The 144,179-nt window shown below is 38.3% G+C and overlaps 1 pseudogene; it reads left to right on the forward strand.

The window, feature by feature from the left end:
• The first annotated feature begins 27,987 nt into the window (after positions 1–27,987).
• On the forward strand, positions 27,988–89,092 carry LOC106984141 (histone H3.3-like; annotated as a pseudogene).
• The last annotated feature ends 55,087 nt before the right edge of the window (positions 89,093–144,179 follow it).

Here is a 144,179-nt window from a genome sequence, read left to right on the forward strand (position 1 = left end):
TCAGACAGGCTCTCTCTCTGTGGGATGGTGGAGATGACCCCAAACAATCTCAGAAAGAGAGAAGGGGTCCCTTGCACGGTTTCCAGTGAAACATGTCAGCCAGATCACTTGCCCATTCCTGCAGCAATCATGATGAACAAGGAAGGAGAACATACTAAACTAGACCAGGGTCACACGCCCAGCCCTTATAGAAGGAGGTAGAAGCTCAGGCTGAAACACTGATTGAAACAGTGAAACCCTGATTGATAACAGGGCAAAAAAAAAAAAAGCTGGCAGGAAGAGACTAATGCTTCCTACTAGATACAATTTCTTGAAAACTTAGGGAAGATAGCTTTTCAAAAATGAAAAGGAAAAAAAAAACTTAACTGCATGATCTACACATGTGGACGTCAACGTGACTCGGCATGGTTGGAGAGCCGGCAAATATGCTGCTCTGATTGAGCAACTGCTAATCTCCAAAGAGGACTGAAGAGAGGAGGAAGCTAGAGAAGCCAGTGTGGAGACACAGACACAGTAACAAAAACAAACATAAAACCTTCTTGAGAAGGCTGAATTTCAAGATACAAAATGTCTACCTACTTCTAGGGTCAATAAAATTGATTTATTGCTGATGTCTGCAGCAAAAAAGTAGTCAGAAATACTAGACTTACTTAAGACAAATGTGTTTTTGAAGGACAAGAAGAGACAACCCCTCAACTCCTACTTACTCTATTTTCTAGTTTTAGCAGACATGGCTCCTTGCCACCCAAAAACTGATCTCACCTTCTGAGTAATACAAACCAACTTCCAGTGGAATTGTGGTGCACCTGGTCAGAGATGGCATTTTCTGTCTTCCCTGAAGTTTTGTGTAGCCATTTGACAAAGTTCTGGCAAACAAGGATAGACAAGCTGCTTTAAAAATGCTGGCTCAGCAGTCTGTCTCCTTGCCCCTTCTACTTCCAGCTGCCTGAAAGATGTAAGGGATGGATGGAGTTCCTGTTGGACCTTGAAGCTGAAACCCAAGTACTAAAATGACAGAGGAGGCATATGTAGAATTTGAGAAACTTAACAGATGACCATAGCGGAAGGGAAGGAAAAACAAGATACAAAAAGAGGGAGGCAAACCACAAGAGACTCTTAAATATAGAGAACAAACTCAGGGTTGATGGGGTAGGGGTTTGGGAGGGATGGGGGAAATGGGGGATGGGCATTGAGGAGAGCACTTGTTGGGATGAGCACTGGGTGTTGTATGTAAGTGATGAATCACGGTACTCTACTTCTGAAACCAAGACTACACTGTATGTTAGCTGACTTGACAATAAATTTAAAAAAACAATAACAAGATAAATTCCCATTTAAAAATGCAATATGTCATTTATAATAAAATACTATTAAAATCATTTTTATTTAAGAGAAAAAAAACAAAAAAAAATGATAGAGTAGAAAGAAAGAAGCTGGTTCCCTGCTCACTCAGGACCATGTTTCCCCTATTTTGTTGAAGGTGCTGTGGTATCGAGATAAGGAAAGAATCATTTGTTCAAAATGACAAAATAGGCTTTGTGTCAAGACTTGGCTAAGTCCTGGGGGGGTGCAAGCCCTACACTAGAAGGATTTATACAATTACCTAAAGACTCCTAATTAATTAATTAAGGAAAAGCCCATCCAGGGTAGCTCAGAGTATGAAAATGAGATATGATGGTAATTTAACAATCACAAAGCATAGCAAGATACAGAAAAGCAGGATGTGGGGAATTCATTCTGATTTTTTTTACAAAAGAAGAGATAATTTAGAAATGGTAGTTTTGCATGTCAAGGTTCTAAGATTATTTAAATGACGGTTTCGAAACAATGGGCAGGAAGGGACTGATAACTGAAATGCATTTCAGATTTACTAAAGATTAGTTATGAAGAATGATTTTTATTTTCTTCTTTGATAAAGTAATTGGTCTATGGAGTTTTCAGAAAGGGTATGTATGGTTAGATGTTTCATAATATCCTTTAAGAAAAGATGGAAATCCAGGCCATGTGTTCAGACAACTAGGTGGGTTTGCGACTTATTGGACAACTATGAGTGGCTCCAATTAAAAGACGGGCATCAACCTGAATGGAGATTTCCAGTTGCAACTCACAGGGGTCCCTTGTGCTCTCTTGGCCCATTTTCATCACTACCTTTAATGAAGTTAGAGAAGACCCATTCACAAAGCACAGAGGAAACATGAAATCAAAACTGATGATGAATATGTTGGATCACAGATTCAGAATTCAAACTATTTAAATACAATATAACATGTGAAGTTCAGAAGTTCACTATGTGAAATGGAGCAGGAAGTGACTTAGCATGATCTATTTAAAAATGCAAGATTCTATGTCATAATATCAGTCTGAACTCATAGTACGATACGTCCACACACACTCAAAGCTGAATTCATTTTTAGGTTGCAGTATCAAAAGCACCAAGGAAGAGCTGAGGGCGAAGACCTCATCTTTGGATCTGGACAACACATTTCAGTCAAATTAGAGATGGACTAAAAGAAGAACTGACCAGCCAGGAAATGAGAGGACTTAGGATCAAATCAGAGGCAGGACAGTTGGAAGAATTGGCGCTGTGATCCCTGAAACAAAAGCAGCTGAGAATTATGTGACAGCTTTCTACAGTCAAAAGGGGAAGTTTGGGTTGGCGGCCTCAAAGGCTTGGAACCAGAGGCAAGCAAAGAAAATCTCAGGGAGGCAAGTATCAGTTGAGTAAGAAGAAATTTCTGTCAGGTCTGTGCAAATACAACACAAGCTGCCTCAGGATGTATTGTGTTTCCCATTGTGAGAGATGTTCAAGGAGAGGACATTTGTACATACAAAGGAGAAGTTACCTTCTGGTCCCTCCCAACACTGAGGTTCCGCGATACTTAATTGTGTCATTTTTTAAATATTAAATGTTATTTGGGTTTAAGCTTATAAAGCATCCGATTTTTGTGAAAGCAAACCATGAAACCATCAGGTCATGATTGATGTCCCTGTTGAAAATGTCAGAATCTAAGAAGATCTTACATATTAGAAATACTAACCATTCATTCACATAAGAAAGGATCAAGCCTGCAGAATGGCTCCATGGTTTGTTTGTTTGTTTGTTTTTTGGCCTTAGAACTTGCTTGAAAGCCAGGGTTCCAAAAGATCAAATTTCAGCGGAACACAGGGAAGCAGTCCCTGCATGTAGGCATAATCTAAGTGCATAATGATAAGTTACATGAACCTTATGGAGAGATTCACCCAGCACCTAGGAATTCAGATGATGCAGAAGCCTAAACATCAGCAGCGAGCACAAATTGAGGTAAGAGTCACCTGCGCAGTAATTACAAAAGTAAAAGCACCTGGAGAGTTCAGTCACTTGAGCAGCCAACTCTTGATTTCAGCTCAGGTTGTGATCCCAGGGTTCTGGGATCAGACCCCTTGTCAGGCTCCTCACTGAGCATGGAACCTGCTTAAGATTCTCTCTCTCTCTCTTTCTCTCTGTCTCTGCCCCTCTCCACAGCTCGTGGCATGTTCTCTCTCTCTAAAAAAAAAGTAACGATAACCACTCAAAGCAAAAGGAGGATGGCCAGAAGGAGGGATGCCAGAGGAGAAGAAAATGAGTAAATGCAGAGTACCTGAGATGGGGAAGGACAGACTCTATACATCAACCTTGCCTACAGAGGAAATGAACACTGGTCATCTTTCTCCTGCTAGACCTTCTGAAAAATTAAACTCAATGATTCATACATTGGTTATTTTGTGACCTCCCTAACAGATTAATATCAACATCATCTTTTGTGTTTGCTCCAGGATGTCCAGAAGGGAGACAAAATCAACAACGCAGAGATCTGTCAGTGCCTGGAATGAGTCTGCCTGTTCCATTTGAAAACACCAAAAACCATCACAAATTGAAAACAAAATCCTTCAATTTTCCACGTATAAGAAATCTAAGCTAAATGAGAGTGACATACAACCAAACAGCAATACTTGCCTAACAGAAAAAGAAATTCGAAAGGCAAATTTGCAGGGGAAAAAATGCTTTCCTCTAAGCCTTTCTTTACTTTTCAGATCAAAGCCATCAACTTACTCAGCCATCATGAGAACACATTCCAAGTTTCTAGAGCAGCCAGTAAGCTGAATCATTGCAGATTAAATAAACATGCTGAGTTGAATCAAAAAGTAAATAAAAGTCCTCTTCTGACATAAGTTTGTATTTACAGAAATCCTGTGACTAAAAGCAACTTAATTTTGGATCATTAAAAAAACAAAACAAAACAAAAGAACGTTCCTAAAGTTTACGTTAATTATACAATGTATTCAGAAATCCAGGGCCTGCCAAAATTCTAAAAAATCAGGTGATTAATCAAAAAGTATTTTCAACAAAAATACAACTTTAAAAAAATTAAATGTATTTTCAAACTAATTCTAACTATTGATTAAAAAACACATCCATGGGGTCCTCGGGTGGCTCTGTAGGTTAAGAGGCCAGCTTTGGCTCAGGTCATTATCTCAAAGCTCTTGGGTTCGAGTCCTGCATCCAGCTCTGTGATAACAGCTCAAAGCCTGGAGCCTGCTTCAGATTCTGTGTCTCCCTCTCTATCTGCCTTTCCCCTACTTGTGCGCACGTGCTCTCTCTCTCTCTCTCTCTCTCAAAAATAAATAAATAAACTTAAAAACATATTTAAAAAATACACCCTTATCATCATTATGGCTCTAATGAGTATGACAAAAGGTAATGAAAATATTACACTTGCTATTATTTATGAAATTCAGCATCCACTTAAATGAAAACATGTCTGGTTACTTTGCAATAAAATATTACAGTAGAATTAAACAATCTATACCTATAAATAAAATTAATTTATGGCATATCCCAATATTTAGTGAACAATTTGATCTAACTCTTCAATCTTCAAATATATATGTGTAGATAAACGTATATATACATACGTATATATACACACACACATATATACATATATATACATATACATATACATATACATATACATATACATATACATATACATATACATGTATATATATTCGTCTCTAAAGTAAGAAGAAAACAAAACAAACTCAAGCAGAACCTTTGGAAAATCTGTTGGAGAATCTCAGCTCAGAAAGGTCACCCTTAGGTAGGTCTGCCCTTAGGTGCCAAGCAACTTACTGCTCCCTAGAGATGCAAAGATGTTAAGTAAGATATAACACCTAGACCCTATAGGAGTTAGGAAGTGAGGAAACAGAAAACACCAGTCCCTATAGGGAGAGAGTATGATGAAGCCCTGAGGAACTCAGAGTCTAAAGTTATTAATATCTTTTGGGTGTAGTTGAACATTAAGTCATGGAGTTACACTGAGGAACTGACAGTGTCAGATAGGCAGGTTAAAGGACAGTGGAGGAAGCAAGGGGGGCAAAACTGGATATGCATGCAAGTAGGTGGTCTATTGCGATAGTCCCTAAGCAAGAGAAGGTGAAGATCTGATCTACATACTGGCAGTTAATAGAGAAGGGAGGGAACAGACAGAGGAAAACCATGTATTGGTTGGTGACTTTGGTGCCCTAATACCACCAAACATTGACAGACAGAGAGAGAGAGAGCCCCAGATACTGTCAGATACTGTCAACTGGCTTTACTTTTCTCTTCCACAGTCAAGATAGGTAGATTGTATTGTGCCATAGACTTATTCTTTAGCACTATCATCACAGAGAATTGTTAATTTGTCCCTCTCTGGAGCTGAGAAGTGTCCTTGGAGCAGAGTAAGTACTAGTAAACACTTACTTACACGTATATTTTCACGCCAACACCCAAAACAACAGTAACATTGAAGCAATCTTGAAAGTGTTCACATGTAACTGCACATATTTACTAATCGGCATCTTCATACAAGTTACTGCACACTTTTGAAAGCTTTGAGGATTTTAAGACTCAATCCCTCAAGCTGTTTGAATGCTATTTCCAAGCAAACAACAACTCAAATCATTTCTAAACCAGTTCCAAGTTGTTAACACAAACTATCATCATAGTACAACTGTCTTTTCTCATTATACAATTTAGACAGCATTAATGGCAAAGCTTTGCCTATAACTCTTGCATGAATGCAAGGTGAATCTCGCGTCCACAGGTTAATCAAATTCAAATTTCAAGTTAAGACTGTTGGCAGTATTCCAAAGGATTTCTTCTAACTTTCTTGCTCTTTGGTTTGGCCCAATAAAAAATCAAGCATTTTAGAAAAAGGTGGAAAAGGCATTTTGCAAATTGCTTAAAGAAAACCATCCAATAGCCATCCTTCTTATGAAATGGGAAGTGCACTCTTACCGACTACAGGGGACAACTTTTCAAATGACAGGAAGCCTGCAGGGGAAGGGGCATCTCTCCTTGACCCTCACTTTGAGGAGGTTTAGACCAAATGTCTCAGGCTTCTCCCTGTGATCCTAACATTTGGTCCTCCAGAACAGAGGAAGAACTGATTATCCAGAGCTTGACATTTACAAGATATGTTTTATTGGCTGTGGCTTGCAGCAGCTCACAAATGAGAATCAGTGCAGGCATTTCCTCTTTCTTTTCCTACCCTTAGGCAAGGTGTGGCCTCTTTCTTCTACTGGTTATTATTCCAAGTGGTTAGAAAATGTGGACTATGTTTTCTCCATTTGCACTCCTTCCCCTCCAGCCAAGTAGACATAAGACTGCTCTGTGGGCTTGTTTTGACAGGACCCCAAGCCTTGTTCTGCCTACACAGTCTTAACCCACTCCTCTAAGATGCATCCCCGATCATTTTTATTCTAAGATTTAAATACACAGCAGGGGGAAGAACATTTCACTTTATCATCAGGTCTAAACCACATTCTTTTTAACCATAAAACCCATCATTGGATACTTTCTGGTTCTTGCTCTAACTAATATTTTGACACCTTGCTCTTCATTTGATTCATAATCCTTGTGTGCCTTCTCCATATAAAAACCCCAGAGAAGGAAATGCACATGGCAAACCAAACCCAGGGCTAATAGCCTACTCAGAAAAGAGATGTCCCAAAAAATAATTGTTAATAAGAACTCTTGATGGATGGAAAAATGATTTGTAAATTGAAATTAATGAGGGGCACCTGGGTGGCTCATTCAGTTAAGCATGTGACTTCAGCTCAGGTCATGATCTCACAGTTCATGAGTTCCAGCACTACAATGGGCTCTCTGCTGTTAGCATAGAGCAGAACCTGTTTTGGATCCTCTGTCCCCCTCTCTCTCTCTGCCCCCCCCCCCACCTCTCCCCTGCTTGTTCGTTCTCTCTCTTAAAAGTAACGTTAAAAAAAAAAGAAATTAATGAATAAGTTTATTTAGTCTGTTCAACTTCTACTTTGTTTTATAATCTGGAATTACTTTCTTCTTGGATTTTAGATAATAAAACAGACTAAACAATGCATTTTTTGTAGCCTTATCTTTGATGCTGACCTGTAGTTGGAAATAAAATATTAAACTCTTTATACTTACCCAGCACCTAGTAATAACCAGTTCCTGAGTTCAAGCCCCATGGAAGTGGGATGCCTGACCAACTAAGCCACCCAGGTGCCCCTGGTTCTTTTATTGTTTTCTTAGATCAATTTTTGACCATTTGTATTTTGATAGAAATCATCTGTTAAATCCAGATTTTTAAATTTGTGGCTACAGAGTTGTAGGTATCCCCTTAGGCTTTTAAATTTTTCTTTTATCTCATAGCAAATGATTTACAGATAAAATAATATGATGTCTGGGATTAGCTACAAAATAATCCCCAAAAGTGGCTAAGATCTAGGTGAAACAAGGCTGGCTTTGTATTCATAAGTATTAAAGGCTAAGTGATGGATTAATGGAGGTTGATCATTCTATTCTAATTTCATATTTTTCTGAAAAACTTCTATAATAAAAACAAACATTTGGGGCAATTTTTTCTTCTATTTTTGTTATAGTAATAAAGCTACTGTCTAGACTTATGCATATCATGTATACTTTTTCTAAGCTACTGTCAGTATGAAAATCACAATCAAATGTTTTGCTAGTGAACTTCTACTAAAAAAAATTAATACCAACAACTGTGAATTTCCCAGGCCTTCCCTATCTACCACCGCCAGCATCAATGTTCTTTACATGTTTAGTCTGAGTAAATATTCTTTGCTTTCTGTTTCAGATGATGACGAGTCTTTCCCTCATTTCCCAGCTATTTCCCCTATTTCCAAGAACTTACCTCATTATCCTTTTAGCATTTTACATGCATTCCATACTACTCAGCCACCTGCAAATAAACTCAGGCTAACATAGCTGTGAAAATAATTGCACAATGTAGCTGCCTACCTAACATAGAAGGACAAATGATAAGAGATCATTTGTATTTCACTCTTCTCAAACAGAAGTATCAGAATATCAATGTGAAATGACTGAAGGTGGTCCTCTCCTCCTGGGACTGTGTGCATATCTCACAATCAAGGAGGGAATCCCCCTGTGAAGAGGCGGAGAAAGCACAGGAAGTCACTGAGAGTAACTTCCTTTGGGCAATGAGTCATCCTGTCCAGGCAAAGTGTCATATTCACACCCACTGACATGTACCTTCCTTTATTTCAGTACTAGTCCGGCTTGGAGGTGCTTCCATGTGGTCAATATAGTATATTCATTCTTTGTTTTATGTGGGTGTTCTATATATTTATTTTTTTAATATAATTTATCGTCAAATTGGTTTCCAAACAACACCAAGTGCTCATCCCAACAAGTGCCCTCCTCAATGCCCCTCACCCACTTTCCCCTCTCCCCCCCGCCCATCATCAACTGATGAATGGATAAAGAAGATGGGGTTTATATATACAATGGAATACTACTTGGCAGTGAGAAAGAATGAAATCCGGTCATTTGCAGCAACATAGATGGAACTGGAGGGTATTATGCTAAGTGAAATAAGTCAGTCACAGAAAGACAGATACCTTATGTTTTCACTCATATGTGGATCTTGAGAAACTTAACAGAAGACCATGAGGGAGGGGAAGGGAGGAAAAAAGTCATTCTATCTTTCCTTGCAGGTACAAGCTTTTCCTCTGGATGACTGAACCGTAATTTATTTAAACATATGCTTTGTGCTCTGAAGCTTTAAAACAGAAAACTTTTGGGGCGCCTGGGTGGCTCAGTCGGTTGGGCGTCCGACTTCGGCCCAGGTCGTGATCTCACAGTTCGTGAGTTCGAGCCCCGCATCGGGCTCCCTGCTGACAGCTTGGAGCCTGGAGCCTGCTTTGTATTCTGTGTCTCCCACTCTCTCTGCCCCTCCCCAGCTCACACTTGTACTGTCTCTGTCAAAAATAAATAAACTTTGGGGCGCCTGGGTGGCGCAGTCGGTTAAGCGTCCGACTTCAGCCAGGTCACGATCTCGCGGTCTGTGAGTTCGAGCCCCGCGTCTGGCTCTGGGCTGATGGCTCAGAGCCTGGAGCCTGTTTCCGATTCTGTGTCTCCCTCTCTCTCTGCCCCTCCCCCGTTCATGCTCTGTCTCTCTCTGTCCCAAAAATAAATAAAAAACGTTGAAAAAAAATTTTTAAAAAAATAAAATAAATAAATAAATAAACTTAAAAAATAAAATAAATAAATAAAACAGAAAACTTTTTATCTTTGGGGGAAGATGAAGAGGGAGAAACAGAAATGGACCAGCAAAGGACCACCCACCACCAGGCCTGCTCTGAGAGTCCCGCTGTACGGGATTCAGCTTCAGCCCTGCACCCTATAGGTCAGAGAGAACACTGGCAGTAGTCAGTGCCCATTGCCCTCAGGGATGCCCGTAGCCTGACACCCTGCATTGCACTGTGCAAGCCCTTGAGACTTCTGTATAATTAAAGGGGAAGACTAAGCCTTGAGAAGGAGATACCAGTGTCTGCTAAAACAGCAGGTAGATCCTTGAATAACTTACTGGAAAGGCCAAAAGATGTGACCAGATTGACCGTCAAGAGTGAAGCATGTTTTCAGAGCATTACTCTTTCTACAGCTAAATGTGAGAAATAATACGCCTAAATCTGCTGATTACATTTTATTGTCATTACTATAATAAGATAGAAAAAAATCTTTAGTGACTACGTAACATCTAATGATGTTTCATCATCTCTATTCGCCTTGCTGTCTCTATGGCACTTGACATGCGCCTCTGTTCGGATAGCCCAAAAGCAGGCTGAATTTTCCATCCTGCTTGAAATTCTTCTTAGTTTTACTAATTCCTTGCTAGGCTTATTCTCCTCCTACATCTTTGATGATGCTTCTATTTTCTAGCCCTGCTTGTTCCTCATCCTTAAACTTTGGCTTCCATAATATGACTATGATATATAATATACATGTCTAATATGTGTCAATATCTGTCCTTATGTATAAAGACACAGAAAGATTGAAAATAAATGGATAGAAAAAAAAGTGTATTACAAATATACCAAACAAAAGAAAATAGCATAGCCATAATGTTATTAAATAAAGTAGACTTTAAGACAAGAAATAGTACTAGAGATAAGCAGATACATTTCAGAGTGATAAAATCTCATTTTAACGGAAAGATATAATAAGCCTAAATTCACTGTAGTAAGAAAGTGTCAAGAACTACAAAGAAAAAAGAGAACTAACAGAATAACTAAACAAATTTATGTGAATAACGGGAAAGTCTAACATACTTCTGTCAGTAACAGAGAACAAGCAGACAAAAAAGCATTAAAATGTACCAGAGTTGAACACCGTGACTAACAAACTTAATCTAATTGGCATTTATAGAACATTGTCCTCAACATTTCAGAGTATAAATTCTTACACATATTCTTTTTTAATGGGATAGAGCATTTACCCATAAAAGAAAATTTGCTAGACCATAAAGCAACTCTTAATAAATTTCAAAGGACTGAAATAACACCGAGAATGTTTTCTGACTTCAGTGGGATTAAGCTAAAATCAGTAACAGTAAAAAAACAAACAAACAAAAAAAAAAACCCAGCAATCTTCCAAATTTGTTAATATTAAGCAATACATTTCTGAATAACCCATGGGTCACACTTAAAAAAAAAAAAAGTACATCTCACAACTATAATGTTGAGCAAAAGAAGCCAAACACAAAAGAATACATACCATATTGTGTGGTTTCAATTATTCAAGGATCTAAAATATCTCTAAAAGAGATCAGAATAATAGTTATTTTTTTGAAGAGAATTATTATGAGAGAGGCTTCCAGGATGGTGGTAATATTCTAGATCATGATCTTTGTGTGTTTCATGGGTGTATCACTTTGTAAAATCTCAGTGAGCCATACAATTAAAATGTGTCCATCTGATTATTTATAGTTCACTATGAATATTTATCAAAAAGAAGCAATTACTATTTTTTTAATGGAGCTTCTTTCTAACATCAGTCCTTGTTTGTCTTCATCCACCAGTTTCAATTGCTTCCTCTATGCTTTTGCTCCCTAACGCTATTCTATTCCTGACCCCTAACTTCAGTACAAGTTTTCAATGGTTAAATTTATTCCCATTGAATGCATCATTCATGGTCTCAGTTATAACAGACTGAAAACTGAAGTGCACTAAAGTGATTATTATTCCGCCTTATAATGAATACCTGAAGATACCTCCTTTAGATTATCTCTTTCATACACATTATTTCCATTTCCACTGACCTAACGCGGGACCCATATCTATACAGAGAACTTGCATATATATCATACCCTGCTAGAGCTCTGGAGGAGTCTCCCCGCTGGCCTTAGTTCTCAGTCTCTCTTTCCAAAACTTCCTTTGCACATCTATTGTGTGAGTTTTCCTTAAAGTACTGCTGTGATCATTGTTTCTCTAATTAAAAATGTTTTATTATGTTCCACTAAAAGAAAAATGATAAAAAAAAATAGAGTCTGATATATCAAGTTTTACAGAATATGGCCCCAACGTGTTTTTCCAATTTGCCTACTACCATAGCTAAAGCGGCCTATTCGTTACTTCTCTGTTATTTTCCTAATGCTTGTATGTTCCAAAATGGAATGGTTTTCTGGTTTCTCTCCAACTCTTTGTATCAGATTCATCACTGAAGAGCATTACACCACAGGTGACCTCAGGCTTTGCCATCAAATAGACATGCACAAATCCCAGCTCTGCCACTTGCGGGCATTGAATTTGGGCAAATTACTTAACCTCGGATTGGCAGCTTTCCTGTCTGTAGTCCACCAATTATTATTGGGTACTGTTCATCTGCCATACACTGCTGAGCCTCAGGATAGGAAGATGACCCAAAGCAGGTAAATCCACCCCTGTCCTCACAGAGCTTCCAGTCCGATGAAACAGCAGACATTACAATAAAATCACGTAATACCCACTTTGCACACTTGTTAAGACTAGACAGAATACATACAAAGCATGTAACAGGAGGTAGACAAATAATAATAGTTATCAACATTAATAGTCCTTAAAAACCCAGTCAAATATCAATCTTCAGTGACACATTCTCATACTTCTCCAATTCCCTCTGGAAACACAGATGACCCTCATGTTACCATGTGTCTACAAAGACTCCCTCCAATGCAAACTGGTGCAGCTGTTCTGGAAAACAGTGTAGAGGTTCCTCCAAAAATTAAAAATAGAACTACCCTACAACCCAGCAATTGCACTACTAGGTATTTATCCAAGGGATACAGCAGTGCTGATTCAAAGGGGCACATTCACCCCAATGTTTACAGCAGCCCTATCAACAATAGCCAAACTATGGAAAGAGCCCAAATGTCCATCGACAGGTCAATGAATAAAGAAGATGTGGTATATGTTTACAATGGAGTATTGCTTGGCAATCAAAATGAATGAAATTTTACCATTTGCAGTAATGTAGATGGAATTAGAGTGTCTTAAGTGAAATAAGTCAGTCAGAGAAAAACAAATACATTATTTCACTCATATGTGGAATATAAGAAACAAAACAGATGAACAAACATAGGGGAAGGGAAGCAAAGTAAGATAAAAACAGAGAGGGAGGCAAACCATAAGAGACTCTCAAACTGAGGGTTGCTGGTGGAGTATTGGGTTGGGGGATAGGCTAAATGGGTGATAGGCATTAAGGAGGACACTTGCTGGGGTGAGCACTGGGTGTTATATGTAAGTGATGAATCACTGAATTCTATTCCTGAAATCATTATTACATTATATATTAACTAAATCGGACTTAAGGATGCCTGTGTGGATCAGTCAGTTGAGTCTGACTTTGGCTCAGGTCATGACCTCACGGCTCGTGAGTTCAAGCCCAGCGGCCGAGCTTACAGTTCAGAGCCTGGAGCCTGCTTCACATACTTTGACTCTGTGTCCCTCTCCCACTCACACTGTCTCTCTCTCTCTCTCTCTCTCTCTCTCTCTCTCTCAAAAAGAAACATTAAAAAATTTTTAAGAGAGTAAGTTGCCTTTAAATTTTTAAAAATAAAGAAAAAGAAAGGATGACAAAAAAAAGGATCCCCTTCCTCTCATAGCTCCTTTTGTTTCTTCTCCATACATCTGGAAACTGAGTGTGTACTTTTTGGACTTATGTGTATCTGGTATGTTGCCATTAAAAGCTGCAAACACTTTATCTCCACAACTGTATCTAAGGTTTTGAAGAGTATGTACTAAGTTTTTCAAGTTCTATGTTGGCTAAAACCCACCCCCCACCCATGCTTAGTATTTGTTGATTTAATGCGTCCAGTCCTATTTGTCTGAATCTCTGTGGAGTACTTGACATGATTCCAGAGTTTTCTCCTCCCACACAGAAAATCAATCTGGCCAAGAATATTAGGAAGTGAAAACATCATTTCTCACCCTCTTTGTGAGCATCTCCCACCCATTCTCAGCCTGCCAAAATGTTTCAAATCCCTAAGAGCCCAGGAAAAGGCTGGGCTTTGGCAGCTGACAAGAGAAGGATGAAATGTTGATTAAGACAGAGCAAAAAAATAAAAAAAAGGTTGGAGCCAGAATTCCTTTAAAAAAAATATTTTAAAACTGAATTTCTAAAAGGAGCCTTGATTCTTGAAGTATGTTTATTTCCCCTCCAGCTTGGGAGATTTTCCAAAGGAAGTTAAAATCAAAATACTTCCCACTAGGACTAGGAGAGACTGGCTTGCCAAGTTTAGAATCCACTAATTCACTGGGTCCTAGATTTTGAAAAGCAGTCACAGAGAATACCATTTCACTTTTCCCCTGGGAAATAATCTCCAGTTTCAAAGCCTCTAAGTGTTCTAAGATATTAAGTTATATTCAAATAATACTTTATGAATGTTAATATTAATTAAACACATAAGGGTTTTGTTTCCTGTCAATACATTTATGTTTGAAAACTAATGAGAAGGCTAGCTGGTATGAATTTGAAATTGTTTTTTCCTGGGACAGTAAGAAATGTTTTTAAAATTTTGTTCAAATCCATAATATGCAGAGCAAAAGGCAGGGAATGATGTTAAATCTTAAAACCATGTGTCAGCATTATAAGCAGCAATATACGTAGAAGTCTGCTCTACTATACTCCCCTCAAAACATCTGAAACTAATATTCTAAAATATCATTAGAAAATAGCCCCCATACCTATCCATGCACCCACTGTTCGCCAACTAATAAATGTTAACGTCAACCATCAAATTTGATTGATCAGCCCTAATTTGTTCTCTGTTTCTATTAAATTGCACAAATATTTTCTGAATGACTGTGGCCTGCAAAGCTGCATGTTAGGTTCTGTGGGAATATAAAAATGAATGACAGCCTCAGCCTTTCTGAATCATAACTTGTTCAGAGAAACAGAGCCCTACAGCCATAAAACACAAGCAGAAAAGTGATACAAAGCAGCATTTCAGAAAACATGATTAATGAAGATACATACACTGTGCTATGGGAGAAGAAACTCATGGGTGGGTGGATAGATAAATAGAAAGTCTAAATTCATCTAGGAGAATCTAAGAAAGGCTTCTTGGAGAGACGGCATTTGATCAGTCAATAAGTAGAAATGTTTTGCGGATGGGCACTTCAGGGAAGCTTCCCAGACAGAAAGAACAGTTAAGGAAAAAACTTACAAAGAAGAAAATACATTTTTAAGTGGGTGTAGGTACAGAGTCGATGGCAGTACACAGAGACTGGAGAAGAAGCTTAAATGAGAAGGGTCAGTGAATGGCTTAGAGAAACTGTGAAACAATCAGGAATTGTAATCGCGGGAATACACTGGCATCCCAAGAGCCTTATGAGCTCAGGCTGAACCTGGATGCATTGATAGCAACTAAAGGGGCCAGTACAGACTCTGATTTAGGGAGAAAATGAGATGCAGTTCTAGAAGAGTAATGGCAGTTGCCATGTTCAAGGCACAAGTCTAGGAAGGGAAAAATAGACCAGAACCACAGACCCAGAGAGCACACTTGGGGACAGGTGATGGGTGATGGGTTAAGATGTCTATCCTGATGAACCTCCAGCACCAGCCAGGTCCTTGTTTAGAAAATGACCACAGGGGTGATGCAGCTGATTTTCTGATTCAAGGCCAAGATACAAGGACTCCAATGTCACTCAGACCACTATTTGGAAAAGCAGATGGTTTTCTCGTCTACATAATGCAAAACAACTGGTCACATTAACTTTTTGGCTTTGACTGATTCTTTCAGAATTTTATGGAACTGGCCTTCCTTTTATATGGATTCAGGAATGACGTAGCAGATGTCATAGCACATTTTGGCTTTAACAACATGCTTTCTTCATAGGAATGGATTACTAGCACATATTTTAGATTCCACACACTGTATCTCAAGCCTTTTTTATATGAGTGCTTTGAAAACTGAAAATACTTTCAAGTACCTTAGTTAATAAACCATTTAATAATCATTTTGCACACGTATTTGAAAAAAATAGAAGATATTACAGTTCTTAAGCATAGTGATAGGCTGAAGGTAGGGAAACAAGTTGGAAAACCAATACTTGTATTGTACCTGATTTTCTTTTTATCTCTCTTATAAAAGAATTTTCCTTGGTAGTTCATTTTAGAGAGATGTTAACAGAAAATTTCTGCTAATGCCCCCACAAGTGCCCCTTTGCCTCTTCCCAACCCTTTCTCATTCTGCATCCAATCTTCTAGTTCATTTCTACCATTTCTTTCCTCCAAACACTAGCGTGTATTTTCCTGCATAATTTTAGGACGGAATCAGCAACGTGCTTACAGTTCATCAAGCAGCCTATCCCCTCTTTGGGAACATATTCCAACAGAGAAAAAGGAGCAGGGATTATTTGATGAAGAGGCGTCTGGTTTTCTAGTAATACCACCCCAAACACTCACTTCTTTCCCTGCATGAATGCCCTAACGAAGAAAAAAAAAAAAAATACAAATGAAAGTAAAGATGAAAGAGTGAGTGAAGAATAAAGAGGACTAAAAATGTTTCTCAAAATCCAGCCCACAAAACAGAGCCTGATGGAAAGATACACACAGGGCAAGGTAAGTGTAAGAAACAGCAAAAGATGTGAATGACAGGACTTAAGACAATAAATATGACGAGTAGTGAAAATTCAGACTGTGGTAATTGGCTATGATTGCTAGGGTAAAGAGTTTGGCCCTTGCCCTAAGACTATGAGCTGTGTGCTGCTAAGACATTTCAACCCTATTATCCCCTAGCTTTACTGAGATATAAGTGACATATAACAATGTGTGAGTGTGGGTGTACAACATAATGATTTAATACGTGTATATATTGTGAAATCACCACAACAGAGTTAGAAAATAGATAATTATGGTGTATCTCCCAATAGTACAATATCAATCATTAAAAATAATTTTACAAATGGGGAGCCTGGGTGGCTCAGTCGGTTGGGCAGCCGGGTTGGGTGGCCGACTACGGCTCAGGTCATGATCTCGCGGTCTGTGTGTTCGAGCCCCGCATTGGGCTCTGTGCTGAGCGCTCAGAGCCTGCTTCGGATTCTGTGTCTCCCTCTCTCTCTCTGCCCCTTCCCTGCTTGGTCTCTGTCTCTCTGTCTCTTTCTCTCTCTTTCTCTCTCTCAAAAATAATAAACATTAAAAATAAAATAATGCTTTTACAAAGAGTTTCTTAACATCCAAATGTGTCCATAGTATCAAAATAATTGAATAAAGCAGGATAAATAATTGAAGTGGGGGAGAAAAAAAGGTTTTGAGCCAGGAGGTAAGAAATGCAGTATGTCTAAGGTGATCCTTATGTTCCTGACTGAGGCAACCACTGAGATAAGAAACTCTGAAAGGGGTCACCTGGGTGACTCAGTTGGTTGAGCGCCTGATTTTGGCTCAGGTCATGATCTGGCAGTTGATGGGTTTGAGCCCTGCTTTGGGTTCTGTGCTGAAAGCGCGGAGCCTGGGGTCTGCTCCTTGGATTCTGTGTCTTGCTCTGCCCCTCCCCACTCAGGATTTTTCTCTTTCTCCCCCTCTCCCTCCCTCCCTTAAAAATAAATAAGCATTTTTAAAAAATTAAAAAAGAAAAGAAGAACTTGAGTTTTAGCCCCAGCTCTGCCATTTGTAGAATGTCACTGTTGTTTTAGGCTTCATGTAGACAGAGGCATTTGTACTCACATTCTCCAGCTCTATAATTCTGATACTTTAACCTATTCACATTACTTTAATCCTCAGAAAACGTCTTTATATTATAGGAAACATTTCATCTAGATTTATTGGGTGGACAAACTTAAGAATCCATACATTAAAATGTCACTGTTTCAAAGGAAGTAATAAGAGCTATCCCATTAAATTCTTATTGTTCCAGGAGGAAAAAAAAAAAAAAAAAGACCCAGCTATCCCCTATTTCATCCACTAGTTCTTGTTAATTCCAAGCCTATGATTTCAACTGCCTTTATTGGCCATCCAAAAGCCTGTGATTCACTACATAGTTTAGCATTTACATTTTAAACTCAAAATAGAACTCTGCCGGGCCCCTCGCTGCAGCTTTCATGTGCCCTAAATTCAGCCCATCCCCAGGACAGCTATTAGTATGGCCATCTGTTTCTTATGTGCTGATGCACACCATTCCCTGCGCTGTATCTCCAGAGTGAGTCAAGTGTTTGTAAAAAGGCAGAAGCAACCGCTCACATTTCACTTCTTCTCAGCACTGCCTGCACCGCGTCTTCTGCCACAGAGTAGCGCTTCCTCAAAGTACCTTTCTGTGCTTATAGTCGTAGGAGATTTAAGGAGCCATTTGTCTAAGTCTTTTCACTTCCTAGAGGAATACCTTCCTTAAATTCAGATTTAGGGTGTTCCCAACCCCCATGCCAGACAGAACACATGGTTAAAATTTCACTTCTTACTATTTTAAAATAAAAAGCATGAAATTTTTTAAAAATACTATGGCAAGCATTCTCAATTACATGGTTAATATTCAATCTCTGAGACTCCAAATGCTTTCTTTTTTATGTAAAAAAAAAGTGTGTATGTTTCCTGCTTAAAAGCTTCCAGTTATTAAAATTTTATAACTAAGCTAACGGTTTCTGGCCAATTTAATCGCATCATTTTAACTTAGAAACAAGAGTAATGAGAAGCTAGTGGCAAGGTTCGAAGAGTAAGCAGAATTTTCAGGCTGTATGAGGAGCTAGAGATGATTCTGTTCACCATTTTCTTTCACTTGATAGGAATTTTAGACCTCTTCTTGAAGAAATATGAATACAGGTGATACTTAAGAAAATAATATAAAAATATAAGCATAATGTAAATAAATAAGTGAATTATTTAAAAACTCAGAAACAGTAAAATTAAGTAAGAAACAGTTATTTTTATGTAATGAGAGCAACCATTTTATGTACCTAATAGGCACATAATAAAAAATAATTACTTCTAAATATATTTAGAGGGCACAAAGCAACAGGTGACAAAATGTGCTAATATCCCAGACAGCCCTGAAAACAAAAACAAAACAAAACAAAAGGGTCCCATGTTATAATTTTCTAAGAGTTCGAATGCAAAAAGACAGGACATAGAGTGAAGCACATGAATCCTATTACCAAATTTAAAATTCAGTCAATGATAAGATTCCCTCCCAAACCTAAATTCTAGAACACTCTGTGCACCAAGATAGTGGACCCCATCTGCTAAACTGGGTATGCAAGTGCAACTGCAATAAATCTATGGGCCAAAGTCAAATACATTGGATGCTTGAGTGACAAGTCTAAGAAAGAAAGCAGTCACCTCCAGGAGTGCCCTAGCCGAATCTGATTCGAGATTCAGGGTCTGGGCACATCAGATAAGCAGATGGGAGAAGCGGTCATGCAGGGTGCCTAGAACATTGGGAGACAACAAACTGAAGCCTTGTGCACAGCTGCACTTCAAAGAGATTTGACACAATAGAAACCTGTTTTCACGAAGGCATATGAAACCCTTGTCAGAAGATCCTTTGCAAAACGAAAAACAGCAGTCAGCTAGTAGCCATTACCAAGTGACAAAACCTTAGTGTCAAAAGGGGTGAAGTCATAGTGAGTATCACAAGGAGGGCGGTTACTTCAACCAATACCTAGCTAGGCCTTGACAGGTTTTTGGTCCTAGTTTAAAAGAAGGTTTTAAGAACAGAAAAGCCAGTTTTCTATATGCCCTGGGTCCATGCAGCATTGACACAGACCTCTTGTACAGTACAAATCTAACAGAAAAGAGCCTTTCTTCCTCACTCACCACAAACTACCATGAAATTCTGATACCTTTAGAACACAAAGGACACCAAAGGGAATTGTGCCTGGAGGGGCAAGAAAGGCACATGTAGTACCTCTGTGAGCAGCCAGAGAGGCTGGACAGCTACTTTCAGGAATGCTACACACAGGTTTCACCTGCTTCCAAAAGCACCTAGAGATGATGTTCAGGGAAATGGAGTTTCTGCATTAGCAGGTATGACTATTAAACCAACAAAATATTAGATAGATGGTCTGTGACCTTATTTTTACCTATAGGCTAATGAGCTGGAAGAAACATTAGTTACAGACAATGCTTTAATGTATCCTATTAACAACTAACAAACAATAAGGGAAGCTACAATCATATATGCTTCATGTCTGCCCACCTTCTTCCTAACACCCTGCCAAAAAGTAGAAAAAAATTGCTAATCAGATCGGTCAGAAACACAGGTACTGATTGGTCATGGTGACTCTGGGATGGGATCTCACTATGCCTTACAAGGACCTGTGAGCCATCCCCTCTAAAACAGCTCTTGCCCTCCTTTTTGAAGAATTAATGAATTGAGTTGGAGCATCCATTTGGAGACACATTCTCATACTCCCAGATTTCATCCAGTCCCATCTAGGGCTATCCATCCCTCTCTGTGCCTGGGCACACAAAAATATACGAGTCCTGAGTTTTAGAAATGGGTGGGAGAAGAGTAGATGGAGGAGGAAGTGTAACTCAGGCTTCTCATCTAAGGCCTATACTCCAACTTGGCTTTGACCAGAGTTCTCCTCTCAAATAATGGACTTTTCTGTAGCTGTTAATAAAGTAATCACTGCATAGCCCTTTCAGCTCACATGGAAGAAAAGTGACTGATAGGCAGGAATCATCTATCAAGACCCACTGATCAAACATATCAAGACCCACTGCCCTCATCCCCAACCTACAATGCCATAGTAATTCCATTAGTTCTAAGGAATGTCAAAATCTACATGAGGAAAATTTAAGTAAGGACCTCAGAATTATATAATCACAGAGAAATTACTTATCATCAATCTATATCAAAATATTTCTCCTTTCCCCCTCCCATAAATACTGTGAATGGGAATATGACCTTCTGATGCCCTCTGCTAAGAGAAATTCCCCCATGACAATCTATTTATTTTAATTTTTTTCAATGTTTGTTTATTTTTGAGACAGAGACAGAGCGCAAGTGGGGGAGGGGCAGAGAGAGAGGGAGACACAGAATCTGAAGCAGGCTCCAGGCTCTGAGGTGTCAGCACAGAGCCCGACGCGGGGCTCGAACCCACGGACCGCGAGATCATGACCTGAGCCGAAGTCAGATGCTAACCGACTGAGCTCCCAGGCATCCCATGACAATCTATTTATATCCATACCTTCGCTGAAAGAAATCCATTAACATGATTTCTTCAGACTGCTGAAGATCCAGGCTCCCACCTGTCACTATGTACCCATTACACACCTCAAACTCGAGTGCTTTATGTACACCTAACCAGAGTATATATGTGTTTTTGACCACGTGATATTAAAACAGTCATCCATCCTGGGGTGCCTGGGTGGCTCAGTCAGTTGAGCATGCCACTTGATTTCAGCTCAGGTCAGGATCCCAGAGGGGTGGGATTGAGCCCTACACTAAGCTCCATGCTGAGTGTGGATTCTCTCTCTCTCTTCCTCTGTCTGCCCCACTCCCCAGCTTGCTCTCTCTCTCTAAAAAATTAAATTAAATTAAAAAAAAAAGTCATCCATCTTATTTGCTGTTTGCCACATGCCAAAAATACATCTCTACCCCTGTGTTTTGTAAAATTCAACAGTTAGGCAGTGTTTCATGAAATCCTGAAATGCACCTAACCAATGTTGCTCTGATTTGTAAGTGCTAGCCTATTTGTCTTCACCATTGAATTAAGCAAAAAGGTATGGAGTACCTGCTGTGCACCTTCTAGACACTCTGCTAACTGTTGTAGGGATGCCAATGTGATGGCTATAACGCTTTTAAACAGCAGGACTTGCTTAGAAACCATGCTTAGAAAACATGGTGATATTCCACCAAGCTGAGTCACAGGGAGCCTTGCTGTGATTGGTTGGCAGATTTATATGTATGACAACAGCAGCATGTGTACGTCTGTCTCCACTCAGATTTTCACTGTGGTTTCTGGAGGTAACTCTTTAACTGTTCCAGATGTTGGAAGTGTGCCTCCAGCAGATCCATGACTTGGTGCCACCTGATGTGTTAGCCACCATAATTTATCACTAAACTTGAGCTTGGTCTGGAAAAACTGATTCCATTTTGGAAAGTTGGCAGTCAAATAAGAGTAACAAGAAACACACAAAACTTCCCTTCATTGTGTTTTAAGCTCTTCTACTGGGTCATCTTGTATTCTAACCACCTCATCATAGGATTCACATTGGGCTTCTGGTGATCCCCAAATCAACTCCCTAAAACTCACCCACTTAGCTCAGTACACACCCCGCAAACACATTATGATATATGCTATCCTTTTTAGAAGAATATAACATAGTAAACCCAAAAGAGTACATGCAGCATAGTATTTAAAATAAATATAGTATGATAAAATATCTGCAGTTGAAATGAAATAATGCCAATGTCTTGGGATTTCTCCAAATAGTCTGACTACATCTGGGGAGATTGGGCAGGGGGATAGATGACAAATGATTGCTCACATCTGAATAATTATTGAAGCTCAGTGATGAGTAAATAAGGCTCATTATCAGGCTTACTCTTCTTTCTTCTTTTCCATGTGTCTAATTTTCTGTAATAAAATGTTTTTTAAAAATGTGGGTACTACTGAGACATCTTATCTCCATCTCTACAAATGTTCAATCAAAGGTGCTCAAAGAACCACTTGTTAATTTATCATAAAGAGTCCCTCAGGGCTTGTTTAAATGTTGCTACAACAAGTATGTGTTAATCAACAAATGTTTGAGCTGCTATTATGTGTAAGCACCGATGGGAATTAAAGATGAATCAGACATAGATTTAGTCCCTACACAGCTTTGAGCCTAAGAAAGAAGGCAAAGCTTGAATATATGCAAGAATAAAACAATTAAGTGGTAAGTGCCACAGGCAAATCTCCATGAGAGAGAGTTACGTGGTTTTAATAGTATGTCCAAGATGGAGAGAAATGGCCAGCATTCCCAACACCACTACTAGGTGCCTGTCAATGCCAGATCTCCCGCCAGAATGAGTCTCTCACGTTCTGTGTGTCTGTGTGTGTGTGTGTGTGTGTGTGTGTGTGTGTGTGCGCGCGTGCACATGCATGCATGCACATACACAGATACAGAGAAAGGATAAGGACACCCAAAATCTAAAGCAGAGAATTTGACCCAAAAATATATGAAACACCTAGCTGTGCCAAGGTTGTTAGACTATAGAAGCCAAGCGTTCCTTTAGGCTGAAGACAGTTCCAGGGCCACTCACCTCTACGTGCTCCACTCTAGAAAGAGGTGGAGTAACTCACTCTGCCCCCTTTCCCTCAGCTTACACCCTAACCTAGGCCCACTAGATTGTAACACTTGGAAAGAGAGAAGAACCCAAAAGAGATGAATGTAAGCAAAACCACGTTGAAGAAAGAAGCCATTTTTCCCCTCAGGCTATGAACAATAGTCAAAACAATTCAATGCAGGTCTTTCTGCTGGACTTTCCCTGAGCTCACTGGGTGGAGGGGGTAGGGAGTAAGTGGGGCAAGTTGTCTACTTCCAAACAGAACCAAGCCCCAGAGTCCTCTTTAGCTTCATGAGAGAAAAACAGAAAATGAACCCAAAATGAGAGTTAATCACAAGAGAGAAGCCTTAACTCCAAAAAGACAAAATCTAATTAACAAGTCATGTATAAACACTTGCACTTTTAACCTTCTCCATTTTTACATTAAAACGCCTATGCCCAGTGCTTTTTCCTATAATGACTCTGAGGAATCCATTTTGTCCCCAACCCATGTCACTATCACTCCTCTCCTCTTCCTGACTTAGAAAGGAGAGAAAGAACAGATGAAAAGTCCTGATTTCCCATTGCAGGAACATGCAGAGCACTGAATGAGATATTTGTCCCCTCTTGGAATCCTTCATGTCTTATAACTGTTTCTTTTGTGCATTTTTATCCTTCATATAGGCAGTTAAAAACAAAATTTTGAATGGCTACCACTATTTCTGACCTAATTCAGAATCTTAATTCAGTTTTATATACATTTCATCTAAACACACACATTTATTCTATGTGTAAAAATGAACCAAAAATGAACCAAAAGTGATCCATGACTATATCTGAAAGGCTTATAGCCATCCTAGTTTATTTACTGTACAGACTCAGTATGCAACTGTAAATGTATGAAATGAGATCACATATTTTCAGTTACTTCATTCACGAAAATGTCTTTTCAATCACAGCTTTTTGTTGTAAACCCAGCTGTTTGTTTCATATTACAGCTCAAGAGCCAAGTTTCAAGGGCAAGGCAAGTTTTGCTATGCATCACTGTCTAAAAATAATAGATCTAATAACAGATCTAAATAGATCAATTAAGTAAAAATCTGGGATTTTACAGGCATACCATAGTGTAAAATCTCCCACATGTCAAGGGTAATATTTTCAACACTGATAATGATGATTGAAAAAAAAAAAAACATGTAATTTCCAAATGCTGGCTGAGGGTGTTCTTGTTTTCTTTTGTTTTGGCTATAAAACCATGCCATCAGGAAGATATATAAACCTGCCTAAAAAGCAAAATGAAATATAGTGGATCATGCTGTAGGTGTTGTCCAGTTCAGACAATTGAATACTGTGACTAGTTGAACCAAAACCTTTAAAAAGAGTAATTCACATTACTGTTCAAGAATATAAAAGGATGGGGAATCCATTTCTGTTTTAGGCTTAAAGCATTTAATTTTACCTGTCATTTTTATTCTGGAATGCAGACAGTGAGAGATGGGGGCAGCCTATTTAGTCTTAGGGCTGCTATCATTGCAGACCCTGTTCCTACTCCTGCCAGAGAAAATCAACTCAAGTTATGTTTACTTAGCTAGGAGTCGGTGTTCATGAAATAGGAGCCGAGGAAGAAAAGCAGGAGATAAATAGAACTTCCACAACCTGAAATGGGCACAGGTTACACAGAGCTAGACAACCCAATTGTCCATAGGAACTCGCATGATCTGCCCTACACACATACTTAATTTGGGGGAAATGAGTGTGATGAGTGTAGTTAGGGAAAGCGTTAGGAAGGCACCCAGGATAAGAAGAAAGGTAATCTAACTCCTTCAATAACTTCGTGAGAAACCCATACAAAGCTACATTAGTAGGTTAAAATAATATGCTCTGGCACCAAGGTCACAGGTAAAATGTCGAGTTTAACTAATGAGCACTTCACTGAGAAAATATTTGTTATAAAGCCACATTTGGTACCTCTGATTTTATTCCACTAACACTGAAATTGAGTACTAGAATGCTGTTCATTTTATCAAAGTAAATAATACCTAGAAAATCATTATTCATATCACAAATGAAATTTTGTAATAATCCCTCCCAATGAACCAACTACCTTAAGTCAGTAACACCAATTTTGATGCTACCTGTATAGAAATGAGCAATTAACCATGTCTATGCCTAGCAAATTTGCTATCACTACAGCCTTACATTTAAAACTAAAGTAACAGTGCTCACTGTAACTAACCAACCTTGTAAATTTCTCTCAGTCTTTATTTCTGGCCCTGCAGGCAATCTTTTTAAAGTTGCTTGCTTTAGCAGGGTAAAAGTTCAGTTTTATCTCCTGGACTTCTCACTCGTCTCTGGAGACATGCATTCAAATTCTACTCTACACCTGTTCTTTAAAAGCATGTTTTTTTTAACCATGTAGCTGTTCAGTTTTTATCTCCTGGCACAGTCACAAAAGAAAAACTGAGAAAAATAAAACCACAGGCGTTTTCTGGAAAATATGCAAAATCCAATGATGTCTTCTTTTACAATCTAAGACTGTAATTCATTAGTAGGTCTAACCCTTGTTCCAGCTAACCTCCTTTGAATCTTCCTGTTTATATACAAGTTAATATGTTTAGAATGCTACGGATTTCACTTTACCTAATCTTAGCTAAGGAACGAAAACTACATAAACAGGAAGAGTTTAAAAAAATCATATTAAGTAGACCAAGGTTAGATGTGCCAATGAAGTAAGCCTCAGATTTGGCAAAGACAGTGACTAGCTATTGTGCATATATGTAAATTCATTTTTTCTTTGTAGACCATGTTATTTTTTTATCATAGAGAGAAAGAATGTAAGCAGTGGAGAAGGACAGAGGGAGAGAGAGAGGAAGAGAGATGGAGACAGAGGGAGAGAAAGAGAAAGAGAGAGAAAGACAGAATGCCTCAGGCAGTCTCCACGCGTAGCATGGGGCTTGACACACGGCTCAATCTCACAACCCTGTGATCATGACCTGAGCCAAAACCAAGAGTCAGAGACTCAACTGACTGAGCAACCCAAGTACCCGTTATAGACCATTTTAAAGCAATGTGTGTATAACTAAACCATTTTTAAGAACAGTAGTGCAGTGATTTTTCACATGAATATTTTAATACACATAAAGCCTAAATATCATCCATCACTTCAAAAAATTACTTTAACTACAATATTAAAACATCTGATCGGACTCCAATCTATGATTATGTTTATGCTAAGCCTATGTCAAATTCATCCTAAAAATGACAAAAGCTTTTGCAAGGATAAGCTCCTTTAGACGAGCCCATGACTTTGTTATTGTTACCCCGGGTACTCTTTTCTTACAATGTCTGATATAGCCCGTGATGATGTACAAGTTCAACTAATATCTGATATATTTTTAACATTTGCAATCTACCAGATCATTCCAAAAGCTAAATTCCAGGAATCACAGAGCATGAACCCATCTCCCATTTGGAAGATGTGAAGGGTGACTTATATATACACTTGCATATATACTCGTATACACAGTGCCCTCTCACATTGTGCTGAGATCACTTAAAATCCACTATGTAGGACCAATGATGGCTGGAGAGGATAGATAGATATTCTAATTTCTTCTTTCAAATGGTGATAGTATCTCAAAGGGTAGGGTCTCTTTTACATTTTCTTTCTCCAAGTTATTTTGTTTTTTTAAAGTACAAATAGCTATGCCATATCTCCAGCAGGAAATTCTGGTAGCACTTGAGAATTTGAGAAAAATAGCAGCATATAAAAAACAAAAGTAAACTGTAAATATATTCCTCGTAGTAATGTGTCAATTCCAAATGTAGAATAGTACAGAAACTTAATTCATTCAAGTGAAGTTTATAATTTTTCAGCCAGTTTCCAAAACTTATCCTGTCTTAAATTAACAGAAATAACTTGATTAGAATTGATAATGGAATAAAATTAAGTCTCCTCATCCAAGTAAATGTGATACATCTCCACTTACTGAAATCTTTTATTCTCCTCAGAGAAGACTTGTAGCATAAATTTAAAATTATTCTTAGTCATTTAATATTTTTAATCCATAATATTTCTCACATGTTGCTTATAAATTGAGGGCACTTCTACTGCTATTTTGTCTTATTAAGCAGTCCATTTGTCTCCTTCTTTGTTTGTTAGTTTCAGTTGATTTTCTTGGCTTTTCAAAGAAGAAAAACACAGGTGCAAATACAGATACTTTTTTTCTCCTGGATCCTTTGTTAGTCACAGTTCTTACGATAGTGATGTGAATTTCTCAAATGACATGAAACGACAGTGGTGATAAAAATAATACATTTTATGTTTCACTATAAGGTATGTTATTATCTCTTGTTTTAAGGTAAATATTCCTTACATTATCAAAAAACTCTCTTCCTAACTTACTGAGACTTTTCATCCAGACTTGATACTGAATTTAATCCAATGTTTTCATCATCTGTTGAGATAATTATTTTTCTCATGCAAAATTCTTGTGTATTTATTTTGAGACAGAGAAAGAGAGAGAGGGAGGGAGGGAGGAGCAGAGAGGGAGGGAGAAAGTGAATCCCAAGCAGCCTCCATGCTGTCAGCACAAACGGTGACATGGGCTTGATCCCACAAACCGTGAGATCATGATCTGGGCAGAAATCAAGAGGCGGACACTTAACCCACTGAGCAACTCAGGCGTCCTATCTCATAAGAATTTTTAACATGACTAATTTTTGTCATGTTTTCCTAATGTTGAATTATCCTTGAGTTACTGGGCTTCACATTACCTGGTTCACACACTAACCAGCTTTTGCATCATGTTCTTCTGTTTGGGGAAGTTTACACATTATTCAAACTGTGAATCCCAACGTTACGAGACAGAAACTCTTCTTCAGCCTCCCTTACAAGGAGAAGTCCCATTATATAACCAGGATCAATCAAATTGACATACACAGAGAAGAAGCAAATGCCATGGAGAAGCAGCTCCAGTCTGGCAAGGATAGTTGCTGTGACGGCCAGTTCAAAAGTGGCACTGGCCAGGCTCCTGCATCATCCGTATCAATAACACAGCCATGGAACCCGAGCCCAGTACCAAGACCAGAAAATCTTCCCTGGAGCGGCCCTGTGGCCGGGTAAAGCCATCAGCCCCAGCCTACAGAGCCTCTGTTCCCATGAAATTCTTTAAGTTACACTTAGAAACTTCATTTCTGTTAAAGTCACAGTGGATTCAGTTGTTGCAATTAAGATTTGATTGAATTAATGTATTGAGGACTTCAGTTAGCTAACATTTTATTAAGGATTTTTTTTTACAAAGTGTTTATAAGAAAAATTGATCTGTGGTTTGCTTTCTTGTGGGGAAATAGGGAAGAAGTTCTTTTTTGTTAAAAATTGGTATTAAACTTCGGGAAAATAAATTGATATGAAACTTTGGTAAAATTCAAGACAGTTACCATTTTTTCTGCCTTGGAACAGCTTAAATAGCTTGTGGATTATTTATCCCTTAAATATTTGACAGAAATTCTCTTATACAAATTTCTGTCATTTTTACACCATATATATAGGTCCATTCAGGTTTTTTTAGTTTCTGGAAACATTTTAGACAATCTAATAATTTCTTTTCAAAAGTATTTCATTCACATTTTTTTATATTGGCAAAAAAACTCAATTTTTGATCTTCTGCATATCTGACTGTATCTATTATAGAGCATTTATCAATTTACCTCCTTTTTTCAGGTAATTTTTCTGGAAACTTTTCTATTTTATTGTCTTTTCCCATTTTTAAAATTGAGTTTCTAGTAAGTAGAGAAATGGTAGAGAATTGTAATGATAATAAGGTCATCCCCTTGCAAAATTGCTTCTCACATATATAATCATACTTGATTATTATTCCAAAAGAACCACAACCAGCATGTCAGACAAATGTAAGAAAAGTTCTCTGGGAGGCCAGAACTTGCCAAGGTGACCAAGATAAACGTGTTCATTTCTGATGCAGACTCTTCTCACTCCTGATTTTTGCATGTGTATTCAAATAATATTATTAGAGCTACTACTATTGGTTGATATTTCTACATATTATATGTATATATGTTATAATGCTTTCTCATTTGCATCTCATTTAATAATACCAAAAAAAAAAAAAAAAAACCTGGGGAGTATAACTATTTTTCCCATAATTGAAATACTGAAAATAGTTAATTTGCCTCAGGCAAGGGAAGCCTGGAACAGAGGCCTTGTTGTTCCCAATGTAAAGAATGAAATAGTATTTCATGTCTCCAGCAGAAAACGAGCCCAGAATTAAGGTCTCAGGAAATTATCCAGAGAAAGGAAAGGAGAGAAAAAGAGAGGAAAGGAGAGGAGAATACAGAAGAGGAGAAGACAGGAGAGGAGAGGAGAGGAGAGGAGAAGAATTGTATTTCATATACTCTGGAGCAACTAATGTCCTATTTCTTTGTTAAAGACAAAAATTGCGCCTGATACTTATTAAAATAGCAAGAAAAACTTTACTCAAGACTGTTGCAACAGGGTCAAGACTTGTAATAGGGAAGAAAGATTGAACTCAACTTCTTTGAAACAAAAGTCAGAAACTTTTTTAAATTCTGGTGCCAGCTTGAAGAGGGAGGTTGGACACTGTAATCAGGCCTTCTGTATTTTCTAATTGGAGCATATCGAAGTTAGCTTCCTACCATCACATAGGGACTTAGAGATAGGAGCCCCCTATGTTTCTGATGATTAGATTTCAAACAACTGTCTCTCAAGTTGGAGAAAGGCATTAGTGGATTGCAGAAAATTTACATTTTAAAGGCAGAGAAAGAATTTTACAACGGAAAGCTTTCTAACATAAATATTCTAAGAAAAGAGAAGTCAGAGAATAATGGTCTAGACTAAAACTGTCTGAAGTTTAGTCAAGCTGAGAGGAACATTAAGACTCTGTTGGTCTTCTTAGTCTCTCTACAACAGATAAATCTGCTCCACATCTCATCTCCTTGGCTGTCAAAAAATTCTAAGCTGTATGTTGTTTGCAAGAGAAGCTTCTTCTCAGTCTTTCTGAAAGAATCTTGAATATTTAGCTAAACTTAGAATGTTTGGGGAGAGGCATCTATGTTCAATTCATACTACACACCCCTGACAGTCTTGCTGCCCAGTTTCTCATGGTCACCTACTAGAAACCTCATAGCTCCTCAGTGTCCTTGCCAATCTGTCACCTGGGAATTCTTCATTGAACTTCCAAATCACAGCTCCTGTCAATCTTCACATTTACCAACAATCTCACTATAGCTCATGATCTGCCACATTCATAAGCCCCATAGGGAAAAAAAAATTCTAGTATCAACCAAAACTACAAGGAACATTTTCTGTCTGAAAAGTTGTTTGCTTTTGTTTTTCACAGCCTCAGCTTTTCTAAGAATGAAAGCATAAGTAAGGATTATTTTCTGAGGAACTGGTAACTTTAGTTCTTGGTCAACAGAAAAATCATAAAGAACCTTGGAGTACAACTTTGGCTATCCTGAGATGCAAAAGTGGTATTTCCTTACATTTTTTTCCAGATTCTATAGTAGAAAATAAAACAGAAAAGACCAGAGTATCCTCACACACACACACACACACACACATATATGTTTAAGTTTATCTAGAAATAAATAAAATTGATTAGTGGGACAAGGAGTAAAGATGGTGCAGTAGTATGGGGACCCTGAGCTTTTCTCATCCCTGAAATGCAGCTCGGTCAGCATCGAACCATTTTGAACACCTAGGAAATTGATCTGAGGATTAACACAACAATCTGCATAAATTGAGCCAAAGAACTTGGCTGGTACGTGGCACAGAGAGCTGAATCAGGAGAGAGAAAAGCTGTGGAGCCACGGAAGGTAGGGAGCTGTTTTCACAGAAAGAAGACAGAAAGAGCAAGAGCCAGGGGAAGAGTGTGGTGCATTGGGATCAGGCAAGACAATCATTCCCCTCCAAAGGGGAGCTACTCCCCTCAAAAGTAGCTGGAGAGAGAGGAAGGAAGAAAAAATTCACAGGGATTGAAGAAGAAATATGTTCCCTAAAATCACTAACAGGGAGAAAGGAGAGGATTTCAATACTGCCAGGATTCTATAAAGAGTAGGGTGCAGAGTCTGAAGGTTTGAAGCTCAGTGCCTGGTGGTGCTCTGGTGAGGAAGTAGGGTGAATCCCTAGGAGCATGCAGCGTGTTCTGAGGGGCCTGTGTGCCATATGGGGAGAGGCAATTCCCCTGCTTGGACTATATTTGGTAAAGGTCATACAGCCTCCCTGCCGGCAGAGGTCCCAGCAGACTCCAGAGAGCAGCCACTTCTGCTGGTATTGGGACAAGAGGCCAGAGAGTGGCAAAATCTGGCACTGGCTGCATGTTGTGATTTGCCATCATCTCTGAAACTGTGCTGCCGTGCAATTGCGTGAATGTTTTCTGGGAAAAGCTGGCACCCATACATTGCTCGTTGACATCCTCCCCCAGAGAGTTGGCATGGGTCTAAGCCCAGGGGACTCTCGAGTGTGGGGTTTTGAGACACAGCCCCATGTGAGATAAAATTCTGGAGGGAGGCATTGCCTGGCTGGCAGACAGCTTGGACACAGACAGGGAGCAGTTGGGGAATGGATGGAAGCCTGAGACCAAGGAGGGGTGCTTGATCGAATGTGTGTGAGGGAACGAAATTCCCACATAACAGACTAGAGAGCCAGGTGAAGCCATTTCACCTCTAGCGTGCATGCACACAGATCGACCCCAGTGAGCTAAGCAACACCACCAAGTGGAGAATGGAACCACTACACCAAGACCCACTAAACTACACCCTCCAGGCACATTCCCCAGAAGACCAGCACAAATCCCTCCCACCTGCTTAGCCTGCAAACTACAGTGTTCTACAAAGTTTCAGTTCTAGGGGAAACTGGATGTAACTTCATTTGGGTTGCATTCTGTTTGTTCATTTTCTTTGCTTCTGCTTTTGCTTTTGTTGTTCTCTTTCTTCTTTTTTGCTCAGATACACAAGGAGACTTTTTTTTTTACTTTTTATTCTATTTTATTTTATTATTTTCCTCTACTTAATTATTTAAGTTTTTTAAATTTTAATTTTAAAAATTTTTTTTCTTTCTCTTTTTTCTCTTTTCCATCAAGCTTCTCTCTACAAGCAAACGGAAACAAACCTAACATCTAGCTTACTTTATTTGATTTTGTTTTGTTTTGTTTTAATTTTTTATTTTTTATTTTTTATTTTATTTTTTTGTCCTACTCCAAAATGACAAGGTGGAGGAATTCACCCCAAAAGAAAGAACAGGAAGAAATGACAGCCAGGGATTTAATAAACACAAATATATTTAAGATGTCTGAACTAGAATTTAAAACCATGATTTTAAGAATACTAGCTGCGGTTGAAAACAAGCATAGGAGACACTAGAGAATCCCTTTCTGCAGAGATAAATAAACTAAAATCTAGTCGGGCCAAAATTAAAAATGCTATGACTGAGATACAACCGCAAATGTATGCCACAATGGCAAGGATGGACAAAGCAGAGCAGCGAATCAGTGATATAGAAGATAAATTATGGAAAATAATGAAGCAGAAAAAAAGAGGGAAACAAGGCAAAAGATCATGATACAAGACTTAGAGAACCCAGAGGCATATTAAATAGGAATGATACTGGGGTGTCTGAGTGGCTCAGTCAGTTAAGCATCCAACTTTGGCTTAAGCCATGATCTCCCAGTTCGTGGGTTCAAAACCTGCGTTGGGCTCTGTGCTGACACCTCGGAGCCTGGAGCCTGCTTCAGATTCTGTGTCTCCCTCTCTCTCTGCCTCTCCCCTGCTCATGCTGTCTCTCTCTCTCTCTCTCTCAAAAATAAATAAACATTAAAAAAAACTTAAGACAAATAACATTCATATCATAGGAGTCCCAGAAGATGAAGAAAGAGAAAAGGGGGCAGAATGTTTATGTGAGCATAGTATAGCTGAAAACTTTCTTAATCTGGTCAAGGACACAGACATTAAAATCCAAGAAGCATAGAGAACTCCCTTTAGATTCAACAAAAACTGACCATCACCAAGGCATATCATAGTCAAAATCACAAAATACACAGACAAGAGTTATGAAAGTAGCAAGGGAAAAAAAAAGTCCTTCACCTACAAGGAAAGAGAGATCAGATTCATAGCAGATCAGTCCACAGAAACTTCACAGGACAGAAAGGAGTGGCAGGATATATTCAAAATGCCAAGATGGAAAAATATGCAGCCAAGAATTATTTATCCATCAAGGTTGTCTTCAGAATAGGAGTTTGTGACCACTAAACCAGACCTGCAAGAAATTTTAAGGAGGACTCTTTTGAGGGGGGGAGAGATAAGACCAAAAGCAACAAAGACTAGAAAGGACCAGAGAACATCACCAGAAACACCCACTCTACAGGCAACACAATGATATTAAACTCATATATTTCAATAATCACTCTAAATGTCAATGGACTAAATGCTCCAATCAGAAACATAGGTTATCAGAATGAATAAGAAAACAAGATCCATCTATATCTATCCTACAACAGACTTATTTCAGACCTGAAGACACCTGAAGATTGAAAGCAAGGGGATGGAGAACAATCTATCATGCTAACGGACATCAAAAGAAAGCAGAGTAGCCATACTTTCACCAGATGAACTAGATTTTAAAACAAAGACTGTAACAAGAGATGAAGAAGGGCATTTTATCATAAGGGGTCTACCATCAAGATTTAACAATTGTAACTCATTATGTCCCTAACTTGAAAGAACCCAAAAATATAAATCAATTAATCACCAACATAAATAAACTTGTTGGTAATAATACAATAAATATAGGGAAATTTAACACCCCACTTACAAAAATGGACAGGTCATTTAAGTAGAAAATCAGGAGGAGATAATGGTTTTAAATGACACACTGAACTGGATGGACTTAACAGATATATTCAGAACATTTCAGCCTAAAGGAGCAGAATATCAATTCTTCTTAAGTGCACATGGAACATTCTCCAGAATAGATCACATACTGTGTTACAAATCTACCTTCAACAAGTACAAAAAGATTGAGATCATACCATGCATATTTTCAGAACACAATGCTATGAAACTTAGAATCAACTACAAGAAACAATTTGGAAAGATCATAAATACCTGGAGATTAAGGACCATCCTACTAAACAATAAATGAGTTAATCAAGAAATTAAAGAAAAAATTTAAAAAGTACATGGAAGTCATACAAGTGAAAACATGACAGTGCTGCACAATTGGGGTTCAGCAAAGGCATTCATAAGAGAGAAATATGTAGCAATCCAGGCCTTCCTAAAGAAGGAAGAAGGGAGCCTGGGTGGCTCAGTCAGATAAGTGTCTGACTTCAACTCAAGTCATGATTTCACAGCTCATATGTTTGAGCCCCGCATCAGGCTCTGTGCTGACAGCTTAGAGCCTGGAGCCTGCTTTGGGTTCTGTGTCTCCCTGTCTCTCTGCCCCTCCCCTGCTCTCTGTCTCTCTCTCTCAAAAATAAATAAACATCAAATTAAAAAAAAAAAGAAGGAAGAAATGTCTCAAATACACAACCTAACCTTACACCTAAAGGAACTGAAAAAAAAAAGAACAGCAAATAAAGCTCCAAAATAGCAGAAAAAGGGAAATGATAAAGATTAGAGCAGAAATTAATGATAACGAAATCAAAAAAACAGTAGAAGAGATAAATAAAACTAGGAGCTGGTTCTTTGAAAGGATTAACAAAATTGATAACCCCCTAGCCAGATTTATCAAAAAGAAAAAGGAAAGAATCCAAATAAATAAAATCACGAATCAAAGACAAAAGTTCCCAATGAACACCTCAGAAATACAAACAATAAGAGAATATTATGAGAAATTATAGGCCAACAATTTGGGCAATCAGGAAGAAATGAATATGTTCCTAGAAACATATAAACTACCAAAATTGAAACAGGAAGAAATACAAAATGTGAACAGACCCATAACCAGTAAAGAAACTGAATCAATAATAAAAAATCTCCCAATTAACAAGAGCCCGTGGCCAGATGACTTCCCAGGGAAATTCTATCAAACATTTTTTTTTAATGTTTATTTATTTTTGAGAAAGCATGCAAGCAGAGGAGGCGCAGGGAGGGAGTGGAGACAGAGGATCTGAAGAGGGCCCTGCGCTGACAAAGCGAACCCAGTGTGGAGCTCAAACTCACAAACTGTGAGATATGACCTGAGCTGAAGTCAAACGCTCAACTGACTGAGCCACCTAGGCACCCAAATTCTACAAAACATTTAAAGAAGAATTAATGCCTATTCTTTTGAAGCTGTTCCAAGAAACAGAAGGAAAACTTCCAAACTCATTTTATGAGACCAGCATTACCTTTATTCCCAAATCAGACAAAGACCCCACTAAAAAGGAAAATTACAGACCAATTTCTCTGATGAACGTGGATGCAAAAATTCTCAACAAGATACTAGCAAATGAATCCAACAATACATTAAAAAAATTATTCACCACGATCAAGTGGGATTTATTCCTGGGTTGCAGGGGTGGTTTAATATCTACAAATTAATCAATGTGATACACCACATTAAAAAAAGAAAGGATAAGCACCATATGATCTTCTCAAAAGATGCAGAAAAACATTTGCCAAAACAGAGCATCCTTTCTTGATAGAAATCATCAGAAGGTAGAGATAGAAGGAACACAGTTCAATATCATAAATATCTCACCAATGTTGTTCAACACAGAACTTGAAGTCTTAGGCTCAGCAACCAGACAACACAAAGAAATAAAAGGCATTCACATCAGCAAGGAAGAAGTGAAACTTTAACTATTTGAGTATCAGATGACATGACACTCTACATGGAATACTTGAAAGACTCCATCAAAACACTGTTAGAACTGATACATAAATCCAGCAAAGTCACAGGATATAAAATCAACACACAGAAATCAGTTGCAGTTCTATACACCAACAATGGAGCATCAGAAAGAGAAATCAAGGAATCGATCCCATTTACAATTGCACCAAAAACCATAAAATGCCTAGGAATAAACCTAACCAAAGAGGTAAAAATCTATTTGCTGAAAACTATAGAAAGCTTATAAAAGACATAAGACACAAGCTCAAGAGGACACAAAGAAATGAAAAAATGTTCCATGTTCATGCATTGGAAGAACAAATATAGTTAAAATGTCAATACTACCCAAAGCAATCCACATATTCAATGCAATCCCTATCAAAATACCACCAGCATTCTTCACAGAACTAGAACAAACAATCCTAAAATTTGTATGGAACCAAGTAAGACCCTGAATAGCCAAAGCCAACTTGAAAAATCAAAGAAAGCCCTCCAGAGGCATCACAATTCCAGATTTCAAGCTTTATTACAAGGCCGTAATCATCAAGACAGTATGGTACTGGCACAAAACCAGACACATAGATCAGTGGAACAGAATAGAGAACTCAGAAATAGACCCAAAATATATGGCTAACTAATTTGTGACAAAGTAAGAATGAATATACAACGGAAAACAGTCTCTTCAGCAAATGATTTTGGGAAAACAGGACAGTGACATGCAGAAGAATAAACCTGGACCACTTTCTTACACAATACACAAAAATAAACTCAAAATGGATGAAAGACTTAAATGTAATACAGGAAACCATCAAAATTCTAGAGGAGAAAACAGGCACCAACCATTTTAGCCTTGGCCATGGCAACTTCTTACTAGACATATCTCCAGAGCCAAGGGAAACAAGTAAAAATGAACTATTGGGACCTCACCAAGACAAAAAGCTTCTGCACAGCAAAGAAAACAATCAGTTAAACTAAAAGGCACCCCACAGAATGGGAGAACATATTTGAAAATGACATATCAAATAAAGGTTTGGTATCCAAAATCCATTAAAAAAAAAAAACTTATCAAACTCAACACCCAAAAAACAAATAATCCAGTGAAGAAATAGACAAAAAACATAAACAGACACCTTTCCAAAGAAGACATCGAAATGGCTAACAGACACATGATAAGATGCTCAACACCACTCATCATCAAGGAAATACAAATCAAAACCACATTGAGAGAGCACCTCACACTTGTCAGACTGGCTAAAATTAACACGGGAAACAACAGATGTTGTCAAGGATGTGGCAAAAGGGGAATCCTTTTGCACTCTTGGTAGGAATGCAAAGTGGTACAGCTGCGCTGGAGAACAGTATGGAGGTTTCTCAAAAAATGAAAAATAGAACTACTCCACAACCCAGCAATTGCACTACTAGGTATTTATCCAAAGAATACAAAAATGCTGATACAAAGGGGCACATGCACTTCAATGTTTCTAACAGCACTATCCACAATAGCCAAAGTATGAAAAGAGCCCAAATTTCCATTGGTTGATGAATGGATAAAGATGAAGTATATATATTTATGTGTGGTGCTTATATATATATATATATATATATATATACACATACACACACACACACACACACACACACACATATATATATATATACACACACACATACACACACATACACACAAGGGAATATTGGCAATCAAAAAGAATGAATTCTTGCCATTTGCAACAACATGGATGCAACTAGAATGTATTGTGCTAATTGAAACATGTCAGAAAAAGACAAGTACCATACGATTTCACTCACGTGTGAAAATTAAGAAACAAAGCAGATGAACACAAGGGAAGAGAAGGAAAAATAAAAACAGAAGGAGGCAAACCATACGAAGCTCTTAAATATAGAGAACTGAGGGTTGCTAGAGGGGTGTTTGGTAGGGGAATGGGCTAAATGGGTGATGGGTGTTAAGAAAGGCACTTGTTGGGATAAGCACTGAGTACTATATGTAAGTGATGAATCACTAAATTCTACTCCTGACACCATTATTACAACATACACTAGCTAATTTAGATTTAAATAAAATTAAGAAATAATAATAAATAGTTAAAAATAAATACAAACACACATACATAAAAGAAATAAATGAAATTTGAGAATTAAGTCACCAAAAGATTACTATCTCCATCTAGATAGTAATTAATGGCTAATGCTTAAAATTTTTTTATGTAATGATTTTTTTCATTTGTTTCAATTTTTCTGTGTTTTCTATGATAGCCAAAAAAAATCATGAACTTCTTTTGAATTAGAAAAAATTAAGTAGATCATTAAAAAAGAAGGTGGGAAAAGATATATAGCAACAATTTTAGCACTCTCAGAAAAATTTATCTTTTTAGGAGAAAACTTGAAATGATGTGCTAATATGAGATATACGCATAGCAAATCAAATTTTTTTTCTGTATAGTCTAATTTGCAATTGCCTTAGAGAAAATTCCATGGTGACAAGTCACAGAAACTTAAGTGTGCCCCGGGATATACTAGAACAAGAAATCTCTACTAATAATCTTATGTGTGTCTCTGACAAAACAATATCTGTTACACAGATGTTTCCATCTACTGTTGTCCACACTAGGTTCTGAGCCATCATTAAAGTCTCATCTATTGGAACAGTACAGTCAATATTAATCTAATAGACTATGTCTTCTCTTTAAAATTATGCTTCAGACAGTGTACAAAGTTTTACATTCTCAGGGGAATTTGTCATATAAAAAAAGCTGCTGAGAAGAAAATGAAGCTACTATATTGTGAAGAGGTTTTTCATTTTCATATTTTCATTCTGTGTCCAAATTCCTTCTTTCTTAGGGCTTTTCCCTGAGTTTTTGTAACAAGGATTCCAATTACCTGAAAGGAAGTCCTTTCTAGATTAGATAATATCAGATTTTTTAAATTAAAAGATAACACTTCTTTTTACCTCTTGTTAATGTTATAAACATATTTGCTTAAATTTCAGCTAGAATGTTGCAGTTCTTACAATCTTATTCCTGAAACAGTTTTAGAATAATTAGTGATACTAAAAACAGCTACTTTTTATTTTTAGTAATCAAGAAACTTGAAAAGCTGATCCCTAGATTCCATTTAGTTAACTGGATAACATATATTGAGTCAATCTAGAATTTAAAATCAGTTCATTTAAAAAATAAAAATAACATGATATACAGCTCTAGAGGATATCAGTGCTATGTCCAGGGTGAGGACAAGAGCTGCATTTCCTCAGGACATAGGAGACACTGGTGAGACATCTTGGGACTGTGTTCACCAGGAAGAAAAACCTTCCTGGACATGTCCCTGGCCACTGAGGAGGGGGTTTTGTGACAGTTTCTCCAGGATATTTTTCTTTTTAATTAATTAATTCATTCATTTTGAGAGAAAGAGAAAGAGAGCACACATGCAAGCAGGGAAGAGGCAAAGGGTGAGGGAGAGGGAGAAGGAGAGAGCCAGAGAGAGAGAAAATTCCAAGCAGTATTCATGCCCAAAGTGGAGCCCAATATTGGCCTCAGTCTCATGATCATAAGATCATAACCTGAGCCAAAATGAAGAGTCAGACGCTCAACTGACTGAGCCACCCAGGCACCCCTCTCCACGATATTTTTCTAAATAGAAAACACTTCAAGATGTGTTCAAGGTGTAAGAAGATCATGAACTCACCTTTTCCCACAGACACACCAAAACTACAGCTATGTATGTACCAATTCCCTCCAAAAAAGACTTGAAAACCAGCTAAAGAGCTCCTCCACTAAAAAAGGGCCACAGTGAGACTGTAGAAGAGGCAGAGACATGCAACCCATGACCAGGAAGGATTTCGTAAATACAAGTTTCTCCTTGAGGGGTTAGGGGCTCGTACTCCATATCTGGAAACCAAACCCTTGAGATCTGCACTTGAAAGAAAAGAGCCAAAACATTTGGCTCTGAAAACCAGTAAGACTTATGTCCAAGAGACCCAAAGGCTGTGAGGAGTGCAAAGTCCAGTGTTAAAGGATTTGTCTGCAGGCTCAATCACCCCGGGACCCAGCATAAAAGTAGCAGTGTAAAAAGTGCTTAGACCACGGGCAAAGGAGATTCAGTAGCTTATCCTTAAGTATCTGCCTGAGATGCAAGGGTCTGGTAGGACTTTCTCCAGGGAAGGAGGCACTGGCAGGTGCCATTTTTGCATGTTTACTTCATGCTGCTAGCACAAGTAGGTGTCATTTCTACACTCTCTTTATCTTGGTAACACTGGCAGGTTTGTCCTGCCCCCATGGGCTCACATGGCCCCACTGCAGCCTACAGGCTTGCCCTGACTACACATATTCTTGTAGACCAGCTTCAGCCAGCAGGCCCATTTGAGCTCCAAGCTCCTCTGTGGCCCTGCTGAAGTCAGCCAATGCAGACAGTCCACCCAGCAGACATACATGAATGTCTGACTCTGATGACAAGGGGGACTTGAGTTGCAGGGCCCCCCAAGTCATTAAGACAGATAATTCTTGGCAAGTTACCAATCCCAGGGCATGTCATAGATAGCAAACTTAAACACATTTGCACTCATCCTGTGAAATAGGCCTGGAGCTTCAGCATGAGGGTCTGGCTGCAGATATGCAACACATCAAGAAACTATGGAGAAACTCTCAGGGAATATAATCCTCGGGATGGCAGCTTGATGCTCTCCTGTGGCCACACTAACACCTTGTTTGTACTTCCCGGAAAGGAGCTTATACACCATCCTGGTGCCCTGATATTTCCAACTGTGACTAAGAGGACACATCCAAATTACCTGGGCTACAGCTCAGCAGGGCTTATGCCTGGTGTCACAGGACAGTATATATTTGCAAACTGTAAAAGGTGTTGCTTGAGGGTCTGATTTCAAATAAGTAAGGAACTAGATTCTGAGAGAGATCCCTTTATTTGAAATATGGACGTGACTTGGCAGGACTTCAATAACTAGGACCAATCAAGCATAAATTAGGCTACTTAGAAAAATCCCAAAAGTTTGAGAGACAACAAAGAACTAGGGCAAGGCCCAATAAAAAGACTTATCACTTACATGAGGCCCCTCCTTCAAAACTGGAAGAGGTAGCTGTTTTACCTAATACATAGAAACAAACAGAGAAAATCAAAATGGAGAAACAGAAGAGTATGTTTCAAACACAAGAGAAAGATAAACCCCTGGGGGAGGGGGTGGTGAAGAACTATTAATGAAATGAACATAAATAATTTACATGATAAAGGGTTCAAAGGAATGGTCATGAAGATGCTGAACAAACTCAAGAGAATATTGAATAAACAGTGAGAAAGTCAACAAAGAGAAAGGAAATAAAAGAAAGATCCAAACAGAAGTCACAGAACTGCAGCACAGAGTAACTGAACTAAAACTACACCACAAGTGTTCAATAACAGACTAGATGAAGCAGAAGGATGAACCAACCACCTGGGACAGGCCAGTGGAACTCACCTAAACAGAGCAGCAAAAAGAAAAGTCAATTTTTAAAAAGTGAAGATAGCTTAAGGGACCCCTGTGACCACATCAAGCACACAAACATTCACATTACAGGGGTTACAGAGGGAGGAAAGAGAAGACGCAGAAAATGTATTTGAAAAAATAATAGTAAAAGGAAAAAAAAACAGCAAAAGAAAACCAACTTGCTATGTACGAAGGAACCCACAAAAGACTATGAGCTGATTTTTCAGCAGGAACTTCAGGCCAGAAGGGAATGGTATGGTATATTCAATGTGCTAAAAGGAAAAAAAAGTCCTACCAACAATGCTCCACATGGCACGGCTATCATTCAGAATAAAAAAAAAAAAAAAAAAAAAAAAAGGTAAAGTATTTTCCAGACAACCAAAGCTAAAGGAGTTTGTTTATTACCACTAAACCAGCATTACAAGAAATGTTAAAGGGACTTCTTTAAGTTGAAAAAAAAAAAAAAGGCACTAACTAGTAACAACAAACCATATAAAAGTAAAGGTTTTATTAGGCAAAACCATATAAAAGTAAAAATCTCACTGTAACAGTCAAACATATAGATAGTGAATTAACCACTTATAGACAAAGTATAGGTTAAAAGACAACAGGAGTGAAATTAACTATAATTACAGTAATTAGTTACAGGATACACAAAATAAAAAAGATGTAAAATGTGACTTCAGAAACAAAACCTGAGGGAGACAGAGTAAAAACGTAGAGGTTTTAGAGTGTGTTCAAACTTAAGTTGATATTGCCTTAAAATAGACTGAGTATGAAGCTGTTATCTGTGGAACTCATGGTAACCACAAAGCAAAAACCTATGGTAGATACACAAAAGATAATGAGAAAGGAATCTAAACCTAACACTAAAGAAAGTCATCAGACTGCAAGGGAAGAGAGAAAGAGAAAAAAGGAACAGAGAAGAACTACAAATACAGTCAGAAAACAATCAAGAAAATGGCAAAGTACAAACCTATCAATAATTACTATAAATATAAATGGACTAAACACTCCAATGAAAAAACATAGAGTGGCTTAATGAATAAAAACAAAAAACAAATGAAAAAAAACAAGACCCATTTATATATTGTCAGAAAAGACTCACTTCAGACCTAAGGACACTGACTGAAACTGAAGGGCTGAAAAAAGATAAGCCATGGAAGGGCCCCTGGCTGGTTCAGTCAGGTGAGCTACTGACTTGATTTTGGTTCAGGTCATGATCTCACAATTTGTGGTTTTGAGCCCCACGTTGGACTCTGCACTGACAGCACAGAGCCTGCTTGGGATTCTCTGTCTCCCTTTCTTTCTGTGCACCCACCCCCCCAACATAGATAAATAAACATTAAAAAAAAATAACCCATGGAAATGGAAATAAAAGAAAGGTGGTGTAGCTATACTTATATCAAATAAACTTTAAAACAAAGAATGTAAAAAAATACAAAAAAGGCATTACATAATAATAAAGGGAATAATCCAAAAAGAAGATATAACATTTGTAAATATTATGCACCCAACAAAGAAACAGCTAAATATACAAAGGAAACATTGAGGGGCGCCTGGGTGGCTCAGTCGGTTAAGCATCCGACTTCAGCTCAGGTCACGATCTCGCGGTCTGTGAGTTCGAGCCCCGCGTCAGGCTCTGGGCTGATGGCTCAGAGCCTGGAGCCTGCTTCTGATTCTGTGTCTCCCTCTCTCTCTGCCCCTCCCCCATTCATGCTCTGTCTCTCTCTGTCTCAAAAATAAATAAACGTTAAAAAAAAAAAAAGGAAACATTGAAAAAACATAAAGGAAGAAATTGATAGCAATACTGGAATAGTAGGGGAGCTCAGTACCCCACTTAAACGAAAGTATAGATCATGCAGACAGAAAAGCCATGTGGAAATATGAGCCTTAAATGACAAATTCATGTGGAAAACTGAGCCACATAGACTTGGTACATATATAAAGAACATTCAATTCAAAAGCAGCAAAATACATATTCCTCTCAAGTGCACATGGAACATTCTCCAGATTAGGAGGACAGATCACATGTCAGACTACAAAACAAGTCTCAATAAATTAAAGAAAACTGAGATTAGGGGCACCTGGGTGGCTCAGTCGGTTAGGGGTCTGACTTCGGCTCAGGTCATGATCTCACAGTTTGTGAGTTCAAGTCCCACATCAGGCTCTGTGCTGACAGCTCAGAGCCTGGAGCCTGCTTCGGATTCTACATCTCCTTCTCTCTCTGCCCCACCATGCTCACGCTCTGTCTGTCTCTCTCTCTCTCCCAAAAATAAATAAACATTAAAAAAAATTTAAAGAAAATGAGATTATACCAAGCATCTTTTATGATCACAATGGTGTGAAACTAGAAATCAGTTGTAAGAAGAGCATTGGAAAAAAATCACAAATACATTGAAATTAAACATGGTATTGAGCAACCAATGGGTCGATGAAGAAATCAAAAGGGAAATCAAAATAATACCTTGAGGCAAATGAAAATGGAAATGCAACATCCAAAATTTATGGCACACAGCAAAAGCAGTTCTAGGAAGGAAGCTCCTAGTGATACAGGACTACCTCAAGAAACAAGAAAAATCTCAGGGTGCCTTTGCGGCTACATCAGCTGAGTATCTGAGTCCTGATTTCTGCTCAGGTCATGATCCCAGCCAGGTTCTTGGGATCTAGCCCTGCATCAGGCTCCACACTGCTTGTAATTCTCTGTCTCCCTCTGCCCCACTTCCCCACTCATACACACTCTCTCTTTCAAAAGAAAGAGAAAAATCTCAAATGAACATTATAAATTTACATCTACAGGAACTAGAAAAAAGAACAAATGAAGCCCAAAGTTAGTAGAAGGAAAGCAATAATAAAAATCAGAGTAAAAATAAATGAAGTAGAGAAATAGAATAGAAAACATCAATGAAAACTAAGGGCTGTTTGAGAAAAGAAACAAATTATCAAACTCTAGCTAAACTTCATAAGAAAAAAGAAGAGAGGGCTCAAGTAAACAAAATCAGAAATCAAAGAGGAGAATTTACAAATCATACCACAGAAATACAAAAGATTGTAAGAGACTACAATGAACAGTTATACCCCAATAAAATCAACAACCTAGAAGAAATGTACAAATTTTTAGAAACATACAGGGTGACTGGGTGGCTCAGTGGATTAGGTGTCCAACTCTTGGTCTTGGCCCAGGTCATAATCTCAGAGTTTCGTGAGTTCAAGCCCCACAATGGGCTCTGTGCTGGCAACACAGAGCTTGCTTGGGATTCTGTCTCTCTGCCCCTCCCCTCTGCATGCTGTCTCTGTCTCTCTCAAGTAAATAAACTTTAAAATTTAAAAAAAAAAAAAACTTTTTGTAAGATTTTTAGAAGCATAGCATCATCCAATACTAAATCATGAAAAGAAAAAAAAAAACTGAATAGACTAATACTAGAAAGGAGATTAAATCAATAATCAAAAAACTTCTCCCAAATGAAAATACAGAAGCAAAAAACTTCACTGGTTAAGTCTACCAAATATTCAAAGAAGATTTAACACCTATCCTTCTGAGATTCTTCCAAAAAATTGAAGAGGAGGGAATGCTTCCAAACTCATTTTAAGAGATCAGCATTATTCTGTTCCCAAAACCAGACAAGGACATCAGACACATACAAAGAAAATTACAGGCAATTATACTAGATGAACATAGATGCAAAAATCCTCAGGAAAATGTTAGCAAAGTAAAATTAATAATACATTAAAAGGATCATATATCAGAAATGCCTAGGTGTCTTAGTCCATTAAGTATCTGACTGTTGATTTAGACTTAGATCATGATCTCACAGTTTACGAGTTCAAGCCCCTCACAAGCTCTGTGCTGACAGTACAGAGCCTGCCTGGGTTTTTCTCTCTCCTTCCATCTCTGCTCCTCCCCCACTCATGAGTGCTCTCTCTCTCTCTCTATCTCAAAATCAGTAAACTTTTTTTTAAAAATCAAAAGGATCATACATCATGATCAAACGAGCTTTACTTCCAGGGATGCAAGAGTTGTTCAACAACCACAAGTAAAACACCACATCTCACATCAACAAAATGAAAGATAAATATCATATGATCATCTCAATAGATGGAAACAAAACATTTGACAAAAATTCAATATTTATTTATGACAAAAACTCTCAACAAAATGGATACAGAAGGAATGCACCTCAACATAATAAAGATCATCTGTTACAAACCCACAGTCAGCATCATACTCAAAAGTAAAAAGCTGTAAGCGTTTCCTCCAAGATTGGAAACAAGACAAAGATGTCACTCTCCCCACTTGTATTCAACAAAGTATTAAAAATCCTAGCCATAGCAATTTGGCGAGAAAAAGAAATAAAATGTATCCCGATTGGAAACAAAGAGGTAAAACTGTCACTATTTGCAAACGACTTGATACTACATATAGAAAACCGTAATGACACCACCAAACAAACTGTCAGAATAAATGAATTCAGTAAAGTGACAGGCTACAAAATCAATATACAAAATCCTGCTGCATTTCTATACACTAATAACAAACTATCGGCAAAAGAGAGTAAGAAAACAATCCTATTTACAATTGCATCAGAAAGAATAAAGTACCTAAAAGTGTTGCTGAAGATGTGGAGAAAAACTCTCATACACTGTTGGTGGGAATGTAAATTGGTATAGCTACTATGGACAACAATATGGGAGTTCCTCAAAAAATTAAAACTAGAAATACCATATGATCCAGCTATTCTACTTCTGGGTATTTATAAAAAGAAAACAAAAACACTAATTCAATGAAAATGAAAAATTCATTTCAGTGCAACATTATTTATAATAGCCAGGATATGGAAACAACCTAAGTGTTTATTGACTGATAAACAGATAAAGAAGGTGTGATACACACATACACACACAGTGGGAGAGGGGGGAGGGAAAGGGGGAGAGAGAGAGATACTACTCAGCCATTAAAAAGAAGGAAATCTAGCCATTTGTAACACCATGGATGGACCCTGAGGGTATTATGCTAACTCAAATCACAGAAAGACCAATACCATATGGTATCACTTACATGTGGACTCCAAAAAACAAATAAAATAAAACCACACTCATAGATTCAGAAAAAGAGATTGTTGACCAGAGGTGAAGGGGGTTTTAGGTGCACAAAACAGGTGGAAGGGGTCAATTGCATGGTGACAGATGGTAACCAGACTTACTGTGGTGATCACTTTGTAGTTTATGTATATATATAGATATATACGCTGTACATTTGAAACTAATATAATGTTATACGCCAATTTTATCTCAATTAAAAAAAAATTATAGATGATAGGTGGACAGATGAATAGAAAGATGGGACAGATACAATGGACTATTTCCCAACAATGTTAGAATTGTTAAGTAATTTCCCCCAATATCAATACCTCCGCCTAAATGTTAACAGACCTTCTTTACTGTTCTTTCCTTTTCTCCTAACTGCCTGATTTAAACTCCCAAATTTCAAATCTGTATTTCATAGGATCTTAATCCTGTAAAGATATCTGCACTTAGTGAAACAAGAACTGGGAATGCCACATATTTTGGCTTAGATGTTCACGATGCATGTTAGAATTGACTAAGAAATTCTTCAGTAAGGGAGTCAGTCTGTTCAGGCAGGTTTAACCAGCATTTCCTTAACTTACTTGACCTTGCAACTCTCTTTTGGTGTATACTTTGAGAAAGATGGCTCTTTCCTATTTAACTTAGTTTTGTAGAGGCTAGTGTATTTAACAGCTCGGAGAGGGCAGAAATCAATCCACTCTGTCTTATTTAAAAGGAAAACAGCAGTAAGTATATCATATTAGCACATGGAGGACTTTTGTTATTTTTCTCCACATTATCACTCATTACTATCTTTATAAATTAATACATGCCACTTTAAAACACTTCAAGCACACTCATTTCAACTAATGATTCCTGACTAAACTCTCTTCCCCAGATACCTTCAGGTAGTATCTGAAGGATACATTTGGATCCTGGCCCTACCCAGACATGGTATATGTGCCTTATTGGAAACCAATAGCCAGGGAGGCAGAGCCTGGCACCTGCAAATCACTGAATCACTGTCAGTAACACACCTGCTTCAGGTAAGTGCCTAACATGATGGTGTAAAAAGGAGACAGAGTTAACTAATTGGAATCACTTGCGACACTGATGAAAAAATCCTGGTCACTTTGATCCAAATAGAGCTAAGTAGCTTTAGTAATCCAGCCAAGAACAAATATCATTAAAGGTGTAACATTTCTTCAGTTTTTTTTTTATTTCAAGCCGTATCTTTGAGGATGATAATAAAAAGAACAGCCTTTTATATTTTTAATTTTTTATTAAAGCAACATAGGCATATTTTTTTTTAAAGCAAGCACCGTAAAAGGATTTTAAAGTGAAAAGTGATAGTGTCAAGCCTCACCCCTACCCACCCAACCTCACATACCACTTCCTATTTCTGTTTCTGTTATTTCTTGTCATGGTTCCCTCTCCCACTCAAAATAATATGTTTAACACACATTTTTTGAGCATTTAAGGCATCATCTATTTACTTCTACTCTAAAAAAGAATTTTCATTTATTTCATTGTTTATTTCTGTTAATTATGTTCACATCTTTTATATTTTAATCTGTTACATTTGTAATATCTGCTAAACCTGTTATATATTTTATTGTTACATTTAAATCTGTTAATAGTATACTTAAATACTGCATTATTCTGTTTACCTTAAACATTGGTAATACTTATGTCCTATAGCTTTTTTTTTTTTTTTACATCTTCCATATTTTGCTGTAGGTTGATTCTAAAAATTTAAAATAAATTAACATCTATTATCCTTAGGGAATGATTTTGCTTATTGGAAATCATCCACACATATCCTCAATCTGTTTTACACTGTGCCTACTTTTGCAAGGGTAGGACACCTTACAACATATCTCCCTGATACTCCCTCACCAAGAAGGTTCCAGAATAAATTTAGAGTGGTCCAGTGATATACACCTGGGAAAATGTTGGAAGGCAGAAAGGAGGCAGAAGCCATTTTTTTTTTCCTCAGGCATAGGTGGTGGCTAGCATACCTAGACCTCAGTAACCTAAGTGTTTACAGTAGCTAAGGTAGATTCCATGTCCCCTGGGACCAGCAGAGTGCCCAGTAACTTCTGTGTTGATTCTGCAGCTTTTTCCCCTCTGAAACAGTGGTAGCTTCCAGACCTCTAGATCCAATGAGTAAAGGCAGCACCAAAGATTTTGCTAGCGGTGGCTTTTCACTCTGCTAACCCTTTCTATGGTTAAGCAAGCACCTAATTCCCTGCCATAAACCCCATTGTCCTTAAGACTTTGTCAGTATTTTTTTTTGTCAATGAAACCTGACTGATTTTTTTTTTTTTTTTTTTTTTTTTTTTTTTTTTACCTCTTGAATGGAGTTGTCTGTGTGCCAATCTAAGCTTGAAGAAGCCCACGGGGACTGAGTAAGTGTTGAGTCTAGGCTTTGTCAACGGTAAGCCTGGACAGGAATGAAGAAAAGTACCAGTCATCATCAGCAATGGCAATTTCTTAATTAGAAAGCCATCGTCCCCCTTTCTGTCTCTACCTTAGTATCAACTACACAGAAGCACAAAGGCAAAATCCATTCCTCTCTGCTTGTCAGGTGCATTAGCGCCTTATGAATGTTTTCCAGGAGGGGCACAGGTAATTCAGGACTGCCAGTGTGCATACTAAAGAAACTTGATAAGCCATGTATCAGGGTAGGAAAATACTAGAGGATAGCTCATATTTGCATTTTTTGGTTTATATGGAAATGTTGAGTTTTTTCTTTATAGAGCAGAAAAGAGGTTTGTTTTGACTAAGACTTTCTAACTGCCGAACTGTAAATGTGCATGAACAGTTAGCATGTGGCCCCACTTTCACACCCACTTTCATAGTTTTATCACCTGCCGTGTTCCAAAACAGTATCAGCAAAAGTGGTACATTATTTTAAGGTACATCCTAATGTAAGTGAGTGGGCACTTTAGGGTCCCGCCAACCACCTTATCAATACCTTAAGTGGTTTTTTTTGTGAGAGCAATGGTCTTCCCGGCTAACACGTGTGGATGCTGATGAAACAAAAAATGATCTCTCAAATGTTAATAAAATGTGAGTCAGTATACAGTCACAACATTATGGACAGGGGAAGGGACACGTTAGGAGGAGAAGCCAGAAGCAAAGAGGAAGCTGGTTATCAAAAAAGGGAAGCAGCTCATAAGGAATAGAAAGAGTACAGGAAGACATAGTGGACCAGAGGGGGTACCTCTGCCAGACCCCAAGCCCACCACCATTGCCTGAGAGATGAACTTCTTTCCAGTGTAGGTATAAACGTTGCGAGGCACAGACGCTATGCCTAGGTGCCGCCATTTCCATCCGCCATTTCCATGGCCTATCCCACAACGCGTGAAACAGCTGCTCTTTTCCCCTTTGGTTTAAAACCTGAGAAAAGTAACACCATGACAATGTCTATTATGTTGACAATGATTTCTGACTCAGATGAAAATCAACAAGAAAGAGCCCTCAAGTAAAAGATTTTAGGCATTATTTGTTGTTCCATTTTAGTGTTGGCAGGATCAAAGCAAACACACTTAAGTCTTCCTTTGATCATACAGTTGGGGTATTTATTCCAATCTCATCACAGCAGTTCTCAAAGTTAGCAACACAAGAAATAAAAAGCCCCATGGCTCCTAGTACTGAGGACTCATTTCTCATGTGGTCTCACCACCCTAAGTTTTAGGTTGTTTGTTGTTGTTGTTAAGTTCCATTAAGTTCCATGACTTTACATTATCCTAACCCACTGAGGATTGTATTTACAGTTATTTTTGTTGCTCCTCTATGGTAGAAACCACATCTGTGTTCTTTTTTCACTTTTGCTTAAAGAGAAACCAACCTACCCTGTCCTTTCTGAGAAACACAAGCCATATTCCTCCTGAGACAAGAAGAAATGGATTCTTTATTTTTAGCTCCTGCTTCTAAAATAAATCAGAGCAATATAGAACTATTGGCAGGAAGATATAAGAAGTTATATCTAGCAAAAATTAACTCAAAACACACTCCATGCTACCTTTTTCCATCAATTGTCCCCCAAGGACAATCTTCCCAAACTAATAACTGTACTAGAACTCTTGCCTTCAGGTTTTCACCCAGCTCTGCGTGGGAACAACCAAAGAAAATACCTTCCACTATTAAGAATTAGGCAGCTGCAAAGAATAGCAGGAGACATGCAAAGCTTTCCCTAAGGAGGCCTCACCTGTTCACAATACTCTGCACGGAGTTATAATACTTAACATACAAAAGAAGCCATATTCTTCATTGTATTTCAATCACTTATACCCATAAGCAATGTATAAACTCAGAAATACCCATCATGACTGATGTTAAAAACATATGCTCAACTGGGGCACCTGGGTGGCTCAGTTGGTTGAGTGTCCGACTTCGGCTCAGGTCATGATCTCACAGTTTGTGAGTTCGAGCCCCCTGTTGGGCTCTGTGCTGACAGCTCGGAGCCTGGAGCCTGCTTCCGATTCTGTGTCTCCCTCTCTCTCTCTGCCCCTCCCCCACTCATGTTCTGTCTCTCTCTCTCTCTCAAAAATAAACATTTAAAAAAATGTAAAAACATAAACTCAACTAAAGAAGAAAATTAATGCATTTGCCACCTCAACCTATACCAAAACATTTTTTAAGACTGTTAAATATACGTGTAAGAGAACATATTAGAAAATATTTTAATATGTAAAAGATGTTTTGCCTCTGCCATGTCACTATATAGGTTTTTAAAAAAACATTCTCTATCCTGTGCTTGGCAAGCATAAAGCATTTTGAAAGTAATGTTAAAATCAGAAAACAATGGTTATTAAATATTGAGATTCCTAAATGAACTAAAAATATTTTAGGGAAAAGAGAAACTGCAAAAACTTTTCTCTCCTTCATGTATCACTTTCACAAGGGGGTCAATACAGTCTGTCTTCACTGTCACAGGATTTAGTGGGAAAACAGATGATTGAATTGTTTTCTCATGATGTTTCTTTCTAGTGAGAGTAAAAAGAGCAGTGTTCATTAGATCAAGGGTTTTTTGCAAAAAATAAAGGATGGGACTTGTAATAAAACACTTGCAATAAGGAAGGGAAAAGTAAATTTGTATGTAGGACAATAGAGCATGTGGAAGGGAGTTGACAGAGAGCTGGGTAATAAGAAATCACTAGAAAGGTGTTTCTATGACATTATCACTTGTGTCTAACCTAATGAGAATTTAAAAGTAAAACCTCGCTTCTCCTTGGAATAATGCATAGGGAATTCAAAAATATAATCTCAAACTGCTGGGGCACCTGGGTGGCTCAGTGGGTTAAGCGCTCAACTCTTGATTTCAGCTTAGGTCATGATCTCACGGTTTGTGAGTTCGAGCCCCACATCGGGCTCTGAACTGACAGTGCAGAGCCTGCTTGGGATATCTGTCTCCCTCTCTCTCTGCCACTCCCCTGCTTGTTCCCTACCTCTATCTCTCTCAAAATAAATAAATAAACATTAAAAAAAAAAAAAAAACTAAGATCACAAACTAGCCTGGACAATCAAAATGCCACACTTGGCAAAGTTACTAAATGCACTAATTCTTTTAAGAATTTCAGGTGCAGATTCAGAAAGTAATAACATCTCATTTGTAAAAGAAATTTTGTAACTGGTAGAAGCAGACAGCAGAACACAAATACCAGATGCTGGCATTTCTATCTGAGGTCGGCACCTGTGGTCTGTAGAACTGGTGAACTGTATCTATTTCTAAATTGAACAGTATCTACTTTCTTCCCCAATTCTTAGGCCCTTTAAGTGTAATGCTTTACATATTTAACTCTCTTTGGACAGGAGTCTGAAATCCCACCAAGAGACATGGAGATTAGGAGGCCAAGAATGTACTATCTATTTCTGAACCATCAGACTTTATGTACGACAAAGAGGGAAAACAGTGTCTTTGGTGTTAGCAGTACCCCTTTAGTACGAATGAAGAACACTGTATTTTACTTATAAAGACAGCTTTAAAATTAAGACAAAAATGATCGATGTTCAGTGGATATCCAGTAACTAAACTTAAGATTGAATCTAGTTAGGATGTTTAAGTAAGGACACAGGTATTATGTAGCGCCAAGTTCTTGGTAAATCTCATGTGATTGATCATATGGTAAGTACTGCGTACAAGGTGCCTTCCCCTCATCTCAAGTGTGTAATAAAAAGACAGGGAATGCCTCTTTGTGTCTTCACATGTGAATGAAAGGGTATGTAAGAAAAGAACATTTAGGTGAGAGGATTTTTTTTAGTTGCTACAGTTCTTTACAGAAATTGATTTGACCACGAGACATCACTAGAACCACTAATAAACGAAAGAGTGGTAATCATGAGGTATTTATTGCTATTGTGTCTATGACTTGAGCAAAGTCTCAAAATATTGTTTCCACATTTTAAAACTCTTTCCATCAACAAATATTTACAGAGCCTATTTCTCTAGGAACTGATTCCTACCAGGTACATACATGTAAGCAGACGCAATCCGTGTTTACGTTTTAGAGAGCAAGACAGATCATGATGGTAATGATTGCTCATTCACTCATGCAACAGATCTTCACTGAGAGCCTCATATGTGCCTCTGATGGACCCTTGAAATATAGCAGTGAACAGAATGAACTCCTTGCTTTCATGGAATTGAAATTATAGTGATAAGGAGATATCATCAATAAAAAGGTAAATACATAAAAAGTGTTAAAATGCTATGGAGATAAATAAAGCAGGACAAAGGGACAGGAAATGGAGTTCTGGGAGGGCGTTCTGGCATGAGTTTATGTAGGGTTGTCAGGGAAGCCATTCCTGAAGGAAGGGAAAGAGGAGAGACACAGTCCTCAGGGGAAGAATGTTCCACCACCCAGACATGGTGATTACAATAGCACTAATTATGCTTGACAGAAAACCAAGCCCTCATTACCTTTCTGGTAGTATCCTACACATTCTGCATGTATTAATGAGTTTATTTTTCATGACAATCCCGTAAGATAAATGCTATGCTCACTTTATAGATGAGGAAACTGAGCTCTAGAGAAGCCACATGCTTGGTCAAGGCCCACCATTCATAATGTGTAGAGACACAATTTGAACTCAGGTAGACGAAGATAAAGTCTCTTAAAAAGAAGCAAACACTAACAACTGTAATGACATGCTTTGGTAAGTGGATAAATGTTGAAAAGAAACAAATGTAAGTCTGAAAGTAACAGGGGAACCACTTAAGATAAAGTCGCAAGGATAAAGTCTCAAAGGAGACATGTCACCTGAACACTGAAGGATGAAGGTGAGTCACCTAGACGAAGAACTGGGGCAGGGGCACAGGAATAGAGAAGAACATGCACCCATGCCCTGCACACAGAAGGAGCTGGGCCAACTGGGGGCACTTGAGGAAAACCAGTGACTCTGTGGCCCAAAGAATAAAGAGAAGCATCCTGAGAAATGACATAGGACAAACAGGCAAAAGCTGTGTCCTGGTGGCCTAATAGGGAGTTTGATTTTTATTATGTATCAGTGGAAAGCCATGTACTCACGGTATTATCTGGTTTTGCTTTTAAAGAGTATGACTTTGCTTCTACATGAGGAAGGAATTCAGGGTTCATGGATATTTGATAGAAAATATCAAAGAGGTTGCAGAGGTGTGTTAAGACTTACGTTTTCTTTACACAACATAAAATCAAGTAAGGAAAAAGCAAATAGCCTTGGTGGGAATGTACAGATGCATGCCTAATACACGAATCCTGGTCCAGAATTTACTTATAAATAAATCAAAACTTTTTTTAGAAAAACTGCCCTGGTTATGCTCATTTTGTTTTTTTAAGCAGACATCCTATAAGAGAGAGATTCTGACTGTATTCCTTGGGATTTCCGAGTCCTGAGTCTAGTGAGTGAGAGTGAATCTACATAGTCCTGAATCTATGTGTGAGTTCCCTGTTCCTTATGAATTTCATTCTTTATTTTCTTGACCATTTCTCTAACTATGGGAAGTCAATACTGGGTATGACATACTATAATGCTTTTCAGCCACACATTAAATTTCCAATTCTGTGAGAAGAGCCTGCTGACAAAAGAATGTTCTAGAACTGTACAAATGCACTCTACCTCAATCTGTTTTCATAGGAATGCTCAATGTTTTATAGCACACTGTGATTTTGAATACAGGATCAAATTTGGAACTGAACCACTTTTTGTTCACCAAAGCAGAACTAAAATGTCACAGCTGTGAAGATGTGGTTTTGGTGGGACTTTTTTTTTGTTTTGTTTTGTTTCTTTGAAGAGACAGTTGCCCTGTCTTGAGCACCACCAAGTGGCCTGTGCTGATCCTACAAGTCTGCCAAGATGTCACGTGACTGCAAAGTTCCATGCAAAGACCTAACTGCTGTTTACATGGGCATTGTTGATTTTTTAAGCATACTTTCTAAGAAATGAAGTCAATTACTCAGAACATCCATTGGTTAGAATTCCCCCAAATTTAACTGAAGAATAAAAATTGCTAGGGGCACCTGAGTGCCTCAGTCTGTTGAGTGTTCGACTCTTGGCTTCCCTCAGGTCATGATCCCAGGGTAGTGGAATTGAGCTGCTTGTCGGTCTCCCCGCTGAGCATGGAGTCTACTTGAAACTCAATCTGTCTCTCTCTCTCTCTCTGCCCCTCTCACACTCTCTAAAATTAAAAAAACAAATTTAATTGCTGCTGCAATTTGAGGTTTCAAATGTAGCACTAAAGAGCAGTATGTGATGCACTTACTACATTATCAATAATTGTTACACTGCGAGAAGGAGACTAGAAATGAGTCCTAAGTTTTGGAACATCTCTCTCTCTACTGATGTGGGCTGCTCCCCCTCCCCAACACACAGCTGTAGAATCCTATTCCTGTCTGCTCCTGGGGCATGACCCAGGTTCATTGAACAACTTCAAGCTAGGAATAAGAAGGAGATTAATGGCCATATTCTGTTTCATATTATAACATCTCCCGTGCTATATATGCATGAACATAAAATTTCAAGATTTTTCACATTGACACCTTGCCTGATTTTTTTTTTTTAACTATTAAAGAATCTAGGTTTGGAAGTACTAGCAAGTGTGTCCTCTACCCTGAAGAAGATGAGACCCAAAGGGCAATACAACAGCCCCATCCCTTTATGCTTAGGGATACAAAATGCGTCCTGTGGAGAGGGGGAGGGGCAGGCCAGGCGGCGTTAGGTAAAAAGAGCTGAGAGCAGCGCCTTAGAGAAGGGCTCCTATCACCTCACCCTCAGCCCTGCCTGTCCAATTCCTGCCTCACTTCGATTTTCACCAACAAAATTAAAACAAATTTTGATTTCTTCAATATTTTAGGCCTTTTCTATCTTAAGGTCACAGAGAGTTGTCTGGAAATTGTTTGTCAGTAATAAAGAAAAAATTAAGATTTCAAGAAGCAATTAGGTTGCCTGGATGGCTCAGTCACTTATGTATCTGACTCTTGATTTAGGCTCAGGTCATGATCTCACAGTTTATGAGCTCAAGCCCTGCACTGGGCTCTTTGCTGGGGGTGCTGAGCCTATTTGGGATTCTCTCTCTCTCTCTGTCTCTCTCTCTCTGTCCCTCCCCTGCTCACACTCACTCTCTCTCCAAATAAACTTACAATAGGAAAGATTCCATGAAGCGATTCAAAACAAATGTCATCCAAAAAACAAACAAATCAAAAAACAAATGTCATTATGGTTGATGAACACACATCTTAACGCACCTGCAAAGTATTTACGAGTCTGAAATATTGCTAAGCAACACACACACATACAGGAGTATTAACTGATTTTAAACCAATGGTGATTAAAAGTTCCAGCAGGCACCAGTAGAAATCGAAAGGCCTGAAGGTTCCCAATTTGCCAGAGGACACCGAGCAAGGAAGTGGCACAATTCTCTGATGCCACCTTGGCATTCATGTGGTATTCTGTAGTTTACAGAATGCTTTCAGATCTTTGTGTCTCCTTCATTTGAGCCTCACAAAAAGCATTGCCTTTTCCCACTTTGAGTTCAGAAGACTGCTATTCTCTCAGAGAAAGAAATGATTTAGTCATGGCTGTGAGCTGTGGTCTAGATCCATGCTAGGCTTGCTTCAGTCAGAAATAATTTGCAATGACCTTAGACTTTTCAAAACTTGTAGTGTTTCATTTATTTCTCCCAGGAATGCCACAAGATGGGTAGAGCAGACTGCATTCATAATTAACAAGTGAAAAAAACTGACATCAAAAGGGGAGGGGAAAGGATTTGCTCAAGGTCAGGCAGAGCTGGAGCTGAGGGTGGAAGGCAATCTTGAGAATGTGCACAGTTTCCTTCCTACTATTTTCTACTGCTACCTGTACATTCCGGCAGTCACCTACTAGGAGAATAAAGGATGAAGTGAGAACAGACCCTGAAGAAATGCAGAAATACAGTTAGATGAAAATTTTCTAAAGAAAAAGTGCACCCAGAAAAGATTATCTACATTACAGCTTTTATTTACATATAATTGTTAGCACAAAAAAGGCTTAAAATGCACAAAAGTCATACCCTCAATAAAAAAAAAATGTCTGTGAGGGGCAATGAGTTAGGAGAAAATAAAGTAGGGGGAAGTAGGGACGGGTGAAACCTTATCAGTGAATTTAGACTTCAATTGCTACTTTGGGTTTTTTTCACAAATACTGACCTGAGAAATATATTTGGTCTATAAAAAGCCAGCTTTCCAGAACCTTTTACACTTAGTAGTGAAAGGATTCAGAAGAGATGGAAATTTCAGCCCCATGTCTTCCTGTCTGATGAATAGTCAGGTTTGGAGGTTAGCTTTGCACTTTGCATAATTTCAAGTAGGGTAATGATAAGCAGTTCTGGACAAAGAAAAGACCCTCTGTCTGAAGCTCAATGCCAAAACCCAAGACTGCATAGCTCTTTCAGAAACACGGTCAGCAAACCTGGTTCCAGTATGAGTCTGCCACTTGGGAGTTAACCAATACTGTCAACCTCAGTGTACTCAATTGGAAAATGGTGTGAATAATGAACATGATAACAGTGACCCCAGTTATGCCCACCAAACGCCTGGCATGGATTCTTACAATCATTCCGCACATGACCTTGTTATCTAGGTACTATGCTTATCCCCATTTGACTAAATTAAGGCCTAGCCAAGCTGTTAATGCGCGCAAAGCCACCACCGGTCTGATTCTAAAGGCCTTTCCCTTAACCTGCCTTATTGGAAACTATTTTTTTTCCCATGGTAAAGTTACACACAGGCATTCTGGTTTTGCCTATTAGTCTTTCATGAGCTTTGTTTATGGGTCTCCTCAAGTTCAGCTCCAAGGATGATGTCAAATTTCTGACACTTCAAAGCTGAAGATTGGATCCCAAACTATGTGAAGAGTGAAGCTTTTGGATAAACATCCAGAAAGCCAGTCATTGGAGGCATCCTTCTAGGCCTATTTTCAGTAGAGTTTTCAGCGATTTCCCTCACATTGCCATCACCTCTTTTATAAACTGTACTTGGATAAGGAAAAACAATGGGATTCAAGTGGAGCTCCCATTCCTGGGACAGGTCTATTAGAACCCACAATTATCATCCAAAAATCTTTAAGAGTTGAAGAAATCCCACACCTTGAACTTACATTCTAAGGCTCTATGAGACCTCAGAAAGGATAGCAGATAGATAGGTATTAAAAGACTTCTTTGGGAAGTCTTTGGGAGAGACCTGTACTACCATACTTTATTTTGTGAAAAACTTGCCAAGACAAGTTTGGGGTCAAGTGAAGGAGGGATTGAGGGTGTCTCAGAGTATGAATTGCATTGCTTGGAGAAATGGATCCTAGCTGAAGTAGCAGGAAAAAATGCTGATCGTACAAGTCATGCTCAGTTTACTGGCAGGCCAAGCCTGCCAGTTTGCTTGCATTTGCTTGCAAAAGACAGGGCTTTAGAGACCAAACCAAGGCCCCAACTATTTCGCCTCCTGGAACAGAGGGCCAAAGTTCTGCATGCACACGTGTGGGGTTAGGCAGGTAAAAGTGTGCAGAGGACAAATGTGAGCCATATGAAAGGAAAGCATGTGTGTGAGTGTGCTAAAAAACAAGTGCATTGGACTTCAAGTCCTGTAGTTCTAGGGAGTAAAGGTGAAGTGATATATAAACACAAACAAAAAATAGTTCTTCACTAGAGAAATGTTTTCAAGTCATAAGCTATTTCAGATAAAACACATATCCTGCCTACTCCCTTGGTAAATATTTTAAACAAACAAAAATAAGTGTTTTAATCTCTCTTGTATAGGTAACACTCCAGGCCATTTCTCCAAGATAAGTTGGCTCTAGAAAAGGTCTAACGAGTTGAATATTTATCCATGTACTCCTTATATAATTTGACCCCATCTCTTCATGGCTTAAAGCTTCACGTATGTGAAGGGGGGGGGGGGGGGTGGGAATCATGTGGGCAATGATTTCCTTGAGAAACTATACCTCAGTGGGAAGGTAACATTTTGTTTTTTAAGTAGGATCCCCACCCCACATGGGCTTGAACTCACAATTCCAGGACGAAGAGCCAGATCCTCTGACCACTGAGACAGCCAGTTGCCCCTAGAAAGGTAACTTCTGAGACCCTGGACTACTCAGCTCTTTCAGAAAGATCTACAGTAAGACTCTGTGCCTCCTGCAGGGTGATTTGTTAAATATTAATGAGTCTGTGAGCTATAAAGAACCCCTGGGGTGGCCTAATTACTTTTTAGAACTGCTTAATTCCTGTAAGTAATCCATTTTATTAATTGTGCCAAGCAATACTTTGTGTTTGACTTTTCGTGGCTCATTTCCAAAATGTTAACATTAAGGCAACAACATTATTTGCACACCACAGTCTGGTAAATGAAACACTAAGAGAAACACTAGACACTTAGAATTATATTACTCCCCTGAATTGTTCCACTTAATGTTTTAAAGACCAAACCCCTTGGTCTAAACTGTGTAGTTTTTCTTCATTATGATTCCATGATAGACAGAATGTAACTCCCCCAAAAGGCATCCACCTAACTCCCAAAATCTGTGTACATTACCTTGTAAGGCAATAGGACTCTGAAGGTGTTATTTAGTCAAGGATTTTGTGAAAAGGAGATTGTGTTCGGTTATCCGTGCGAGGATATTGCTATCCCAAGGGTCCTTGCAAGAAGAACACAGACAGGTCAGGTAAAGGAAAAGGCAAGGTGATAATGGAAGCAGACATCTTGTAGCCACAAGCCAATGAATATGCAACCTCTAGAAGCAGGAAGAACCCAAGAACAAAAAAATCTCCCCTGGGGCCCTAGGAGCAATCAGTCCTTCTAAAACCTTGATTTAACTCTTAAGACTCACATTAGACTTCTGGCCTCCCGAACAGTAAGACAAGACATTTGTGTTGTTGTAAGCCATTTAAGCCGTTAAGCATGTGACCATTTGTTACAGAGCCACAAGAAAACTAAAACAGATCCACCTGTACATGTATGCAAAGTGTCAACTATTACAGTTAACAATCCATGAAAAAACCTCTATGTTTGCCTCACCTTCAGCTATATTTTGAACAATGTTCAGTGAGTTCCTTGGGTATAAGCTATCGGGCTATCTCTGACAATAGAACCTGTAATTGCACTAATGGGGGCTGAAGCTACAAAGAAGCCTTTTGTGAGCAGGTTGCCTGGCGAATGCTCCATCATGGAACATAACCAACCAAAGGTATCAGATCCTCTCCCAGAAAGTTTTGAGTGCAAGACACGAAGAAGGCTATATTAGTACAAAAAAAGAAAAACCACAGGAGTGTCAAAACAGATTAAAAAAAAAAAAAAAGATAGAAAAGCCAGGGACAAAGTGGACAGAGTGAGCAGGAAAGGGGGCAAGTAGACACCAAATTTTGGAGATCGGGTTGTCACACTCCCACAATGGCCCCCAAGTGTTGAATGTCAGTAAGTACTGAATGGATAACCAGTGGTAACCTGCATTCCAATACTTCCTAAGACCTGGATTGCTGTTGAGATTGGTTCTTATGCTGGTTTCCTCATGTAGCCTAACAAGAACCACAACCTACCTGAGGTGAACTGAGGAGGTTCAGTCCTTTAGAATTTTCAAGAGCCTACTCATGATTCTCTCTGCCCTAGTCTGATGCTTTTCAAAGTTCATTAAGGTCAAAGGACCTCACATTTCTCCAAGGAAGACACACAAATGGCCAACAAGCCCTGAAAAGATGTTCCCTGTCACTAGTCATAAGAGAATTGCAAACCAAAAATGTAACGAAATGCCACCTCACCCCCATTAGGACAGCTATATTCAAAAATGCACCAGTAAAAATGTGAAACTGGAACCCTCCTCCATTGCTAGTCGAATATAAAAGGGTGTAATCACCGCAAGAAACAGTGCAGTGGCTCCTCACCGGGTTAAAAAGTATTACCCATGACTCGGCAGTTCCACTCATAGACATACACGTAAAATAATCTAAAAAATAAGTAGTATTATTCACAATAGCCAAAAGGCAGAAACAGCAAAAAAATGCTGATGAATAAATAAACCAATTTTGGTAAATAGATAAAATGGAACATTATTTGCCATAAAAAGGAATGACACATGTCACAGCATGGATGAACCTAGAAAACACTATGCTAAGTGAGATATGCCAGACAAGAAAGGCCAGGTATTCTATGATTCCGTTTGCATGAAATATCCATAGTACGCAAACCCACGTAGACCGAAAGGTTAGTGATTGCCAGGGGTTGTCGAAGGATGGGAATATCTGCTCAATGGAGGTGATGAAATGTTCTGGAAATATATAGTGGGAATGTGTGCACTACATTGTGAATGTACGCTTTAAAGAACTGTGCACTTTAAAATGGTTAAAATGATAAATACATGTTAAGTGATTTTGAAAGAGGATTTCAACTACCTCCATTTTGACCTCAAACTTTCTAATTGATTAAGTTCTTCTTTCCAGCATATCTCTTAACTCAGGAAAAAGACTCTGAGGGCCAAGTATGCTCTGGTAAGAATACAAACTACTACCTCAAGGAGTAAAGAATGCCCGGAGCCACCAAGTCCCCTCATGACTGACTCCAAGACAACTAACTCAACTTAACCTTCGTGGCTCACCTGCTCATACCCTCAACCTCTGTTTCACATTTTCCTTATATAAACCTAAAAGTCTTTTTGGCACCTCAGGGACAGTCCGTGAGATGCTAGTTTGGGCCTCACTGAAATACCTTTCTGGTTTCACCATCACTGCTCTCTCTGCCTATAGGTTTTGTCAGGGGTTAGTGCCTGCACTTGGTTTGTTTTGGACCCCCAGAGCCAGATGCTCTTGCACCCCTATACCCCAGGTACAAATTTTACCCCAATAAACACGACTAGAAAGGTATGTCGTGTGGTATGTTCATTTATTTGCCACCTTTTATAGATAAGAATCTATAGATTTCAATTTATGGTTATGCTAGAAGACACTCCAAATCATGCTCTTGCTCCAAATGACCCGGGGACTCGGGTTATCTTTTTGGGGTCAAGGGTCCAGTCTAGGATATGTAACACAGACATCTCTGCACGATTTGTCAGTCAGACCCAGGAGTCTTTTCACACTGGCCTCTGTAGGCAGCCTACTTATTTGTGAACGTATAGCTCATTTTGTAAAAAGGAGCAAAATGCCAATCACTAGCATCTATCCACATTAATCTGATCCTGGATGAGCCTCTAAGTGAGCAAGAAAACCTACCTGAAATTTAGGTTCATGAAGATGTTATATTTCACAATTTCAATAGATCATATCATGTTAACATTTAAAAAAAAATCCAATAAGAGAAGGAAAAAGTAATTTTCCCTATACTGTCTAGGTTCTTGGCTGAAACCCCCCCCAACCCCTGTAACTAAAGACAGATTAATATGAGAAAAACAGAAATTTAATAACACGTATACCTCCTGTCTTCAGCTAAAGACAAAAAAAAAGATACAAAGGTGTAGGGAGGCCAGTTATGGAGGGTTATGAGGAAAAGGACAGTAAACCGGAAGAAGGTTGTTATGCAGATTTCAGTTCAGTAAGATTTCCTAGAGATTAGGAGTCATCCTTGTTTTCCCAGTACAGAGAGGCAGACACCCTTACAAATGGAGATTTCTTTTATAGATATAAATTCACTTAGAAAAGTTTTCAAGCTTCTCCCTGGTCTGCAGTTTCTTCAAAATAACTAGCGTAAAATAACCCTTATGTCAAAAACCCTTATTTCTAGGTGCCAAATTCTGTTTCTCTTTAATTCCTTGATAAGAGTCAGTCCCTAAATGGATTAAGAAGGTAAAGGTTAAAGAAGGTAACAACTTTAGGCAATCATTTCCTTGAAGACAGTGACAGATACTTGAAGAGAATATTCTGTGTCACCAAGCTCTTCAATAAAATTACATTTCCCAAGTGAGGAAATGAAAGGTTGGCTTCCCTTGCTGGGAAAAAAAAAATACAGAAAAGAGACCAAATTGAATTTCTGGTCTTTCAACATATTCCCAAAGTTGCTTTTCCAATCAGCAGATGGCGCTGTCAACTTACCACTGAAATCAAAAACCTAACAATGGCCACTTTCTTTAATCTGTTTCTTCTACAAGAAATTTGAAATAACTCATTAATTTTTGTATTCATACCTTACTTATAATAAAGCTCACTACCCTTGGCATTAGTTGGCTACCTACGAATTTCTGAAATCCTAAGATATTTAATTCAATTAAAACATAGAAAAGACCTTTAAAACATTATCTTTATCATTAATAATGTTAACTATTATGGACACGGTATTACTTATGGAGTAGGCACTTAACTGAGTTCATATAAGCATCTTACTTGATCATAATGTAGGGGCCAAGGGCAGTCTGTCTCAAAATGCACCCCTTTGGCGTACTGATTATTTTAATTACAAGTTACTCAGGACATACCCTGTGCAAAAATGACACCCAGACCCTCCTCTGTCCCCCTGAGAGCAGGAAATAAATCTCCCATGTGAATGGTACTCTCCCTGGATCAGGAGGTACAGACATTCTTATCACCAGACATAGGAAATTCAGGGCCAAGAGGTCTATATAAACAACGCCAGCCCAAATTCTGTTCATCATTACTTATTGATGGAAGGGCTCAAAGCTAAGTCTTGTCAACTTCTCACAGATATATTGTCTCTTTGTTTAGCATAAAACTTGTCTGCCTTGGTCATTTCCTGAGATCTCCATTTCATTACTGGACCTCCTTGCCCACGTAAAACTTTGTTGTTGTTTTCTTCTGCTCACTGGTCTCATGTAAATTTAATTCCTAGTCCAGCTGGAAGAACTTGAAGGGTAGAGGGAGAATTTTTCCTTCCCTACACTAACAAACTCAAAGGGTATTATTTCCATCTTAAAAGGAGAATCTAGTTTCAAAATGAAATCTGGCCCCCCAAAGCCCATGTCACCCACATTACCCCACAGTACACATTGTGCTCTAGTATTCCCAGCATTGTGGGAAAGACCTTTCAAAGACAGGCTTAACAAAAGAATGCAGAGATGGGTGGTTTAAGATTACCTAACACGCAGATGACCCTAATTCACATCATTAAGAAAGCTAATTGGATTTCACTGCTTTTTTCTGGAATTCATTCAAAGCTTAAAACAAGTTTGACCTTATTTCTGTTTTGAGAAAATTAAGAATGAAAAGTGATATCCCATTGAGTCCATTTGCTGGGACAAGGCCTTTGAACAACATTTGTAATAAAAGGCAACCTGAAACACAAAAACTATATAAACTTCATTTATGTGTGAACAAAAAGCATCTAAATTACTGAGATCTTTTGTCAAGAAGCAAAGAAAGGAGAAAGAAGTATGCTGTTGACACATTTAAAATGTGACATTTTCATGATCAGATAATTTCCTGAACTGCTCAGGGGAATAATCTGTGGTTTGTCTGATAGTTATGACACCATTCTAAATAAAAAGTTACATACAGGATGCAAAAGCTGAGGAAAAAGCAAGTAAGTACAGGAGTAAGCATGCCAGATTTTTCTAATAGACAAATCAGTCTAAAAAAATTGTTAAGTCATCTCTGAAGTAAAGATAAATTGGAGACCAACGTTACACAGCACTTCGTATTTCCATTCAGTCATTTCAGGCCATACCCTTCAGAAGAAGGGACATTCCAGAGTCATGAACACTGTTTTAATAAATTAAGGTTTTCTTTTCAGGCCTCACCTCAAGGAATGGATCCTAGTGAGCTAGACTGGATCTTGTCATTTCTCTTCTTTCTCAGGCATAACACAAAAATATCCATGACTCCCTTTACCAGAAGCTACACCTGAATGTTGGCCTTCATATTTACCTTCTCAGGAGCAAATTGGTATCCAGGATGAGAGAATTCTTCCACAGGCTTTCCCAGGACAGCGAGGCCTTCTATGCATGACAGATCACACAAATCAAAAGGGAGGGACATATGGACAAAAGCAACCCCAAAAGGCCCCAGCCAACAAAAGCACAGCTTCTAACTTATTCATTCCTCACAGTGTCCTCTGCACCCCTAACACCACAGCCCCTCAGTTTTTTTCTCCACACCATTTGTGGTATGCTGACTATGCATGACTCTAGTTGTATTCAAAACACTTCATTTTGGCTTCTTATCACACTTCAAAATGTATTTCGTGAGGATAATTCCTGACCTACAGCAGGTCCGGAGGTTTTTGCTCACTCTTAGGTAATGCATAGTTCTCTATTTCTGTACACACTGGAAATTGTAAACTAATTACAAAATTAAATTTTCAGTCCATAATATGAATCAAAATTCCTTTGATTAACCACCAAAACCTCTTCCTTTCCCTGGCTTAGGCTAGCTTCTGGCAAAGGTGGTGGAGCGATGGGCACAGCTGGTTTGTTTTTTACTCCTTCCACTTGCCCATATCTCCTTTTTGTCTTCTTCCCTATTCCTTAGCTATTCTCTTCTCCCTCCTGAGGATGGGGAGGGGTGAGCATGGGCAATGGGGGCAGAGGACTAGGTACACGATGAGAAACAATTAAGAATAAAATGGATGGGAAATCATTTACCTGAAATGGTACTATTTTAAGCTGGCATCCCACTCTATGAAGAAATTTAGGGCTCTTTCTGGAGGGACACTTTTATAAGCTCCTCAGTGTAGCTCATCACTGGTGACTTCTTCCCTAAAATTCCTCTTACTAAGGAAGTGTCTCTCTCTCTCTCTCTCATTTTTTTTTAAATGTTATTTTAGTTTTGAGAGAGAGAGAGAGCATGAGCATGAGCAGGAGAAGGACAGAGAGAGAGGGAGACAAAGAATTCAAAGCAGGCTCCAGGCTCTGAGCTGTCAGCACAGAAGCTGAAGCAGGGCTCAAACCCACAAACTCTGAGATCATGACCTGAGCTGAAGTCGGATGCTTAACCAGTGAGCCACCCAGGCACCCCAAAGGCAGATGCAACCATGTTGGGTGGTCACTTGCAACCCCTTCCTTGACACTTAAATGTTCAAACTTGTCTCCCAGTATGTTGTTGCTTCCATCCAGGCAGCTTTACGGGATGCAAGATGTACGTGACTGTCAAGTTCTCACCAAGTTCAGCACAACTCTCTTTGTTTCATCATCACCCCAGAGACCTCATCCAAATAGTTTATATTCATGAGATACTAGGGTTACAGAGTTGCAGACCAGGTTCTGGACCACTGTGTACCTGGAGCATATAGTGTATGTTACAACACATATTTTAACACTTTCTGATGATACTTTTGGAAATGTTTTAACCAGTTCTACAATCCCTCATAGTAAATAGCCATGACTTCCTGGAAACTGCTGGAGTGACATAGTGAAGACTGAAATCACCCTGGCTTTGGTTTCGTTATTTTTATTTACTTCATGACATCATGGGAGTAGTAAAGCAAATGTCTTAATTTCAGCTCAAATAATAACATTCACCAAAGTTAACACAGTTTAAACTCTGCTCTAGTTTACAGGATTGTTCACACATCTCTTTCCCCAATAACTTAGACACTAAATAATCAGAATCTTAAAATAGGGATTTTGAGAATTGTACCTCAGCAGTATCTTCTGGCGATCATAGAATCTTTGAGGTGCTAATGTAAACAGCAAAAATCAATGGACATTGGGGAGTAGTTGAGCAGAACTAAGTGCCCCAACTCCCTTGATAAAGACACTGCTCAGAGCTAGAGGGTTCTTCCCAACATCTTACACCAGTAAAGGGTAAAGTTACAGAGCAGTGTCTGCAGAGGTAGGGGTTGGAGGAGTGGTAGTTCTTGTGCAGTCTAATTACTAAAACTGACGTGAAAGTAGAGTATTGAGTCAACCATACACAATGGCCGACTGTGTTATATGAGAGAAATTATAAAACACAGAGAAAATAGAAGGAAAAAAGACCATGGTTTTATTTTTGGTCAGTTTAGCACTAATTCCTAGTTTTCCATAATCTCCCAATCTGTAAACTCAAATGAATTTGGACTTAAGAGAAATCTCCTATCAAGAGGTAAACAGGGCCAGCCACTGATTTTACATTTACCTATCCAAGAAAAACAATTTCATTGCCATCTTTCAGATTTTGGCATCCAAAATATAGTTTTCTCTTCAAGTCAGAATTAGCAATGGTGATACCACTGATCCCAGTTCCCAAATTTCCTTCTCAGTATTTAGTAACCACTCCAGATATTTAAAAATATTTCCTCATTTTCTAGTTATGCTTTTACCCTTGCATTTCAACTACTTCAATATTCAGTTAACAGTGGATTCCATTCAGGAATCTAGTGTCAATCTCTTGTGAGCAGATTACCCTGTTTTACCAGATACTGTTCAAAGAGAGAGAGAGAGTTATGATAACCCAGTAGGCTCCACACTGTCCCTCTCAAGCCTCTTTTGTTATGGGCCATGAGAACCAGACTGACCTTTATCATATGTTCCCTCTCAAAGATTCGCCTTTCCTTAACCCTTCAATTCTGATTTTGAGTACTCGCCACTTCACTCAGGGACATAACTCAACCTTAATGAGCTTCCTTTTTCTTCAACAGAAAGGTTGAGCTTTTCTTCTGATAGTCCAGTGTTTCCCTAAAGCCTTTAGTTGGTTGTAAAAGATATTTTAACTTGCTTCTTGTACTGTGCAAATACTGTGGGTTCAGTCTAAGTATCTTTCTCCTCCTTCCTTTTCTTTTTCCCACGGAACCACTTTTAATTTTTAACTTTAGGTTTACTATCTGTCAAGTTTTTCTTCTACCTCTACTCAAAGTAGTATAAACATGGCTGGTATAAATGCCCTCACACTTCTTAACTCTTTACTCATCAGCCTCATTATCCCTAAGTGGCTGGCCTACATTCTGGAGTCCCTGAAAGGACAACCATGAGCAGGTCTTCATAAATGTCTACTAAAGGCCCCTGATCAGAAATGGAATCCTTGAATATCACATAATCAAACCACTCAGATCACCACAGGTCGGTTCTATTTTTTCTCTGTTCACCTGTACTCCTATACCCAATTACAGAAATAAGAAATATCTAACAAAGAAATCAGAATTAACTTGATAGCCCATGGAGAAGGGTGGGGGAATTAGAAAATTATTCTTTCTTTGACTGCCTCTTGGGTCCTAGATGTTGGCAGGTGCTTATCAATCACATTGATATAAAGGAAACTGAAGCTAAACCTGAAACAGAACACTCCAGGTTAGCAAATACTGTACAACCCACCAATCGTGGCACAATTAATTTAAAACCCAAAACCTACATAATTAAATGCTATCTTTTTTGAGATGAGCCTTTTCTGTCCTCTCCCCCAAATATTTAACTAGCATCATCTTTCTACTAAGAAGAATCAGGAATCAAAATGTTCTCCAATGCCAATCTTGCTTTTCCACATGGGAGTTTGACCTAAGAGTTCAGAATTAATATTTCCATCAGCCCAGATTTCACAAATTCTACCCAGCAAGTAAAACACTTGTAGGTTATGGTATTAACCAGAGAAGATGCCTCCAATGCTGGAGTTTTAAACTCTATGAGGGAGGTTGCTTCTCAAGTATGTGGATCTTGCCCGTACTAATAGCAATCTGTCATACTACACCACAATTTACCCATGACTCCATGGGGGAAAAAAGCTATGAAAAAGAGATTTTTGGAATGCTAAAACTTTGACCAACCCATTACCATCTGCACTGGTTTGTAAAGAAAATTCACAAAGTAGACACGCCTGACAATGTATATTTTTATTACTGCAAGGCACTGAAGTCATGGTCTCCTATAAAAAAGCCAGCTCTAGTGAGGTGTGCAAATGTGTTGGTGCTTTATAAGCCTAGGTAATTCTTAACCAATGGCTTCTTAGTGTCCAGACTCACATCCTTATCTTGGCCCTTATCATTTTGCCACTGTATCAAGAGTTAAAAAAAAAAAAAAATCCAAGGAAAAATGCACTAAGTTGGGGAGAGCTAAGCCAGTTCTCATGGTCTTCCTTGATAAGGCTTTTCCAAGGAAGAAACACGGTGGGCCCTTTTACCATGTCCGCTTCATGTAAACATCAGGAGGGTGGTGACCAAACAGTGTACCTTGAGGAAACAAAAACTTAGAACCTCTTTAAACTTCACAGAGAAATCCCCACATATTTAGTACAATAGCCCGTAATTTATTTATTTTGAGAGAAACAGAGACAGTGCAAGTGAGGGAGAGAGAGAATCCCAAGCAGCCTCCACACTCAGCACAAGCCTGACACAGGGCTCAATCTCATGAACTGTGAGATCATGACCTGACCTGAAATCAGGAGTCAGCCGCTTAACTGACTAAGCCATCCAGGTGCCAGATAATTATTTTTCTTAAATGTCAGCCAGCATTAGAAAGTCACTTAGAGCAGAAAAAAGAATTGATAAACCGAGAACAATTTTATGAATTTACCTTTGAAATAACCTGAATAACCCTTATAGGAAAAAATCCTGTCAGTTACGCTTAGCCAAAAATCAATGTACCATGAGCATGCCATGGACTTAATCAACTAAAATATTTCAAAGATCTTCTTTCCTTGTATCTAAGAACAAAGCCACTTGCTTACATCTGTGAATGAACAGATCGCTCTATAATAGTTGTCATCACAATCCTTAATACATACTAGAAAAACTTATGCACAAAACATATAGCATCGCTGAAGAGAAGAAAACAAATGTGATGGAAAAACATGTAAGCTGTATCCAGAATAGGAAGAAATCTGTGAAACAGATAGAACAAATGGAATAAGCAAGTAGCACATGTGTGTTGTTACCAAGATTTAGAAGGATGGAAAAAAACAAGAGCATTACTTGTGGATAAGGAGAAATGGAGAGCTTAGTAAACATTAAATATTCATAAGACACAGAGATTTCACTTCTTTCCAGAAAGGAGTAGCTGTTACAAGATTTAACAATAAGACGTGGAAATTATAGCAATGTATTATGTGACTAAGACATATATGGAAATAAAACATATGGCCACAATAAAACAAAAGTTAGAAGAAGCAATGGTAGTAAACTGATGTAAGGCTCTTACATTCCACAGGAAGTGGTATGATATATCACGGTAGGCTGTGATACATTAGATAAATGTTGTCAACACTTGAACAGAACTAACTAAAAACTAATATAAAAAACAGAGTTAATAAACCAACAATAAAGAAAAATCCTTAGTTGGGAAGGAAAAAGCAAAAAAAGAAACCAGTAACAGATGGATCAAATGGATAACAAACAATAAAATGATTGATTTAAACCCAGCTATATCAATAAACACATTAAATGAAAGTTGTCTAAATAGCCCAATTAAAACAGGTAATCAGTCTAGATTAGAAGAGTAAACAACTGTTTCCTCTATCCAAGAAACTCACTTAAACTATAAATATTTGAAGTTTATAGTATAAAGATAGAAATAACATATGCTATACAAACATAAATCCCAGGAAAGAGGTGTTATATTAATATCAGAAATAAGAGACTGCAGGATAAGGGCAGGATTGTAGACTGGAGGATAGATGAAGAGAGAGAATTCATAACGACAAAAGGCCCATTTGTCATAAATATGCAACTATCCTAAATTATATGTGTATGTATATGTATATATACACATATACTACATATATACACATATATATGGAGTTTCATACCCATGAGGCAAAAAAAGTGACAGACTCAAAAGAGCTAAATTCATGATTATGAGGTATTTCAACTTTCTCTTGCAATAACTAATAGATACAAGGACAGAAAATTATTAATTTTATAGAAAACAGAAAGAACATATAGAAAATACGAACAACACTATCAACCACTTTGATCGAATTTATACTTATAGAATACTCTGCCAAGGAATAACAAAATATGCATCTTCTCAAGTGCACGGGGAACATACACCAAAATAAAGTAGATTACGGGCCTAAACCTACAAGCTAAAACAATACAGTTTCTAGAATATAGGAAAGAATATTTTGCAATACTGGAGTAAGTAAAGATTTCTTAAACAGACACACACAAAGTTAGAAAAGGGAATTTTTAAAATGTCTGTTCATAGTAAGACCTAGGAAAATTAGGGGCGCCTGGGTGGCTCAGTTGATTAAGCGTCTGACTTCATCTCAGGTCATGATCTCACAGTTTGTGGGTTTGAGCCCTGCATCGGGCTCTGTGCTGAAGGCTCAGAGCCTGGAGTCTGCTTCAGATTCTGTCTCCTTGTCTCTCTTCCTCTTACCCCCTCAAACTCTGTCCTCTCTCAAAAATAAACATTAAAAAAAATTTTTTTGATAACGAAATAAAAAAGACCTAGGAAAATTAGAAAACAAGCTACACACTGGAAGACAATATTCTCCATTAAAAAAAAAAAAAGTTGTATTCACCATATGTAACTACTCCTAACAACTTAGTAACAACCTCATTTTTAAAAAGTAAGGAAAATACATTAATTGAGTTTTTACCAAGGAAGATATACAAATGACAAGTACATGAAAAAATGCTCTAAGTAATTTGTGATTAGAAAAAAAAAAAAAAAAACTATAAGGAGGTATCACTAAACATCCTTTGAATGTCTAAAATTAAAGATTCACAATAGTAGATGTTGACAACTGTGTGGAACAAGTCATGTCAATAGAAATTAGTGTAATTTTAGACAATAGTTTGGTAGTTTCTTATTACACTAAACACACACTTATCCCATGACTCTGAAACAGTTGTTTGTCCGAAAGACATAAGAACATATCCACACAAAGCCTGGCACTTGGATGCTAACAGCAGCTTTATTCATAATAACCCAAAGCTACAAACAACCGTAATGTTGAACAATAGATGAATAGCTAAATACATAGACATATAGCAACACAATGGAATAATATTCAGCAATCATTAAGAATGGTTTACTAATAGAAGCAACAAAATGGATGAATCTCAAAAACATTGTGGTTAGCAAAAGAAGCTAAACACAAAAGACTACATCATATATATGTTTCTTTAAAAAGACAAAATTAGGGGTGGCTCAGTTGGTTAAGTGTCCGACTTCAGCTCAGTTCATGATCTCACAGTATGTGGGTTCAAGCCCCCCATTGGGCTCTGTGCTCACAGCTCAGCGCTTGCTTTGGATTCTGTGTCTCCCTCTCTCTCTTCCCCTTCCTTGCTCATGCTCTGTCTCTGTTTCAAAAACAAATATTTTTTAAAAAATTTTTTTAAGACACAACTAATCTATAGTAACAAAGTTGACTAGTGGTCTCTTGGACCAGGTGTGGGAAATGGCCTAAGGGAATTTTGGAGGATGGAGGTTGATGGAAATATTCTATATCTTAACTGTGCAGATGGTTACAGAAGTACACAGTTGATCTTTGAATAAAGTAGGGGTTAGAGGCACCAACCCTGTGCACAGTCAAAAATCTGCATTTAATTTTTGATACCCCCAAAACTTAATTACTAATAGCCTACTGTTGACAAGAACCGTTACCTATAACATAGTTGGATAACACATATTTTGTGTGTTATTTGTATTATATACTATATGGTTTTGATAAATTAAGCTTAAGAAAATTATAAAGGAAAAGAAAATACATTTACAGTACTATACTGTGTTTATCAAAAAAGGAAAAAAAAAACACTCTGCATATACAAATAAATCAATGATACACAACACATTAACAAAATAAAGGAGAAGAACCCTATGATCCTGGGGCACCCAGGTGGCTCAGTCAGTTGAGTGTCTTACTCTTGATTTTGGCTCAGCTCACAATCCCAAAGTTGTGGGATCAAGACCCACATCAGGTTCCATGTTGATCATGGAGCCTTCTAGTAATTCTCTCCCTCTGCCCCTCTCCCCTCCCTCTCTCTCTCTAAAATTATTTTTTTTTAAAAAAAAGAACTATATGATCATGTCAATAGATGCAGAAAAAAACCTTTGACAAAATACAGCATCCATTCCTGATAAAAACCCTCAACAAAGTAAGTATAGGTAGAATATACATCAACATGATAAAAGCCATATATGAAAGACCCATAGCTAATATAATCCTCAGTAGGGAAAAACTGAGAGCCTTTCCTCTACAGTCAGGAACAAGACAGAGTTTAACACAGTACTGGAAGTCAGCAGTCAGCAAAAAGAAGTAAAAGCCATGGAAATCAGCAAGGATGAAGTCAAACTTTCACTATTCGCAGACAACATGATTCTCTATGTAAAAAACCCAAAAGACCCCACCATAAGATTTCTAGAACTAATACATGAATTCAACAAAGTTGCAGGATGTAAAAATCAATGTACAGAAATTTGTTGTATTTCTATACACCAAAATGAAGCAGCAGAAAAAGAAATCAAGGAATTGATTCCATTTACAATTGCACCAAAAACCCTAAGATACCTAGGAATAAACGTAACCAAACAAGTGAATGATCTGTACTCTGAACACCACAGGACACTTGTGAAAGAAATTGAAGAGGACACAAAGAAATGGAAAAGCCTTCCACGTCCGTGCACTGAAAGAACATTGTTTAAATGTCTATACTACCCAAAGCAATCTACATATTTAATGCAGTCCCTATCAAAATACCACCAGCATTTTTCACAAAGCTAAACAAATAATCCTAAAATTTGTACAGAACCATAAAATACACCAAATAGTCAAAGAAATCCTGAAAAAAGAAAAGCAAAGTAGGAGGCATCACAATTCTGGACTTCAAGTTATTTTACAAATCTGCAGTCACCAAGATAGTATGGTACTGGCACAAGCACAGACACATAGATCGATGGAACAGAAGAGAAAACCCAGAAATGGACCCACTGTTATATGGCCAACTAATCTTCAACTTCATTTTCCTATGCCATACACAAAAATAAATTCAAAATAGAAGAAATACCTAAATGTCACACAGGAAACCATCAAAATCTTAGAGGGGAATACAGGTGTCAACCTCTTTGACCTCGGCCAGAACAACTTCATACTAGACATGTCACCAAAGGCAAGGGAAACAAAAGCAAATGTCCACTCCTGGGACTTTCATCTCAACAAGATAAAAAGCGAAGGAAACAATCAACAAAAGTAGAAGGCAGCCTATGGAATGGGAGAACATATTTGTTAACAATGTATCTGATAAAGGGTTAGTGTCCAAAAATCTATGAAGAACTTAATCAAACTCAACACCCAAAACCAAATAACCCAGTTAAGAAATGGGCAGAAGACATGAATTGACATTTTACCAAAGAACACATCCAGATGGCCAACAAACCCAAGACAAGATGCTCAACATCACTTATTATCAGGGAAATACAAATCAAAACCACAGTGAGTTATCACCTCACACCTTTTAGAGTGGCTAAAATTAACAACACAGGAAACAACAGATGTTAGTAAGGATGTGGAGAAAGTGGAGAACTCTCTTACATTGTTGATGGGAATGCAAACTGGTACAGCCATTCCAGAGAACAATATGGTAGTTCCCCAAGAAATAAATAATAGAACGATCCTATGATCCAACTGGACTACTAAGTATTTACCCAAAGGATACAAAAATACAGATTCAAAGGGGTACATGCACCCAGTATTTATAGTAGTGTTATTATAGCAACATTATCAATGATAGCTGAACTATGGAAAAAGACCAAGTGTCCATCGACTGATGAATGGATAAAGATGTGGGAAATATATATAGGAGTATTATTCGGGCATCAAAAAGAATGAAATCTTCCCATTTGCAATGATGGGGATGGAGCTAGAAGGTATTAGGCTAACCAAAGTAAGTGAATCAGAGAAAGACAAATACCATATGATTTCATTCATATGTGGAATTTAGGAAACAAAACAGATGAACATACGCGAAGGGGAAAAAAGAGAGAGGGTGGAAACAAATGGTAAGAGTCTCTTAAGACAGAGAACAAACTGAGTGTCAATGGACAGAGATGGGTGGGGGATGGGACAAATAAACCCAGAAAATGTGCTCCTGGAATTTGGGTCACTTTCTCCTAGAGGTGAATCTCCCTTCCACTAAGAAGAAGCTGGATAGAAAACAGAACAAGAAGAGTTTTTGACAGATTCGAAGGACTAAGATGACAAAAATGATAAAATGTCCAAAAGAGGAAATGGAAAATCTGAGTATTTGCCTTAAAGAAATTTAATCTGTAATGAAAAACCTTCACACAAAGAAATAAGAATGCTTTGGTGGCTTTACTGGAGAATATCTTGTAATGTCATTTAAAGAGGCATGAGGTTATTATTGTAGATTAAAGAACGTTACAGGCATATACTTAAATGTAATGTACTACCCTTGATTGAATTGTCAATGAGAAAAAAAATAATAAAGATATTTTGGAGACAAAAAAAAAGTAATTAAAGTGTAACTTAAAATAATTTGCATACAATTACGTGAATTCAAGTCTCAACTAAGGTGCCAAAATTCTTGCAAATTTCCTAGGTTCCAATCATGCCTCCTTCGTTAATGTCATGTTTAAATCAGTCACCTATTGATGACACTCATACTGGCTCCCCACGTTTTCTACCCCACACAAATAAAAGCCATTGCTCTTTGTTTAGAGCTACCGGTCCGATGTTTTGTCCTATTTCTCTTCAATAGGACAAGTTGACTCAGGTACCTTTCTTCTACTGATCCCCTTGCCCATCTCCAAACTCCATTATCATAAACCCACTATTAGCATGGACGAGCTATCTAGCAGAAAGGGGCAGGAAGTACAGATTTTATATATAGCACAAGATTTAAGCATGTGGCCTTCCTCTCCATTTGCATTCCATGTAAGTCGTGTTAATTATAACATCTCTTTCCCCTTGCTTCTCTCTGTGTGTTGAGAGAAGCCATAATAGGAGCTCCTCAGTTTGGTCTGTGACACTTTTCATACTCCGACCTCTAAACTCATTTGCGGGTATCGTACTTAAAACTACCATAGCATCAAGGTAATTTCACATTTTGAGAAGAGTACAACTAACTTATACCATGAAATCCATAAATGTATGATGGTACCAATCATAAGAAATAAAACTGTCAAGGAATTGGAACAAAAAGTATGCAGCTATCAGTGAAATTTAAAGAAACAAACTAAGTAAATGTGGGTAAAGAATACTAAACTGTGGAATTAAAAGAAATTAATTTTTGTATAGTGTAAAATACAGCATATTGTGACATCAGTGCCTTCCTCACGTTGGTAGACAAGGTCCCTAATTATGAAGATCATCATTAATTCTTGAAGCAATAGTAACTAAGTATATGTTCATAGTTTTAACATTTTATGACACATCTATACTTTTGGCTGTGAACATAATTATTGAAACAGCTTGGCAGAAGCAGATTGAGACATATTTAGGTATTTCATTCTTTCCAGTTATAAAAAATTAGCAATTCTAAGGCATGCTAATGTAAAGATTAATATAACCTGGATAACTTAGTTGTAAGTTTGGTTGTGAATCATCAAGATAATACTGAGATGCGCAAGAACAGTTTCAATAATTACAGCAGATTCAAAACAATACTAAAATCACTAGTCTGAGATATGTCATACATCCATTTCTTTTCAGAGAAGAAAACCAACAAAATCCAAACCATCAATAAAATATCAAATAAGAGTTGGACAATTACTACAGGATCACAATCTAGCCATTGCAAATGATGCAGAAACACCTTGCACATGACAGCAGCCTGCTCTCTAGACCATACCATCTGGTCTTCTTTCTCTGACCAAATAAATTCAACAGTTTTCATATAATGCAAGCTGGTATATTATCAAGTGAGACAAAGAAAGCAGTGTTCAAGACACCTTAAATTGTGTTTATCTCTAACACTGAGAAGCCCACTTGTATCTCCATCATCAATATACTCCCCAGCATCACCAAAGTAATGTACTTGTGTCAGATACTCATCTTTCTAAATCTTCAGTAAACCATTAAGCTCATAATGCCCAAAAGAACCTTGAGAGGGGGTGAGTCCAGGCCTCCATCACAGCTTGAGGAAGAAAGAGTTACAGAAATGCACAGACCAATCTTCCCTCCAGATCTTTCCCACTTTTTCCCCAGGTCCAAACTCCCCATCACTAAAACCACTCCCATTCAAACTCTGTCAGTAGAGACCATTATCAACAGGGAAGCAAGACTGAACTTTGGTACTTGTTTTGGGAGTCTAAACCAGAGATCCTGTGGACCCTTGGTAAGTTGAGTTATATACACATGAAGCTGATACTCAATCCAATACTGCCATTCCAGTTGTTACTATGTTCAATTACTTCATAAGTTTGATTCATAAATAGCTGCTTCATGAAATGCTCATCACCAGCCCTACCCCACATACAAATGGAACACTCTTTTTCCCCCTAGAACCCTCAGACATCACTTGAGTTAGCATCCATTTGACTCATCAATACATACGACATTAGAGTCATTAATACTCTTAATCTATTCCAATGGTGTTTGCCAATGCATACACATGGGAAAATTAATTTAATACATCTCTTAGGAGTATGAACTTTTCAGACTTTTCAGTTGACCGTGTTGCCTAACAATTAAGGGAAACATTAGATGGGCTCCATTCTCTCCAACTGTTTACAAATATTTTCCTTAAACAAATGTGAATGTATCTGATAACGATACACTTAGCACACAAATGGCAGTGACGTGGAAGAAAAAAAAAACCTTCCAAGTAGGAAATAAATTTTTAATTTAAGGTCATTGAATCTTAATTTCAATCTTTAAGGTCAATGGTTGATAACATCTTCATCAAGCAAAACGTCTTTTGAAACATCCAATAAGTTATGTAATTAAAATATACTTAAAGCTTAAACTTAAAATCTTCCTTTAAGTAATTTTAAGAATTAGACTCTTAAGGTGAGCTGGTCTATGAAAATCTCATTCATAACAAATTAAAATTATCTTGTTTGAAAATTCCTGGCAGCCTCTGTCAGTTTCACCATCAGTTAGGGGAAGAAACAGCAAGATATGCAAAGTAGTCAGCAAGTATTTCTTACGAGTTTTAGGAAAATGGATGCTTTTACATCTATTAGGATGTTCTTTTCTTTCCATGACAATGTGAATATGCAAACCTTGAAGTCATAGGTTCTTCTCCAGATACTTCACACCACAATTTAAATGTGTATCTTTCTTCCTCCATATTACAATTCCACTTTGCTACTCCTTTGCTTGCTCTGCTTTCCCTTGATTGTAGTGACACCTAATGTCAGAACTAGAGAATGTATTCAGCTCAGCCTTTGTAGTTTCCCAACTACCTGGACTGGTCAGGTTATAATCTCACCCTCTCAGCAGACAACATTCACTAAAGTAACTTGGTGAGCCATGAAAACATGATGAAGACACAATTAAATTTGCTTAAAATAAAAGTGGAGTTAGTACTTGAAACCTGTGAATCATCTTTTTTTTATACAATTTTGGAAAATCCCTAAACATATGTGAATTTTTGAAAATTCACATCCACTACTTTTATTGATAAAGAGTTTTCTTACTTAGTTTCTGGACTTAGTGGGCCCATGTGAAGAACAGTTATAGTAATAAGTAAGGAAACTAATATTGGGAATTCATCCAACATTTTTTTTATATGCATTTATCATCTCTCCCAAAAAGAGACCAACTTGACATTGGTAGTTTCTATGTCATCTCCAGTAACAATTACAGGAGCCTGGTCCACAGTAGAACAACATGTCTGGGAAGGCAGAGTTCCCCTTCTGTCACTTTTCAGGTCCTCACTCATTCATTCTTACTCATTCAGGTCCTCACTCATTCATTCTTATTCATTCTTACAAGTCTGTAAGATGAACGTTATCATTTTCGCTACTGATATTAATGATTTAACTTGGGTTGCAGTGGCTACGAATGAGGTATTTGAACCTAGACATTCTGGGCCTGGAGCAGGACAATGGGAAGGTGGGTACAGAGGATATACGGCTCCATGATCATTATTTCTCAAATGAGTTCTGTAAGTCATCAGTTGTCATGACAATTGTTAAGGCAATGATGAGAATGTTAGATGAAGCATGATCAAATACATGATTAAAATCAGTGGTCCCATTGTAAAGAAGACAGTAAAAGGGGAAATTCCCCTTGCAGGTTTTTGCTTTCTCTCCAATCAGCCCTGGAGACTGAGGTCCCCAAAATGGCCCATTAATGGGTCCATTCTTCCAGATGTTAGAACCTGTCTATTATTCACTAGGGCCTCCACTCTTAAGCACTATGTGTCATGTCTCCCTTAATGGGGAAAACATAAAATTTGGGTTGAAAAGATATAAGTTTGAGCCACCTAATGTGAGCCTGGCCAAGTCACTGAACCCATTTTAGGCTCAATTTAAAGTGAGGTAAATGACATCTTTCAAATCAAGATGGCAACTGAAGTCCATATTCTTCCAAACTCTCCTCTGAGTACTACAGGGAAAAAAAAAAAAAAATCATTCCTTCTTGGGAACTACAAAAAGGTGCAGTTAGCCAAACTGAAAATTCAAGTACACTCAAGATCAGAGTGAGAGAGGATTGATATGCCTATTATCAAGGTGTGCCTTCAAGGCAAAACTGAAAGGAACCCCCATCCAGGAGATTTGCAGTAAGTCCTGCACATAGGCTTAGTCATGACATGGTAGGTGGGAGTAAATTTAAATTCTGCTGGAGTTTTCACGAAGTGCAATCAAACTTTGAATCTTCATAGAGTGGGAAGCCACAAAGACACTCACTGTATAAATCTGGCCCAAGATGCCAGCTTAAGAAACAGAGGACACTCCTAAGGTTTAATATCTGGCTTGATACACCTCTACCAAGTCATCTTACTTTATTTACTTTACTAATCCACACTCTCTCCAGTTCTTCAGTGGAGCCAGCTGTCCCACACATCATCCAGGAGCCCTGTCCCTATTTGCTCCCCAGACCCACTACTTACTCCTCTCTTCCTCTCCTGTATGGGAGGAAAAATGCTGTGCCTACAGGACCCACAGGGCAAGTACCAAGGAATAAGTCTCTTTTTTATCCATATTGTTGAAAAAAAAAAAAAAAACAATTGTTTACAAAGTGTTTGGTTGTAGTATCCTCAAGACTTAGAAACTTGAGAGGCTTAAAGGAAATGAGAGGGATATTATTTTGTACCGGAAAATGTAATCATTCTTGACATAACAAGAATCCATAGGTTGCAGATGCTGAACATGAGCAGCTTATGAAAACCCTATGTGTTTAAAATGTTTGATATAAAATAACACTGCTCACTAACGAATTCTGGAGATATCTACTCCTTTAAACCAAAGAGTCTGTTTTTTTTTCCAGAAAACACTATTTTTTAAATTATTTGCTCTACAGGATTTAGAAAATACAGATGGATAAATATTCTCTCCAGGTCATTCTTTCTCTTTCATTTAGTGAATAGTTGCATAAGTACCTATTCTGATATGGTACAATATTATTAGTAAATGAAAATGGTATGTTCAGAGGTATTGACAGAACGGCATCATTTGTGTTAATATAAAAATTTAATAGGCAAGTTTATATAAACCTGAAAGGCCACCAAAAACACTACTAGAACTGATAAATTGATTCAGTAAGGACGCAGAATACAAAATCAGTATACAGAAATCCATGGCATTTCTATTCACTAATAAGGAGATAGAAGAGAAATTAAGGTAACAATACCATTTATAATTACACCAAGTATAATAAAATACTTAGAAATAAACTTTTTTTTCAATGTTTATTTATTTTTGAGACAGAGAGAGACAGAGCATGAACGGGCGAGGGTCAGAGAGAGGGAGCCACAGAATTCGAAACAGGCTCCAGGCTCCGAGCCGTCAGCACAGAGCCCGACGCGGGGCTCGAACTCACGGACCACGAGATCACGACCTGAGCCGAAGTTGGCTGCTCAACCGACTGAGCCACCCAGGCGCCCCAGAAATAAACTTAACTAAGGAGGTTTAAGACCTGTACTCTGAAAACTATCAAACATTGATGAAAGAAACTGAAGATGACACAAATGGCAAGATGTTCATGTTCATGGATTCGAAGAATAAATATTGTTAAAATATCCATACTACCCAAAGCAATCTAGAGATTTAATGCAATCCCTATCAAAAGAATGCAACTAGAGGTATCCTAATTCCAGGTGTAGTAATCAAAAGGCACAAAAATAGACACGGAGATCGATGGCAGAGAATAGCGAGTCCAGAAATAAACCTAAAATTATGTGGTCAATTAACCTTTGACAACAAAGGAAATAATATGCAATGGGAAAAAAAAACTGTCTCTTTAACAAACAGTGGGGGGAGAACTGAACAGCTACATGCAAAAGAATAAACTGGAGCACTTTCTTCCATCCTATAAAAAAATAAACTCAAAATGGATTAAGGACCTAAACCTGAGACCTGAGACCATAAAAATCCTAGAGGAGAGCAAAGGCAGTAACTTCTCTGACACTGGCCAGAGCAACATCGTTCTAGGTATGTCTCCTGAGGCCAGGGAAACAAAAGCAACAACTATTAGGACTACATCAAAACAAAACATTTCTGCACAGCATAGGAAACAATCAATAAAACTAAAATATAATCTGAATGAGGGAAGATATTTGCAATGACATACCTCATCAAGGGTTAGTATCCAAAATCAAGACACAAATGTATACACACACACACACACACACACACACACAGGAATGTTACTCAACCATAAGAAAGAAAGAAATCTTCTCATTTGCCACAATGTGGATAAATCTAGAGGGTATAATGCTAAGGGAGACAAGTCAGAGAAAAAACAGTATCATATGATTTTACTCATATATGGAATTTAAGAAACAAAACCAATGAACAAAGGAAAAACAAAGAGACAAACCAAAAAGCAAACTATTTAGAGTCTGTGGAGAGCAGACTGATGGTTATCAGAGGGGAGGTAGGTGGACGGATGGGCCAAAAAGGTGATGGGAATTAAAGAGTACATTCATCATGACGAACACTCAGTAACGTATAGAATTATAGAATCGCTACATTGTACATCTGAAACTAACACTGTATGTTAACCATACTGGAATTAAAATTTTTAAAATAAAAAGTAAAAAATTATCATAGGTAGGTATATACAGAGATGATAGTGAATGATAAATGGGGACATTCTTGAATATAGAGAAGGTATTTCTGGAAGAAAGCCTGAGAAGTTGGTAGTAACTATTGCCTCTAAGGAAGAGACCCATGCCCTGCAATATGTAAGAGGCAGACCTATGTTCCACTGTTCATCTTTCATACTGTTTATTTTCTCTCAGTTCAAGACTGACAAACTCAAACAGCCAGATGGACACAGGCATGCAAATACATACACACATTATAAATGGATAGGTAATTTTAACCCTACATTCAATTTATGTGACCAAATAATTTTGTAAAAATGTGGTTATTGCCCTGGAAAGAATGAACCCTAAGTGGTACTATCTTGATTTTTTAAAAATATTTATTTACTTGGATAAATTTATATTTTGTTCCCCAATGGAAAGAAATTGAAAAACCTACAACAGCTTGGAAATTTAATATAACATTTTAAATAATTATAAAAAGAAACCATTTATACTGCATGTTTCATAGGATAAAATTTGCTTTTGAAGAAGTGACTCTAACTGAAATGAAGCATTTGAGATCATTTCTCAGTAAGACTAACTATGATTCTAAGATTCAAAAGATTATCCTCCACTGAAATAAAATTTCTCAAACTTACCAGGTAACCAAGCACCTATGGAAAGAGTATTTTCTTAATTAAAAATAATAGAGTCGAATTTTCCTGGCAGCCGCCGCCTACCGACTGTAGCTCGCAGAGCTCCAGCAAAGAAGAATGGGGGCGTCAGTAAGGAGGTTTCTGGAAAAAATCATGTTCAGGCGGAGGGAAGATGGTGGCGTAGGAGAACGCTGGGCTCACCGCGCGTCCTGCTGATCACTTAGATTCCACCTACACCTGCCGAAATAACCCAGAAAACCGCCAGAAGACTAGCAGAATGGAGTCTCCGGAGCCAAGCGCAGACTAGAGGCCCACGGAAGAGGGTAGGAAGGGCGGCGAGGCGGTGCGCGCTCCACGGACTGGCGGGAGGGAGCCGGGGCAGGGGGGCGGCTCGCCGGCCAAGCAGAGCCCCCGAGTCTGGCTTGCAAAAGCGGAGGGGCCTGACGGACTGTGTTCCGACAGCAAGCGCGACTTAGCGTCTGGGAGGTCATAAGTGAACAGCTCTGCTCGGAAAGCGGGAAGGCTGGAGGACAAAGGGAGGGAGAGCTGCTGAGCCCCCGGACGACAGAGCTCAGTTTGGTGGGGATCAAAGGCGCTCGCCAGCGCCATCTCCCCCGCCCATCCCCCAGCCAAAATCCCAAAGGGATCCAGTTCCTGCCAGGGAACTTGCTCGCTCTGCGCAAACACCCAACTCTGTGCTTCTGCGGAGCCAAACCTCCAGCAGCGGATCTGACTCCCTCCCGCTGCCACAGGGCCCCTCCTGAAGTGGATCACCTAAGGAGAAGCGAGCTAAGCCTGCTCCTCCTGCCCCTGTGCACCTTGCCTACCCACCCCACCTAATACGCCAGATCCCCAGCATCACAAGCCTGGCAGTGTGCAAGTAGCTCAGACGGGCCACGCCACCCCACAGTGAATCCCACCCCTAGGAGAGGGGAAGAGAAGGCACACACCAGTCTGACTGTGGCCCCTGCGGTGGGCTGGGGGCAGACATCAGGTCGGACTGCGGCCCCGCCCACCAACTCCAGTTATACACCACAGCACAGGGGAAGTGCCCTGCAGGTCCTCACCATGCCAGGGACTATCCAAAATGACCAAGCGGAAGAATTCCCCTCAGAAGAATCTCCAGGAAATAACAACAGCTAATGAGCTGATCAAAAAGGATTTAAATAATATAACAGAAAGTGAATTTAGAATAATAGTCATGAAATTAATCGCTGGGCTTGAAAACAGTATAGAGGACAGCAGAGAATCTCTTGCTACAGAGATCAAGGGACTAAGGAACAGTCACGAGGAGCTGAAAAACGCTTTAAACGAAATGCAAAACAAAATGGAAACCACCACGGCTCGGAATGAAGAGGCAGAGGAGAGAATAGGTGAACTAGAAGATAAAGTTATGGAAAAAGAGGAAGCTGAGAAAAAGAGAGAGAAAAAAATCCAAGAGTATGAGGGGAAAATTAGAGAACTAAGTGATACACTAAAAAGAAATAATATACGCATAATTGGTATCCCAGAGGAGGAAGAGAGAGGGAAAGGTGCTGAAGGGGTACTTGAAGAAGTAATAGCTGAGAACTTCCCTGAACTGGGGAAGGAAAAAGGCATTGAAATCCAAGAGGCAAAGAGAACTCCCTTCAGACGTAACTTGAATCGATCTTCTGCACGACATATCATAGTGAAACTGGCAAAATACAAGGATAAAGAGAAAATTCTGAAAGCAGCAGGGGTAAACGTGCCCCCTCACATATAAAGGGAGACCTATAAGACTCGTGACTGATCTCTCTTTTGAAACTTGGCAGGCCAGAAAGAATTGGCACGAGATTTTCAGTGTGCTAGACAGAAAAAATATGCAGCCGAGAATCCTTTATCCAGCAAGTCTGTCATTTAGAATAGAAGGAGAGATAAAGGTCTTCCCAAACAAACAAAAACTGAAGGAATTTGTCACCACTAAACCAGACCTACAAGAGATCCTAAGGGGGACCCTGTGAGACAAAGTACCAGAGACATCACTACAAGCATAAAACATACAGACATCACAATGACTCTAAACCCGTATCTTTCTATAATAACACTGAATGTAAATGGATTAAATGCACCAACCAAAAGACATAGGGTATCAGAATGGATAAAAAAACAAGACCCATCTATTTGCTGTCTACAGGAGACTCATTTTAGACCTGAGGACACCTTTAGATTGAGAGTGAGGGGATGGAGAACTATTTATCATACTACTGGAAGCCAAAAGAAAGCTGGAGTAGCCATACTTATATCAGACAAACTAGACTTTAAATTAAAGGCTGTAACAAGAGATGAAGAAGGGCATTATATAATAGTTACAGGGTCTATCCATCAGGAAGAGCTAACAATTATAAATGTCTATGCGCCGAATACCGGAGCCCCCAAATATATAAAACAATTACTCATAAACATAAGCAACCTTATTGATAAGAATGTGGTCATTGCAGGGGACTTTAACACCCCACTTACAGAAATGGATAGATCATCTAGACACACAGTCAATAAAGAAACAAGGGCCCTGAATGATACATTGGATCAGATGGACTTGACAGATATATTTAGAACTCTGCATCCCAAAGCAACAGAATATACTTTCTTCTCGAGTGCACATGGAACATTCTCCAAGATAGATCATATACTGGGTCACAAAACAGCCCTTCATAAGTTTACAAGAATTGAAATTATACCATGCATACTTTCAGACCACAATGCTATGAAGCTTGAAATCAACCACAGGAAAAAGTCTGGAAAACCTCCAAAAGCATGGAGGTTAAAGAACACCCTACTAACGAATGAGTGGGTCAACCAGGCAATTAGAGAAGAAATTAAAAAATATATGGAAACAAACGAAAATGAAAATACAACAATCCAAACGCTTTGGGACACAGCGAAGGCAGTCCTGAGAGGAAAATACATTGCAATCCAGGCCTATCTCAAGAAACAAGAAAAATCCCAAATACAAAATCTAACAGGACACCTAAAGGAAATAGAAGCAGAACAGCAAAGGCAGCCTAACCCCAGCCGAAGAAGAGAAATAATAAAGATCAGAGCAGAAATAAACAATATAGAATCTAAAAAAACCGTAGAGCAGATCAACGAAACCAAGAGTTGGTTTTTTGAAAAAATAAACAAAATTGATAAACCTCTAGCCAGGCTTCTCAAAAAGAAAAGAAAGATGACCCAAATAGATAAAATCATGAATGAAAATGGAATTATTACAACCAACCCCTCAGAGATACAAGCAATTATCAGGGAATACTATGAAAAATTATATGCTAACAAACTGGACAACCTGGAAGAAATGGACAAATTCCTAAACACCCACACGCTTCCAAAACTCAACCAGGAGGAAATAGAAAGCTTGAACAGACCCATAACCAGCGAAGAAATTGAATCAGTCATCAAAAATCTCCCAACAAATAAGACTCCAGGACCAGATGGCTTCCCAGGGGAGTTCTACCAGACGTTTAAAGCAGAGATAATACCTATCCTTCTCAAGCTATTCCAAGAAATAGAAAGGGAAGGAAAACTTCCAGACTCATTCTATGAAGCCAGTATTACTTTGATTCCTAAACCAGACAGAGACCCAGTAAAAAAAGAGAACTACAGGCCAATATCCCTGATGAATATGGATGCAAACATTCTCAATAAGATACTAGCAAATCGAATTCAACGACATATAAAAATAATTATTCACCATGATCAAGTGGGATTCATTCCTGGGATGCAGGGCTGGTTCAACATTCGCAAATCAATCAACGTGATACATCACATTAACAAAAAAAAAGAGAAGAACCATATGATCCTGTCAATCGATGCAGAAAAGGCCTTTGACAAAATCCAGCACCCTTTCTTAATAAAAACCCTTGAGAAAGTCGGGATAGAAGGAACATACTTCAAGATCATAAAAGCCATTTATGAAAAGCCCACAGCTCACATCATCCTCAATGGGGAAAAACTGAGAGCTTTTTCCCTGAGATCAGGAACACGACAGGGATGCCCACTCTCATCGCTGTTGTTTAACATAGTGCTGGAAGTTCTAGCATCAGCAATCAGACAACAAAAGGAAATCAAAGGCATCAAAATTGGCAAAGATGAAGTCAAGCTTTCGCTTTTTGCAGATGACATGATATTATACATGGAAAATCCGATAGACTCCACCAAAAGTCTGCTAGAACTGATACATGAATTCAGCAAAGTTGCAGGATACAAAATCAATGTACAGAAATCAGTTGCATTCTTATACACTAACAATGAAGCAACAGAAAGACAAATAAAGAAACTGATCCCATTCACAATTGCACCAAGAAGCATAAAATACCTAGGAATAAATCTAACCAAAGATGTAAAGGATCTGTATGCTGAAAACTATAGAAAGCTTATGAAGGTAATTGAAGAAGATTTAAAGAAATGGAAAGACATTCCCTGCTCATGGATTGGAAGAATAAATATTGTCAAAATGTCAATACTACCCAAAGCTATCTACACATTCAATGCAATCGCAATCAAAATTGCACCAGCATTCTTCTCGAAACTAGAACAAGCAATCCTAAAATTCATATGGAACCACAAAAGGCCCCGAATAGCCACAGTAATTTTGAAGAAGAAGACCAAAGCAGGAGGCATCACAATCCCAGACTTCAGCCTCTACTACAAAGCTGTCATCATCAAGACAGCATGATATTGGCACAAAAACAGACACATAGACCAATGGAATAGAATAGAAACCCCAGAACTAGACCCACAAACGTATGGCCAACTCAGCTTTGACAAAGCAGGAAAGAACATCCAATGGAAAAAAGACAGTCTCTTTAACAAATGGTGCTGGGAGAACTGGACAGCAACATGCAGAAGGTTGAAACTAGACCACTTTCTCACACCATTCACAAAAATAAACTCAAAATGGATAAAGGACCTGAATGTGAGACAGGAAACCATCAAAACCTTAGAGGAGAAAGCAGGAAAAGACCTCTCTGACCTCAGCCGTAGCAATCTCTTACTCGACACATCCCCCAAAGGGAAGGGAATTAAAAGCAAAAGTGAATTACTGGGACCTTATGAAGATAAAAAGCTTCTGCACAGCAAAGGAAACAACCAACAAAACTAAAAGGCAACCAACGGAATGGGAAAAGATATTTGCAAATGACATATCGGACAAAGGGCTAGTATCCAAAATCTATAAAGAGCTCACCAAACTCCACACCCGAAAAACAAATAACCCAGTGAAGAAATGGGCAGAAAACATGAATAGACACTTTTCTAACGAAGACATCCAGATGGCCAACAGGCACATGAAAAGATGCTCAATGTCGCTCCTTATCAGGGAAATACAAATCAAAACCACACTCAGGTATCACCTCACGCCAGTCAGAGTGGCCAAAATGAACAAATCAGGAGACTATAGATGCTGGAGAGGATGTGGAGAAACAGGAACCCTCTTGCACTGTTGGTGGGAATGCAAATTGGTGCAGCCGCTCTGGAAAGCAGTGTGGAGGTTCCTCAGAAAATTAAAAATAGACCTACCCTATGACCCAGCAATAGCACTGCTAGGAATTTATCCAAGGGATACAGGATAACTGATGCATAGGGGCACTTTTACCCCAATGTTTATAGCAGCACTCTCAACAATAGCCAAATTATGGAAAGAGCCTAAATGTCCATCAACTGATGAATGGATAAAGAAATTGTGGTTTATATACACAATGGAATACTACGTGGCAATGAGAAAAAATGAAATATGGCCTTTTGTAGCAACGTGGATGGAACTGGAGAGTGTGATGCTAAATGAAATAAGCCATACAGAGAAAGACAGATACCATATGGTTTCACTCTTAATCGGATCCTGAGAAACTTAACAGGAACCCATGGGGGAGGGGAAGGAAAAAAAAAAAAAAAGAGGTTAGAGTGGGAGAGAGCCAAAGCATAAGAGACTGTTAAAAACTGAGAACAAACTGAGGGTTGATGGGGGGTGGGAGGGAGGAGAGGGTGGGTGATGGGTATTGAGGAGGGCCCCTTTTGGGATGAGCACTGGGTGTTGTATGGAAACCAATTTGACAATAAATTTCATATATTAAATAAATAAATAAATAAATAAATAAATAAATAAATAAATAAAAATTAAAAAAAAAATTAAAAAAAGGAGGTTTCTGTACCATGGCTCGTAGACTGCCTGCAAATCGACCGGTGGTAAAGCACCGAGGAAGCAACTGGCTACAAAAGCCGCTGGCAAGAGTGCGCCCTCTACTGGAAGGGTGAAGAAACCTCATCATTACAAGCCCAGTCTTGTGGCACTCCGCAAAATCAGTCAGAAGCCCCCGAACTTCTCCTCTGCAAACTTCCTTTCCAACGTCTGGGGCGAGAAATTGCTCAGGACTGCAAAACAGATCTGCGCTTCCAGAGCGTGGCTTTTCAGGATGCAAGGGAGGCCTACCTGGTGGGCCTCTTTGAAGATACCAACCCATGTGCTATCTATGCCAAACATGTAAGTAACAATTATGCCAAAAGACATCCAGCCAGCATGCCGCATACGTGGCGAACGTGCTTAAGCATCCACACTGATGGAAAACATTTCATTCTTTTAAAAAAAAATGGGTTGCAAATGGAAAAATAGGGAAGCGATATCAAGTATTGGCAGTTTTTCCATTTTCATTCGTGTGTGCATTTTTAATATAAATGCGGGGACATCAAGCATTCAGGCAAGTCAAAATGTTTCAGTGAACACATTTCAGCAGTTTAACTTTATAACAATTATAAATAAACCTGTTAAATTTTTCTGGACAATGCCAGCATTCGGATTTTTTTTTTTTTTTTAACAAGTAAATTTCTTTTTGGCGGCAACTAAATAGTGTCTGCAGCATTTTTATCATCCAGTAGATTCCATCCATTCACTATACTTTTCTAAATGAGTTGTCCTACATGCAAGCACAGGTTTTGTAATGCTGTCTGTCTTCTGTGCTGTTCCTGTAGGTTTGCTATTATGATACATTAAACTCGAAAGAAAGAAAGAAAGAAAGAAAGAAAGAAAGAAAGAAAGAAAGAAAGAAAGAAAGAAAGAAAGAAAGAAAGAGAAAGAAAGGGAGAGAAAGAAAGGAAAAATAGAGTCTACAGAGAAGTGCCACTTAAAACTTATGATAATTCTAACTGTATTAACCACAAGGAAAACTGAAGGTAATTGCTGTCATTTATATGAGAAAAAAGACCACATTGAAAAATAATTTCTGATGATATCAGAAAAAGAAATCTTCAGAAAACTACCAGGTACCTGGTGTAAGAGACAAATACTGTTAAGAATCCAATTAACGTAGGTGTGCCTGGCTGGATCAGTCAGGGAAGTATGTGACTCTTCGTCTCAGGGTTATCAGTTCAAGCCCCACTCAGGGTGTAGAGCCTACTTTAAGAAAAAAAAAAAACTGATTAATGTTCATATATACAAAGAATATTTTTTAAAATTTTGGTATAATGTACATGAATATATTTTAAGTAATTTTACTTTAGCAAATCATCATTAACTGAACAATTTGTGATGTGTTACGCAATAAAACCAATTTGGGCCAACAAACATTTTAAATTATTATTTTAAATTATACAATTCCAATGGCCTTTACTACTTCCTTTTATTCCCAGTGTCGTCCTTGTTTAGAGCACATAGTATATGATCACACTACTGGGTGAGAACCAAAGACATTAATCAGCTTAGATAACACGGGACCTGATTTTGTTACCTCTTAGGTAGTACCACCATCTCCGTATCTATTATGATAGATAACATGTGAGGAGTTTAATAGGATGTCAGAGTATTTTGAGATTTTTCCATCAATCACTAGCCATCAAGAACAAGGTAAAAGCATTCCAACTCTCGGTGAGAAAAATATTTAGGGATCACTGCCCATCTGTTTCTTTGATTCATAAATGCTGGATTTAAAATTAAAATTGTAGGGGTACCTGAACAGCTCAGGTCATGATCTCATAGTCAGATGGAGCTCCCTCAAGTCATGGAGTCTTTGGGCTCAGCGCTGACAGGTGGAAGCCTGCCAGGGACTTCCCCTCTCCCCTCTCTTTGCCTCACAGGTACTCACATGCTCTCAAATAAATGAACTTTTAAAAATAAAATTTTTTAAAAAGGTAAAATAAAATTAAAATTGTATGTCAAGTTGCTTCATCTTCAGCAGGATTCTATTTTTTTATAGTTTATTTATTTTTTTGAATTTGCATCCAAGTTAGTTAGCATATAGTGCAACAATGATTTCAGGAGTAGGTTCCTTAATGCCCCTTACCCATTTAGCCCATCCCTGCTCCCACAACCCTTCCAGTAACCCTCTGTTCTCTATATTTGAGTCTCTTATGTTTTGTCCCTCTCCCTGTGTTTTTATTATTTTTGCTTCCCTTCCCTTATGTTCATCTACTTGACAACACCCAAAGTATGGAAAGAAGGATTCTATTTAAAAAGCATGTTCCAAGGAAGATTCCCTCGGAGAAACCCATGTAAGGAAGAAAACACAATTGAAGAAATACGTAAACCAATGGTATAGTTAAAGAAAAATACAACCTGGCTACATAGGGTTTCTCTTAGGACCACAAGGAAGGTTCAATTAGGAAAACTATAAATTTACTATATAAAATGAAAAACCTCATATCCATGTTCATAGGACAAAACCAGTATTCTTTCTTTCAAGAGATGCAGTATAGGAAAAATGTTTCTGTTAACATGGTAAATCAAACCATCACTAGGTCTAAAGTTAAAATACTAGAAGCACACTTTAACGTTGGAAGATAAACATCATGCCCACTCTTTAACAATTCTCCCACTCTTTAACAGTGTATTTGTTAATATATTGAGTAATTAGACAAAAACAGAGAAACAAGAAAAGAGGGAGATGGAGAGGAAAACTCATGGAACAACACCCTGGATTAGGGGTCACCAAACTTTTTCTGTTAAAGAACATATAGTAAATATTTTATCTTTGACACTCCCTGTCAGAATAGTCAACTTTGCTGTTAGAATTCCAAAGTCACCATAGACAATACATAAGGAATTGAACACAGCTGCACTCCATCCAGCAATCTCTATTTACAGACACTAAAATTTGAACTTCATCTGAGTTCTACATGTCAAAAAATATCATTTTTCCCTCACTATTTAAACATGTAAAAATCATTCTTCATTCCTGAGCTGTATAAAACAAAACAAAACAAAACAAACAAAAAAAACAGGTAGGTCAGATGTGGTGAACCTGTCCTGCACTTTAATAGTAATTAACTCAAGGAAGTAGAACTCGGTCAGAGGTGTATTTTGGAGGTGGGCTGAACAGACAAAGGCAGGGCTGGTGAATGAGGAACAGGATTTTACTTTTTATTTTGACCCAGCACTGTACTTTAAAAAATGTTTTACCACAATCGTGTACTGTAATTGTTTTTTAAATCTAACTATTAGATAAATATCAACAAACTCATCCAATTGCCTGTTTTCCTATTTTTGGCATAGTAAGGTCATCAATTTATAAGATTAGCGAAGTGTTAAATTTTAAAACAGCATTTTTATTTCTCTTTCTCTCAGGAAAAAAAAAAAAAAAGATCTGCGCTCTGTTAATTATTTTCCTGTAAACAGAGGAACCCTGAGGAATTTCTGTGTGCTTTCTATCTAATCTGCAAGCCTCACTTAACTTCCAGCAGGAACAAGAACAATGGTAAACACACAGTACCTACATTCATACAAGTTCCTTTCTTCCTTCCCCCACCTTTGGTGTTGAACTCCAGCCAAACATTAAATTACCTTGGGAAGTGAAAAAAGGTACAAGAGAAAAAAGCCCAAAGACAGTATCTAGACTCGTTTTACGACGACATTCAATCTTAATTTAGAGAAAAAGAAAAAAGCTTTCTGGTATAAGAATCCTGAGAACTGCAAAGTAATACCAGTTTTTCAGACAAGCCTATTTTTCTAAGTTTGCAGGTGACTGTGATCTTGTTTCAATGCAGGTGGGGCTGTTGATCAGGTGTGTGTGTGTGTGTGTGTCTATAAATGCACACCCATTTTTAACCAGAAATATCCAGAATATACTTCCAACAAGACCACATGCTAGTTCAGGTAAGCAAGCAAAATTTCCAGATTAATTAATCTCTGGTCAAGCTCAGTTACGTTTAAATGATCGATGTGTCACTATTCCGAAGTGAGGTCTTCAGTTGTGGGTGAGGAAAGTTAAATGAAATTGTAGTAGTCTTCTTTAACTGAACTGGATTTCCTCTGCTAACTTCCTATTTTTATTCTCTACTTTCATTAATGATAGTATAATAAACTGACATTAGCCAAAATGACCCTTTAAAAACTATTCTACAAAGAACAACTGGTCCTGTTTTTTAATTGTTTTATTTTAAAATAGAGATTTTTAAATGTAATATTTAAGTAAATGACTTGTATTAAAATACTTTTGAAAAGTAAAATACTAGTGACAGAATAAACATTCTATTTTACCAAGTGAAGTATTATGAACCCAAAAATAGTAATATATGAATTGATTTGCTTGGTCATAGAACATATTTGACCTCTGTTTTACAACTCATCGGCATAAAATGAAAAACCACTATTTTAATTTTTTAAAGTGTAACAGTCTTTGACAATAATACAGCATAACTTCAATTTTGAATAAAAGATGGTTTCCCACTCAACTCTAAATTTGGCAGCTTTAAAATATGAAAACAGTGACATTATTCTTTCTCTCTTCTGATATATCGATTCTGATAGAGATTTAATACAGATTTGATATAGATTTCGCCTACTTAGCTCTAACTCTACCGTCGAGAGCCCTTTTTAAGTGTTTTCGTCTCATTCACTTTTTCTTAACACTTCTTTGCATACAAAACCCTAGGAAGAATCTTAAGGCAATTAGGAGCTTTATTCCCCAGGACAATGAACAGAGGCACATAGAAATTTGCATACAATTTCAGGGCTTTTTGAGCCTTCTACCGCAGCTCTGACACAGACCATCTAGAAGCCCCCTGGATCCAGGTAAAGACTCTGCCCTTGATGACTGCTTCCCTTTCTCCATGGCAACTTAAACTTGACAGAGAGCCTGCGGTCTCCTCACACTGGACTTTGTGCTCCAGATTCAAGTGTCCCTACCCCCTACTAAATCTACCCTTTTATTTCTGTCTTTAAGGTATAAGATGACCAGTCCATAAGGTAAAGATGGCATTCTGAAATGTATGGTATAGGTTATAGAAGCCGAAATGGAGATTCTTATCAGGTGTCATGGTTACCATTTAACAGTGTTTTCCAATGTTTGAACACAAAGAAATCGTGTTCAAATGCAGGCTCTGATGCAGGGGTGCCTGGCTGGCTCAGTTGGAGGAGCACGTGATTCTTGATCTTGGGGTCATGAATTCAAGCCCAACATTGGGTATAAAGAGGACTTAAATCAACTTAAAAAAAAAAAGGGTCCACTGCAGATTAGGGACGGAAGTAATTTAAATACAGCCAATCTGGAGTGGCGACCATGTTCAATCTGGAGGAGTTCTAAAGGGATCCACTGCTGGCAAGGGGAGATATTAGAGTGAGAAGAACAACTTTAAAGAAGGACAGCATTCTAAGTTGAAAAGGCAAAGGCTGAGTAACTGTTGGAAGGATTACAAAGATAAGTGACCACAAAAGAACTCAAGAATGACAGTCCTCTGAATTCCATTTTAAGCAATGTTTGCTCATGCCTACTCTTATTATCTTGGTATAGATTTAAAAGGAGGTTTCAATCTATTCAATCAAGAAGAATCAAAAAAAAAAAGTCAAAAGAGTATTTTTGCATGCCAGGAGTCACCTTTGCATTGCCCTTCACAGTTGCAAGGCCTTTAATAAGCATCATCTTATTTGAGTTTCATGCCTTGCAGCCAGAAGCAAACTTTTGGTGTGCTGCTTCAGTTCTCTTTCAATTTCATTGTACTGTTCCCAGCAATCCCAGGATGTGGCTTTTCACCAAGTGGACTCGAACTGAGCTGATGATATTTTTAAAATACTTTTTAACTAAAATGTGAATCCAAGTTCTAACTGGTTGTTCCATGTCAACTGACATAAACAGAGCCATCTGTCACCATAGGTTTGTTCTGACTTTTAGTCAATGTCTTTTAATAACAGCCTGAAGTAACCTACTAGATTCTAACAATGATTTGCTATCATCTAGCTTCTTGTGAGAAATTTTTGGACCAGATTTTACGTTACATGTAGCTTCCTTCCTCCACTTCGTCCTCATCACACTTCCTTCTAACTTTGCCTTTGCTCTCAGTAAGGAAAAGACAACTCCCCTGACACTCTCAGGTGGTATTGGGATCTCATTTTATTTTCTCAGCTATGTCATTTAGATTGTTTGAAGATACCTAGTCTCTTATCCATAGCCTACTTAAAAAGAAAATTAACTGGAGTAATGTGTTATGTACTACCTCCAAATGGTGGGGGGGGGGGGGGAGGCAGAAATCAGAAGTCAGATGTTTTTAAAGGACTGATCAACAACAATTGAAAGACAGTAACAGTTTGTTCCATCTTTGATAAAAATAGGGAAGAATTGATTTGTTTGCCTACAGCTTCGGTAACCAGAGTCCTGGAAAAAAATTATTGACTGGCAGGTCATAATGATATGCTAAAACCAACTAAGACCCCTGAAAATCTGCTCCAATTCCCTGACCTGTATTTATTAAGAAAATACTGTAGAATGATTTTATAGAAGGGTCTGCAGGGAATTATCCTTTATCCACCTGCTAAGAATTTCAGTTCATCAAGTATTTGCTATATTGATTCCAGTTAACAGCTGCAGTGATTTTCGACCTCATAATCTAAATTTGTCATTGGTTCTATGTTTAGAAATCACTTGTTTTTTAAAAAGGAAAAACCACTTCTATTTTATACTTAGTGTTTTACCTTGACCTAGGCAACAAACACATGAATCTTCATCTATAAAGAGATATTATATAAAGAAAATTCTCAAAATTGATTCCTACATCTCCATGTAACAGAAATAGGAATAGAATCATTTGTCTCCACATAGCCAATTCAAAAATCAGCAGTATGACCATAAAACACTTGACCACTCCTTGAAATGGTAACATCAATGGACCCAAGAGCGAACAACAATGGCATCATTTTAAATTCTAAAATACTGACTTTCTTTCCAAGTTCATTCATTGATAAAACTTCACAGTTGTATTAATCACAAGCCAATTATCCATCTGTGTTCAGCCAAGTTAATTCTACTTCAGTTTAACAGCCACAGAAACTCCACACTTAAAAAAGCAATAAACTTTTGCAAAATAAATTCAAAAAGGGAAATACTTCCCTAAGTATAATTTACCAGGCATCTCTGTATATGAACACAATAGTTTTACAACTGTGAGCTCAGTAACTTAATGTACCAAAGATTAAACTAGTTGTTACCCTTAAAGACCCCCCAGGACAGAGTTAAACAGCATGGGGTAACAGAGGGCACCAATATTCTGTGTATTCACTTTCAAATGTCCATTAAACTTTTTGGTAAAATTTGTAATACATTAAAAATGTGCCATAAATCTTAAACAACTTGATGAGTATGCTATTTCAATTAAGAAAGTATTTTACTGGAAAAAATGCCTGACATCATCTGGAAACTCCATTAAGAATTGTTTGGGTGAGGGGAACTGGGTGGCTCAGTTAGTTAACTGTCTGACTTGGTTTTGGCTCAGGTCATGATCTCACAGTTCCTGAAACTGAGTCCCGCATCAGGCTTGCACAGACAATACAGAGCTTGCATGGGATTCTCTCCCACACGTGTTCTCTCTCTTGTTCTCTCCAAGTAAACAAATAAACTTTAATTTATAAAAAGAATTGGGGCAACTGGGTGGTTCAGTCAATTAAGTGTCCACCTCAATGTTGGCTCAGGTCGTAATCTCATGCTTCATGGGATTGAGCCTTTTGTCAGGCTCCAGTGCTAATGGCACTTTTAGCTTGGGATTTTCTCCTCCCTCTCTCTCTGACCTTCCCTGCTCATGTTCTGTCACACACACGCTCTCAAAATAAATAAACTTAAAAAAGAAAAAAAGCTGGTTTACATTTGGTTGAGCATTTTACCATCTAGCAGCATGTAGGAAACAACTGACAAAATGAAGCCCAGAAAGCAGAGTCTGAGATAGTGTACAGAGTAGCATATGGAGACCCTCAGTGCAGAGGACAGCACCCAACAGTTATGTATGTTAGGGAGAAAATGGAAGATTGATTGGAAAAAGGTAATAACTGGTTCAAGAAAAAAAATATTAAGCCCCCAAATCCTAACTTCCTTTTGAATCAAAACAACTGCTCAGCACTTGGCCCAGCATAAAACAGGTACTCAGGAAACACATACTAGAAAATAAATAACCTCTCAGAAGACAGATCAGCACAGCCAGAGCTGGAGACAGAATTATGGTAAAGAACAGAAACTCTGTACCACTTTCAGCCTACTGTTATTATGAGATACAGTGTATAAATATAATTATACTACAATATGGCTTCCCTACAAGGCCATGAATGAATTGAGAGCAGACATTATATTGTTTTTACATTTGTACACCCAGTGCTAAGTGGACTAAGGCCTATGGCAGACATTCCTTTAATGTTTGTGGAACTAAGCTGAATAGGGAGCAGAGAAAATTAATTCTTTTCACTGCTGAAGTTCCAGCAATGAATAAGATTTGCAACGGGACAGAGAAAGTAAGTAGGAGCACAGTCTTAGAGGCAATTTCAAGAGTAATGCTTACCTAATGCAAAAAGTGATGTGAAGTTACTACAAAGGTTCAAGTAAAGCTGTGAAGAAAATCTTCTGGGATTTGTACAGGTAGCAAGGAATTTTCGTTAAGGTGGGGCACTCAACTAATAGAAGAGGTCTTACAATGTTAAGATTTTGAAACCAGGTAAAACGAACCAGTTACACTGCTAATAACAGAGTGTAAAATAGTGTAACCACTTAGAAAAATGGTCTTTTCATTTCTCCAAAGATTCAGTGTAGACTTAGCATTTGATCCAGCAATTCCCTTGTAGGTATACACACAAGAGAGAAATGAAAACATATATTCACACTGAAGCTTGTACACATAGGTTCATAGAAGCAGGATTTATAAAAGCCAAAAAGCAGGAAAGAAGCCAAATGTCCATTAACTGGTGAATGAATAAACAAAACATGGTATATCCATATAATGGAATATTTGGCCATATAAAGGAATTAAGTCAATATTAGCCACAACACAAATAAACCTTGAAAACATTCTATTAACTCCAAGTGCCTGTCACAAAAGACTTCATCTTGGGAGATTCCATTTACATGAAATATCCAGAAAAATAAAATCCATAGAGACAGAAAGTAGGTTAGGTGTTTCTTAGGGCCAGGGGAAATGCAGAGATTACGTAGTGATAGTTTAAGAGTACAGGGTTTCTGGGGCCCCTGAATGGTTCAGTTGGTTGGGCATCTGACACTTGATTTCAGCTCAGGTCATGATCTCCTGGTTCCTGGGATCGAGCTCTTTGTCAGGCACTGTGCTGTTGGCATGAAGCCTGCTTGGGATTCTCTGCCTCTCTTTCTCTCTCTCTCTCTCTTTCAAAATAAATAAACTTAAAAAAAAAGAGTATAGCGTTTCCTTTTAAGGTGACTAAAATGTTCTAAAGTTATGACAGTGATGGTTGCACAACTCTGAATATACAAAAAAAAAAAGCACATACTTTCAATGGATGAACTGTATTAATAATGCATGATTATTTTAATACAGTTGTTGCCAAAAAAACAAGGAAACAAAAGCAAACCCATCAGCAAAGTTAAGCGATCATGTTTGCCTTGCTTCCTAATTCTGCTTCTTAATTCCTGGCCATCTTTCAACCATGATATCAAAACCATAAACCACAGTTTGACAACAATTAAAATATACAGTTGGGTCCAAACTAGTCTGCAACTCTTTTTTCAAATTAATTCAATGTTTCTCATCTGTAGTTCGAGACATTTCCTGAATATACTGTGCAATATTTTTGAATGTTTTGTGCATTCTCCTCAATGATTTTATTCTTTAATCTCATAACTTTCCCAACTACTTGTTTCACTTTTTTAAAGCCTAGTGGATTCTCTCTCTCTACTCATTATGTTCTGTTTCCCTTTCCTCCATTCTTCTGGAGGCTTCTGAAGCACATTTGTTTATTGTGTCTCTCAACCATGAAATTCCCTCACCAGACTTTTTCCATGTCAGAGCTCAAAGTAAAATCAGTAATTTGTTTCAACATTATCTATTCTTACTTTGAAAGGGCCAACATCTCTTGTCACTCAAGATATAATGGCACTGTATAGTATAGTCCAAAGCATTCATGTTTACCAAGTATGCAAAGATTATCTGTTATTTCCTCCTGTACATTCTGAAAGTCAGACCTTCTGCATGGGCCAAAGATGTTCTCTCAATCACCACTAATGAAAACAGCAGTGAATGAGCACTGACATGGGCCTGGAGATTTGAAAAGGTCACAAAACCTCAGCACTGTCATCAGCAAGGACACCATATCTTTCTATCTAGTTATAATTACGTATCCTCTATACCATCACACAGTTGCTTGCTAACTTAGTTAACTGTCTGTAGATAGACACCTGCTTATCACAATGCCCATTTCAGAGCTCTGCCGTGGTCCTGAGTTAATGTATTTAGTTCTCTATTCTGTTTTAGGATGGAGAGAGGGCATCAGTTGGATATAGTCATATGAAGAAGGTCTTTTCATATTCAAAAAAGGTAAAACACCCCCAGTTATTTTTGGTAGATGATGTAAGACATCTTCTCATACAACAACTAAAACCTAGTGTGTCACTTTTAAAGGGATACAGGTATTTGCTCTGCTATAGTAAGCTGTTTTGACTAACAGTTGCCACTGGCATTTTTTTTAGAGACAAGCTCTCTATCCACATTTGTTTTGATTTAATTACCCAACAAGCTTTTATTGAAGTATAGTTGACATAAGATTATATTACTTTCAGGTGTATACACTAATGATTGAAATTTGTATATAACACAATAAGATCACCACATCAAGTCTAGTTAACACCCAAGAAGCAAGCTTTTGAATATAAGGTGCGTAAACAAGACAGCATCATTCAATTAGGTATTATGCAAGCTTAAATAGAAAAATAGTTTCAGACCAGCAGTTATAAAAAGCCTGTCTGATCATCAGAACAATTCAGAGAGCTTTCTTTCTGATATTCAAAGTAGATCGATCAGTCAAGTACTTACTGAGTATCCAGTGCTATGTGCCAATCACTGTTCTCTGCTCAGTGACTAAGTGACACTATTTTTATCCCTGAAGATCAATTAAATGGGTATGGAGATAGGAAACTTTCATTTTTAAAAACTCCAAGAATTTATCAAGTATCCAAATAACACTCAATTTCAATACTCTTTAAGTGTATTTATTTATTTTTGAGGGACAGAGAACCAGCAGGGGAGGGGAGGAGAGAGGGGGGGTAAGAGGACCTGAAGGAGGCCCTGTGCTGACAGCCCCTGTCATGGGGCTCAAACTCATGAACCATGAGGTTATGACATGACCTGAAGTCAGACGCTTAACCAACTGAGCCACCCAGGTGCCCCTCAGTTCCAATAAATGAAGAGGCGTAGATTCCAAATGAGAATTGACTAAAACACTGGACAACATTACAGAAGGGAAAAGGAGAAGTCTATAGAGTCATCTCATTTTCAAATAGGAATGTAACAAACAAAGAACAATCAACATGGAGGGCAAGTATTTCTTTGAGATCCTAATTTCATTTCTTTCAAATATATACCCCGAAGTAAAATTGCTGGATCACAGAGTGACTGTTTTTTGTAAGAAAGTAAAACTACATTAACGTCCTTCCCATTAAACATATACAATTCCTTCTCATAATTTACCCATTTACATAAACACATAAACACACCCATATCCATTATTATATATATACAAATGCATATGTACATTCAGTTATGTGAACTGACAACCTCTGGAAGGAACTGTAAGAAATGTTACCATTGCTTACGCTTGGAAGGCAGGAATGGCAAGACGAATTTTCACCATTTTAACTCGAATTCTAAATTATCTGCATTTGTAACCTATTTTTCACGTAAGAATTTTAACAGATAATTCACCAAAAGATGCTGATAAGCAACTAGACTTGACAAGCTCTAGTTTTAGACCCTCAGATGTTCAGCCACCAACAATTTTTGCCCTTTCTCACATCTGCTGGGCTAATTCATGAGATGTTAGATGAGTGGCCACCTATTTTTATTTAGTTTGTGAGCTGATAATGACAAGTTTTGCCTTACTTTTTTTTTTTTAATCAAAAGAGCCCAAGGAATATAGTCAGTGATATTGTGGTAGCAACGTAATGGGATAGATGTAGCTATCCGGATGGTGAAAGTAGCAACGTGTAAACTTGTCACATCACTAAGTTGTACTGAAACTAGCGTAACATTGTGCGTCAGCTACACTCCAATTTTTAAAAATCCAAGATTTTTTTGAAAAGAGTATTTTGTGGCACATGAAAGTTACACGTGTGACATTGTGTTACATGTGTAACAAATCATTTTACTATAACAAAGTAACACTCGTGTTGTTACGTACTGTTCATGGCTGCTTTTTTACAATAATAGCAGAGGTGAGTAGTTGCAAATGGGACCATAAGGGCCTGTAAAACCTCAAATATTTACTATCTGCTTCTCCACTTACAATGTTTTTAAGCTATTTTTTAGACTTCTCTACTTCAATATCTACCAGAAATAGAAGCACTTCTTGCTTGTCCTGAAATGAAATAGAGCCTAGGTTTAAATATCTGAACAACCCATTCACAGTTGAACTCTTAAGAGTGAGTAGGACGTGGTCTTGATAATTTTTTTCTTGGACTCCAATTGCCCAGAAATCCGATGCTGAAATTAGTTCTCCAAGAGTTACATCAATGCCTTTTCTTTGTATACAAGACACAAGACACAACACCGTGTTCCCGGCTGTGGGGCAGGTGCTGGGAAGAAATGGTACCTCAAGTTCAGGAATCAAACAGCCCCATGCTATTACACTGTTCTGTGCCTCAAGACACCTGTTTCTACCAAAGCTTAACTTGAGAAAGAATTATCTAGTAGAAAGATTACTACTTAATGTTTGGGAGGTCTGAGTTCTCTATTTGCCTAATATGTATTTGTCAATATATATTATTAGGCTTAGTTTAAAAAAAAGGGGGGGGGGGGCAGGAATAATATGTCATTCATCAGATTTCCAGGCTTTTCACCAGTAAGTTTGAAATTGTTGGCAAATGCTAGCTTTCTTTTCTTTTAATTTTTTTATTGTTTATTTATTTTTGAGAGAGAGAGAGAGAGAGAGAGAGAGAGGGAAAGTCTGGCCAAGGTAGGGGTAGAAAGAGAGAGACACAGAATCCGAAGCAGGGTCCAGGCTCTGAGCTGTCAGCACAGAGCCCAACGCGGGGCCTGAACTCAAGAACTGTGAGATCATGACCTGAGCCGAAGTCACACGCTCAATGGACTGAGCCACTCACGTGCCCCGGCAAATGCTAGCTTTCTATCTCCATCATAAATCTGAAAAGCTAAGTTGTAAGATTCATTCTTAACTAAAATTTATTTTTGCTCCAAGTTACAGAATTAATTATCAAGAATTCAAAGTTTCTTACTTAGAAATTAAAAAAAATTAGGGTTACTAAATTAAAAAAAATAGGGTTACTAAATGACAAGTCATTTATGACTACTTCTGTTATTTTTGAAGACTTATGCTTAAAATATATATACTCCAGAGTCCCTTTTTGTACCCAGAATACCGTGAAAAATAAAGAAACATTTTTGGGGCATGTGGGTGGCTCAGTTGATTAAGTGTCCAACTCTTGATTTGGGCTCAGGTCATGATCTCACAGTTCATGAATTCGAGTCCCTCCTTGGGCTCTGTGCTGACAGCAACAGAGCCTGCTTGGTCTTCTCGCTCTCCCTCTCTCTCTGCCTCTTCTCTCACTCTCAAAATACATGTAAATTTTTAAAAAATAATAAGCATCTTATATATGCAAATAATTCTTTCTTTATCATTCACTATCGTTAAAATTCTCATCTTTGTGTTACCTTAAAGAGAAGGATAGTCAGTTAGCTACCATAAAAATTCTTCAGGGATGCCTGGGTGGGTCAGTCAGCTAACCATCTTACCCTTACTGTCCCTAGCATCTCTCTCTCTCTCTCTCTCTCTCTCTCTGCCCTTTCCCCATCAAATAAATAAACTTAAAAAAAAAAAAAAACTTTTCAGAAGGCTAAAATCAAATGGATACTGAAAAATGTCTAGAGAAATAACTGTTACTGAGACTGCTTCTATGTTGTGAGTTGTTACAAGAACGAAAACATGAAAATCATCAGCTGTTTCATAAAAACTTTTTTAAAACCCCAAATAAAAACTCTGACTCTTGAAATCCTACACCAGATGTTCAGTGAAAATGATTATTTTGTTCATATCCTTTCATCTCTGGAGACAGATTTGATTCTCATTTTTTTTAGCTGTACTACAGTGTACTAAAAAATGACCGGGGTGCCTGGGTGGCTCAGTCAGTTAAGATGGTGACTTCGCTCAGGTCACGATCTCATGGTTCAGAATTCAAGCACTGCATTGGGCTTTGCACTGACAGTGCAGAGCCTGCCTCTGATTCTAGGACTCTCTGTCTCTCTCTCTCAAAATAAAATAAACTTAAAAAAAAAATAGGGGTGAGGGGTGCCTGGTGAGGGGTGCCTGGATGGCTCACTGGTTAAGTGTCTGATTCTGGATTTTGGCTCAGGTCATGATCTCAGGGGTCATGAGTTCGAGCCCCACATCAGGCTCTCTGCTGTCATTGTAGATCCCGCTTTGAATCCTCTGTCTTGCTCACTCTCTGCCTTTCCCCTGCTTGCCCTCTCTCAAAAATATAAACATTAATAAACAAATAAAAAATATAAATAAATAAATAAATAAATAAATAAATAAATAAATAGAGTGACCTGGTGAGCTTGTGAAGCTATAGATGCCTAGATCCTTCCTCCAGAGATCCTGACTGGGTGAGTCTGGAATGGAGCCAGAGAACTTGCATTTCTGATGAGCTGTGTGGTGTTAACCCCCAGTTCAGGGGCCATGTTTTGAGTACCACTACAACAGACTACATTGTTATGATGTGTCAATCAAATTTTACTTTATGTCTTGTATGAAGTACAAAAATTTAAAATCTAACTTCATTGTACATTTTGACTCAAATTGCTTAATTCTATACTCCCGGTTCAATAAGAAGGCACTAATGGTTATTCACCACTCGGAGGCTTGTCGATACTGCCCAAGATCATTTTAGCTCCTTATATCTTATATCTTATGGGATTTCCAAACCCGAGTTGGAAAAAGTGACCTCGTAAGAATTGTTAAGAAGGCCCTCACCAACCCCCCGCCACCACCACCGAAAAATGTCAAACGCTAAAATACGACCATTTTACTAAGCCTCCTCAAGACTACAATGATTGTTAGCAATCTATTCAATGTATTGATATTACATGTCCTTAGAATTTTATGTCAAAGTTTAAATGCAAACAAGTGCAAAATACTAGTTTTATTTTCCTGTTATATTGAAAGTATCCTTATCCTGAAAACTAACTGGCATTTTGTTTCTCTCCACAGCACTAAAAAAATTGTTTGCCTAAAATAAAGAAACACAAGAAATGGCTCAGATTAACAACATCATGCTGAATATCATGATACATGACCTCTACAATCTTTTCTTAATATCACAATTCAATGGAAATTTTGAAAAATGTTTTGCTATTATTAACCCCCCCAAAAAAGATACAAAGTGTGGGTTAATACAGAATGACAATTATAATTGTCAACGGTCAAAATATACAATCTACTTAAAATTTTGTTCACATAAAATATTTTCAAAGTGAATTGTCAAAAACAATCCAATCCAATAACATGTTTTCCTTCTCCCACTAGCATGAGACCGCTGATAAGAATTTATCACCTGATGGACAATATGTGCATAGAATCATGTTTGTAGTTATGTATGTGATGTCTCATTCCATCAGTTTTACGAACTCAGTAGCATCACGGTTTTTTTTTTCATTTTTAAATGCTAGTTCAAGCACTCTTCTTCTTGGAGAGAAGATATTACTAACCCAGTCATTAACAGCTATTTTAAGTTCTATAATCAAAATTCACTGTGTCTGTAATGTGCAAATTTCAAATATATATTACATTAACTGATGCTATCAAATCAATATCCCAATGTACTTTCAGTCTAGTTCCCAAATTATAGTGAAGGAGTCAGGACACAATCGAAGAGGATGCAGGTTAACGCGTCATGAATTCACATGCATGAAAACTGATTTTGCTTATACACTGGCCTAGCATTTGTTTAGAATAAGAGGCAAGAACAATTTTAGGAACGTTTTAAATACTGCATCAGTGGCTTATTTTTTCTTGGCAGACCTTTCTTTAACAATCAGAGCTGATATAACTGGAAGATACTCTCATAGATTATATACATGTGAACCTCAGGACTCACAGTATCTAAGTCTTCACAAGTTATCTTAAACAGGGCCACAAGCTAGTACTGGACTGTGACAGAAGGGTCAGTACTGCCCCGCTCACCGGCCACTCACAAAACACCATCACTGGAATTGGTGGTCGTGGTGGAGAATTTCTGAGACACCTCCTAATTTTTTTTTTTTTAACAGAGAAATCCAATACTTTTTATGGCGTTTGAATTTGGGAACACCAAAAAGAATAGAGCATGGGTTGGAATTAAACCTTAAGAGAGCCAGTCCATTCTTGTGGTATCAAAGGTCACATGTGATTTCCTCAAACTAATAGTAATTCGATCTTTTTATCACTATCAAGTATATGTAGTAACAGAATAATGCCAGTCAGATCCAGCAATAATGGTACAAAATGATCTGTTAAGACAGATACTCCCTCAAAACCCCTCTGATAAAATTGTTTAACATAAACAAAATTGATTATCAACTCTGAATGGTCTAATTGCTAAATTTATACGTATGCCATTAGCATAACCTTCTTTAATGTTGTGGGTAAGTTCCCATGTTCTTATAGCTCTTAATGTAAATGGGCCAGTTTCAGATGAAGGTAATATTTGATACTTTCTTTTTACTGATAAAAGTAAATAGATAATATTCTATTTCAGTGATAGAAAAAACATGAACAAAGCATTAAAACATTCAGAGTTGTAGAGGATTACTTTTACGAGGTCAAAAGTCATGAAGAACACTTTATGGGGTTTTTTTGATGTTTATTTTTTGAGAGAGACAGAGACAGATAGAGAGAGAGTGAGTACACAAGTGGGGGAGGGACAGAGAGAGGGGGAGAGAGGATCCTAAACAGGCTCCACATTGTCAGCACAGAGCCTGATGTGGGGCTTCAAGTCACGAACCCCAAGATCATGACCTGAGCTGAAGTCAGATGCCACCAACTGGACCACCCAGGTGCCCTGAAAACCTTTGGTTAATTGACTAATATTAAATGTGCAAAGGTATGGATTTTGTAGCACAACCATTTAGATTTTTAAGGTGTTTGCAACATTCTTACAAAGGTAAATGTTTGAGAACAAATGTCAAGATCTGAGCATGACAATTCAGTAGTTTGACTTCTGCCTGCATTGGTAGTAAAGAAAGCATGTCATGAGCTGAGGGCTGTGGTGGAAACAGACCCGAAGAGGAGAGGTCAACACTGGCTCTTTCTTTGTCACCTCTCATTCACTCCACCAAGTAATCTCATCTTAACTCCGCCCCTCCACAGTATCAAACCTGCTACTACGCGTCCTAAATGATCCACATGTTGCCAAAGCAAACTAGGGCTTCTCTTTCTGCTTATTATCTGAACCTTTAGCAGCGTATGGCAGAGTTAACCATGACCTCTTTTCTTATTCTGAAGTAGACGCTTAAAAACTGATTACAACAAATTAAAGTATGTGTTAAAATTTTAACTACATATTTATCTTAATTATTGGGTGGATATTTCCTACTTTTGATAATTTTAGGAAAAATATACCTGCCTTTGGAATATTAAAAACTTTCTTCAATTGCCTAGCAGGAGAGGATTATATCCATTCTGAAATTATCAAACATCCAACCACCAACTCAATTCTTCACACTAAGTTTCAGGAGGATCACTACTATGTCTTTCATTCTTTTAAATAACACCCTCCAAAATTCTAATTTTTTATGGGGAAAAAAAATCTCATGATCAACTGGGAATAATTCTAATTACTAATGGAAATCTCATCAGCTGGGAGTAATTTTCCCAAGAAAGAATGCTTCCCACGGGCAGAAATTTTCCTAACCTATAGGGCTGAATTGTATTAAATAATTTGAATTTGATATGAAAGTACACCTTTATATAATATAGGTATCTGAGTAGTTTCAATGTTTCATAAGTTTTTTCAGGTTTTATCTGATCCCTATTCTGTTCTTTTAAGTAGACTTTTATCAACTAATCTACTTGGATATAAATGCATTACAAGACCATGAGTACTAGATAGTACTAGATAGGACACTTGATGTGTCCTATTTGCAAAACATTATTAAAAATAAATGTTAAGATATCAGAGTGAAGTGACATTCTTGGATTTAAAAATTTAACATGAAAGCTAAAGTAATATAGCTGATTCTATTGATGCATACAAGAGTAGAGAGGTGAAAAATGTGAATGGTTGTCTGCAACACACAAAGATCAGTTGACAATTTAGTTGCTGTTTTAAAATTTTTTTTAATGAAAAAAACAAAAAAAATTAAATTAAATTAAAAAATTTAAAAATTAAAAATTAAAAAATGAAACCAAAAAATCACTTACTTGTCTTCAATTGGTGCAAAAATGTTATTAAGCAATACATTATTCTTTATCATAAAAATGAATGTTTCTTTGTAGTTTAATACACATAATTATGAATATAAGTATAAATATATTAATATTCAAATACATATACATATAATTATTTGATCATTAGTTTTATTGGTGTGGCCTATAACAAATTTAGCTTCCTTCTCTACCCTACCTACTTTAACAATTAAATTCTATATCCTGGTTGATGTTTCTATCTCATCTCATTTCTTAACCTTTATAAAATTAGTGGTTTAGGTTCTATTGCTTCTAATGTTATCCCTAGCTTTGAAATGAAAGACTAGGCTTAGAATACATATATTTATGTATAACTTTATTTCCATTACTTTTAGCCTTATAACCTCCAAAATATTCTTCATTCCTTCTTTAACACACTAAATGTTAATTATTACTAACATTGACTACCTGAAATAGGGTGCACAATTCTGTATGTACAGGCAGGTTTATAAATGAGCTGAGCTCTTATTTGCATTTCAAAGAGATAAAACAGTAAAAACACGAAATACTCCAAAAGATATTAGAATACGGTTGTAAAGGACATCCCGTTAAATTTAAACTAGAAATAAACAACTGTTTAGTACAAGTAGGTCTATGCAATATTTGGGACATACTTCTAAAAATTTATTCACTGGGTACGTGAAATTCAAACTTGTATCAGTGACCTGTACTTTCATTTGCTAATATTGGCAACCCCAGTTTAAAACTACTAAGGGGGCACCTGGGTGGCGCAGGAGTTTTAGCTTCAGCTAAAACTTCAGACAGACTTCAGACCGACTTCAGCTCAGGTCATGATCTCACAGCTCCCGGTTTTGAGCCCCACATTGGGCTCTGTGCTAACAGCTCAGAGCCTGGAGCCTGCTTCAGATTCTGTGTCTCCCTCTCTCTCTGCTCCTCCCCCTCTTGTCCTCTCTCTCTCTGAAAAACAAACGTTTAAAAAAAAAATAGTAAGTGCTCCTTCTCCACTGTTTTCCCTTTCTTTGTTGTTTTGTTCTTTTGCCTAAAATGGTGACCTTTCTTTTCTATTTCAAATCAATTTCACAATTGGAGTTCAAAAAAACCCTCCTTTTATAGTATTTAAGATTTCCCAGTTATTCAAACATTTAATTTCTATTTTTCATCAGTTACTGTGTTTGTATTGCGGCCCAAAAGATGGACTAGGTGAAAATAAGGCAATTTTGTTCTCCTGGGAGTTCCTAGTCTAGTGATCAGACAGGTGATGGGCTCTAACTTGCTCAGTGGTGCATAATGGGATGATGCGTGAGCAGAGAAGAGATGGCCCCACCTGTAAGTAGAGCTGTCCTTACACAAGATGCAGAATTCGTGAACCTTGAATGATACAAGACTGTGTTCCACCATTATGGAAATCAGTACGATTTGCTTCATATTTTACAGTTCTACTCCTTAGAACATACTGCACTTAAATTGACATAAACTACACAGTCCGTGCATTCATAGACATCCTATTATGGACACATAAGCCCTTTCTGCTGTGTTTAAAAATTGTTTTTTATGCAAGGTCTTCTCTCTCTCTCTCTCTCTCTAAATGTAAAGACTTTGAAAGCACAAAGCCTAAGTCTCTCTGTCTTCCCCTGCCCTCCACTGCATAATCGTGCATACAAACACACACACACACATACACACACACACACACTCACAAAATAAATTGTCTCAGTGTTGGGCAAGCATCAACAAAAGGATGCTATTAAATGTGTAACTCCCCTGGTGTTTGCAGTGATTAACTTGACAAACACCAATTTATCAACACTTTTTGGTAAAAGAACAAACAAACATGCTGCCCACAGCTTTGAAATCAAGCAAGTAGATTTTTGTTGAGTACTGGCTACTGTAAATTTCATAACTCTACCATAGTATTCCAGGATAGGATAATGGTACAGGTCAAATTTTATCTCCCAAAACTCACAGGTTGAAGTCCTAAACCTGCAGTTTGCCAGAATGTGACCTCATTTAGAAATAATTGCTAAAGGGGACCTGAGTGGCTCAGTCAGTTGAGCATCTGACTTCAGCTCAGGTCATGATCTCGCAGCTCAAGGGTTTGAACCCCACCTTGGGCTTTCTGCCGTCAGCACAGAGCCTGCTTCAGATCCTCTGTCCTCCTCTCCCTCCCCCTCCCCCACTTGAGCTACCTCAAAAATAAACATTAAAAAATAGTCACTGAATAATTCATTAAGAGGAGGTCATAATGGAGTAGGGTGGGCCCCTGAATCAGTATCACTGATGTTTTTGCAGAAGAGGGAAATCTGGACACAAACATGCGCACAGAGCCAACTCTGTGAAGATGAAGGCAGAGTCTTGGCCATACAACAGAAGCCAAGAGACACCAACTACTGCCAGCGAACCATCAGAAGCTAGGAGGGAGGCATGGAACAGATTCTCCTTCACAGCTTTCACAAGCAACCAGGCTTGCCAACACCTTGATCTCTGACTTCTAGCCTCCAAAGCTAGAGACAATAAATTTCTGTTGTTCGAGCCACCCCATATGTGGGACTTTATTACAAGAGCAATGGCAAACCAATTCAGGTTCTAGCCTTTCCCTCCCTTACTTGCGGGATTTCCAAGACTGCAAAGAAAACATCACAACTTCTCGTCACACACTTACCAAGAAGCCTTGCCAGAATGCAAGAGTTGTTTATTTACAGTAAGTTTATTAGATTCCAATTCTACCCTCCAAACACATTTCTTCCCAGTGAAATGTTATTTCAGTACTCAAGACGGTTTATAAAATTGATGAAGTCGTGCGATGAAAGACCCAAAACCAATGCTGTGGTTTTAATTCAATAGCACAAGTCACACCCCGAGAAAGAGCCATTATTTTGGTACTTTCAGTTATGATGAAAGCAGACATGAACAGAACCTCTCCTGCACTCTAGGGCTGTGCTGAACTCTGTTCCTGGATCATCTCCTTAATTGATCACAAATATTGTTATCCTCATTTTACTTCTGGGTTACCCAGGGCCTGAAGATGTTTAATAAGTAGGTTAAAAAAAAAAAAAAGTCACACAGGTAATTAGTGGAGCCAGTAGTCAAACCCAGCACATCTGCCTCCAACACCCTGAAGTGCCATGCTACTCTGCTTTGGATTTGTAGATTGTGAAAAATGCAGTATTTAATCAAAACTAACATCGTGTCACAACCAAAAGTTTTCAGAGTATGTCCTTTATAAAAGAAGGGCAGTTCACATGCTTTCAGTTAACTTTGTATAGAAAAATCGTAGGCAGTCTCACTCACCCTTTCCAGCATTGAGATTCCACCCCCAACAACCCCAAGGACAAGTTTCTGCCAGCTTTTGGTGACTCAGTGAGGCTCCATCTGAGAATTGTAGGGGCCATGAGACGAGGCACAGGAGAGCATGGCCTCAATAACCTCAACACACTCCCTCAATAAAATCCCTGATCTAAATGACCCAGTATTCTTACTTTATACACTATATGCAAAGGAAAATTGTAAAGAGGACGGTTACCTTTGGTAGCATTCTTCCCTTCTCTTGAAGACCTCTTCCAGAGTTACATATTGCCTTCAACATCAGCTACTATCCAGAGCCCCTCCTTATAGAACGGCTCTGGGGAAAGCCTTACTTCAGCAACTTTGGCTCTCGAGATGTTTGTGATTAATACTTCCACCTGACCTTCCATGTTTAACAAGGGAAACCTGGAGATCTCAAAGCGCTAAAGGTTCCAAATACTAACAAGAGTGGGCTTTCAACTACATCTTAAAATCACCTGTCTACCTAAAAACATTATCTTTTATCATATTGAAGTAACTTCTTCCCGTTGCATTAATCCTAAGGGGCACTTAAGAATTTTATTTACATTAGTCATGTAACTCTTTGGTCTCCTAAGAAAAACTTCAGAGTAAAGCGATGTGTACCATAAGAGCAGGTTAACTTGATTTGCTTTTGTACTTCTATTTGGCAAATAACCTGTACAAACCACCCAATCATCATAGACACTCCTGTCTCTTGCTTCAGTCATGTTAACACCAGTCTAAAATCTTCATAAAAATTCTTTGGTAATTTGTTTAAAATTTTTCAAACTCTAAAACGTAATGACGAGTCCTCTTTCTATCTTTGTTTTGTATTAAAGTCTTCCCAAAGAAGGGCAATCTCAGAGGCAAGCCCTTCAGGGGAACGCTTTATGTGATGTGAAATTCTGAAATCCTGGCATTTTTTTCTTCTGGAGAGCTGCTTCAAAAAGCAATGGCAGCTCCTTCAAGAACGATGCTCCACTACAAATTCATTTTCCAGATTCTATACATTTACGCTAAGTAGCAAAAGCAAGCATTTCAAGGAGAACCCTAAATGTCTTGGTCAGTTAAAATGAGACCTTATGGTGAATTAAAAAGACGAACCACTGGGGTGCCTGGGTGGCTCCGTCGGTTTAGCGTCCAACTTCGGCTCAGGTCATGATCTCACGGCTCTTGAGTTCAGGCCCGCGTCAGGCCCTGTGCTGACAGCTCACAGCCTGGAGCCTGCTCCGGATTGTGTCTCCCTCTCTCTCTACCCCTCCCCTGCTCATGCTCTCTGTCTCAAAAACAAATAAACATTACAAAAATATTTAAAAAAAAAAAAAAAAAAAAGACCAACCACTTTGAGTAGAGCATCCTTTTTTGCTATCATTCTTTCTCCCAGTAAAGATCTCTCAGCGAATGTGGCCAGTCAGAACTGTTGTGGTCATTGCAAAACTTGAGGTGATTTATTCTTTTCTTTCATTCGTTGCATTAGATCATTAATGTGAAGAATTCACACATGCGCCCATATACCCAAAGCTGCCGGTAACTTTTAGCCTCCGTTTGACCCAATTACTGTAAAAAAGATTTCTCTAAGAGAGCCTGAAAGTAATCTTTACAGGTTGTGAAAATGTACACACCCGTATGTAATTTTATCAGGAAATCTTAGCAGGGGGCAGCTCAAACAAAGCAGGGCTCCTTAGCGTCAGCTGCCTTCACTTAGGAGCAGGAGGAACAGGATACCAGCCTGTATCCGTCTCCTTCCAGGTGGGTGTTGACTCACTGTAAGCAGATGGTGGGTTTATGATTCTAATGTATTATACATTTCTCAATAGACAAATATTTGCACTGGACCAGAATAAATAAGAAAAAAAATTCCTCGGCTTAGTTTCTAACGAATATCTGAAGTTTTAGGACACCTCAGCATTCAAAGTATTGTAGGAGAGGGGTGAATGTGCCGCAAGTCCTTTCCTTCCTCTCGTGTTTAGATCGTGCCCTAACCAATAAAAGAAAAAGGCTGGAAGGCAGAAGTGTAGTGAGGTGTATTGGGGAAATAGTAGATTTCTCCCATTTGGAGAGCTCTTTGTAGTATACAGCATAAGCATACTTTAGCTCTAATAAAAGGACACTAGTCAAGTTCCCAGACTGAGCCAGAGTGTGGCCAATCTAGTTTTCTTTCTCTAATAATTTATGTCCTTTCTTTGCACAGTATGACATGGTCATTTTTCATCCTAAATGTGAATGTACTGAGGAAGGAACACGAGGAAGTGCTCAATGGATTTAACAGAATATTAGTTTCACGTTATATCTTTACAACACAAGTATGCACTCGTCACTTGTTACTTCCGTGTGGGCCTGGTTTGTTTTGTTTTGTTTTGTTTTTGCTTTTGTTTTTCACAACTTACTGAAAAGGTGGAGATTCGTATTTAGTCTAGCTTCCCAGTTGAACTTGAAAAAGCTGTCCCGCTGTAGTGGGGAATGAAACAGATGGATTCCAACGGGTGATGACATGAGAGAAAGCAGATAACCTTCTCTGAAGCAGCCACAAAAGAAAAGCAAGAGTCAGCCATTGGAATGAAAATCAATTTCACAAATGCCGTGAACTTGAAGTCCTCTAAAATGTGGTACTTTAACGTTTGAAAATTAGTAGCAGTGGGAAAATTTCTTTAAATGAATATTCCTCCAAAAAGCAAAATAATTGGACCCATAAACCTCCTCCAGCCTGAGTGGAAAATTAGATTTAAGAAGGAAGAGAATTCGATTCATCTGAATTTCTCCACAAAGAAAAAGCAATCAGAGTGAGATACAATTTCCCAAAGACTTCTTGCATTTCCCTTCAGAACGAAGGTCCAGAGAAATGCAGTAATTGGATCTTCCAATTATCCAAGAGTGGCCTGAAATGGCTACTACTGGGACCAAAAATCTCAGCAACCATTGGGAGAAGGCAATATGGTGAGAGGTGGAGGAAGGTAAAAGAAAAGAGAAGGTCAACGATGGGTATCTGGGAAAGATTTGGTGAAAATACCAGGAGAGAGAGACACACACACATTTTCTCCCTCTCCCTCCCTCTCTCTCCATCTCTCTGTGGGTCTCTGTCATTCTCGCTCTTTCTCTTTTTCTCTGTTCTGCAATTTTGAGAGAATTGGAAGAGCAAAGCAAAGATAATTAAAAAATTGGGGGCTATGAGTTATTACATGAATCTTCATTCGTGTTTTTTGAGAAGTGCAAGTGAAAATAGGGATCATTTTTAATTACTTTTGTTGGATGAAGCCTTATAGGACCTGGGAGTTATATGAGTTAAGATCATTACTTACATAAAACATGCTGCTTAATTAGAATTCATAATCCATGAAATACTATGTTTAAAGCATAGATATTAGAATATATCTCTTAAATAAATAAGAAATATATATTCTTTGATTATTGAGTTTTCTTCTACCTCACATTTCCATCATGCCCAAATAAATGGACAGTTCTCTCCCTACTACTCGCAGGAGAAATCCACAGAATGGATGCCTCTTGAAATATTTTCTTTTTTTGTTCCTTAAACTCTCCATACTGCAGAATTTCCACTTGCCTTTCTGACCAATCTTCCCCGATATCCTCCCATGCGCTCTAATCAACCCCCAAGCTTTGAAAGCACTAGGACTCCATACCAGGCCCTCCTTTATTCTTTTTCTACAATCTCTTGGTAACTTAACTCATCTAACTGCATTTTTTAAAAATCCGCCACTGATAAGCTAATGACTTGCAAATTTGGTTTCCAGCCCTGATTGCTCCACTGTATGCCAGACTCCTATACAACTATATGTTTGATATCTCCCCATTAGAAAACAAACAAGACAAAACAAAACAAAAGAAACAGTTACCTCAAACTTTAACATATCCCAAACTAAAACTCTTGTTTTCCACCCCAGACTCCAATTCAGCTGCTTGTCCATTTCAGTCAATTGCACCAACTTAATTATTACAATCAAAACCTTAGTAGGTAGAGTTTGGGGGAAGTCATCCAGAATTATTTTGTTCCTCATCCCCCACAACCCTTCAACAAGTCCTGTTGATAGTACTGCTGAAATGACTTTCTGTATAGCCTTTCCTCTATCCCAATGTCACCCCCTAGGTTTATTCTCTGTAATGTTTCACATAGACTACTATAGTCACCTCTTACTATTCTTCTTCCTCTAGTTTTTCCTTCTGTAAATTAATAAATCTAATTTATTGTTTAATCTAAATAATACCTTTTTAAAAAATGGAACAAGGGTAACCCATTCCCTATATCAAGCCACTTAATGGCTTCCGGGTGAACCATTGACTGTGCATGCTGAAATTAAATACAAAAACAAAAGCAAAAAATCATATTGGCTTAAACAGCAAAGGGAATTTATTGATTCACATTTTAAAAATCTAACAGTAAAGCAGTTCAAAAATGTCATCAAGATTCCATTTTCTGTGCTCTTCTACTGTCCTCCATGGTCAATATCTCCCAGTAATAGCTCATAAGGAGTCTATAAGACACAATCAGGAAAGTAGATTTTCTTGTTTGTGTCCAAAAGGAGGAGGCAAGGATCCAGTGGTTTGCCCCAATTTGGTCTCTTGGGTCACAAGCCCACCCTTGCAACAATGACTGTGGCCAGAGTTATTGGAATAAGCTGATTGGCCTAAGCCAATGAGAACCCAATCACAGAGCTAGAGATGGGGTTAGCTTCCCACTGAAGTGCAAGGGTAATGCATGAAGATAGACAAGAGCCAGAAAATCAGGAAAATGGAAACGGGATGCTCTGCCTCAGACTACTATGACAGAACCACAGACGGGATGACTTCAACAACACTCATTTATATCCCACAGTTCTGGAGGCTGGAAGTCGGAGATCACAGTGACAGCATGGCTGGATTCTTGGTGAAGGCCTCTTCCAGGAAACAGCTGTCTCCTCCTTGTATCCTCACATGGTATTGAAGGAGGGAGTGAGGGAGGGGGAAAGAGGAGCAAGAAGAGAAAGAAAGAAGGGAGGAAGGGAGAAGGCATTCTCGGGTCTCTTGTTATAAAGGCATTAATTCCAGGGGCCCCTGGGTGGCTCAGTCGGTCGAGCATCCTTCAGACTTCAGCTCAGGTCATGATCTGAAGGTACGTAAGTTCAAGCCCCACAACAGGCTTGCTGCTGTCAGCGCAGAGCCCACTTCAGATCCTCTGTCTCCCTCTCCCTCTGTCTCCCTCTGTCTCCCTCTGTCTCTCTCTCCCTCTGCTCATGCTGTCTCTCAAAAATAAATTTTAAGAGGGGCGCCTGGGTGGCTCAGTTAGTTGAGCGTCCAACTTCGGCTCAGGTCACGATCTCGTGGTCAGTGAGTTCGTGCCCCATGTCGGGCTCTGTGCTGACAGCTCAGAGCCTGGAGCCTGATTTGGACTCTGTGTCTCCCTCTCTCTCTGCCCCTCTCCTGCTCAATGCTCTGTCTCTCTTTCTGTCAAAAATAAATAAACATTAAAAAAAATTTTTTTTAATAAATTTTTTAAAAATTAATAAAATAAAGGCACTAATTCCACTCATGAGAGCTCCATGCTCATGACCTAATTACCTCCACAAAGCCCCACCTCCTTAACACTTGGAAGTTAAGGTTTCAACATATGGATTTTAGGGGGACAAAGATATTTACTCCATAACAAGGGGGAATTGGAAGTTAGGTAGACAACCAACAATGTCCACATTTCATGACCTGTAAGATACTAATGATCTATTTCCCTTCTCCGGGCCTTCTCTCCAGCAGTCTTGTTACCAGTCTCCTCTCACTCACCATATCCAGGTACATTGGCCCTCATATTGCCCTCTCATGCCAAGAAGCTCTTTTAGACCTCAGATAATTTGCACTCACTGCTCCTGCCTAAAATACTCTTCTTCCGGGAGCTCGTCAAGTGGCTGATTCCTTTTGTTCCTCTGATCTTAATTCAGAACACTGCATCTTTAACTCTGGTTTATTTAATAAACTGTGACATTATACATGCCAGCTATCTACCCATGGGGTCTTGGAAATCACTACATTTCTCAGAGACTTCATCACATACAGTATAATGACTTAAAAGTTCTGTCTACTTTTAATTATAATGATTTATATAGTATTAATTGAAATAGAGGTTTCATTTAATTTTAAAATAATTAGTTATTAGCCATTTTCTCCTTCAAAAAAAAAAAAGAAAGAAACTCTCAGAGAAGCATGAAAAGAATGAATCTTGAAACCTTGCTTTTTTGAGTAGACAAGAAATTCTGTTATTTTAGCAACTCCACTAAAGGAAGAAATATAAACTAACACATTTGGAGCTTTGGAGCCAGAGACCTATTTACAATGGCCACAGAAGATGCAATAACCCTGATTAGAGGCAGACATTTTGCCACCTGATCAGAAGCACTATCTAAAGCACTATATTGTAATCATTTTCTTATGAATAGCAAGAATTTAGACTGATCCACTGTAGTAAAGTAACTAAGTTAAACTTTTAGAAGTATGATTAATCTTTGAAAATAAGATACTGTAGATGAAAACAATAATCTGCTATGTTTAGCACAGTTACTGCAACAAGAATGGCAAAACTAAAAATTGGTATAAAAGCTTGCAGATATGCTGTGATATTTTGGGAAAAATCTAAATTTATGATAATTAACTTAGAAGAAAGTAAATTTTACAAGAGAAATGTCAGGATACAACAAGGTCCCAGAGACATTTAATGCAGGAGATGCCTTTATTTGCAGAAGGGGGGAGTAATGGGTAATACCACAAGCAATTGTCCTAGTAAATTTCACTGGGTTTTGGCTGTATCCCTATAAGTCTCATTCAGTAGAGACCCCGTTAATATTGATTACCAAGTGTGTATGTGATGACAGTTCTCTCAGTAAAAATACATGTATGTACATGGCAAAAATGGGATGCTAATGCTGGCTTCATTTTAGAGCCTGCTAGATCTTTGACAGTCTTTAACTATTCAGTTTAGCATTGCGTCAGCCATTTCAAATGGTTCTTGAGTTATTTATCATTTCCTTGTATATGTATGCCATTGTTGCAACAACAGCGTATGCCAGATTCCAGCATCTGATAGGTTGAAAATATAAATGAAAACGTAATATGTGCATTTTACCAAAGTAAGATACAATCTATTATAAGAAAGATTTTTTTTGTATATATAACACTATAAACAATTAAAAGTATTGCTAATCCAACTACAACACATGATCAATTATAAAAAGCCTAAACACTTTTTATATTTAGCCTAAATACTTTTTATATTTACCAGCCCTTTCAGGCTGGTAAAACAATAAAAAATGTGTGTCTTAGAATAGAAATGTTTGTCAAAGACAAAATGTGGTGTTAATCTTGGTTTCTAAGCTTAGAATTACTAACTCACATTTCCCTGGATCTCAGCAACTAGTTAAGTTAATGAAAGAAAAGGTAACTTCTGGTGTTTTGCTTAAAGTTCAAAAGGAAGTAGTTTTCTTTATTTTTTTTAATGTTTTTATTTATTTTTGTGAGAGAGAGACAGAGAGTGAGCTGGGGAGGGACAGACAGAGAGGGAGACAGAATCTGAAGTAGGTTCCAGGCTCTGAGCTGTCAGCTCAGAGCCCAATGCAGGGCTTGAACTCACGAACCATGAGATCATGACCTGAGTTGAAGTTGGACGCTTAACCAACTGACGCACCCAGGCACCCCTAAAAGGAAGTAGTTTTAAATGAATGAAATATTTTTGGTATATTTGCCAATGAACATTTTCAATCTATACACCCAAAAAGTAAATCAAGCTCTCTCTGACCTTGTATTATATATTATTACTTTCAATTATGTTCTTTTATAGTATTATTATAAGACTTTAAAAAAAAATTTTTTAACGTTTATTTATTTTTGAGAGAGAGACAGAGAGACAGAGCATGAGCAGGGGAGGGGCAGAGAGAGGGAGACACAGAATCCAAAGCAGGTCCAGGCTTGCATAGAGCCTGATGCGGGGCTCCAACCCACAAGTGGTGAGATTATGACCTGTGCCGAAGTTGAACACTCAACCGACTGAGCCACCCAGGCGTCCCTAGTATTACTGAAGACTTAAGTAAGATGTGTAAAGTGGTTGGGATAAATGGAGCCTAGCACGTAGCAAGCACTGAGTAAATGTAAGCTATTATTATAATTTTACATCCATTCAAAATATATATACATAAGTAATATAGCATCAAGTTCTATTGGCATGCCCATTGGAAGGCATGTGGGAAAGGAAAGCATTCTAGATACTCTTGCTAGTTTACAAACTACCTCAAAACCTGGTTTCTTAAAAGAGCTATTTTGTTATGCACCCTGATTCTGTCAGTCAGGACTTCACACGGAGCACAGCTCCATGATGTTGGGGGCCTCAGCTGGGAAGACTTGAAGGTGGGGAAGGGTAACTCATCGAGGGCCTTAATCATCTTCAGGTGTCTTTACTCATATGTCTGGCAGCTGCTGCTGGTTGTCACTGGAACCTCAGCTGGTCTGTCAGCCAGAAAATGTGCATGTGCATTCTCCTCATGCTCTGCCAGTAGGCACTAACTGGGGTGTCCTCTCAGTATGGTGGCTGGGTTCCTAGAGCAAGCATCCCAAGAGATTTTATTGCTTTCACGACCTAGACTTAGAAGTCACAAAAAGTCACAGAACACCACCAGATTTACAAAGAGGAAGCAAAGAACCCACATTTCAATGGGAGGAATGTCGTAGTCACACTGAAAGAGAGCGAGTGGAAGGGGAGGTATGGTCACAAGCTGTTTGGAAAATGCCATCTGCCAGAGAGAGTTAGATAAAGTGGAAGAGACAGAGACCAACATTAAGACAACCCGGAAGACGAGTACCTCTTTCAGCAGTCATGCACCAAAACATCTGGGAGAGACACTTACTCTTGAAACGTCAAGTACCCACTGCCCATGCGCAGAAACCCACTCAGAAATGTCAAAAGATCATTAGGGTCATACACCTGGAAAGAGAGCCGATGCTAACAAAATTTTCAAACTTGCTTCTCTAGCTACATCGAGCAAAGCTAACAGAAAATAAAGTTGTCAGAAATACCGACACTCAGGACCCATCACAAACTGAGTAAGGAGAGAAATTCAGTAGAGCAAGCATGTGCCTAGAAAAGCAAGCAAAAACAACTCTGCTTATAAGCATTCTGTTTAAGATTAAAGAATTCGTGGGACGCCTGGGTGGCTCAGTCGGTTGGGCGTCCGACTTCAGCTCAGGTCGTGATCTCACGGTTCGTGGGTCTGAGCTCCGCATCAGGCTCTGTGCTGACAGCTCAGAGCCTGGAGCCTGCTTTGGATTCTGTGTCTCCCTCTCTCTTCCCCTTCTCCTCTCATGCTGTCTCTGTCTCTCAAAGATGAATAAACGTTAAAAAAAATTTAAAAAAAATAAGATTAAAGAATTCGTATGAGTTAAAAATAATGACTTTTGTTGTGCCTTTATATGTAGTGTGGTCTACTAGAGTATTTGCTTTTTCATATCTGTGAAACATTATGAAATGAGTATAATTGCTCCCATTTTATAGGTAAAAAACTGAGGCTCGAAGGTATAACCAATTTGCCCTTCTACCTGATTCCTAATTCTATGCAATTTCCATTACTATACAATGCTTTTGATTTAATTCATCTTGTAGAGGATATTTGAAAGTACCAAATAGACACTTCTGGCCAGAGTTGGAAATAGGGAAATAGAATTCAAAGTACTATAGGGGTGCCTGTAGTACTATAAGGTTCTTTGTACCATAGTACAAACTACTATAGGGTGGCTCAGTTGGTTAAGTGCCCGACACTTTGATTTCAGTTTATGTCTTGATGTTAGTGTTGTGAGTTCAAACCTATGCTGGGCATGAAGTCTGCTTTAAAAAAAAAAAATATCGAAGTATTATAGAAAGCTTTATATTTTTAACATACCAAAAACATTCTAAAGAAGAGGGCATTTAATGTCCCAGTCAACAGCAATGGGTCTCAATGGGTCTTTGAAGCAACATGCTTTGAAAGGAGTATTTTTGTGAGGAACATGAGCCAACAAAGAAAGACAGAAACAGATAGAAAACAGACATCTTCAGGGAGACTACCTAAGGAGACAAGACATTAATTTTTGAACAAAAAAGTACAAATATTTATAGGTAGTTTCAGAAATTATTAGGGGTCATGCGGCACCTGGGTGGCTTAGTGGGTTACACAACTGACTTCGGCTCAGATTATCATCCTGCAGTTCATGAGTTCTAGCCCTGCATCAAGCTCTGTGCTGACAGCTCGGAGCCTGGAGCCTGCTTCTGATTCTGTGTCTCCCTCTCTCTCTGTTCTTCCCCCATTCATGCTCTGTCTCTCTCTTTCTCAGAAATAAATAAACATAAATTTAAAAAAATTTTTTAAAGAATAACACCAAGGTCAACAGGATCCCCAAGTATAGGGAAAGGAGAAAACCTCCAAAATAACAAACAGAAGGTAAATGTCTCCTATTATAAAATGGAATAGGGGTACCTGGGTGGCTCTGTCAGTTGGGCATCCGACTTTGGCTCAGGTCATGATCTCATGGTCCATGAGTTCGAGCCCCTCATGAGACTCTGTGCTGACAGCTCAGAGCCTGGAGCCTGCTTCAGATTCTGTGTCTCCCTCTCTCTCTGCCCCTCCCCCGCTCGTGCTCTGTCTCTCTCTGTCTCTCAAAAATAAGTAAATGTTAGAAATCATTAGGGAACAAATGAGTAAGAGAAATACAAACTTGTGCTAATTGGCTAGAAAAATAAATATAAATGTCAAATCAATGCTTCTCAAGCTCAATATGCCATTAAAAAAAATCGACACTGACAGCAAAATATTTCAAAAGTATTGACATGGCAGACTCTTCAAAAGGCCCTTTATTTATTTTCTTTATTCTTTAACTTCTTAGGCTATAACCTGAAATTTCCTTAGAGACACAGTCACTTTGCATTTTTTCTCACTGTCTAATTAACATGACCTTCCAGATTTCTGTCAGATAATAAATTATTTTAATGAGCTAGTGAAACTTTTTTATATAGAAAGCTTTATTTCCAGACAGTGCCATAAGGACATTTTATTGTGCTACTTAAACAAAAAGGAATCTTGGGTGTTTTTTATTTTATTCTTTATTTTTTAATGTTTATTTTATTTTGAGAGAGAGAGAGAGAGAGAGAGAGAGAGAGAAAGTGGGGGAGGGGTAAAGAGAGAGAGAGAGAATCCCAAGCAGGCTTTGTGCTGTCAGAGCCCCATGTGGGGCTCAATCTCACGAACCGAACTATTAGATAATGACCTGAGCCAAAATCAAGAGTCGGCCCACTGAGCCACCCAACACCCTTGGGTGTTTTTTAAATATATGTGTCACAACACAAAACAAATGATAGAACTTAACTTTTGAAAAATAATCTAATCCTTATACTTTTCATCTAAGGAGTGCATTAAGCTCTCCTAGAATGTTGGCTATTATCCAACATCTTACTGAAGAAGGTAGAGGAAATTTTTCATTCTTAAATTAAAATATGGAAACACCTCACAACATACAGGTCCAGAGTAGAGAATGGAAAAGCAAATTAAGAGTATTAAACTACATTCTTTCCACAAATAAGCCAGTTCTGACTATTTAAGGGGGGGTGGGGGGGAAGCCCTTTATTGAAGTCTCTGACAGTAAGTGCTTACATAATACCATCTTATAACAAAATGTCAAATTGACCCAAGCTATTAATTACACAAATTTGGATGTCTCCATGTAAGAGTAATTTTAAATGCTGCATGTGCACACGCACACACATACACAGACACACACTGAAGTGAAGAAACAAAAGAAGTCCTCTCTCTCTCTCTCTCTTTTTTAAGTATCTTTCTATATTACCTAAAGCTAGCTGCTGGTAGTTTAAATCCTTTCCTATTCAAAAGCTTTTATATCAGAGATATGATTTTTTCAAGCTTTAGTTTCAAAATCTAGAATAACCAATTAAGAACGTGTTTTTTACCATTTTACCATAACATCATCATTTGGGGGGGGGGGGACCCAGCAGATAAAATATTTCTGCAGCTAGCAAGGGATTACCAGGAGATCTGTCTGCCATTTCCCTCTGGGTCATTTGACCCAGGACAGATAGACTTGAACAAAACCACCAGAGATCAATCCAGTGCTTCCTGGCTTATGTAAGTGCTCTGGCTGCTGTAACCTAGTCCCTAAAAAGAGAAGAAATTTCAGATCCTGATACTTGGTGAATGTTCACCTTCCTTTAAATTACAGGTACTCAAAGGACCACACTTTACCATCTTCAACTTACCTTCGGAAATAGGAAAAATGCTGTTCGGGAAATGAACCTCATTATTCATTTGCGCCTAAGGACCAAAATTCAAATCCATCGTTGAGTTGCACATACTTTGAGCCATTTTTTCAAGCTTTGATCTGGAAGTACAAGTGGGACCCAAGGCGATGATAACTGGTTAGTAAGCCCAAGCCCACACTCATATGTTGAGCACAGCATCATAGAAGCCCGAGAATTTTTAGGAAGAGTTTTTTAGAAGGAACTACATATACTTAAGGGTGTGGAAAATCCCCTTGGATTAGAAACAGTACCAGGCTTTCTAAACCATTCCCTACAAGTAGTCGTTTGTTGTTTTTGTTTGCCACCTTCACAGCTCTCAGAGCCTCAAAGACACCCATCAAATACCAGCAGTCAGTAGATTCACAAACACTGTTAAATTTCTTGAAAATCTGGACACTTCGGCACCCCCACCCCCACCCCTGGATCCTTTGTAAATGCCTCATTCCTACTGCAGGACACAGCATAAAGTAGACTAGTTAAAAAGAAATATAGTTTATTTTCAAGTTTAGATAATAACTGGATCCTGTTACTAAATGGTTAGCAAATGGATAAAAAAAAAAGTCTGTTTTTAATACAGGAGGTAAACTGTGTAAGAAACATTTATTTCACTAATACTAGGTTTTATGTTAAACTGCTAAAGGTTTTAATTAGTTCGTTGTCTTAAATAGGTTAATGTTCCCACTGGAAATCTTATTTATACCATTTTTGTTGGCGTAGGCTCCCTTTCCAAAAGGCGTATCAAGGTTTAACGTCAAACTAGCCGGATATACATTATCATAAAGTCCAAGTTAATGATAATTGGCAGTATGACTTCATGAAAACACAAAGGCACTGTTCCAAAGGGGAATTTACCATTTACACAATTGCATTATGAAAGTGGTCCATACAAAGCTACCTGTCTCTTCCTTCTACTGTACCTAAAAACTCAGACTCACCAATGGCCAACATTTGGATTAAAAGAACAAAAAGGGACCAGAGAGAAATAATGGTATGTAAAAATGATGCCCTTGGGCATCCCTTGGGATGTCACGAAGCTATTCTAGGGCTTTCTAGAAATAACTAACAGACTAAGATAAACTTGGGACACATGTCTTTGGGTCTTAGCATCAAAATAAACCACAACCCTCCCTAAAAGGTCAAATTTGAAGTGCCTTCCTAAGTGGCTGGACTGACAGCTGTTAATTAATCACATAATCTGATTCTTGGCTCGAATAAAGGACAATTTACAGAGATGCTCTGCTCCCTATTTGAGTCATGGTCATACCTCTGGCTTCTTCAGCACTCCTTAGCAGTGTGGGTTGTGGTCGAGCACCCATATTTTGAGTGGTGCTAGACTCAAATCCTCGTTCAGCCATTTTTAACCTATGTTAGTTTCTCTTTTTTTTTTTTTACCTATCCTACTTTAGGTAGGTCACCTAATTTGTATCAAAGCCTCTGCTTCTTCATGTAAGAAATTGTAATAATAAGAATACCGACTTGACATATTATTGCAGGGGAGAGAAATACTGTAGCAAGGCACCTAGCTCAGAGCCTAACAAGTGTTTGATTGTGATGATTGTTTATTCAATAAATGTGGATACAATACTACCAATGTTATCATTTTTGAGCTACAAAGAATTATGAGTCATACAAATGGAAGGGAATCCCATCCTAATATTCGTATATTCAGAGCTCTTTACTACAATGATCCAAGTACAAAAAGAGGGAATATTGCATTCTCTGCCACTAGTGGGCATATTTTCTTCCGCCTGTTCATGTACTCCAGCACACTCACCCTAACCCTAACCCTTTAGGGAATATTTATACTTTCACATTTATATCACCTCATACTTGTTTGAAACTTGGGGTACTCGTTTCTTTTCTGTCTGCAGGTTCGGCCTCCATACCCACCTCATCTGTATATTTTGGTATATAAACAAAAGCTCAGCCTTTAGGATCACAGAGACAAGGACTTGATTCCTGGCTCCAACATTTATGAGTTGGGAGACCTCAGGCAGATTACTGACCTCTACAAGGCTATTCACCTCATGATAATTGCCTTATCATGGTATCATAAGGATTAGAAACAAATAATTGTATGTTCCTGGCACAGAATTGACTCTGATAGATGGGAACAACATTGTTACAGTTCTTTGTCTTAGTTCTGCCTAATTCTAACCTTTCGTCTTAGACTGAGTTATTTGAGTCTTTGTAAGGATAAAAATCTCACTCTGAAATTCCAGTTTGGGACACGATAAAGTATATCCTTCCCTTAGACCTCTTATTCATGGATTTAAAAGGAGAAAGAGGCAGAGAGAGACAGGGGGAGACCAAGAGAGAGAGAAAAACAGAGATAGAGACTCTCAAAAACAGAAAGAAGAAAGCAAAGCAGGTAGACACCTCAGGACCCAAGGAATGGCACTGTGTTGGGTTCCCTGGGTTTTCTTCTTGCCTCAGACATCGTAAACATGGGGCTGAAGAAGTTGGCAACCTGAAACAGGTAATGAATACACGCGAAATAATCTCCAAGAAAAGCCTGCACTTCTAGTCAAAACAGCAGGAAAGGCACAACCCAGCAAGACAGAAAACTTTTAGACAATAACCATTCTACTCTAGGCATACACTATGGGAAAATTTGAGGCTTCCCCATCACCCTTGTCAGCAAAGGCTAGGCAGAAAGCCAAGAGTTCCACCACCATTTGGTGGTAATATGGCACCCCTCCCAGGTGCAATGGTGTCAGGAGACCAAGCGGAAGAGAAGACTTTCACCACCTCCCAGCATTAATTACGCCATCTCTCCACCCTTGGGTTGTCAGTAAAGGTATGCAGGGAAGAGTAAAACGCACCCCTTCCTTTCTCTGGCAGGATGTTATCCCTGTAGGATATCCCCAGTGGGAAGTCAGAAGTCCCACCTCTAATAGCAGTAACAAGGTACTCGGCCCCAGAGGTTGGGTCAACAGAGGTTGATGAAATATCTGGATTTCCATCACCACTGAGCAGTAAGGAGATAGTTCCCCACTTCTATCATCAGTATGGCATCAGATGTGTCACTAATAAATCAGATTTAAATAAGACCCAGAATCTCATAATATCAAAAATGTCCAAAATCCATTAAAAAAAGTTAAAACACTCAACATACCAAGAACAAAGAAAATCTCAACTTCAATGAGAAAAGACAAAGTGAATGAAAACAGAGAAATAACACATTCCTCTATTTACAGGGATATAATGATTGAAATGACAGCAGATTTCTCATCAGAAACCATGGAGGACCAGAGAAAGGGGACATTTTTCAAATGTTGAAAGAAAAAAAAACAAACAGTAAACCCAGAATCCTGTATCCCATGAAATATTCTTCAGGAATTAAATGGAAATCAAGATATTCTGCAGTAAAGAAAACTTGAGAATTTTTTGCCGGCACCTACTCTAAAAGAATGGCTAAAAAAACACTTGAGGGGTGCCTGGGTGGGTCAGTCAGTTGAGTGTCTGACTTCTACTCAGGTCATGATCTCATGGTTGGTTCATGAGTTCAAGCCCCAACTTCGGGCTCACTGCTGTCAGTGCAGAGCCTGCTTCAAATCCTCTGTCCCCCTCTCCCTCTGCCCCCACCCCCCCCCCCACTCACGCTCACTTGCTCTCTCTCAAAAATAAACAAACATTAAAAAAAAAAGAAAACATGACACAATACAAATGTTAAAAGAGAGAATCTTGATACTTCAAGAAGGAAGGAAGAATAACAAAGAGTAAAAATATGGATAAATGCAATGAATGTGCTTTCTTCTCTTGAGTTTTCCAAATTATGTTTGATGCCTGAAGCAAAAATTATAAGATATTATTTGGTGCTCAAGATATGTAGAGGAAAAATATGTAAGACTCTTATATTAAAAGAGGAAGATAAAGGGACTCAAAGGAAAGTAAAATTTCTGTTCTTCACTCAAATTGGTAAAATGTTGATGGCAATAAATTGTTATGAATATATAAGTGAATAACCTATTACTACAACTAGAAAATATACACAGATACACTCAAAAATACTATAGATAACTCAAAATGGAATTCTAAAAATGCTTAAGTAACCTAATGAAGACAGGGGCGAGGGGAATCTTATTCTGTTAAGATTTGGGTAAAAATTGCTGGTGGCTGGGGCACCTGGGTGGCTCAGTCAGTGAAGCGTTCAACTCTGGTTTCGGCTCAGGTCATGATCTAGCAGTTTCATGGGTTTGAGCCTCCCAACAGGCTCTGCACTGGTAGTGTGGAGCCAGCTGGGGATTCTCTCTCTCTCTCTCTCTCTCTCTCTCTCTCTCTCTCTCTCCCTCTCTCTCTGCTCATCCTCTACTCACACTGTCTTGTCTCTCTCAAAATAAATAAACTTTAAAAAAATTGCTGTTGGCTTAGTCATGTTCTTCATCAATACAAAGCTATTCCCCAGCTTCAACCTCCTTCTACTGTGACTGCTGATTATAACACATGGGTCTAGGGGCGTCTGGGTGGCTCAGTCAGTTAAGGGTCCCACCTCCGATCAGGTCATGATCTCATAGTTCGTGAGTTCGAGCGACAGCTCAGAGCCTGGAGCCTGCTTCAGATTCTGTATCTCCCTCTCTCTCTCTGCTCCCCGCCCTCTCTCTCTCTCTTTCTCTCTCTCTCTCTCAAAAATAAACATTAAAAAGAAATTTCAACACATGGGTCTATACTCAGTGCCCCCCCCCAATAGCCACTACAGTCGTAGACTCAATATCAATAATAATGTGTGTTGAGAAAAATAATACATAGGGCTGCCTATTGGAAGAACAAGAGGCCTGTTTTCCCAGAGACTTAATAAAGCCTTGGGTTAAGCAAGATCATGCGATAAGGGCACTTGGACTGCACTGAATTGTACCCCCCTCCCTCCCTCATACACATACAGAATAGCTTTTACTATATTGCATTTTGGCACAAGCTGTCAGCTACACTGATGTGAAAGCTTTGCAGAAAGGGAGTCCTGCATCCAACATTAGTGATAATCCTAATACCCTCCACTTATTGAGCCCCTCTTAAATAGCTATGTACCAGATATCTTGTACAAATTATTATTAACCTTTGAAACAAGTCCTGGAAGTATATTATCTCATTTACAAGTATCTGAGCCAAAAGTCCCAGTTGTATCTGTCTGTCTCCACTCAGACTGTGACGGCATGAGAATTTTATTGGAAAAATGTTTTTTCACCATTTCAAAGCATCAAGAGAAGATACCAGGAGAAATCCTGAGTTTAGAAGAGAGAAAAATTGCTGACAGGAATTACAATCACAACATTAAAAGGCAACCCAGAAGATACATAGCCAGAAGAGTAGACTGAATATATGGACACCCAATGAAGAGAGAACCAAAGAAAAATCTCTATGGCCACCATGAAGTAAGAGGGAGAGTCATCGAATTACCTTGATAGGTTCTCACACAAGGAGGAGCTTCCTAAGTACTGTTTATTCAGGAATCAATCATGGGTGGGAATTCTATAAATTAGAGGATAGCAGGTATTCAAGCGTTACTCTAGACATAAGGGGGCCTTTGAAGGGATGAGTCTTATAGACAGATTCTGATACAGTGACTGGGTTTCTCTTCAGTCTGGCTTTCTTGAGGGATTTTGACATACTTGCGTATCGAAAGCAATCTAGATCTGGCCCTGAAAATTCCCCTCACTGTCTTTCACTGTAGCAAGCGGCCTTTTCTTGTGCTTTTCTTTGTCCAGTCTTGAGCTAAAGCAGTAAGTGTTCGGCAGGCCCCCTGACTCCTCTAGGCGTATTTTCCCACTTGTGAAATAAGGAATCTGGAGTAAGTGATCTCTAAAGTCATTTCCAAAAGTCACATTCCATGATAATATTAAAAATATTTTAGGGATATATCCCTAGCCCTGATTGTTTGAAGAATACAATACTTATAATTCCCATCAGCTTCCAGGTTATTACCCAATGTTTAGTATTTTTTCCGAAAGTTAACACAACTTCACAACAACCAATCTTTATAAAAATCTCTAGTGCTTTAGTGGTGTTTAGTTATTTCAACTGTATAGAACACACATCGATACCACTGTTTTCTTACAGAACATTTCTTTTTCTATTTTCAGTTTCATGGCCATAAACTTCTCTTTCCACAACAGCCAGATATTATATAAGATGTCTCCCACTGACAATTAATGGGGACGACCGCAAAGGATGTTGATGGATCAATGTTAGGCCAGTCACCAGGATGAAAAACACAACTGAGATCACAAGTACCCCCAACAATAATTCAACACATTTTTGAAACAAAATGACAGCCATCCTCATAGCTCTGGCTGTTTGAGGAGTTAGAGGGACACCACCCTTTCAAGCCATATTCTTCCTTATGTCACGTCGGAGAAGGAGAGCTGACCTAGTTTCTCAAACAATGGTTTTAAAAGCCAAATGGGATGATGCACATGAAAGAACTTTGTGAACACACATTCTGACATGCAAATGTATAAGTAGCTCTATCTTTCTAGGAATAAGAAATCTTTGTAGGAATATCTTTCTAGGATAAGGTTGCACATTATCATATCAACAAAGCAGTAGCCTGATTCTCTAAAATATCTATTTTTTTATTTTTTTAATGATTATTTATATTGACAGAGAGAGAGACAAAGCACGAGTACAGAAGTGGCAGACAGAGAGGGAGACACAGAATCTGAAGCAGATTCCAGGCTCTGAGCTGTCAGCACAGAGGCCGATGTGGGGCTCGAACTCACAAACCGTGAGATCATGACTGGAGCTGAAGTCAGACACTTAAGTGACTGAGCCACCCAGGTGCCCCCTATAAAATATCTATTTTGATAACCATATTTTTACACTCGTGCAAGATTTCCTGAAGTTTGTTCCATTGAATGCTAATAGATATTATGCAAATAAGAACAACAACAAAACACAAATTGTATTTGATCAAATAATTTGGAAAAATGCTTGGCTAAGCAAAGTTAAGCAGACCTCTTTCCCATAGAGCTTCATAATGCCTTTAATATGCTAATGTGCAATACACCAAGGGCACTGTAGAATGCAGTGATTTCGAAGTTTATTTGACTATAAAACCATTTTCCCAGGCAACATCTCTTAGCAATAATGTGCACAGAGTATCATTAGAAAACAGAGCACTAATAAAAATGTTTGGTTTTGGTGCAACTTGCTGAATGAAGCAGAACCTATTCAGCATGTGCCTCAGACACACAGGAAGAAGCCAGAGTAGCAAACACTGATTCCAGCTGGGTTAATCACTTTTGTAACAACATTAAACTAAATTGCTAAATAGGGCTTCTGAGCAGCAGATATTCTAGAGACAAGGTCTTTGTTTTTGTTTTTTGTTTTGCTTCCCAGGATTTAAAGTGAAAGCACAGGTAAGCCGAAGTCATTTGGCCGAAATTTACACACCCACACCACAAAGCTGGTCTCCCTTTTCACCCCCCACCGCGAGCCCATATTCTAGTATCTCGTGTTCTAACGATTTCTTTTGCTTTTCTATTCAGCATTTAAAATCCTAAACTTACTGGGACTCACCGAGTACCCTAGTGAAAGACAGCATATCACAGTAAATAAGAAGTCCCGTGACTTTGGATTCGAGTCCTAGGTTCAACATCCAGAATTTACTAGCTGCGTGGCAAATTGTTTCACTTTCCCTGGCCTCAGTTTCCTTATGAGTAAATAGAATAAAATAGCTATCCTTAGTATTTAAATTTAGGAACTGAATAAATTTGAATAAATCCCTTCCTGTCTGAATTCCCACTACGTCTGTCTGAAAATCAGGAATCAAATTGATTTGGATGGCATGATATCCCTTGTTACCCAACTTTGCTACCCAAACACTAAATAAATTTGATAGCAAGGAGTATTTGTGGTACCTACCTTGTGGAGTCATTGTGATGATTAAATTAGTATCTGTAACGAGACTGGCACATAGTGAGTACTTCCTAATCCTACTGTTCCAACTAATATAACATAAAAATTCCATGAGTATTAATAATAGACTTCTTCTAGGCAATTTATTTCTACTTAACAGAGGCTCTTAGTACTTTAATCCTTTTATTGAAGGACTGAGCTTCAAATTTTATTTATGTACTCATTTGTTTATTTTTACCAGAGGATCTTTCTTAGGAAGGAAAAAGAACCTGGGGATATGAATCAGGAGACATCCTTTCTAGTCACACGAATTTCTAGCAAAGTAGTAGTCATAATACACTGGGCAGGGATGTGACCTCGATTTCAGTTTCCTCTTCAGAAAAGTGGCACAGATCCCTACCCTTCCTGCCTCATGGAGTTTCAGAGAAAGTGAATGTAAAAGTGTTCTGCAAATGGTTAATGTGTTACATTTAGAAAAGGGACTGTTTTCTACTCCACTTGGGCCACTGCTTATTCTTTTTGTGGAAAAAGAAATAAAAAGAAAATTTAGCCAAATAGAAATAAAATTTGGCCAAAAGAAAAAAAAAAATAACCTCAGGATTACGGTGCTAAAACATGTATGAAACTCACGGTCATGAACAAATCTGTTCATAGCATATTTCACAGTATTTAACAGACTGCTGGTTGTACAACAGGACATTTTGGAAACAATATTCACTCAAGCCATGAACACTTTATTGAACACCTACTAGGTGCCAGGAGCTGCTCTTGGTGCAACTGTGGTTGAATTATGGAGTAAGTGACTCATTACCTACAGAACCAGATGTTGATGTAAATTTTCCCTCTCACCTAACATACTGCTTTTCCTTATCAAGTCGCTTATATTCTTTGCTCAAGCCTCCTTCTTTGTAAAAACGGCCCCCTGTTTCATGAGACTAGGACTATTCATAAGATCATGTTACTAAAGTGTTTGTACTTCCTCAAAAGGAAAGTATAACTGGAAAACAGTCTACTTATCAGCAAAGTACCACAGGACTGATTTCCAGCTGCAATGACTGCTTTGTTGTTCATTCATTTTCTTACCTCGGAAATTTAATAAACTTTATCTAAAGGTCATGAGTTCTTCCTGAATAGCAGCACCAAAGGTATTTGTATAGCATTTAATATTTAGCCAACCTTTTACAATCTTACTGTTTATTTTCCTCTTAGCAACCCAAATTAGTTCATTACTATCATATTCTCTTAGAAATGAAGAAGCTGAGGCCCCAAGGCATACAAAATTGATCAAGTGTAACCATCAATGTTATTCTCACTCTATGAGTCAAGTGAGAAGGAAGTCATCAAGTTGAACATTTTTAGCTTTTTAAAAATTGTATACCCAAAGTACATTTGACTATGCAAATGAGATTTAATCCTAGCAGGAAAAAAAGCTTAGATAGAATATGAATCTAGTGCTATACAATAAAAAATATTACTGTGTTATTTAATATGAAAGAAATTCTTCTTTCCCTCTCTACTTCGAATATATTTCCCCCTTATCCAAATTATCTGCTAAATTATCCATGAAATATGCTATCAGCTTATCTCCTACTAGTGTGAAATTGTTGGGGGGGGGGGTCAGAGAGGAAAAAAAAATCCAAGCAATGACAAACTTTAGACTAAAAACAAACAGGCAAAACCACTAAGAATGAATTGGAACTGCCGAGCCACCGCTGTATGATTTCTCTAATTCAAAAACAATTTGTTCTTCTGAAGAAAGGTTATAAACATCAGTTGTCCATGACTTCAAAGTCATGCTCTGATCTCAGTTTGGCCCTTACTGACTTATACCTGTTTTATCCGTTCTTATTATGTCTTATCCCATTCACAACTCGTGCTTCATCCCCAACACATAGGGTGTGCAAGTTACCTCAGTTTTGGGTAAGTGGAGTTTTATTATTTATGATGAATGAAAGAGCCTTTTCCTTCTCCAATTTCCAGCTTCATTTAAGCAGACAAAATCATCACTTATTTGCAAAGGACACTAAAGCAAATCACATCGAGTTTCATCAACTACCCTCTGCCTCTTTCCCACGTTTCTTCCTGCTGCTCAAGAAAAGAAACTCCACCTTCTTGTCAAGGAAAACCCTTCCACAAGAATTCCTCCACTGCTTCCCTAAGGCTATTTTCAGTCTTTATTTTACACCACCCCTCACACAGTATATGTGTAACATCTGCAAAAGTTAAATTCTAGAAGCTATCTAGAAATTTCTGTCGTTCTTAACAGTTGGGGGAATTAAGATCTCTTTTCCCAAGGCTCATAGGATCTCTCCATATATTTTTCTCTTGAAAGCCTTCAGATTATTCTTAATGGAGCAATAATTTGTGTTGTTTATGCAATAAATGTTGTTATAAAGATAGTGTAACTAGAGAAAAGTAAGGGCTAGAAAAGGGGAAAGAGGAGAAAATCTATTACTTGGGATAATATGTAACATTTGCAAAGGTCTTGGTGTGTTCCAGGTGTTATTCTTAGTCCATTACATTAATATCATTTTTTCTTCTAAAACACTTTGTACCATAGCTACTATCTTATCCCTAGTTTACCAATGGGGAAGTGAACAACAAAAAGATTAGTAACTTACCTAAGATCCCTCAGTTACTAACCAAGATTCAAACCCAAGTGCTGTCTTTGTGTCCCATGCTGGTAACACAGCATCAGATTGTCCCAAAGGACCACGCCATGGTCCAGGCTAATGCAGGGCACTGAAGATCACAGCTCAACATAAATCAATTTTTATGGTTGTTCACGGTTTTATGTTATAAAACTCTCCAGCGAGGGGCACCTGGGTGGCTCAGTCGGTTGAGCATCCAACTCTTGATTTCAGCTTGGGTCACAATCTCATAGTTCATGAGTTGGAGTCCCACATCAGGCTCTGCACTGGCATTGTGGAGCCTGCCTGGGATTCTCTCTCTCTGCCTCTCTCCCTGTTCCTCTCCCCCGCTCAACTTGTGCTCTCTCTCACAAAATAAATAAATTAAAAAAAATAAAGAATAAAAATAGAAATTACCGGTAAGTTTCCCCTCCCAAAACATGTCTCCCATACTGTCAGTAACCATCCCTGAAATTCTGTCATTAGAATTTGTAGTTGTTTATGCAAGACTGTTTCCTCTCCATCCCTATCTTTTACAGTAAATTCCCTGGGGGCAAGTGTCATGTGTCCCTCCTCTGTGTACCTCCCTGAGGGACCTAGCACAATGCCATACGTGCAATTAAATACAAAAGTAAATTTCTATGTGCAAGGAATCAAATTGAATTCTCTTTGAGTCTTAAAGGAAGTTCATCCTCAAGCATCCTATAGAGGCAAAGTGGGTGACAACCAGGTATCATCCAGGACTTAGGCGTCGACAGGCTTGTCAGATGACTGATCACCGCAGAGCAAGGATTCTGAGGCAATGCTTCAGGGATGCAACATAGGCTGAAACTGTCGAAGTAGGAATTGAGGTGGCTTTCAGCAGGAAGTTTCATGGGCTCTGTCACTGCCAAGGCCAACCCTGGGAACAAAGTGCGCCCCCTCTAACACCACCCAGAATTCTGCTCCACCCTTTAATCCAAAGAATTTGCTCACACAAACATCCCAGCACTTTGGCCCAGTGTTCTTAGTTTCATGGAGACTGGACGAGGTGCCTTCTGCCGCACACGGAAATTTCCACAGTCCTTCAGTGGAGCTCTGGCTTTGTCTCCTACTCTCCCCTCCTAGAGCACTCAGCTCCACCTTCACAGACACTCCTTCCTCCACACACTTGCCCTTGCTCTTGCCTCTGCCTGGCTGGCACCCTTAACCTTTTACTCTGTGAGGTCTTCCCGAAACGCCTGATTTAAAATTACAGGCATCCACCACCAGCTCTCCATGTCCCTTCGCTCACTTTATTTTCCCCTACCCCACTTACCTCCATCTAACACACTCTAGGTTTGGCTAACTTACTTTATCACCTGCCTTTCCTCACAAGAACGTAAATTTAATGAGGGCAAGAATTTTGCTGTTTTCATCACTACTGAATCCCCTATGCTTATAAAAGTACCTGGAACAGGTAGCACATAACAATTATTTTTCGACTGAATTAAGTATCCTTCACTTTTATAATGGTTCATTACCACCAAAATACTTAGGCACCTGGTATAGACATAGATGTAGATATAAATATAGATGATATATACATATATACATGCACATATAAATATGTATTTATATGTATACATATATGTATACTCACATGTACACACAAACACCCCTGGATAGAATATTAGCTAAATTAAGAGCATGGTATGGGCGCCGACTTCAGCTCAGGTCATGATCTCACAGTCTGTAAGTTTGAGCCCCGCGTCGGGCTCTGTGCTGACAGCTCAGAGCGTGGAGCCTGCTTCAGATTCTGTGTCTCTCTTTCTCTCTGCCCCTCCCCTGCTCATGCTCTATCTCTTTCTATCTCAAAAATAAATAAAACATTTTTTAAAAAATCAAAAAAAAATAGCATGGTTAGTATTAAACACAGTGTGTTCTTGTAATAAAGACACACATCCTAGGAAATATTCTAACTCATCCTCTATCCCATTAGCTTACTTTCTTAGATGTTTACAGTAGGGCACATATATCCTGAATGTTATCACTTCCTATTTGGAGAATAAATATATAAAAGCAGGAAATAGAGGCCATCTTCTACCCTTACAGAAAGAATTAGATAGTATTGTCATTCTACCCAGCCTGAATCAGGCCTGTCACTGGGTACCCATCTGCTATGCACTACATTTGTAGTTACCACCTGGCTCATCCCAGGCTTGTGGCCAGCTCCCCTCCTCACCTACTTCCCTTCCTTAGTCTCCTCTCACCAATCAATAAGTAAAGCCTAGGGCTGGCTCCACCACAACCTTAAATAAAGACACTCCCTCATCACCATGGCAATAATCACTTCTTAGGCAACACTCTATGCTGTCCCACTGGATCCTCTTTTCCGCTGAGCAAATACAGAGTAAAAAGTAATCACTTGCATGAACACAGATCAACTCAGACCTGGATATTGTAGGGGACTGGGTTGCTTTTATACCCTACTTATTGCCAACTGACCGTTCCAGACAGTGCCAAATGGTTCAGGAAAAGTGATTTTGGTCCAAGATAGAGAGCTAAAACTACGATCTTTGCTGAAACTAGAGAACAGGGAAAAAGGGGCTTGAAAATCCACCCTGTGGCCAAGAAACACAGGAAAACAACTTGTCTTTCCAGAGACCTAGTAAAGAAAGTCAAAATAAAGCAAACACGGTCTTCTGAAAAAGCCAAGTTCTATGCTTGTCATACGCGTGGGTATGGAAATGAAGTTTACCCTATCCCCATTGTGTTGGAATCCTCTAGAGGAGAATATAAAAACTGTCCTCATCAAAGATACTATTCAGGCACCTGCCACACACAAATTTGAAACTTCTCTATAGAAACGTATCTACAACCCAGCAACTGGACTCCCGCAGAAAAATAACTCCAGTGGAAGAATGCGTTCACAAGCAAAGAGTACAGACCTCTGCAAAAACTGGTTCCCCAAGGAAGAGTTAACGAGCAATTAACAAAGAAGAGGTTTGGTTAGCACTGCCAATTCAAATAAGTAGGTTTAAAATTACTAAAGAAATGTTTAAAGGAAAGAAACAGTAATGGTTTAATGCGATATAAACAGGTGGGTTGATAAAGAACCCAATTAAACTTCTAGAAATGACAGAAAACGTCATTTAAAAATAATCAGAGCATACCATATCCATGAACTGGGGTAGTGTAAGTGGAACGTCATCCGGGTGCTCTCCAGGAAAACGTGAAGTGAGTTCATTTGAATTCTATAAAAGGACACTGTTCCAAAATGTCAAAGGACGGCACTCTGCCCCAATTCTAGCAATGAGAACACACGATAATTCTCTTCAGGGTCCCAGTGCCATTATACTAACAGAGGAATGACTCCATTCTGGTTTGCACGACTTCTTGTAACATAGTGCTCTGCCTAGTGAATGAATATACAGGCAACCTTGGAAGAGGAGCTTTGAGAGCAGCACATGTAGCTGCGGAGACACACTGAGGGTATAAGGAGGGCCCAGGGTCTTCTGGCTCTTGCTGTTAGGTGGAAAAAGCACTGTCTTTTTTCTTCTTCTTCTGCATTAATCATTCAGGTATGAGTCTGGAATTACTTTTGTTCTTGGACTTCAGATAACAAGACAGACTAAACAATGCATTTTTGTAGCCATATATTCGATGCTGACTTGTGGTTGGAAATAAAATATGAAACTCTTTATACTCACCCAGCACCTGGCAATAGGCTAGCATAAAGTGGTGCCCTGGGCACCACTTTTGCATTGGTAGTGTCCTTCTTCTGAGCATCATACATCAGTGTTGCATTATTACCTAACCTGAAACGTTCTTCCAGAGTGCCTTGCAAAAGGGAAAATGGCCACAGAATCCGAAACTCAGAACGGTATGCAAAGCTACCTGTGAACGCTGTCATTTTAAAAACATCATGAGCTAGTTCAATCTGCAATTCCACTGAAACCTGAAGTGTTTCCTAGGATGTATTATTGTTTCCAGCATGCTATGCTTTGGGGATTCATTTTTTAAGTTTAGCCTTTCTTGGATCACATGCCAGAATAAATATTCTGTTATTTCATATTAGATCTCTGGTTTAATCTAGCTCAGAACATGTAGTCAGTCAACAAAGGCAGGCAGTTTTGCCAAAATTCAGTAATGTATACTGTTTGGAATGGTTACAAAAGTAACACCCAAAACCAATAGAAATAAAAAATTTTATTTTTACTTATGAGAGTAATTTTGCAGGAAAAAATTCTTCATTAAAATTCATGTGTTAGTTTAGTAATCCCAAAGCTATCATTTGAAGTCCTTTTATCCACTTTTCCATAGTGCAGTAGTACTAAACTATTTAAATGACTCTAACAGGCAAAATTATGCAGGAAAAGCTATGATAAACATTGACAAATGGGACTGCAAGGGGAAAATGGTCTAACCAGGGCACCCAATTTACTACCAAGAGTCAAGAGAGGCACCTGGGTGGCTCAGTGGCTTAAGCAACCAGCTCTAGATTTCGGCAGGTCATGTCATGACCTCATGGTTTGTGAGACTGAGCCCCATGTCTGAGCCTCATGTATGGCTCTGCACTAAAGGCGTGGAGCCTGCTTGGGATTCTCTCTCTCCCTCTCTCTCTCTGCCCCCCACCCTGCTCTTGCACAGGCATGCTCTCTCTCTCTCTCTCTCTCAAAATAAATAAATAAATATTAAAAAAAAAAAGAATCAAAAGAATATTCAACATAGGATCAGTAGTCAATTACATTTTGAGAAAACTGTGTTTGTGTTACCACCTTAATAAAACTTCAGAGATCATAGCTATAGCTATCAACAACAATTTAAGACATACACTAAAATGTATTATTTCAGAAATTTCAATCATTTGCACAGATTTTTTTTGCATTATTTCCTTTGTCCATCTTCAGAAAGCCATTAATCCCTGTTTTCTAAACTGATCTGAGCTGTACATGACACAAATTTTGGACATGTCACCTAAAAGTCTTTTGCAATTACTTTGAGGAAGTGAAGATTTTCATTTAAGAGCGGTATAAAATGAGTCTGAGTAGGGCTAGTGAAATGAATCAGGTAAGAATAATCTTTAACTTGTAAAAAGATGTCCATGTATTTGTTCGAATTTTTTTTTAAAAAAATGTCCTATACATAATTTGGTGCTTGAAAAAAAAAATCCTTGTACTAATTCTAGTATTTTAAACAAAATGACCTGAATGATTCCAAATGAAAACCTCCTTATAGAATAGCTGCCTTTCAGGTTACCTGGGTGGCTCAGTTGGTTGAACGTCTGACTCTCCATGTCAGCTCAAATCATGATCCTAGAGTCTTGGGATTGAGCCCTGCATTGGGCTCTGTGCTGAGCGTGGAGCCTGCTTAAGAGTCTCCCTCTCTATGCGGTGCTGGGGTGGCTTAGTCGGTTAAGCGTCCAACTTCGGCTCAGGTCATGATCTCACAGTTCGTGAGTTCGAGCCCTGCGTCGGGCTCTGTGCTGACAGCTCAGAGCCTGGAGCCTGCTTCGGATTCTGTGTCTCCCTCTCTCTCTGTTCCTCCCCTGCTCTCTCTCTCTCTCTCTCTCTCTCTCTCAAAAATAATAAATAAAGATTAAAAAAAAAAAGTCTCCCTCTCTCCCCAGCTCACACTTGCTCTCTCTCTTTAAGGAAAAAAAAAAAAAAAAAAAAGAATATCTGGATCTCAGGCTCTGGAGACACTCAAAATCCTTTAAACTATCTTTACGTGGGTTTGAGCCCCACGTCAGGCTCTATGCTGACAGCTCAGAGCCTGGAGCCTGCTTCGGATTCTGTGTTTCCCTCTCTCTCTGCCCCTCTCCCACTCATGCTCTATTTCTCTCTGTCTCAAAAATAAATAAACACTAAATAAATAAATAAATAAACAAATAAAATTAAATCCTAAATATTGACTGAATTAGAACCCACTTTGTCCTACTGTGGAGAGTAGAAAAAGCTATAAATAAGGAACAAATGTGATATTTACATTGGGAAAAAGATGAGAAAAATGCAATGTAGTGAACACCACAAAACTTAGTCTTGAAATGATGACGAGGTCTTAAAGAAATCAGGAAGAAAGTAAATGTGACGAGTTTCTTCCCTGTTTGCTTTCAGGGCTGACTGATTACTGAGGACTTTGAGAATAAAGTTATTACAGAATGAGTCACACAGAAAACACAGGCAAATAGAATACTGAGAACACGAGTACGTGTTACTGTTTCATTGGTGCTTAACTTTAAGGATAAAACATAAAAATTGGATAGTGCAAAGTGTCCCAAAAAGATCAATTTGTGAAAGCCATTAGTGATCATATTTCTTTAAGTCAACATTATAGAAGTGTTTTTTTTTTTTAAAACCTCACAATTATCCAAACTCTGATTTTGAAACCAATTATTCCATTTGGAGAAACAATATAACAGAATTAATTGGTATATAAAAGACACACACAAGCACACTCAAGGGAAATTTGGAGTCACAGAAGGATTATTTTGATCTTCCAAGAAATATATTCAATTATAGGCACACACAAAAATGAGGTTTTAGAAAGTTACTTACGACTATCTGTAAGGTGAGAAAAGTATAAGTATAATAGTACTTTCTTTTTTAACCCATTTGTTTTAATAGTAAAGAGTGTTTTCTGCTGTAAGTGAAAATATTAACATTTATAAGCTTTTTGCTTGTTAAAGAAGACCTCACTAATTTTGAAGTGTTGTATTATGTGATAGAGTATACCATGTGTTTTATATATCAAGCCGATATTGACATGTAATGTTTTTGTGTTTCCATATTGCATATTGTATTCATTTACCACTGTCCCTTACAAAACACCTGTCATGTCAGTGCACAGAAGGCTAGATAATAAGATAGAAAACTCTACTCGTGACTGTATGACGATGTATTCACTTTGGATATGAAAATAATGGTATAATAGCTTTCAAAGGAATAAAGGTAAAAAATCACCAGAAGAAATTTCATGGATCTGAAACTATATAGTAAAACTATCTCAGAAGGTAGGATTAGGCTTTTTAAAAACGTCACTTGCATAGGAGGAATGACAGCTTCAGACAGCATCTTTGCTTGTTCAGGTCCCCACCCTCAGAGGTGTATTTGTCATGTAACAATATTGACTCTAGGGTCAGACTCCAACTGCTAAGGACACGTCTCCTTAATGTATTAGGAAACCTTCATTCATATATAGCTAAAGTAGCTACAGCATCTAGTGTATTTTTTTTAATTACCCCTGATCCCAGCCTATCCAAACTCGTCACTAGCATATCACTTCAACAGAAGGTTCTAAGTATTTATGAGGTTATTCACTTCAAATTCTCCTGATTTTCAATTCAATTTAACAGGACGATGTTAATGTTTCCTTTATAAATACTCATCTTCAAAAAGATTTTAGAGTTCATAGGGAAAGCACTTACCCACACTGGATACATTTTAAATTGCTTTTTATTTCTTCTTCCCTATAATAAGGCACACCTCTACCATGATCTAAAAGGATTTCCAAACTTGGACCTTCATTCAGGTCAAACAAGAGACTTTAATGCCTATGAGATTAGGATTCCTTCCAGTTTAGTACCAGGTATAAAATTTCTGATAGCCAGGAAGAAATGTTAGACTGTGCTAAAAAACAAGTACAAATGCAAAATCCTAAAGCTGTGGGCTCCTTACGATGGCTAATAGATACACAAATGCTTGAGCAAGAGTTTTTAACCTGGGGTGTACGGATCCTGCAAAAGGATCCTGAAATTATTTTCAGTGTACAAATGAACCCTCTGAAATAACTGTAAAATCATCCGTGTGTGAGTATTCTTCCAGAGACAGCTCTGGAAACCATTCGAATGCTTATAAGCCCATGCATAGGGACCCTGCTCCAGCCCTGAACTGTCTCACCTGCATTTGACGCTGGTTGTTGACTAGGGCTTGGGGGTCCTGCAACACTTGGATTCAGGGCATGGCACGTCTCGGATGTCCTCGTACTTTTCTGTCTGCTTCTTTGTGTGCTTTACAAGCACATTTTTCTCACTCTCCTAAATGGAAGAATATGACCAAGGCTTGGTGCTGAGGCTTCTGCTCTACACTTGCCCTTGAGAAACACACCTAATTGTACAACTCTCAATATAACATGTCAGTGACAATGTTGCAGCCTTTGATGCCTATCATAGTCCCAAACTTGAGTCCCAGAAACATTTGTCCACGTGAGAGGTAAATCTGCTCTCTCTTTGCTAACCCCTAGGAGGAATGGAAGTAAGAATAAAACTGATGAAGTTCCTCACTCAGATTCATAGTATCAAGACTTCTATGTGAAATGGAAGAATAAGTTTTGAAAGCATTGGAATACCTTTATGTGTTTGTTATTTAAGTGATGGTAAGATAGAAGAAAAGCTAATATTTTAAAGAATCTGAATATTAGCCTGTGACTGATTAAAAATAAACCAAAATTAGAATATTAATTTGAAAATGATATTTACTGTTCATGAGCAATATTTAAATGATTCATAGTACTCAAATTACTATCCAGTAATTTCTATTTACAATATTTACAAGAATTGCTAAAGTGCTTAGAAAGGTTTTGCTAATGACATCTGCAAATCTGCCCTGTGGGGCATTTCAAAAGTCTAAGAGAACTGGGGTGCCGGGGTGACTTAGTCAGTTGAGCGTTTGACTCTTGATTTTGGCTCAGGTTGTGATCTCACAGGTCCATGGGATCAAGCCCTACATCAGGCTCTGCACTGAGAGCGCAGAATCTTCTTGGGATTCTCTCTCACACACACACACACACACACACACAATAAACAAATAAACATAAAAACAAGTAAAGTTTAAAAGAATTAGTTATGCAGGTATTAAATTTGTGAACTCGAGTTAAAAGCATTTGAGGGAATTTCATTAACAAAGTTTGTAAATAAATTATTAATTGAGTTTAATCTATTGGAATAAAAATATCAATTTGTGATTTTTTTAAACTTTTTTTAAGGTTTATTTATTTTTGAGACAGAGAGAAACGGAGCATGAGCAGGGGAGGGGTAGGCAGAGAGGGAGACACAGAATCCAAAGCAGGCTTCAGGCTCTGAGCTGTCAGCACAGAGCCCGACGTGGGGCTCGAACTCACAAGCTGTGAGACCATGACCTGAATCAAAGTCAGACGCTTAACCAACTGAGCCACCTGGGGGTTCCAATTTATGATCTTTTAATTTAATGTATTGAAGTCCATAGGTTACATTTAATCTGGTAAATTTAATTTACTGAAATTGAGTCTTAAACCTGTAGATTTAGGAAAAAGCTAGGCTTGAAATTTTTACCTTTAATAAACTGAATAGCAATTAAACCCCAAGATGTGGGAAACAATTAATTTTGTACACAAAAGCCCCCATCGTATGTCAAGATTAAAAACTGCAATGGCAATCAACTCATCCTATATGTCAAAACACTAATGCTATGTGTCTATTTCTCTAAGCTAGAGTTTAGAGAAAGCTTATTTATTCAGCAGTCTGGTTTGCTGGTTAGATGAATATTTTTGAAAAGCCTCCAGCAGAGGCAAAGTCCTTGAGGACATGAAGCTATTTTCATCTTCCTCTACACAAAGATCATCATCATTCCATTTGGGAAGGTTAACATTTGATTACGGTTTCCTCTCTTTACTTCCTAACATCAGAAGGCAGCTTGGTAGACTGAAAGGAATATTGGATTCATTATCAGCAATTATGAGGGCTTTGAGTCATCTCTCTACTCATCAATTTCATGTCATTGGATCAGTTACCGCCACACATCTGAATTTATTCTCTTTATTTTTAAAAGAATCATATCTGGTGAGGTTGTTACGATGACAAATTCATTTTTCCAACAACATGGTTTGAAAGTTTAAGTCCTATCATAGGCTATAATCAAAGAGGAATCAAAGATTCTTCTGTCACGGAGTTCACACACTCAATATTATGTAATGGAGTTAACGGACTAAGGCCTCGATGATTATAATACAGAGAAGCAAGTGATACCTTCTGTAACAATAACTAATACTTTTGAACACGTACTATGTGCTACTTACCATTCTAAGCAGTTCTCTTCAGTTATTTTACATAATCTTACACGGATTATATAGAGCACGTCTTGCTGTCTATCCACACTTTACAGATGAGATGACTGAAGTACAGAAAGTTGAAGTAATTTGAAGGGGTTAGTAGAAAATGTAATAATCATAAAGGTAGATTTGAACTCAAACCAGTCTGAATCTACAACTCGCCCTCTTTACCACTACAGGACAGTTCCTCTTAAGGATGAATTCCAGGGGCACCTGGGTGGCTCTGTCGGATAAGCAACAGACTCTGGATTTCAGTGTCGGTAATGATCTCCTGGTTGTTAAGAGCGAGCCCTGCACTGGGCTCTGCACTGCCAGCGTGGAGCCTGCTTGGGATTCTCTCCCTCCGTTTCTCTCTCTGTCCCTCCCCCACTCACTCGTGTGCATGCGCTCCCTTTCAAAATAAATAGAAAATTAATAAAATGTTTATTTATTAACAACAGATCTTTACAGTATCAGGCAAGTCTGAAAGACTGATTACAGGACATCGCTATTAAAAGTAATGACATTGGGGCGCCTGGGTGGCGCAGTCGGTTAAGCGTCCGGCTTCAGCCAGGTCACGATCTCGCGGTCCGTGAGTTCGAGCCCCGCGTCGGGCTCTGGACTGATGGCTCGGAGCCTGGAGCCTGTTTCCGATTCTGTGTCTCCCTCTCTCTCTGCCC

This window comes from Acinonyx jubatus, chromosome A2, assembly GCF_027475565.1.
Source record: "Acinonyx jubatus isolate Ajub_Pintada_27869175 chromosome A2, VMU_Ajub_asm_v1.0, whole genome shotgun sequence".
Taxonomy (NCBI): domain Eukaryota; kingdom Metazoa; phylum Chordata; class Mammalia; order Carnivora; family Felidae; genus Acinonyx; species Acinonyx jubatus.